Source organism: Ursus arctos, unplaced genomic scaffold (assembly GCF_023065955.2).
Source record: "Ursus arctos isolate Adak ecotype North America unplaced genomic scaffold, UrsArc2.0 scaffold_12, whole genome shotgun sequence".
NCBI classification, from domain to species: domain Eukaryota; kingdom Metazoa; phylum Chordata; class Mammalia; order Carnivora; family Ursidae; genus Ursus; species Ursus arctos.
Window position 1 is genome coordinate 3898748 of NW_026622786.1, and position 144179 is coordinate 4042926.

Here is a 144179-nt window from a genome sequence, read left to right on the forward strand (position 1 = left end):
GGGAAGTTTGATGGGAAATACACATTAATCGGTAGGTCAGTTTGTAGACAATCAACATCTTTACGGTGTTGCAATTTCGGTCCGTGAGTATGGTATAATCTTCATTTACTTACGTTTTCTTTAGCGCCTCTCAGTAACATTTTATGGTTTCCTATGAGTGTGGCGAAGTATCAATCCCTTTAACCTTTGAGGAGTCTGGGAGAGCTTAGGGCAGCTGGTCCTAGGTGGGTCCCTCCAGCCTTGAAAACCTCATCTGTTTACCCAAGTGAACTAGACAAGTATTCATTTCTCTGTGTGACATGGTGGGAAAAGTACTGGGAGGTGCTGGGAAGGCTTTGAAGTTTTCTGCTTTTGATCAGTTGCTCAGAGTGCTGTGTTTGGGTGGGCAGGAATGCCATCCATAATGCCCCCAAACATCCTGAACTCCTGACTTGCCCAAGGTGTACTCCTAGCCTGTTTATTTGCATGAGCTCGTCTGTACGATGTGTGCCCATAAATCAAGAGAGCATGACTTGCAAAAACAATAGTAATAATGTTACTATGTGCTGTGCATTTACCAGGTTTTGGGTGATCTACAAATATCTTTTTACTTGAGTCTCTTAAAAATCCTATGAGGTTGTTCATATTATCTATATTTTACAGAAGAAAAAGTTGGAGCTTTGAGAAGCAAAGTGACTGCTAAGTGGCAGAACCATTTCTGGAAACATGGCAGACTAGATAACCTGAAAATCATCCCTCTGCAAAGTCCATAGAGATGCTGGTTAAAATATATCAAATACGTTTTCAATAGATAGTTAAACTTGTAAGAAAGGAAAGAAATCTCTAAGGTCCAGAAGTGAAGAGGACGCTGGAAACACAGTTGGCGAGCAGTTTGTCCTCACAGGGTTGCTTTGGGATAGGAGCTAAGACCTAGGAACTGAGACCCTGGATACAGCAGAGACCCTCAAACGTCTATGTTCTTAGTGAAAGGGCCTGATAAAATCCAAGCTGGCAAAATGAGATACATCTTTTCACTCCTTTGCTCAATTTCATTTTTTGAAAGCTTGTTATAATTTAGGCTTCTATTCCAGGCACTTGGGATGCAGTGACAAATACAAGTCTGGCCCCTGGGGAGTATATATTGTGGTGGGGGAGAGACAGAGAATAATTAATAAACATAATATATAAGTATGATGAGGAGGGATCTATTTATGGAAAACACAGAACAGGGAAAAACCAATCAAGGATAGCAAGGAAAACATCTATCTTGGCCTGAACTCTGGGAAGAAAAAAGAATTTCCTCCTGTGAATTCCCAATCATTGATTTGCCTTTAGAAGGGGCTCAGGTTGGGGCGCCTGGGTGGCTCAGTCGGTTAAGCATCCAACTCTTGATTTTGGCTCAGGTCATGATCTCAGGGTCGTGATCTTAGGGTCGTGAGATCAAGCCCCACATTGGGCTCTGTGCTGAGCATGGAGCCTGCTTAAGATTCTCTCTCTCTCTCTCTCTCTCTCTCTCTCTCTCTCGCCCTCTCTCGCTGCCCCTCCCCCTCAAAAAAAAAAAAAAAAGACAAGGGGCTGGGGTTGTAACTGATGGGAATGACTTGCATGATCTAGAAACACTAAGGCAAGTAATCACATAAACTGGCCCTGTTGTTAGTGACTTTCTTCACCATTCTAGGGGTACGGAGAGGTGCAGCCTCACAAAAACAAAAGCAAACCCTCCACCCAGGCTGCCAAGGGTTCCTGCAGATGAAGCCCGCACTTGAGCTCACAATTAAAAATATACAAAATTATCAAAACTATTAATGGCAGAGTTAGGATTCAATACAGCATCAGTTTGATGCCAAAGCCCGTGCTCCCAACTCTTACTACCTGGTCTTCGGCACACACCAGGGCTTGCGCCACGCGCCGCCGTGGCAGAGTCGTCTTAGATCCGTGGTATTGAGGGTCCCAGGATCTCGGAGTGGGGAGAGACCCGAGCCGGAAGAGCTGAGTCTACTACCAGGCTACTCCTCCTCCCTGACACCTGCTCCGGTCTCCCTGGCAGTGCAGGCTATCTCCCTGGACCCATGCAGAGCCACCAGCCTCTCTCTGAACACCCCTAGCCAAGCGGAGCACGTTCCTTCCCTGGGTGGCTGGGGGCCTCATCGCACAGGTGCAACACCAGCCACAGACAGGCTCCTCAGTTCCTCTGGGCCAAGTGATCGTGGGCAGGATAACTGACCGGGTGAGTCCAGGCTTTTCTTATCTGTAAATGGAGGTACCGGCCTGAGGGGTTGTGCTGAGGGTTAAACAGAATAATGGATATAAGGGGTCACCAGGCACATAATAGATAATGTTATTTGCTCTTCTCATTAATGTCTAGATCTAAGCAATCAGTAAAAAGACTGACTCTGCTTTGCATTAATCAGATCAGATCCACTCATAGGCCTGAGAACTTTGAAAATTCAAGTTTTAGTAAGGGCAAACCTCATTCCATTCAACATTCCACTGGGAAAGAGTTGAGTCACTTAAAAAAAATGCTTGTTTCTATTTAATTTTGAACCAACACTTTCTCTGCATTTTTTTTTTCTTAAGAGTTTATTTATTGGGGCGCCTGGGTGGCTCAGTCATTAAGCATTTGCCTTCGGCTCAGGGCGTGATCCCGGCATGCTGGGATCAAGCCCCACATCAGTCTCCTCCGCTGGAAGCCTGCTTCTTCCTCTCCCACTCCCCCTGCTTGTGTTCCCTCTCTCGCTGGCTGTCTCTCTCTCTGTCAAATAAATAAATAAAATCTGTAAAAAAAAAGATTTTATTTATTTATTTAGAGTTCAAGTGGCAGGGAGGGAGAGAGGGAGAGGGGGAAACAGAGAATTCGAGCAGACTCTGCGAGGAGCCCAACATGGGGCTCGATCCCCAGACCCTGAGATCAGGACCTGAGCTGAAATCAAGAGTCCGATGCTCAACTGACTGAGCCACCTAGGCTCCCCACTTTCTCTGCATTTCGAGGTCTTTTCTGTTTCCAGCCTCAAGGCTTGTGGCTATTTCTCCATTGGTGCTGGGATGAAGGGCAAGTCTGAGAAGGCTCCTGATGAGTATATGCTCTACTGTGAGGGCTGTCTTTTATTTTATTTTATGTTATGCTATGTTATGTTATGTTATGTTATTTTTATTTTTGTCACCCAGCTTTTTAAATTTTAGAAATGTCAAGAATAAATATTCCTGACTTAGGCTACTTAGCAATTAAGGTATCTTTTACATACAGTGTAATTCACCTATTTTACGTGTATAGATCGATGAAATTTGGTAATTTTAGACAATTGCATAGCCACCCCCACATTCAAGATATAGGACAACATATAGAACGATTCCCTCACCTCGAAGTTTCCCCTTTAGATCCTTGATTTTAAGAGACATTGACCAATTGGCTGGGGACCCCTGGGGGAGAAGCCATGAAGTCACGGCCTAGGCAGATCACCTTAGGGAATAAGGGGCATTCACTGAATCCCAGAGAAAAGACGGCTTATGGGGGATAGAACAGCCTTTAAATATCTGAAGGGCTGCTATGTAGACTAGACTAGACCTAGCATAGCCCTAGAGGGAACCGTTAAGGTTTATGGGCAGAAGTGAGACTCGATATTAAAAATAAAATGACTCTAAAAACAATATAATAACAATTATTTACAGATGATGAAGGTAAGTGAGACTCAGAGTTAGAAATGAATTACTCTCGATCAAGCACCTGGGAAGTGGCGGAGTCCGCATTTGAACACAGGTGTTCTAATCTTAAATCAAGGTTTTTCCATTCTCCCCGGCCATTCAGGAAGAGACACAGGAGGCCCAGAGGGCAGGGCCATCCACGTGGACCTGGTTTGAGTTAGCTGCTCAGATGTTTCACTTTGGGCCATTAACCCTCTAGCTTGGGCCGTGCCTTTCTTGGGAAAAGCCAAGGCTGACCACGATCAGTAGCCCTTCCAGCAGGGCTGGAGAAGGGTGAGGTCACCTGCTCAGCCTGGGGTTTGCTTTGCCATACTGCCTAGAGCAGTTTCTTGCCCTGATTCCCAGTGTGGGCTGAGGATCCGGGTCAGTCAGAAGCCTGGCTCTGGGTCTGCTTGTGTGGGTGCTGCTGAGAGCGATGAGCTCTGGCTCTGGGGCGCCGGGGCCCCTCCCCACTGCCCAGGCAGCCACGCTGAGGAGTTTGTGGAAGTGCCTTCCACCTTTCCCTGCTGGGCTTGCCTGAGAGGCTCTGAGTGGGCGGAAGGGGAAAACAATTGTCAAGAGGTTGGAAAATAGAGACAGAGCACCCTCGGATGAGAAAAGGGAGCGAGGAGAGAGCGTGCAAGAAGAGGAGGGGAGTCTGGGAAATCAGGGCAGGGGTTTTGCATGCAGGTAGAAACGCCCAGGGGAGGAAGGAGGGCGCCTGAGGGGCTTTGCTCCATTTACTGTGGCTTGTTGGCCCGTCAGGCCCTCTACTAGGGAGAGGGTAGCAGGGGCTCCTGCTTGCCAGGGAGGCCTCAGGGTGCGACGGTGCCCCGGTGGTGACCCTGAGCTCCAGTCCTGGGGGTGGGGGGCACGGTGGAGGTTCCTAGCTCAGTGAGTGTTGGTTGGTGTGGCCAAGGCATTTGCCAAGGGAGAGAATCGAGGAAGGCAGAGGTGCCTCCTCCCCCGCTGCCCCTTCCCTTCTCTCCCCCCTCTGCTCTGGGAGGGGCAGGCGAGCAGCGGCCTCCGCCCCGCGGGGCTTGGGCGGGAGGGCCGGCCCTGGGCTTGCAGCGGGTTGTCCCAGGTTTGCGCTGCTCAGGGCCCACCAGCTGGCAGGAAGCAGGACAGAGGTCACTTGAACTCAGACCACAGGTCCCTGTTAAATACATCAGCTTTTAAATCAATCTTTGTTCAAAGTCCAGTGGGTTCCAAGACTAGAGCTCACCAGCAGAGAGAGAATTCCCTGGTGAACGGACCAGCTTTTCTTCTTCCCAGATCCAGGTAAGAGCTGACTCTGTGTTCCCCTAAGGGCGCCAGCCGCCTGGGCCTGGACCACCTTCTTTCTTTTCCTTTCTCCTTTTCCAAGCAGTGGCTGGCTGTCCAGGGAGGGTTATGGGGAAGGAGCCAGGGTCCTTTTGTGGTGGTGGTGGTGGTGGTGGTGGTGAGGTATTGTCCACACTCATAGGTTCTCTGCTTGTGATGCCTGACCCTTGCAGGTTAGGGTCTGCTTCGCAAGGGAATTGGTAAACTGATCCTCAGAAAAAGCTTTCCCAGGGTTGCCTGGAGGTTTGGTGTGCAGCCAAAAGGGAGCGTGACAACAGATCTCACAGGTCACCAGAGGGATACTCCTCGGAGCTCCCCACTAGACAAGGGCTTTGTGTATTAGAGATTTTGTTCTAGAAGCAGCCCTTAAAGGATAAAACCTAACTTAACTTACTCACTGGATAATAAAAACAGGCATCCCCTCTTCATCACGTTATAGCACTAAGAAATGAGGAAAAACCAGTGAGTTTCTAGCCTGGCTGAGTTTTAAAGCAACCTCCCCAGGCTCTACCCTTTGGAATTAATAATTCTTTGGGTCTTGTGTGGGTCTGAAAATCTTCGTTTCTTTAACACCCCAGATGATTCTAGTGTGCAGCCAGGTTTGGGAAGCACTGGCCACTTCCTAAGCAGAAGAGTCCAAGGGACTGAAATGTGACTTCACGTAAGGGCTCTCCAGCAAGGAGACCTCTGGTCTGGTTCCTCCCTCCTCAGCTGTCCCTGCAATGTTGTGCTGATGTGCTTGCTCTCAGCCCTGCATCCAGAAGTCACAGGAGCTGGTTGTCGCATGTTCTTTCCTGCAGCAAATAACTCAGGGACTTTGAGTTTGTGTGTTATGACTAAGTAAATTGTTATCTTTGACTCTTTCATATGTTCTTTGCACCATCAACTATGAAGTTGCTGGTAATGATGTCTTGTGCTCATAGACCGCTGGCTAGACAGCCGCTGCTTCTCCAGGGGAGAGGACACGGGACTGGACTGCAAAGAGCCTGTGATTTGGTTGTTAGTGACAGACCATTAGACAAGTCGGCCAACGGGAGCTTCGGTTTGACCACCTATCAGTGAGGGCCTCTCTCTCCCCAGGGTTGTACTGAAAATCAAATTATAAATAGGACGTGTTTGAGGGGATTAAAAGCACCAACGTAAGGTGTGACATTTCCAGTGTGTGTCCAAAGGCTCTGTGGGAAGAAACAGACTTGCAGTCAGGTGGGGCACCTCGTCCTGGTGTTTTCGTCTCAATGAGCCTCTGTAGACTCACCTATGAATCAGGAGTTGGGACTAGATCACGGCTAACGTCCTCGTCAGCCCACCAGGTCCAAGGTGGAGCTCTAAGTATGAGGACCTCATTTCCCGCAGCTTGGAAGGCTGGCTCCTTCTCGTCATCAGGGTATGAATCCAAATGCTACCTTCCCAGGAAGGGCTTTCCAGGCCAGCCTCCCCCTCCGTCCCACTAGCACGTTTCCTCGTTCATAGCCTTTGTCACCAGAAGTCCCCTCGTTTACTTCCTACTTGGCACCCCTGCCCGACGTCAGGCTTCTGAGGAGCAGGGATCTTGTCGTTCGTGTTAGCGGCTGTAATCCCGGCTGTTAGGAGGGCGCCTGGCGTGGAGTAGATGCTCGGGTATTGGGCTAAATGGAAGTCAGCGTGGCAGCGAATGAGCTGCAAGAATAGAATCGGAATCTTTGGATAAACTGCTCTTAAGGAGAGGATGCTTAAGGACTCGAATACTCTCGGATCATCTGAGGTCCTGGGTTTGGTCATGTCGGGGTGCACGTCTCTCATCACATCTTGGCTAAATGATTTTCATATTTGTTGCATAGGCGTTTGGTGAGAGTAGCAAGTTCCATGAGACCGGTTTCCTCAAGGTCTCAGCGACTCCTGTCCTTGGCATTCTGTGAGGAACTGCCTCACGATTTCTTAATCTCATTGCCTGGTGGTCTCGTGGCTAAGTGATGGAGAGCGTGGACACTGACACTGGAAAGTGCAGCAAGCAGAAACATTCTTCTTCTCTGAGACTGTGTCCTTCTCCGTCAGACGGAGGCACAGTAGCACGTCATTGTAGTGTCCGGAGGACTAGGTGGGAGAACGGAGGGCCTCGCTTACTATTCTGATGATCTTGGTTTTTTTTTTTTTTTTTTTAAGATTTTATTTCTTCATTTGAGAGAGACAGAGCACAAGCAGGGGGAGTGGCAGGGGGAGAGGGAGAAGCAGACTCCCCGCTGTGCGGGGCTCCATCCCAGGACCTGGAGATCATGACCTGAGCTGAAGGCAGACGCTTAACCGTCTGAGCCCCTGTTCTGATGACCTTCAGACAGCTTTGCCGTGGGCATGACCCCAGGGAAGGAAGGAGCCCAGGCAGCAGCAAGGAGTTTTGATAAATAAGAAGGATAGCCCCTAGGCAACTTGATGGCAGCTCTGCCGGGTGTGCTCTTGGTCTGAGGTGGCCTCCGGCTTCTGAGGCTCTAAGCTTGACTTGACACAAACCCTGGTGCTCTCCTGTCATCTTAGGACTGAGCCTAAGGTGCTTCCCAGTCTTACCTGACCTGCTTCTTCCTTTCCACATATACCTCTTCTCTGGGCTTTCTGAACCATTCACCATTCCTGAACACATCTGTGCTCTTCCTTTATCTGGGCTGCCTTCCTCCTTCCCGTCTGACTACTTGTGTCCTCTAACAGCAGACGCCTCACGGTGGGAGGCTGGGGAGATGGTGGAAGGAGCCCAGACTCAAGTAGGTTTGAATCCGGGCTCTGTGGCTTATCCAAATAGCCATGGGAAACCAACTTAAGTTTTCAGAATCTTTTTTTTTTTTCTTTTTTTTACTTGTGGAATGGACCATTAGGATTAAATGTGAACTCATAAAAGGTACGTAGGCTGGTGTTTAGTAGGAGCTCAATAAATACGTTTAACAACAGCAAGACATTTTCTTTTAAATATTTCAGCACCCATGCCATTGTTGGGTAACTACGTTTATAACTTCCCCCACTGCACTATTGGGCTTGGTGAGGGCAGGACAGAGTTTAATCCGGTTAGGGCCTTGGGATCTGTCTGCCCCATGGTGGGAACTAAATATCACTTGTTGATTATATAAATGATACTTGAAATTCAGACAATGGAGTGATGCCTTCAGACTCTGGTGGTCAGGAAAGGATTTGTGTTTAACCTAAAATTTGAACTGAGCCTTGAAAATGGGCAGGTTTTAAATCCATTCTCTTGGAAAGAATGTTTGCTTAGGAGCTACTATGAATAAGTAATCAGAGTGGGGAAGGTACTCCAGGCAGAGCAGGTGGCATGAGCAAAGGGCAGGCTGGATGTGGGTGACCACGCGTAGGCCAGTTGGGTGTCTGCTGAGGAGCCTGGAGGAATGAGGTAGGGCTGGATTATGCTGAGCCTCACAGCCTGAGCAAGGAGTCTGGATTCTGCTTCTTGAATGATTCTTTTGTTTTTAGTTATTTTTATTATTTTTTTAGAGAGAGAGAGCAAGCAAGCAGGGTAGGGGTAGAAGGAGAGAGAGAATCTTAAGCAGGCTCCATGGTCGGTGTGGAGCATGACATGGGGTTGGATCTCACAACCCTGAAATCATGACCCAAGCCGATATCAAGAGTCAGAGGCTTAACTGACAGAGCCACGAAGGTGCCCCTTGAATGATTCTTTTAGAACCTGACATGATGACGGCCAGATCTCAAGGCAGTGAGTGGGAGAGCCTGGGGGCAGGAGGAAAACAGTGAGGGGGTAGAAATGCCAGGTCAAGAGGTCTTGTAGAACAAGATGCCAGTTTGAAGGGATAGCCCGTGTTCCAGCCAACCCTCAGGATGGTTTGGGTATTTTCAGGTTTTATCAGCTTTAGAAGCAGCAAAAGTTATCCTCTCTGAGGGCGTCTTTGTTCCCACAAAATATTGACTCTGACCTTCTCCCAGCTTGCAGAACTCTTAGGTAAGCAAGTCAAGTGTGAAAGACCTTGACCTCCAGGCCAGAGGCCTGCCATATAGGACAAAGTACCTTTCATGGTGCCTGGGCGCTGGGGGCAGTATGTAGCACCAGCAGGCCAAATGAACTTCGAGATAAGCAGATTCATTCCTTATCATAAATGAGAAATAAGAATTACTCACTGGGCCTGGGATCACTCTTTTCCACATAATGCTCAGTGGAATGCCCTTCATTCATTTCCTGCATTTGAAATCTCTTGCTGGCTGAGACCAGATGGTAACTGTGACAATGGGAAAGTAAAGTTAGCAAACACATATCTTAGGGCCCCGCTTATCCTTCTGTGTTTGACACTAATTCTTTAAAATGAATACACTTGAGTGTTTGAATTTCCACAGGTCTTGCTTTTCCAAGAAGGAATCCAGGTGGTCTTAAGTGTATTATCTGCAGCAAAGACATAGGATCTGCTCTAGGTGAAATGGTTTTGAAAAAAGATGAAATTGAATTGCTTTATCTCCTCCTTGCTGGAGACATCTGTCGATACCAGCTAGGACACGATCGGATTCCTCTTAAGCTGTTGGAAGGAACTGCATGTCTGAGGCTCTGAGGCTGGCCTTGAAGGAAGGCGGACATGCTGGCCCAGGGCAGGAGGACGCCTTGGTCAGGGCTGACGACTGTCAGGGATTCTTGGCCTGTCCACGTGCTGACTTAATATCTCACAGTCTCCACCAACAGTGTTTTTCTGACAGAAGTTGAGCGTTTTGTCTGTTGCCCTCATTACACAGATGCACACGAGTGGGGGAGGAACCGCATTCTCTGTGACAGCACAATGTGCCGATACGCCTCGTCAAGCTTCCCAGGAATGTTGCCTTCTCCTTGCTGAAGTTCCAAGGGTTTTATAGACCAGCAAGGAGATCAGAGCAAAGCAAATACCACTCAGGTTGAATGTTATCCTGGGCTTCTGCCCTCTCTTCTCACGCTCTGATGAAAAAGAAATAATTTCTCTGTGGTACATCCCAGTTATACAGTCAAATAGCCATCCACTGTCAAAATTACTAGGGTTAAACATTACTCGCCTGCTGTCTTGCTAGTTATCACTGTGTAGTTTTTCATGGCTCGGGTGCTGGTTACATAAGGGCCTTGGAGGAGAGCCTATGTTTTCTTTGTGGTCTGGTAGTCGCTGCACCATTGGTTCCCAAGTATTAGATCAGGAAGCACTGGATCCGTCGTGACTAGCGGTTGTAGGGCGCCGTGCTTGTAGAATAAGCCTGCTGCATCCTAGACAGAAGACGGTCCCCAGGCTCCTTCTCTCCTGATGAAGTCATGGCGCCTGGCTGTCCGTCATGGCGGATAGCACCCTTCTGTTTTTCTGCCTCCAAACGGAACGCGGTTTCTCCTATATCCTTTCTTTAATTTTTAGGAAATTCAGTGATGCTGCCTGACAGGTGAGCCTGTTCACTAGCTCCTCCTTGGCTACCATGGTCCATACCTGGAGCGGCTTTCTGTGTAGAAGGTCATGGTTCCCTCAGTCACCTTCTCCACCCTTGTCTGTTCCTTGGTGCCTGTGCTGGTGACCTCGTGTGCACACCTGGTAGAGCTCGTCTGCGTGCGGTGGCGGCGCCCCTGGCCCACTTAGTCTGGAAGTTTTGTAAAAAGCTCCCTGGAAACTTACACTTCCTTGATACATGGTATTTGGTTCTGTTTTTGTAATTCTCCGACTTTCAGACTTACCTGCTACTTCTGGGTTCAGAGAAATCTGAGTTCGTTCTGTGAGTTTTGTTTCACGAGGAGCAAAATCTTCAGCCCTGTCCTTCCGACATCGGACGCTCACTTCACGGGGGTGTGTCCCGCGGCAGGTGGAGAGCCACTGGCCTGGTAACCTAGGTGCCCGCGTATCCCCGGCCCGGCCCTTCTCGTCTGCTTCAGAGAGAAAGCTGGCAACACGGCTCACGTGTTCTCACAGGAGAAGGGATCCGCACCGCCTCGGGGCTGCCGCCAGAGCACAGGGAGGACGGTGCGCGCGGCTCGCCGTCTATGCCCAGACACTGCGCTGAGATGCGTTATGTGGTCTGTCTTACGCCATCTTCAACGGGTCCATCTGCGTTTCCTATTCCAGGTGGACCTCTGCCTTCAGCTCAAAATGAAGAAGTCACCCATGTTCTCACAGCTAAAAAGTGGTGACACTGGGGTTAAAAATTGGGTTATCCCCAAAATGCTTGTTCTTACTGATGTCCTTACCCAGACTTGAATGAAGTGGGAAGATGGAAATAAAAATACCAGTTCCCTTCGCATCAGCTACGTACCTAGACATTTCTTTTAGACTTTTCATGACTAGAAATTACTCTGTTCTGCAGATATTTTAAGACGATTTTTCCTGTGTCGACCCCTTAATTTTTGAAACTACTCCTTCCGTTCCTTCTTCCTTCTCCCCATTCATCCTGCTCCGCCCGTCCCTGACAGTTGTCATCTCTGCAGTCCTACCCCCTGGCCGCTCTTACCTGCCAACTCACGTTGGTCTCACATTCCAGCTCTGTGCTCATTGTAACTATAGAAATCCTCATCTCCGAGCCTTCTGTTTTTTAAACATGTCAAACCCCAACTTAGGGTAAAAGTTACTACTTTCTCCTTTTCTTCATGGACACTGTGGTGAGAAAAGGACGAGAACCCTTCCTGAATGGTCTGCTATCAATTAATGAGATTGACCTATTTATCTAATGGGAAAAAATTAACTTAGGTTGTTTCTTAGAGAATTGTATTCAATTTGTTGACTCATTGTAGTGAAACAATGCTGTGGCTATCGGAAATCTTTTCTGGCCAGTAGTTATAAACTGCCAGCCCAGGGGCTCAAGTCTGTTGAGTTTACACGGAGTTTCTCAGAAATTTGAAAGAGCTGTCAGCTTTTTGCAGTGGGGACGTTTTGCATAAATCTGGATCCCCAGATTCTCTGGAGCAGTTGGCAGATCCGGCACTCCTGTTCCGATTCCCTCCCAGCAGCTGTCTGTGGGGCTCAACGCAGCAAATCCACAGGTCTCTCCTGACCAGCCCCAGCGATCTGTCCGTGTGAGCCTGCTAGACATCTTGTTCCATATCCTCAGAGTTCCTGGTTTGTCTTCGTTACTCTGCAGGAGAGATTGGAGCTGTGGTAAGTGACCTTTTCTTCTTCATCTCCTTTTTAAAAAACTTCTGCTCTAGTGGGAATATTCCATCCCATCGAGGTGAGACCCAGTCCCCATGCCCTCCCTTGATACACCAACATGCTGCTCATTTTCCTCACGGTCAGAGTAAAGCCATCAGCCCTGCTTTCCCCTCAAGCTGCTGTCCCCGTTCTCTCCATCATCTGTTTCCAGATATGTCTGTATTCATTGCCTCTGTGACCGTTCACTAGCTTCTCCGTCCTGGACTCCCATGTTCTAAGCTTAGTGACATGTTCTGTTTTCATTCTCTTTACCTCTTAACGTCATTTTGCCTTGCTAATTACAGTCTTGAAATGTGTTTTTCAGCTTTGACTATGCTGTAAAATCTTGGCCTCCTGATTATTCCTTCGTTGCTTCCTCTTCTGGTTGCCTGGATATAGGGTTACCCCAGGACATCTCCTGGGTCCCCGTCCCTCCATGTGCCTACTCGGGGGCTTCCCCGAACTCTGCGGCACAGCCAGTCCATTGTCCCTGATCTCCAGGCCCACACTCCCGTCCCCCTGCAGGGTGTTCTGCAAGTCCTCTGACCTAAGCTCATCTCCAACTTTGCCGTCGCGTTGTCACGATGACACCATCTTTTAATGGTATCACTTTGCAGTTAGTCACCACAGCATGAGCTTGGTTTTCTCTGACACCTTCCCTTTGCAACACCCTGCCCAAGTGGAAGACTCATTAGTGTCCCCACTGCTACAATCCGAATACCACAGACCGGGCGGTGGAATGTGTGAGTGCTTAAGCAGCAGCAATTTGTTTCTGCACAGTTCTAGAGGCTGGAAGTTCAAGACTGAGATGTCGGCAGGGTTGGTTTCTTCTGAGGCCTCTCTCCTTGGCGTGCGGATGGCCAGCTTCTTGCTATGTGCCCACATGGCCTTTCTCTGGGTACGTGCACTCCTGGTATCTCTTCATCATCTTATAAGGATTCCTGGGTTACTTCCCCACCCAGTGACCTTATTTAACCTTCATTATCTCTTTGTAAAGCCCAATCTCCAAACATAATCACCTTGAGGGTTAAGACTTCAACGTAAGAATTTTGGGAGGGACACTTCAGTCCATACAGAAGGGGAGTCTAGGGCTCAGAGGAGGAGAGCTATCGAAGTCGGGTAGCAGAAAGAACTGAGCGAAGTTCATGGATCCAGGTAACACGTGGCCTTTACGGAGCAGCAGACAGAATGGGAGGACGACTGCAGAATTAGAGTATCCTCGGAGCTCAGAACGCAGAGCAGCCCAAAGCACAGCTGTGTGCAAACTGCGCTGTGACCTCCGAAGGCTTTCCTGCGCCTGTGCCGCTCAGCGCAGCAGAGGCCCTTCCTGCAGCAAGCTGCACGGGAGTGAGGTCAGCAGAGGCTAGGGACAGGCACGGGGGCCCTGACACTGCCCGGGGGCTGCAGACCTGTCGTACTTCCTGTTCGGTGGTCACAGTGAGTGTAAAGAAGTATTTTGGACATTGGTGTTACCGAAACGGCCCTGTCTGTGGCCCCTCTGTGTGGGTACATCCAAAGCAGCAGGACTGAAGAATTGGTACGATCTCTCCTCGCTGTAGCTCCTCCACCACTGCCACCTCCGCTCTGTTCTCGCAGCGGACATCCTAGGTCAGGGCCTTACTGCCTGTGAGTAGGATTATGACAAGAGCCTTTGACTGGCCTTCCCACCGGGCGTCGTTGCTCCCGCATCCCACCTGCGATTCTTGGAGCCCAGCTTGGATCCTGTCATCCCTCTGCTTATAAGCATGAACCTCTGGGGCTGGCATTCAAGACCTTTACAGTCTAACGTGTGACCATGACAGAAGGACATGTTGGCTGTTCCTCAGTCACATTGGTTTTTAACTCTTCTTTGACCATACCCCAGAATGTTCCCACTTCCACGCCTGATGTTTACATTAGTCTCTGTTTAGAACGTTCTCTTCCTACTTTCATACCTGCTGAAATCCTACCTATCTGTTGTCAAGGTCTACATCAAGTCCTACCTAATCCATGGAACTTTCCTGAGCTTGTCCCATGTTATAGATCTTACGGCATTTATACTGTGTTCATAGTGGTAACTATTTTTGTACTAAAACTTTTCCTTCACCCCTATTCAAATATAAAGTCCCTTGAGAATAGAGGTCCCTTGAGAATAGAGGTGGTTTTTAACTTTGTCCCATCAACCACTTAAGAGTGTTTTGCATTTAAGTGTGGGGCAAACATTGGTGGCGTGGACTAATGAGATCAGGTTTGGGGTCCTAGGTCTTCTTGATGTTCAGGAGAAAGTTGAAGGACCTTTGTTCATGATCCTAACTAGACCTCACCCACTCCAGTATGCTAACTAAGGAACTAAGGGGTGGGGGGGGTGGTAGGGAGCAAGAAACTGCGAGGTAGAGCTGAGCCAGCCAGCACCACTCTCCCTCAGGGGCTCTCAGGATGACGGGTAGGGCCTCAGACAAGAATGGAGCTTGAGACTCCACCTACAGGGTGATGGGGCAGGAGGCATGGCTTCTGCTTTTGAGTTGGTTAGATTTAGGGGCTGGGCAGTGGCCCCACACGCTTCAGTCGTAGAATCAAGAGCACATGGGAACTCTTCAAGGTTGTTTCCATCTGCTTGATTCTGTTTGTCTGGCTCAGAGCTGGGACTTGGGGAGGGAGGCACACACTGCTACACCGTTGGCCAGGGCATTGCCGAGAGACAGAGCCGGACCCCAAGGACCGCACAGTGTGGCAAGGGCCTCCCCTAACCGAGCGGCCCCGTTGGTTTCTCATGTTGAGTAAAGGTGAGCTTAAGGTGGCGTTAATAGTTCACCCAACCTTGACATTCTCTCTGACCCATGAGGGTGCTATCCCGAGACCGAAGAGAGAAAACAGCAGTTAGGAGCAGCAAGGGGTGGTTTTAAGCACTGATTTCTTAAGCTAGTGAGGGGTTCTCAACATGTGCATGTTCAGGTTTCAAGCTGGGAGACTGAGTCAGCAGATCTGAGGTGAGGCTTAAGCATCTGTTTTTACAAACCTCTATAGGTGATTCTGGGGACCGGTGGGGGTTGAAAAATCAAATCCGTAAGGTGACGGTGAGGATTCGGTGAGATTCTGTCCCGAGAGTGACACGTAGTGAGTCTTCAAACGGCAACGTGATTGGTTATTGCCGGCGTCTCCTGAAGGGCTGTAGGTTGATCCTGCTTCAGCCAAGCGTCTCTCTTCGCTCAGACGAGACCAGATGCTACCTCTGTGCACGAGTGGGCAACTCCCGGGTTTGAGGAGGTGAAGGAAGACCCTCTAATTCCTGCTCTACTTTTCTAGGAGCTGCCCTTTCTTTTCCTTCCCCAGAAGAATTTGATCTTTCCTGACTTGTGTTTCAGATGATCTTCAGCAACTTCAGGATTCCTCTCCCAAATAATACGCAAAGCTCACAGGTGTGAGACACTCTGTTTCGGAGCAGGGAATGTTTCAGAGACTTCTGTGTTGGGAAACGCTTTGTGTTCTTATCAGGCTCCTACTGACCTTCAGACTCTCAAATATGTTTAGATCGTGGATTTTTGATGAGCTAAGTGGCTTTAAAATCCCTTCGCTCCCATCTCTGTTTCCTAGACCGGGTAGGCTTGTGAGCATTCGCGCCTATGACAGTTTTGTTTTGTTTTGTTTTTTAAAGTAGTTTGCACACCCAGTGTGGAGACCAACACAGGGCTTCAACTCACGACCCTGAAATCTAGACCTGAGCTGGGATCAAGAATCAGATGCTTCACCAACTGAGCCACCCCGGCGCCCTTTGACGATAGTTTTTAATTAGAAATTTCCACATATAATCACTGTCTTAGAACAGAGAATGTTCTATTTTTTTATTTTTATCTTTTCTTGAAGTATGGTTGTTGGCACAGGGTTACATTAGTTTCAGATGTACAAGCTAGTGAGTGGACAACTTTATATGTTGTGCTCCCCTCAAGTGTAGCTGCCATCTGTCACCGTGCGACGCTATTACAATACCGTTGACTGTGTTCTCTGCGCTCTGCCTTCTAGCCCCAGGACTGCGAACCTGTCTCTCCTTCTCCCCTCACCCTTTCTGCCCACCCCCACCCCCTTCCGTCTGGCAACGATCCAGTGTGTTCTCTGTATTTATGGGCCTGTTTCTGCTTTGTTTGTTCCTTTTTTAGATTTCACATATAACTGAAATCATACAGTATTTGTCTTTCTCTGATTTATTTCACTTAGCATTACACCGTCTAGGTCCTTTCATGCTGTTGCTAATGGCAAGATTGCATTTTTTTAATAGCTGAGTAATATATATATATATATATATGTATATATATATACACACATATATACATATGTATATGTATACATATATATGTATATATTATATTATATATATATACACATATATATAGAAGAAAGAAAGAAATATATATTTCCTTCTTTCCTTCCTTCCTTCCATCCATCCATCCATCCATCCACCCATCCGTTACTGGCCATTCTGACAAGTGTAATATGATACCTCTTGTGGTTTTAATTTGCATTTCCCTGATGATTAGTGATGTTGAGCAGCTTTTCATGTGCCCCTTAGGCCATCTGAATGTCTTCTTTGGGAAAATGTTTATCGAGGTCCTCTGCCTGTTTTTAACAATCAGATTATTTGTTTTTTTTGGTAGAACGGAGAACTTTTTGATGTGCAAGGGGACAGGGCAGGGACACTTCACTACAAGTTCCCACTGGCACCAGGATCAATTGATTGGAGTCTCACCACCTCCCTGGCTAGCCCTGCTGAGGAAAGTCCTGTGGCTTCCAGCCCCAAACACACACAGGGAGGGAAAATGAGATGACTTCTTGGCCTCAGCCGACTAAGCCGAACTCTCCTGGCTTTTTGGGTCTTGTTTATGTGGCTCACGCTCCCCTCAGGCGCAGCTCCTGGTTCAGACTTCTGCTCTGTGTTCAGGCTGCTGTTTGAGGGCGTGTGGACTCGGGGTCAGAGACGGGCCCATGTCGATGGCTGCCTGGGAGCTGAGAAGTCATGACCTGCCTTGGGCTTGGAAGAGTCCCTGGGTTCCACCAGCTATTTCTTTCCTGTGGAAAATAGTCCAGTGGCTTCAATTCTTTCTTCTCTGGCCACACCCAGAGGTCCTGCCTACCGTCCTCTGTTCTCACTGCCCCACCTTCCCAACTTCTAAAGTGTGACGAGCTTTCCTTCTTGACCATGGGCATATTATTCTCTTTCCTGGTAGCAATAATCTAATTCTTTTGGAAGAAGGTGGGGTCTGAAGGTATGATTAGTAATTAAGATTGATTAAAAAAAACTCTCTGGCTCTCAGCCCTGACCACGAGCCAGCGCTTTGTTCTCTTTCCCACAGACAAGCAACTTCGTTGCCAAGAGTTGACTTTCTTCCCAGAGCTCCGCAGGGTTATAGCCTTCTTTCATTTCCAGTATTTTATTTTGGCTATCTGAACTGGGGGAAAAGGCTGCTGAAGATTTAACGGACTTCAGCATTGGATGACTGCTGGCACGATATTATAAAAATCCACACGCCTTCACTGGTTAAATACGAGTCCACCATAGGGATCTGGATTTTCTCAGAAAGCAGAAGATGGAGCTGGGGGTGAGGAAACAGGAATGAGTATCCTTAAATACAAAGATCCTTCCTGTTAGGCCCTGTGTTCCGGAGTCCCAGGCATCCTCATCATGGAGCAGTGATAGTCTTGCCAAAGTCATGGATCCCAAACCTGATTTAGGGGCCAGATGGACCCAGGTCTGGCGCTGGACCAGAGCCCAGCCTTTTGGCTCCTAGTTGAGTTGTCACTTGGCAAGATGGTAAAGGAAATAGTTTTAGGGCTCCAAGGGTCCCATGGAAGGCCTGGTTTTTGGGGTTCAATCTGCTTTTCTCTGTTGCTATGGTTGAAGGTGTTAAACATTTCATCAATGTGGCATGGGCACCAGCATCAGTGGCTGGACTGTGGGGAGGGGCTGACGTGGTGGCAGGAGGCCGGAGGGGGCTCAGAGCAGCAGCCATTTCCCAGCCAGCACCCGAGGCTTCAAAGACACAAGTGCAGATCTGAGTGATTGCTGTCTGGTCCTTTGAAAACTTTCACCAAATTAATGAACAACTTGGGATTTTGCCAAGAAATAGACCTTTGTCTTTCCTTGTGTATCTCTGATGAGACCTAAGAAAATGTTGCCGGCATGGAGGTTTCACTTTCTATCCTCAGACAAGAGAGATTATGATCCTGTGGCTGACACCCAGGGTGTGAGATCGCCGAATTTTACGGGTGGGCGCCTTAGAAATGAGCATACATGTGCTGACCACAGACAGCATCGAATGGCCTTCATGTTGATGATAAGGACATGTTGTAGATTTTGTAGGCTTTGGTTGAAGTTTCTCTGCAGTTACCCCACACTTCAGAGGGCTTTGGATTTTTCCAGTTTTTAGTCCTATAAAGTTGAAAGTTGAGAAGGATCTAGAGGTGAGTCTGAACATAGATGTGGATATGAGCTGGAAAATGGAACTGATACATGCAGGCCAGATGCTAAGCCAAAAGATAAAGGTTCAGGGAGCCCAGGTACCTGCATGTAAGGGAACCCCCCTCTTGTGATGCCCAGTTCCCCCAGTACCCTTCTTCCCTGCCTCCTCCCAAAGCGGTGTCTTCCTGGCAGTGGGTCATGCTTCGAGAGCTGCTAATTTCCCCCAGGGGTGGCTGCTGACCACACGACTGTGGCTCTCCTTTTCTCTTCCCTGGAGACGCAGTGGGGAGGGCTCAGGCCCTGGGCCCTTGGCGAGAGATCACTTGAAACGGTATCTATTTGTTTGTTTTCTTGACTGCTTAGTCATTCATGCCACTGGTGGCATGGCTGCCAGACTTGGCTGAGACTCCTACCTGCAATGGCCGAGTTGTCAGACAGCGGGAGCCTTTCTGCCTGTTTGTACTGCGTGTCTCTGTGGGCATGAAGGTCAGAGATGGCTATCTGGAGTCACCATGGCGTGGCTTCCAGGGAGCCTGCAGTGCTTTGCTGTCTCTCTTTCACCCCACCCTCCATGCCCTCCACGCTCATCTGTTCCTGTCCCTGCAGGAGGGCAGGGACAGATGGTTTCTTCTCTGATTTACTGGTAGGGAACTGTGACGAGCTGAACGCAAGGCTCGCCCTGCAGGCAGTGTAAGCAGCAGAGGCCAGTCTTCTTCTCTCGGGCCTCTGCCTTGCACCAGCCGTTCTGGCCTCGACTTTTCTTCTCCTGTGAAAGAAAACGCTTAAGCTAGGAGGGAGGGAGGACACTGGCAGGAGACTTCCCCGTAGGAACTGGGTGCCTGAGCCCCAGCTGGTGCTTTTCACACTTGTCCCTTCTTCTGTGGCTAAGGACCTTGCTCCGGCAGTGGGGCAAAAGGAAGGGCAGGATGGATGGAAGTGGAAGCTGCTTCAGGTGGGAGAAGTCAGACCCGGCCACAGGAATCCTTTCTCTGGAGGCATCCCTACTCTGCTCTGACTAGAACTTCATGGTCCTGGTCAACCACTTTTCTATCTCCTCTCCAATAGATCAGGTCAGCTCCGAGGGCTGGTGTCTCTGTTTTTACTTGTTTGAGGTCTTCCTGATCCCGTCCTGCCTCACCTGACTCCCACTAGTCCTTCAGGTTTTAGGAAAGTCGTTTTCCCAGGAAGCCATTCTTAATTCTGCCCGTCCCATCCCCTACTCCCAGTGCCCTTTGTTATGTTCTGTCTTATCACTCTGTTCCTCCCTAGCACATCATTCATTCTGTGTTGTAAAAATACGTTCTGCCCAATCTGAGAGGCAAAGGATAGGTCTGTCTTGCTCACAGATTTATCCTTCAGGCCTAGTCCTTGGGAGGTTCTTCAAATATTTGAATGAAAGTGGGCTTGGACTTTCTTAAAATTTTTAGATCAGGTATTTAGACCTACTTTCTTTAGATCGGGGACAAAGAGGAATTTAGTTTTGGAGCTATTGAAACTGAAAATTCTGTGTCCAGGACCCAGCCAAATACACGGGTCTGAAACTCAAGTAAAAAGATCATCCTTGGGGAAATAGATCTGGAAATCATTAGCAAGTCCTGGAAGGTGGCCTCCTTTGCCCCTGGTGTTGCTGTAGTCTAGATTTGGCGTGGTTAGAAGAATAAGATTATGGGAGTTGGAGGACAAGGGTTCTCTCTTCAAGCAGATTTTCTTTCCCATGGGTTTATCCATTTGTTTTTCAGCGCAGAAATGGCTTCCACCTTCCATCCACGAGAATGTGAGCTATCTAAACAAGAAGGGCAAAGCTATGGCTTCTTCCTGCGAATTGAGAAGGACACTGATGGCCACCTGGTCCGGGTGGTTGAGAAGGGTAGCCCAGCGGAGAAGGCAGGCCTCCAGGATGGAGACCGAGTTCTTAGGATCAATGGTGTCTTTGTGGACAAAGAAGAGCATACGCAGGTGAATGGGACATCTGGGGTTCTTCTTCCAGGATCTCCTTAGCCTCCACATCTCTGCTGGTTAGTTTTTGGGGTCAGTGGAGATTTCCCAGCTTCCACTGGCAAGGCAGATCCCTTTATGGCTGTACTTTCTGCCTGCTAATCAAGTCCCCTCCAGTTAACTGGGAACTGTAGGATTATTCCTAGATTGAATAGTGTCAGCCAATAGGCATCCTGTTTGCTGTATGCCAGGATCTATTGCTAGGCAATTTCATATTCATTATTTTGTTGAACCCTCATCACAGCCCGTGAGGTTACATATCACCATTTCTCAGAAGAGGGCCCAGAGGCTCAGAGAACTTCGCTTGCTAATGTGTTCATGCAGTGCACACATGGGAGGGTCTGACCTCACTCCCATTCTGCCTGCCTCCTAGTGGATGCTCCTTCCACTACCCCACCCTGTTCCCATGAGCCCAGCTGGGATTGGGCCACACTCTAGGTTCCAACAGTGCTAGAGCCTTGCCCCCTCCAATCTGCCGCTTGCTCTAAGAAGGGATGGGGTATAGAGGCTGGAGCACCATCTGCTGACTCCTTGGGCTTCAGGGTCAGCATTCAGAATCTCTAGATTCAGAGAATGGGCCAGATGGTGAGTGTCCCCTTATGGCATCTGATAGAGTTCTTGGTTAAAGTTATCTTTTTCTTCCTCCTAGGTTGTAGATCTGGTCAGAAAGAGTGGGAATTCGGTGACTTTACTAGTGCTGGATGGGGAGTCCTATGAGAAAGCAATGAAAAACCAGGTAGACTTGAAAGAGTTGGGACAAAGTCAGAAGGAGCCGAGTTTGAATGATAAGAAACTGGCCTCTGTGGTGAACGAAGGAGCACAGACTTGGACCCAGCCACGGCTCTGCTACCTAGTGAAGGAGGGGAACAGCTATGGCTTCTCTCTGAAAACTGTCCAAGGTGAGTTTGAGGGTGGAATTTCCAGAAGAAAGATACTGTTATTGGTTAATGACTTTAACAAACTTTTCAGATGCTATGGCTATCCAATTGCAGCTTCTCCCTCCCTCCCTGGCCTTTCCCTTGCTTTGACAATTGTGTAATGAGGGATCAAAACACTGGACCCAGCACAGGGTGGGGAGGGCCACTGGACACTCTTGTCCCCCAGTGTTTGTTAGCTGAGCCTTGGAGGCCAGAGGGTTAGAGGGCTGATGTTTCCTTGTCATTCTTTCTTAGCTGCCTTACGGTGAGGGTGGAGGGGAGAAGGGGGAATAAAAGGCAAGAAAAAGGAGATTCTTCATAATAGCTACTTTTGAATAGGATGATATCTTTTCACTTCTGAGTGCCCAGGTGATAATTTATTCAATAAATTCTTGAGCCCCTGTTGATGGGCCAGACCCTGTTATAGTTGCCGAGGATGCTATACTCATCCCCACCCTCCTGTGACATTGAAATAGTACCTTCAGCTGTGGCCTAGCCTCAACTGCCCTGAGGTGCGTCCATCAGGAAATACTAGAAGCTCTGTTTCTAGAGTTTCGGAGATGCAGGCTGGCTTTTGCTCAGTTGACCGTGGTTCTGTAATGGTGTGTCTGGGATTTAGGTTGGAGCCGTAGAGGCTATATAAACCTTTTGGCTCCTCCTTGAATGTTGCTCCTCCCATATTCTTTCTGCTCCTGGAGAAGCACTGGTTATAACTGGGTAAGTAATAAAGAGCAGAACAATAGTAAACATAAAATTGTTTCCAAGACTTATTTAACCTATAGCAAGAGATATAAAGTAGCTGTAAGAGGTATTTCTCAAGTTTGTCAGTTATTAAACATTATGGTGCAGGTGGGCAGGGGAAGCTTGGCATTTCTTAGTAGTCCATATCAGCAAAATGGTGAAAAAATGATCATAATTCAGATTCTATTTATTTGACTCTTGTGCTAATGTACATAATAAATGATTTAAATTAGCTTTATGAAGAAAATGTTTTCTTCACGACAAATGTAAAACAAGGTAACGGGAGAAATTTTAAAGTGGCAGTTTATACTGTTATTCCTTACAAATGATTTATTTTGTCATTATGAAGGTTGAAATATTAATATCTTGAAAGAATTGACAGCATTTCTGTAAGAAGCCCCTAAATCACATCATCTACTAATCCAGACCGACTGTATGTGTGGATACATCCCCACCCTTCTGTGCTTCTGTCCTCTTAAGCCTGCATGAGCGAGATTTAGTGACTTTATGGGTATGTGATGGTTGCTGATAGTACTAATCAAAGAGGACAGAACGGAACAGGTGCCTTCTAATTCCACAAAGGCAAAGAACGGGAGTAAGACACAATGATGCAGCATGGGCATGCTCGGTGCTTTCTGGTCCAAGAGGCCATTGCCCTTGAGATTCCTTCCTTGCATTTAGTTGGGCTCAGAAATTCTATTCAGATCAGTAGAAACCAACCGAATAATGTCTGTATCAAGCTTTGTGCTAGGAGCTGTAATTTTAATTCTAGATTAGAACAAAGTCTATTTGAGTTAGCCTTAAGACTGGAAGTTGTAATTTTGCATTATTGGAAGAAAACCCCTTTTTGTTGGACGTTCTGTGTAATGGAGTTGTAATGCTTGTCCACGCCCTTTCAGGTAAAAAGGGAGTGTACATGACTGACATAATGCCTCAAGGTGTGGCTATGAAAGCTGGTGTCCTGGCTGATGATCACTTGATTGAAGTGAATGGAGAGAATGTAGAAGATGCCAGCCATGAGGAAGTGGTTGCAAAGGTATAGCCCAAAGGGGTACTTTTCTTACCTTTCACTCTACTCTTATTGGAAGTGACAGGAAGACATGAATGGTAGTTTATGATGGGAGAAATATAATGATGAGAAGTTGACCAGCCCTTTGTATTAAGAGTGAACAGACTCCCTAATGGTGTGGGCAGTATTAACATACGGTTTTGGAATGAGGCATTTGCTAGTTTCAGGTTTTCAGAGAAAAACATTCTAAAGAATCATTAACTTTATCTTTTGGATCTTATTTGTATCTGATTGGGAGCCCCTCTGAATTTATAAAAAAGTCAGTGTTGTACTAAAATGTTTTAATACAAGCTGGCAGATAACCAATGTGGTGATGAATATAGAGCTACACGTGGGGAGTGTTGGAAAACCCGTTACCCCAAATCTTATGTCCCAGCGCAGTTCCATGACACATGGATAACACTCTGAGGTTTTCCTTTGAGGTCATATGGAACCTTGAAAACTGACCAACTTTATCTTCTCTTGGTAGAATAATTTTTCAAAGTAGACCTTTACTTGCTTTTCCAAACTCCTTTTATAGACTTAAGTATCTCACTTAAATACCTTTCTGGGTTTTCAAATTCTAGCGTTCACTTGGGTTCCGTTAGCATCTGTGTGGGTGAGGTCATACTTAGCAAAGGCAAACACAACTGTGGACGTGGAGATAGAGAAACACCAGTGAGATGGTGGGAAAAGTGTCATAGTTTAAACTCGGGCCTTACATTCCATATTTTCTATCAAATCTAGAGACCGAGTGCCTCTGGGAAGAAACTTTCCTGCTTCCCAGCATTGTCCTTGGAGATGGCGGTCAGTCTCACCTGTGTGTGCTGTTGCAGGTGAAGAACTCCGGAAGCCGTGTCATGTTCCTGCTGGTGGACAAGGAGACTGACAAGCTCCATGCTGAACAGAAGATAAAATTCAAGAGAGAAACAGCCAGTTTGAAACTGCTACCCCACCAGCCCCGGGTTGTGGAGATGAAGAAGGGAAGCAATGGCTATGGTTTCTATCTACGGGCAGGCCCAGAACAGAAAGGTGAGGCACTGGAAGAGCAGAAAACTTGGTGGTGTGACCATCTAATTCTTCAGCCAGTCTGACTCCGGAGTTCCGTTAGGCCTCCGAGTCACTACCAGTTGCATGAGGGGACATAAGACGCTAGAGAGCATAGCTGGGTCAGTTCCCATGGGGGCCATGATGGGCATCTCAAGGTTTCCTTAGCAGAATGATAAGGCAGAATTTTGGATCTGGGCAGTAGTATGCTGTAAATTTGCTCTTTGGAAAAAAAATGCCCTAATTTGTAGCATTTGTTGATTTTTTTGTTTATTTTTTTTGTGGTATACATACTCCCAATATACCTTATTTCAACCTACCAATGTGCTGTCACAGAATGCAAAGTTAAGAAGTCTTGAACAGAATTGGTTCTCATGAGCTGGTGTGAGCCAACTCCAATACACCACTGGATCTGAGGCAGGGGTGTAGGTCGGGATCCCGGAATCAAATAGAATCAGGAATTTTTGTGATTCCTTGTAACTCAATAAGGAAAGAACTAAGGGCCTTATAAGAAACAGAATATATAAAGGAATGCAGGCTCAGGCCATTTGCAAACTGTTATCCTAGACGTTCTATTTTCTTTTCATTATGTATATTTATGTTAATTCACCAAATATTAATTTGATTCATATTATGTAAAAACATCCTCAGGGCCTTATAGAATATCGAGTGAGTCAAACAGGAATCCTTCAGTCAAGGAGCCCACTATTTAGTAGAGGAGATATAACACATACGTCCATAACTGAAGGTGGATGGTGAGGCGCACCTTAATATGGGGTAGGGAACTACTGGAATTCAAGCTTGGAGCAAGTTTTTCTTACTAAAAAAGTACTACAAGGCCTCATGGTAGAGATAGCACCTGAGCTCAGGCTTTGTAGTGCGAACAAAATTTGGACAAGTAGATGGTATGGGGACAATGAAGGCCGTTCCATGAGGATAGGATTGTGTGAACAAATCAGGGAAACATGGGCGTAGTTTGATTGGCATTTAATGCATGGCACAGAAAACCACGTTAGAAAGGGAGGTTGGAAAGGGATGATGAGGGCCTTTAATGTCAGGTTGAAGAGTTTGGACTTGGCTCTGTAGTTGATGGGGAGTGAAAGGTTTTTTCAACAGTGGGAGAGGAAAAATTAAGCCTACAGCATCTTGGGGGCTTTACGCATCTCTATTACTCCTAATAATTCTGCAAGAAGAATTTCTGAAATTGGGGGGCGCCTGGGTGGCACAGCGGTTAAGCGTCTGCCTTCGGCCCAGGGCGTGATCCCGGCATTCTGGGATTGAGCCCCACATCAGGCTCTTCTGCTATGAGCCTGCTTCTTCCTCTCCCACTCCCCCTGCCTGTGTTGCCTCTCTCGCTGGCTGTCTCTATCTCTGTCAAATAAATAAATAAAATCTTAAAAAAAAAAAAAAGAAGAATTTCTGAAATTGAGGGCTGGGAGAAGATACAGTAATTATTATAAGGACAAATAGTTGTGGTTTAACTGGGACCAAATTCAGGTCTTTTTCGGCTCTAAAGCCTGCACTTGTGCTGTTGTACCGAGGAACGACTTGGTCAGACATTGCATCAAGATGAATCTGAAGGCAGATTTGTATTGGAGAAGGCAAGGATTAGGGATAGGGAGAGCAGTTGGTAAGGTGCCGTAGTCGTTAGGTAGAATTTAAGGCAGGAACTAATATCACATGCATTTAGGTAGAAGTGGGGCCAGAGAAGAGATGTGTCAAATATGAAGGTAACATCAAATGGCCCAGCAGTTGATTAGAATACGGGGAGTGGATACTGAGGAAGAATTGATGCTAAATGTCAATGACGAGGGTGATGGAGCTGCCATGAACAGGTGACTGAGGGGAGGAGCTTTGGAATGGGGGAGATGGGCAGAGATGACTTTTGGTTTGAATATGTTACATTTGAGGGATCTATAGGCTATTTAGTTGGAGATGCTCAGTAGCTAGCTGGAAAAGTGAAACTGGGGCTTGTTAAAATAGTGGGAAGGACAAAAAAAGTGTGAGAGATCTGAAAGCATCTGGTGGAGACAGTTCAAGTCAGGAGAGGAAGGGTAAAGACACATCGTTGAGGCATGAACACAGACACGTTCACAGTTGAATGCACCCAATTTGCTACTAAAATGCCAGCATATGTTTCCTAGGCTCTGAGTTCTTTAGTTTTGTTATTTCTTCTTCCTGCCCCATTTTAATGGCTTAGCTTCTTTTTTTTTTTTTAAAGATTTTATTTATTCATTTGACAGAGATAGAGACAGCCAGCGAGAGAGGGAACACAAGCAGGGGGAGTGGGAGAGGAAGAAGCAGGCTCCCAGCGGAGGAGCCTGATGTGGGGCTCGATCCCACAACGCCGGGATCACGCCCTGAGCCGAAGGCAGACACTTAACGACTGAGCCACCCAGGCACCCCAGTGGCTTAGCTTCTGCATAAGATGTGTGGGTACAAGGATGCTCACTGACTTCCTGGGAACTTGCTGACTCTTAATGCTTAGCATGCTAGTTTGTCAAGATTGAGTCTCAGACACTTTCAGCAACAACATGATTCTTTAAGATCCTTTCATCGGTAATGGCTGAGTTTGTTCCTGGAGTAAGTTGTGGGCAGGGAATGAGGCTGGAGAGTGTGCTTATCGGCTATCCTTGGATGCCAGTGGGAGGGGCAGTAGTATTCAGCATGCCTTTTAAATTTATTTTATCAGAGCCTTGGGCTCCAGCAGAAATTCCACAGCTTAATTTAGGGGTCTTTCTGATAATTTTATTTCATTTTTGGGGTGGGTAGGTCAAGTCATCAAGGACATAGATTCTGGAAGTCCAGCAGAGGAGGCTGGCTTGAAGAACAATGACCTGTTAGTTGCTGTCAACGGCGAGTCTGTGGAGTCCCTGGATCATGACAGTGTGGTGGAAATGATTAGAAAGGGTGGAGATCAGACTTCGCTGCTGGTGGTAGACAAAGAGACGGACAACATGTATAGACTGGTAAATAATTTAAGATCGCGTATTCGTGCATTAAGGTTGGGTTGGTTCACTCAAGTCCTCAAACTTTGGCTAAGTTACCACTTTGATTTTCAAACTGAAAGGGCATAGCAATCATCATTAAGGCTGCACTGAAGTTCAAATTGGTGGTGATAAGAGAATGCCAAGTGATTGGTAAATGAGTTTTAAGTCCTTGGATTCAAAATTTTGAGAGAATTTGCAAATGTAATTACAGAATGACTCTTGGTGATCTGAGAAAACTCTGTGAACAATAGCCTGGAAAAAGGCAGATGTAGCCCTAACTTTCCCAAATAGGAAACAACCGGATTTTAAGCTATAGACCAATAAGTTCCATTAACCCCACATAGACGTCTAGAAAGGATTAAACAGCTTCTAAGCCCTTCGCAAGCAAATAGAAACATGGATTCACCAAGACTAACTAACCTGAGTGTCAAACTAACCTTATTTGCTCTCAACTTTTAATCACAACTGGTGTTATCTGGATGTTTTTAAATAATCTTTTAATTTTATCACAAGAACTGAGGTGTTCAGCCTAGTTTAACTGGCCTTTGGGGGCCTTCTACATACCATCTGCCTCACCAAGTGACAGTCACAGAGTTGGCCAAAGATGTACTTGTTCCACGTGATATACAATAAGGGAAGCACCCAAAGGTGCATCAATGATACAGAGGGAGGGATATGGTAGGGGGCGTTATTAGCCCCTTTTTATAGATTAGCAATTTCTTAGTCTCTCTAAACTTCATTTTTTAAAAAAAAGATTTTATTTATTTATTTGACAGAGAGAGACAGCCAGCGAGAGAGGGAACACAGGCAGGGGGAGTGGGAGAGGAAGAAGCAGGCTTCCAGCGGAGGAGCCCGATGTGGGGCTCGATCCCACAACACTGGGATCACGCCCCGAGCTGAAGGCAGACGCCCAACGACTGCGCCACCCAGGCGCCCCTCTAAACTTCATTTTTAAAAAAAGTCACCCACCTGAGCCAGTATTTGAACCCAAGTTCTTAACTCATTATACCATATACCCTCTCAGCGCATTTTGATTAGCTATTTCAAGATACTTGCGTAAAGAAGATTAAAGAGTGAACTGGATGATGGAACAATTAATGGGTTTTTAGCTAGTTGTACAACCATACATGAAGAATAATTGATATTGGAACAAAGTCAGTCTGAATAGATGTCTCCACTGGTATGCTTCTTACCCTAAGCTAGTTTATTACCAAATTTGGATGGAGACATGGGAAACATTTAACATACTTAAGTCATACGGATGGCTTAATGTGTTGATGGATAATTAATTTACTAGAGATTATAATATTTAAAATATCCAGTCAGGATAGAAAGAAGAATAAGAACTAATAAGTTTAAGTTTAAACAAGAATAAATTTCAGGTACTAAACTAACTTAAAACTAAATTGTATGAATGCCAAATGGTGAGACCTGATTTGAGGACTACAAAAAAAGACCAGAAACCTGATGATACTGTAAGTAGCTGCCCCCACCCCCAAAAAGGGAATTTAAAGTTACTTTAACTGACACTTGGCTTTTGGAGATGATAGCATTACTGTACTGAGTTGTTCAGACCATACTTGAAATGGCCAGTAATGTAATCTTGGGCAAGTTACCCTCCCTGTGCTTGCTTCCCTAGTTGTAAGATGGGGATAGCTACCGTGAAGGGTTATGTGAGGTAATATTTAGAACATTCAGAATAACGCCTGGCACACAGAAATGTTATGTTTGTTAAATCAACAGTGTCCAGTTCTGAGAACAGGACTATAAGAAGGGCAGTGTCAAGAAAGGTAATCAGGGCAGAGGTTTTGGAAATCACCATGTGAATATTTGTTTGAATAAGCATAGACTTTGGGGAAGAAAGGAGACCATCTTCAAGAATTTGAAAGGCTAAATGGTAACTATGTGAGGTGATAGACATGTTGATTACCTTGTTGCAGTGATCACCTCACAATGTGGACGTGAATCAAATAACACCATCCACCTTGAATATATACAGTTTGTCAATTACACTTTATTAAAGCTGGAAAAAACATGAAGCAAATATTGACAAACTTGAAAGTAGGAACAGACAATTCCACCATAATTGCTGGGAGACTTCAATATCTCATTCTCTATCATGGATAGAACCACCAGCCAGAAGATAAGGAACTCAAGGACTTGAACAAAAGAAACGAGCTAGATCTAACAGAAATACAGAGCACTCTACCCAACAACAGAACACATTCTTCTCAAGGGCACATAGGACATTCTCCAGGACAGACCATGTGTTAGACCACAGATTAAGTCACAAGAGCCAAAATATGGAATCAACCCAAGTGTCCACTGACAGATGAATAGCATTAAAAAAGTGGTAAATTGTGTGTGTGTGTGTGTGTGTGTGTGTGCGTGTGTGTGTGTGTGTGCATAGATCTATATATATGAAGGAATTCAGAAGGCTATTACATGCAAGAAGTCCTTATTTTTGAGGTGTTCTATGGGGCATAGCTTAACCAAATAGAGAATGTATAGGGAGCTAGCTTTGGCTTAAGGACAACTGAAGCTGCCAGGAACAGGGGGAGCCATTTTTGCCAAGTGGTGACCTCCCAGTTGGTAGAAAAGTTTAGGCAGAAGTCAGGAGGTCACTGCTGTAGCTGCTAAGGGGGATTCTGGCATCGGTTTTTTTCCAATCCCTCCTGATTTTATGACAATGATTTAACCATAATGTTCTGGTTTAATATAAGAGAGAACTTTGATCTAAAAAGATGCCTGTCCCCATCTTCTCCCTCCCCCTCCCCAAACCCCCCCTAAAGTAGGTTCCATACAGGGCGGGGGGTGGTGGTGGGGATCTTTGAGATGTATCGGTGAATGAAACAAACACCTAAACCAGCTCCTGGCACATACTAGGCACCCAAATATTTGGAAGTGAATTAAAACTCACGAAGTGTTTAATGTTACTGTACTTATCTTGAGGATCAGGGGCTACTCTCTCATACAGTTGACCTGCCTGTTGGGTAGTGATGTCAGAGGTATTTTTGTATGTAATGAGTCACTGATAACTTTCCACATTTTAAAGACGGAAAGAAATGTGGGACATTTGCAAGTATATCACTGAAAGGTCTGAAATTTAGTTGAACTGGGTAACTAGGAGTTCTTAGCTGGTGCTACTCTTGTTTAGAAAGGAAGATGTGGTCTTGTGGTTAGCAAGAGAGATGATAACCAGAGGACCCCAATCTAATTTTAACCAGGCTTCTGAACAGTACAATTTGGGGCAGAGCACACATTGTACTCACTTTCAATTGCTTGATTTTCTACTCCGTGCCTAATAAAGGTCCTGGATACTTGTGGGCAGCAATTTCACTGCTGATCCAGGATCTTACCATACCCAAATCTACCCTTTAAATTCTCTCAATTAAAACCCACACTCTACTAAGCTTTTAATTCTTTCAAAAAATCAGTCCCATGTCTCCTCTTCTGTGTCTCTTCTGTATTCAAGACCATCGCTCCCTTCTTCACAAGGATGGTCTGAGACTGGAGACGGATTAGAAGTATTTAAATATGCTGAGGGGTTTGGCATAACAGGAGTGTCAGCTCATGCTTACAACAAAAAGTAGTAAAATGAGTACAACAGATTACTCTGTGTACTTCAGATGGTGATAAAAATAGTGTTTGTTTCACTTTCTCTGATGTGTTTAAGGCCCGAGGACCATCTCACTGAGGAGGAAGGGCTAGAGGAACCTACTATGCCCGAGCTACAGGGCAAGTCACTCGATGTGTGTCCTCTCCCACAGGGAGGCGGCCTACGGTGGTTAGTGATTTGCTCACTATCACAAAGTCAGAAGAAACGAGCATTTTTGTTACTTATTTTTGGATCTTTGTAAAACATCCTGAACTGCTTTTATTTTGTGTATATGTGCATCTGTTTACTCCGCAGCCAAGCTCAATCTTTCTTTATACCTTTCCCGGTTGGGTAGTGTAGGAATTCTACTGCCCGCAATCAGACGTATCTGCCAGTGTTGTGCAACATATGCGAGACCTTGGGAATTAGGCACATGTACTAAAGTATAGCTACTCATACTTACAATTAATGGGTTTTTCCCTTTATTTTCAAAAGGCTCATTTTTCTCCATTTCTCTACTATCAAAGTCAAGAACTGCCTAATGGTTCTGTCAAGGAGGCTCCAGCTCCGACACTTGCTCCCGCTCTTGCTCCTCTAGAAGATTCCAGTCCAGATACTACAGAGGAAGTAGGAGATCATAAGCCTAAGCTCTGCCGGCTGGTTAAAGGTGAAAATGGCTATGGCTTTCACTTAAACGCGATTCAGGGTCAGCCAGGCTCCTTCATCAAAGAGGTATGGTCATCTGGTTCCAGCAGCCCAATGAGCACAGCCACGGTTAGGAAAGCTGTAGTTTCTCCCACTCACTGATGGCTTAGTAAAAAGGTTACATTGAGGCCTACACTGAGGGCCTCCCTTGGGTTTAAATAAATGCCGTCAAGGTCCTGTACCCTTTAAGATAATGACTAGTACATCCTAAGCTCCCATCTTTTGTTTTTCTTAAACACCTAATTGTCTTTAGATACTTTCAAATCAAACAGATTCCACGACTCTAGCTGACAATCACGGGGAGTGATACTTGGTACTTTTACACATTTAGCCACATGTCCCTCGCCTGTAGGGGCTGACAGTGAGACTAGCCCTATGGCTCTCAAGTCGGAAATATAAAAAGGGAACCTATGAAGGTGAATTAATGCCTTCAACCCAGAAGACATACAATATGATATTCAACCACTGTAATGTTACACATTTTTTTCTTCTGATGATCCTAATGATTTTTTAAAAAATTGAAGTATAGTTGACATAAAATGTTATATCAGGTGTACAACATAGTGTTTTAACAATTATATACATTACAGGTGCTCATCATTGGTAAGTGTAGTTGCCACTGTCACAGTTATTAAATATTGTGGACTATATTCCCTAAGCTGTACTTTTAATTCCTGTGACTTATTTATTTTATAATTGGAAGTCTGTACTTCTTAATCCCCTTTGCCTATTTTGCCCACATCCCCCCATCTGCCTCTGCTTTCGCAACCACCAGTGTTTGTTTTGTCTCTTGGATTCTATATATAAGTGAAATCAGAAGGCATGTGTCTTTTTCAGTCTGACTTATTTCATTTAACATAATACTATCTAGGTCCATCCATGTTGTGAATGGCAAGATTTCATTCTTCTTTTTGGTTGAGTAATAATCTATTGTGACACACGCACACACACACACACACACACACCACATCTTCTTTATCCATTCATCTATCAGTGGGCACTTAGGTGGCTTCCTAATCTTGGCTATTATAAATAATGCTGCTCTAAACAGAGGGGTGCACAGATCTTTTCAAATTGGTGTTTTTGTTTTCTTTGGGAAATACCCAAAAGTGGAATCAATGGGTCTTTATGGTATTTCTATTCTTAATTTTTTGAGGAATCTCCATACTGTTTTCCATGGTGCCTGCACCAGTTTACATTCCCACCCACAGCACACTGGGCTTCATTCCCTTTTCTCCACATCCCTGCCAATACTTGTTATTTCTTATCTTTTTGGTACTAGCCATTCTGACAGGTGTGAGCTGATATCTCGTTGCGGTTTTGATTTGCATTTTCCTAATTAATAATGTTGAGCATTGGGGCGCCTGGGTGGCGCAGTCGTTAAGCGTCTGCCTTCGGCTCAGGGCGTGATCCCGGTGTTCCGGGATGGAGTCCCACATCGGGCTCCTCCGCTGGGAGCCTGCTTCTTCCTCTCCCACTCCCCCTGCTTGTGTTCCCTCTCTCACTGGCTGTCTCTATCTCTCTGTCAAATAAATAGATAAAAATCTTAAAAAAAAAATAATGTTGAGCATCTTTTCCCACGCATCTCTTGGCCATGTGTGTGTCTTCTTTGGGAAAATGCCTATTCAGGTCTTCTGCCCATTTCTTAATTAGATTCTTTGTTGTTATTTGTTGTTGTAGGAGTTTTTATATATTTCGGATATCAACCCTTCATCAGATATATCATTTGCAAATATCTTCTCCATTCAGTAGGTTGCCCTTTCATTTTCATGCTTTCCTCTGCTGCGTCCAAGCTTTTTAGTTTGATATAGTCTGAATGGTTTCTTTTTGCTTTTATTTCCCTTGCCTGAGGAAACAGATCTAGAAAAATGTTGCTAAAGCTGATGTAAGAGTAATTATGACCTGTGTTTTCTTCTAGTTTTATGGTTTCGGGTCTCATATTTAGGTCTTTAATCCATTTTGACTTTATTTGTGTATGTGGTGTAAGAAAGTGGTCTAGTTTCATTCTTTTGCATGTAGCTTTCCAGTTTTCCCAGAACCATTTACCGAAGACACTGTCTTTTCCCCACTGTATATTCTTGCCTCCTTTGTCGTAGATTAATTGACCATATAAGCGTGGGTTTATTTCTGGGCTCTCTATTGTGTTCCGTTGATCTACGTGTCTACTTTTGTGCCAGTACTACCCGGTTTTGATTACTGCAGATTTGTGGCATACCTTGAAATCCGGGATTGTGAGACCCCAGCTTTGTTCTTAAGATTGCTTTACCTATGTGGGATCTTTGTGGTTCCATACAAATTTTAGAATCTTTTGTTTTAGTTTTGTGAAAACCATTATTGGAATTTTGATAGGAATTTCATGGAATCTGTAGATTGCTTTGGGTCGTATGGGCATTTTAACACTATTAATTCTTCCAGTCTATGGTCATGCAATATCTTTCCATTTATGTGTGCCATCTTCAGTTTCTGTCATTACCATCTTAAGAGTTTCAGAGTACAGGCCTTTCAAACCTCTTTCTTAACCTTCATTAAGTTTATTCCTAGGTATTTTATTCTTTTTGATGCAATTGTAAATGGGATTTTCATTCTTTTTTTCTTTTTTTAAGTTTTATTTAAGTAATCTCTACACTCAGTATGGAGCTTGAACTCACAACCCTGAGATCAACAGTGGAATGCTCTTCTGAGCCAGCCGGGTGCCCTCAAATGGAATTTGTCCTCAATTTCTCTTTGTTATTAGTGCACACCAACACAACAGATTTCTCGATATTAAATTTGTATCCTGCAACTTTATTGAATTCATTTACTATACTAGTTTTTGGTGGGGTCTTCAGGGTTTTCTATGTGTAGTATCATGTCAAATAGTGACAGTTTTACTTTTTCCTTACCAATTTGGATGTCCTTTATTTCTTTTCCTTTTCCAATTTTTAAAAAAAGATTTACTTATTTATTTGAGAGAGAGGTGGGAAGGGGCAGAGGGAGACAGAATCCCAAACACACTCCCCACTGAGTGTGGAGCCCAACGTGGGGCTCGATCTCATGATCCTGAGATCACAACCTGAGTGGAAACCAAGAGTCAGATGCTTAACTGACTGAGCCACCCAGGCGCCCCTATTTTTATTTGTATTTAGCTATTTTTGGATGGAATGTTCTGTATATACTTGTGAAGTCTATCGGTCTAAAGTGTTGTTCAAAGTCACCATTTCCTTATTAATTTCTGTCTGGATGATATATCCATTGATGTAAGTGGAGTGTTAAAGTCACCTGTGATTATTGTATTACTGTCAGTTTCTCCCTTTACATCTGTTAATAATTGCTTTATGTATTCTGGTGCTCCTATGTTGGGTGCATAGATGTTTACAATTGTTATGTTGGATTATTCCCTTTATCATTAGGTAGTGCCTTCGTCTCTATCTACTGTTTTTGTTTTAAAGTCTATTTTATCTAATGTAAGGATTGCTACCTTGGCTTTATTCTTGGCTTCCATTTGCATGGTATGTTTTTTAGCCTGTCACTTTTAGCCTGTGTCTTTAGGCCTGAAGTGAGTCTCTTATAGGCAGCATATAAATCGGTCTTGTTTTTGTACCCATGTAGTTACCCTCTGTCTTTTGGAGCATTTAGACCACCTACATTTAAAGTAATCATTGATAGGTATGTACCTATGACATTTTGTTAATTGTTTTCTGGCTATTTTTGTAGTTCTTCTATTCCTTTCTTCTTTTGCTCTCTTCCCCTGTGACTCTTGATTTTCTTTAGTGTTATGCTTGGATTCCTTTCTAATTTTTTTGGTATCTGTTACAGGTTTTTGGTTTATGGTTACCTATATAACATCCTAAATATATACAGTGTATATTAAGTTGATGGTCACTTAAATTCAAATACTTTTTTTTTTTTTTAAAGAGAGCGAGAGAACGCACAAATGAGCATGGGAGAGGGAGGAGCAGAGGGAGAGAGGGACTCCTAAGCAGGATCCATGCCCTGAGTGGAACCCGATGCAGGGGGCTTGATCTCACAACCCTGAGATCATGACCTAAGCTGAAATCAAGAGTCAGATGCTTAACCGCCTGAGACACCCAGGTGTCCCGTATTCAAATACATTCTAAAGGCACTACATTTTTATTCTTTTCCCTCCACATTTAGTGCATGTCTTATTTTACATCTTTTATTTTGTAAATCTCTTATTTATTATTTTTTTAGATATGATTGGTTTTACTACTTTTGTGTCTCAGCCTTCACACTAGGTTTATAAGTGACTGATCTACTACCTTTACTATATGTTTGCTTTTATTGGTGAAATTTTTTCCTTTCATAATTTTCTTCTAGTTATGGCCTTTTCTTTTCCGCTTAGAGAGGCCCTTCAACATTTCTTGTAAGGCTGATTTAGGGGTTGTGACTTGTTTAACTTTTGTCTGGGAAACTCTCTCCTTCAATTCTGAAAATAATATTACTGGGTAGAACATTCTTGCATGTAGGTTTTTTTCCTTTCAGCCCTTTGCAGGCCAGAGGGGGAGTGGGATTATATGTATAATCCCAAAGTTTCTACTGAAAAATCATCTGATAGCCTTTATTAGATTTCCATCGTATGTAGCTAGTTGCATTTCTCTTGTTGCTTTTAAGATTCTCTATCTCTAATCTTTGACATTTAAATTATTATGGGTCTTGTGTTCTCCCTTGGGTTCATCTTGCTTGGGATTCTCCTGGACGTCTGTCTCCTTCCCCAGGTTAGGGAAATTTTCAGTTGTTATTTCTTCAAATAAGCTTTCTGTCCCTTTCTCTCTTCTCCTTCTGGGATCCTTATGACATGAGTGTTATTATGCTTGATGTTGTCCCAGAGATTCCTTAACCTAAGCTCAATTAAAATTTTCTTTTCTGGGGCACCTGGGTGGCACAGCGGTTAAGCGTCTGTCTTCTGCTCAGGGCGTGATCCTGGCGATCTGGGATCGGGCCCCACATCGGGCTCCTCCGCTGGGAGCCTGCTTCTTCCTCTCCCACTCCCCCCTGGTTGTGTTCCCTCTCTCGCTGGCTGTCTCTATCTCTGTCAAATAAATAAATAAAATCTTAAAAAAAAATTTTTTTTTTCTTTTTGTTTTTCAGCTTGGGTGCTTACCTGTCTTTCCAGATCACTGATCTGTTCTGTATCATCTGTTGATTCCCTCTACTGTATTTTTAAATTTCAGTTATTATAAAAATCAATCAGAGATAAAGAATATATTTTCTGTTTCTTTTAGTTCTCACTGAATTCATTTATTCTTCCCTCAAGTCTGGTGAGCATCTTTATGACCATTACTCTGAACTCTCAGGTTGATTGCTTATCTCCATTTTGTTCAGTTCTTAAGTTTTGTCTTATTCTTTCATTTGAAGCATATTCCTCTGTCTCATTTTGTTTCACTTTTGGTGTTTGTTCCTATGAATTAGACAAAACAGCTACCTCTCCCTGTCTTAAAGGAGTGATCTTGTGTAGAAATGTCCCCAGTGTAGACTGCATGTACCTACTGGCTTTGGGCGGAGCCAGCTCTGGTGGCATGGCTGAAGCAGGCATGGGCTGGGGTGATCTTGGGGTGCCCATGCCATGACTGCTTTGGTGAGACAGCTGAGGGTGACCTGGTATGTGCCATAGTGGGCCCGCCTGGAGCTGGTGTGGGCTAGGGTCCCAGGGTTTGCTGAGGCGGCAGGATGGCTAGAGCACCTGGACCCTGGGTCTGTCTTGCACTATCAAGTTGGAGAGGGAACGTAAACAGCGGTACTTGCTAGTACCTGTGACCCTGGAGAGTTTCCCTACCATTCGGTGGATGCTCTAGGGTTAGTAAATCAGTTCCCTTTGTTGTCTAGCTGCTCTTTAAACTGCTATTTTTTCCCTGTGCCCCAGGTTTGGGGAATCTGCGTGCAGACTGCTCAGTGCTCTCTCTCCCTACTGCGCTTTGTAGTGTCAAGGCGGGGGGTGGGTTCATCATTACTGTGTCTCCCTTTCTCCTGCTGTTCTCTATGTGGCCTGTCCTTTTTTTGTGCAGAAGCTGCTCAGTCAGCCCTCAGTTCTTAAGGAGGAATTGCTCTTTATGTAGGTGTATATTTGGTGTCTGGGGGAGGAGGTGAGTTCAGAGTCTTCTTGTGCCGTCATCTTGGACCCCTCTTCCCACGGTACTCATTTGAGTATGGAAGTTGGAGCTTTCAGAAGCAGAAAAGTATTAGAGCACCTTTCTTCTGTACCTCAGGGAGAAACAACATGGTTAAGAATACATTTTCAAGCTCCTCTCTCCTCTGAAGGGAAGCTAATCTAACATTCCTTTATCCGTGTCTTGAAGTGATCATGCAGAACTTCTTTTCACAGGTACAGAACGGCAGCCCTGCCGAAGTGGCAGGGCTGGAGGATGAGGATATCATCATCGAAGTGAATGGAGTGAATGTGGAGGATGAACCCTACGAGAAGGTGGTAGACAGAATCCAGAGCAGTGGGAAGAATGTCACACTCTTAGTCTGCGGAAAGAAGGCCTATGATTATTTCCGGGCTAAGAAAATTCCTATTGTCTCCTCCATGGCTGATCCGCTGGCTGCCCCCGCCGATTCCAAAGAAGAAACACTGGCAGAACCAGAGCATGACTCACACATGGCAAAAGAACGAGTGAGTGGTGACAGACTTCTTTTAGTGATCTAACCTATCAGGGTATGATAAAGTCCTTAATAAGTACACTTCAGATCTATGTTTACCACAGATTTCCTAGAATACTAGAAAATGACAAAGGTAACAAGCAAGTCAAATTATTTTGGTGGAGAGGAAGTGGCAGGAGGACAAGCTGCTTTTTCATAGCATGGAGTTGACAGTAACTGTCCAGAGAAAAATGAAGAAATAAAAGTTTATCAAAATTATAATGGAACCACCAGAAGAACGTGAATCAGATTACATACAAATTCTGGTTCTGCCACTTAACAGCCTTGGGCAAATGGATTTATTCGCTCTCTGCCTCACTTTCCCCACCTGCGAACCAAGGATAATTTGTAGGATTATTGGGATTATATTAACTATTTTTAAAAAATTTTACTAATTTTTTTATTTAAAATCAATTAACATATAGTATATTATTAGTTTCAGAGGTAGAGTTTAGTGATTCATCAGTTGCATGTAACACCCAGTGCTCATTACATCACGTGCCCTCCCTAATGCGCATCACCCAGTTACCCCATCCCCCCCCCACCTCCCCTCCAGCAACCCTCTGTTTGTTTCCTATTAACTAAGACTATTGAAGTGCTTCAAACAGTGCCTGGTTAATAACGGTAAGCATAAAACGAATGGTGGTGGTTAGAGACTTGTTTTTAAGATAATTGGCAGGTATTTGTGTTTTAGTAATAGGGAGGAATAAGCATTACTCTGTATTTGGATTAAAATCCTTGATAAGCCTTTTATATTTTTGTCCAAGTTCATAAAGGAAATGTATGGCAAAGCCAAGACTCTAAAAGTTTTATATCATTCTTCTTTACGTTACATTTCATTCTACTCCATTTCCATGAATTTTACAGATTGGTCATATAAATTAAATACTATTTGTGACTGAATACATACTTAGTTTGGGGTGCTACAATAAAAGACCATAGACTGGGTGGCTTATAAACAACACACCTTTATTTCTCACAGTTTTGAAGGACAGATTTGGTGTCTGGGGAAGGCCCTCTTCCAGGCTGTAGAAGGCCAATTTCCTGCTATGTCCTCACATGGTAGAAGGGGACATGGGGCTCCGTGGGGGGCGGGGAGGAACTCTCTTATAAGGCCTTAATCCCAATCACAAGGGCTCCGCCCTCATGACCTAATCACCTCCCAAAGATCCTACCTCCTAATATCATCACCTGACCTTAGGATTAGTATTTCAATATATGAATTTTGGGGAGATACAAACATTCAGACCACAGCACACACAGCAGCCACTGACCTTGCATTCCTGATTGCTTAGCAAAGAAAGCATTCTACTTGTCTTTAAAAAATTTTATGTTTCTATAGCAAGTCAATTATAGGCCTATGCTAGCTTTATAGAAAAGATCTACAGATATTAAGAAATTTGTTAGTGTCAAACAGCAAGCTGGAAACAAAGCCAAGTGTGAAATTCAGGTCAGCTGGCTTCTAGCAAGTGACTCTGCTCCCTGCCTTAAGTCAGGCAACTGCTGACATCCACACTCTCGCACTTACACATCTTTTGTTTTCTTTTGCACAGACGTACAGTACAGCCTCACATTCTTCTTCCAATTCTGAAGATACAGAGATGTGATGAGAGCAAATAATGGCTTTGGCTGACAGCTGTTTCTGGGTATTTAGTAGGAATCCTCTCCTGAAGAATGCGCTGCCATCCATTTACTGTCTCAGAGAGGACCTCCTCTGGAAACCAGTTCATTATGTGGGACTGTCTTCTGTTGTCATTTGTCTTGGGGGTGACTACTGCAATGATGGCTTATTTATGGTCAACTTAAGGCAGGACCCAGATTTCATGTGATCTCTTTCAAGCTTCAACTTCACTACATTTCCTCGTAATTCTATAGGCTCCTTGAGCACTAAAGATGATTCATACATCTGTATACATGAGAGCTGCTATAAAGTGAGCAGATAAGCCTATTAAAATTATGCTTTTGTAAGAATGTTGTGGTTGCTAAAATAGATGCCATTAAGAATGCCTGTAGAATGTACTTGCATCTTCCCTGTTAGCTGATAAAACCTTAATGGTGTTTTTGTTTTTGGTAAACTTGCTTTTATGCTTTAATCTTCATTTTGCCTCTAGAAACCCAAAACATAATAAAATTCAGAATAAGATCTTAGGATTTCCTTAAATTGCATTTCTCAATGTTCTATAAACTTTCCAGCATTTTCCTGTCATGGATGGAGAAAGTAGGGGCTAGGATAGGAATAGACTTATTCCAATTAACAGTTATTCATTGTTTTACTCCGCAGCATGAGGGGCCGACGGAAAGGAAAAAATGAGACCTCATCGCCAAATTGATTGTACAGCAATTCACTCTCAAATACTACTAGCTTAAAAGGAAATCAATAAAGATGATATACCCGACTGCTCTCAGTAGAATCTATTTCAGTAGCACACCACCCCGTCCCCAGACGAGAACAGAGAACCTGTTGATTATTGTAATGGGGCAGGGGTTGGCAGGGGGATGCCAACTCGATGGCACAAGCACTCGACACCGAGTCAGCCTTGATAAAATGAAGCCAAGGCCAAAGGGTTACAATCTGATTTTAATGCTAGTCAATCTTAAGGGAAAGCCATACCCTCCTCCATGTGAGCCTTGAACAGAAATTCTGGGTGTTCGGCCCAGCTACCTGAGACTTGCCCTTACCCCAGAGTTCCAGTGCATTCCCCCCACCTAGCTTCTTGGCTCTTTTCCATCCCCTTTTCCCCATGCTGCAGCAGCCTCAAACCCACTCAGGATTCTCTCGGCTGCGTGCTGGCTGCAGTTTCCTTCACGCAGTCACGTTCCAGCTGATGCCACTCATGATCACAGTATCCAGAGCAGGAAGGCAGCCGCTGCAGGCGGAATATGCTACCTCAGCATTTTGTTTAAAAAAACACGAGGCCCTGGTCCTCTCCATTTTTTCTCTTATATCCAAATTCTGACACCCCTGGCCTGTAGCAGTCTGTAATAGGCATGAGTTCAAGGTGCCATATGCTTTTCTGGTGCCTGCTTGTGCGCCAAATAGAGGAACAGTATGCTGGAGAGAGCGCTGACCAGGAAGATCACATCAAACCAACGGTGATAGAAGTTGAACTGTAGTTCCCCGAGGACTTCGGTGATTATGGTTCGGTATTCTAGAGGCATGCTCATTCGAATCAGTAGCACGGAGGAGACAAAGTACATGCCCTGTAAGTTAATCCAGAAGTCACTTTGAATGGGGTGAAGGACCGAAGAGAACTGTAAAAATATTCAGAAGTATATACGCTTCTGGTTGTTTACAGTCGTAAGCATAAAAGTAGGTCATTAAACTTACCATTATCTGTGCTAATAGCAGGACAATGACGTTGGAGGACTTACTGCTGGAGATGGCATAAAAGAACTGGCAAGAAAGGGAGAAGAACTCATGCAGTGCTGCTAGATTCTTGTGTCAAGGACATTAAGTAGCGTAGTTAATATTTAATTAAAAGTGTCTCTTCCACGTAGCAAACCAGTGCAGAACAACTGATATGATTAACACTGAGAAGAAGAGAAACAGACTGATAGCAAAGGACCCAGCTAGGGTGTGCCCAGAGGGATAGCTGGTGGTTTTAAGAATTACATTATGACATGAAAGGATTCCAATCGCTATCAAACTTTCCAGAAACTATGTGATACAAATGACTTTCATAGAAAACATTAAAACGGATTACTCCAGGCCACTCCAAGCCCTTGTAATTATTACTAGGCTCCTGAGCTCTTTCCAAAATTGTGCTAGATGCCTGGAGAGCCCTTCTCCTCTTCTCTCCTCCCAACCTCTTCACTCCTTTCATTCAAACAACTCTCGGATCTTGGGCTCCCCACACCTCTTCTCCAAGAGAAGACTTACTTCTGCCTCCAGAAAGCCTTCCTATGTTTATTCGAAAATAGTCAAGCATTCTGCTTCTCCTACTTACATGTCCTCCTTCTAAGAGACTCTCAAAGTTACTCTAATCTCAAATACGTACCTTGTTCATCTATTCCAAGTATCTCTGGAGCTCCTACCATGTGCCAGTTTCTATTCCTCGATGCTGGTGCCACATCAGTGTACAAAACAGACCGTGGTCTCATTCTACGACCTTTGGTAAATGTACTCATCTGATTGGTGTATGATGTAAATCCATCATCATCAGTTTATTTAGCAGTTTCACTTTTAAAAAATTTTATTGTAGGTCTTTTAAATATTTGTGACTATTAAGTTCTCTGAAGGCAAGAGTCTTAATTAGGTAAAATTATCTCCTGGTGCCACATGACATGCTGCAAATAATAATTTAGATTCAGTGATACGATATACCTTGGTAAGAGTGATCAGTAATCCTCTGATAGATGTGACGATGATTATTCCAACCAGAATGAAGGAAATGTGCTGAGACCAGAACTTCACCTGCCACCATAAAAGGAAGGAAAAGTACGTGTGAAATCTCTCTTGAGAGGCATGTGAAGGCTATTCTTCTGATGCATTCTGATCTCTTATGTGACTGAGAGGGAATTTCACTAGGACCTACCTGATTAAAAAAAAAAAAATTTAGGGAGGGAGGAAAATGAATAAGGGGCAACAACAACACCCAGGAAGACCGCAGTAGATATCTTAATAAGCAGACTTAATCAAAACTTAGGACGGAAGCAAGCAAGTGCAGTGGTGATGAAAACAGCACTACAGTCTGAAGAAACACAGATGGAACTAATGATGCAGCCTCAATGTGTTAAGTGAAAAGCACAAACTAAATAGGAAATTAAATAGCAGCTAAATTATTTTTAACATCTGTGAATGATAGTCCCCTGATCACCCAAAACTTAAAGAAATTTTTCTTTTTATAATAAAAGAGTATGTAAATAGTCTCAGCTATGGTCTCGGAAATAGTTGACCTTTCACTTGAATTACATGATGTTACCTTTTTCTCCTCTTGGTTTGCTTCATAGTGGAAGGCAGCTGTGGGACCCTGTGCTTGATTCGGGTCTGAAAAGTATCTGTGGGGGAACTGCTATTACTAACATCTAAAAGATGTTATTCAGAGTTCTGAAACGTGGAGTATACAGATGGATTATAGATGAAATACACAGACACCACAGCAACTAAATAGCCTCAGAAAGCACTGGTGAGGAAGAACACTTCTAATAATTGAGCCTAGTAAAAATTTTAAAAGAGGAAAAGAGAACACATATGCAGCAATAGTGAAGCCTATTTTACGGTATAATTTATAAACTACTTGGAGGAAAGATACCATGTTCCTTCACATGAAAAAGTTTACACTATTGATCTGCTATCAAAAAACGTGTGCTTTGAGTTGTCCGTCAAGGACTGGAGCTCAGTTTGCTCTGGTTCATTTTCATCTTATCCAGCTACTAGGAGCGTGTCTAGCTGAGGTGGGTAGCTGGGGGTAGCACGCAGCCTGTCACTAGAATCATAGCACAGCTAAGTGGCCCTCCGAGGGACTCAGAACATGATTCTGGTCTTACTATCATATCAGCTGGAATTACTGTCCATACATATATACACACATACATTTGGAAAATATATTCTTCTACAAATAAAGACATTAAACTTAAATTGGGACAAGAGTGTGACGACAGTGGTATTATAAAACAGGTAGAAAGAGGATTAAAACTGCACAGGTTACAGTCACCATCTTTAGCTCAAAGTCCACATTAATTAATTGGTAGTTTTTTACACAGACATAATTTCACTTCTAACATGGAACACTAATTAGTAGTTAATCTTCTACTAGAGGAATCAGAGGTGAGTTTTGGCTTTGAAGATCTGAGAGAGAAGTATCCAATATTTGGTCTGGGAGAAAGTGGGAAGGGGTAGCTGGCTACAGAAAAGCGGAGGAGGAACTACAGAAATAATCAGCATGTAAGGCAGTAATAAGTAACAGCCATCACTTATGGTTTTATGTCCTTTACAAATCTGCCAGATGAATATGTCAGAAAACAGAGGAGAGTAGGAAAGAACAAAGGCAGAATTAAGGAAGGTATTAATATCTTAACAATTTTAATTTATAGCAGATAAAATAGAAACATATTAAACTAGGATCTTGATACAACTCTTACATCAAATTGGATCCCCAGATAATTCACAGTGATCTCGATGCCTCTTGTGACAGGATCAGTTTTCCCAACTCGGTCAAAAACGATATTAATGGTTGCCTGCAAAGACATGGACCTTTATATTAGAGCATCTCAATAATCACTATTTCAAAAAGTGACTCAAAATAATCAATCAATATAACATATCTTACAGGTGGATGTTCCTAAAAATGCAATTTTATTCTCAATCTAAATCATATATAAGACACTTATTTTGGCTATTCACATATTGGCAAACCGAAGTCCTTACCTACCGTATCTTTCTTTTCTGTAAAGAATAAAAGGAAAAAAGGCTATGGCATATACACCTTAATTTCACAGAAGTTAGGAAGATAACATTCTGGCAGATGAAGTTTGAGTAAGAGAATCAAGAATTCCAGGGTCATTCACTCTGATTATTTTCTGAATACTCTAAGAGCAATCACTAAAATAATGAAAAGAGAGTTATAGCTAACAGGCCAACAAGAAATCAGACAGAATTATGAAAAGTACCTAATTAATCCAAAAGAAGGCAGAAAAAAAGGAAAAATGGAAAAAAGAACAGCTGGGGCAACCAAAAAACATGTAACAACACAGTTGTTTTAAATCCAACAATATTAATAATTACACTAAATATAAACAGTCTAAACCAGGAGTTGGCAAACTCTGACACTGTACTGATAGCAGCCATGGATGATATGTAGATGAATGGGCTTGGCTGTGTTCAAATAAAACTTAATTTACAATGGCAGGTGGTAGCTGGATTTGGCCTATGAGCTGCAGGTGGCTGAATCCTAGTCTAAACATGCCAATTAAATGGCAGAGACTCTAAGACTGGATAAAAAAGCAAGACCCAACTATATGTTGCTTACAAAAAACCCACTTTAAATACAAAGATACAAATAGGTTAAAAGTAAAAGAATGGAAAAAGGTATATTATGCTAACACTAATCAAGAGAAAACTGGAAGGTCTATGTTAGTATCAGAGTAGATTTCATAGAAAAAATACTGCCAGGGATTAAAAGGGTCATTTCAGAACGAGAAAAGGATCATTTCAACAAGGAGTACAAATGACCCTGAAGATGTATGCACCAAATAACAGAGCTTTAAAATACATGAAGCAGGGGTGTCAGGAAGATGGTGGAGTAGGAGGAGCCTGAGCTCATCTTGTCTCACAAACACACCAAGATAATAGCTACCTCTGGGCAACTCTGAAAACCACCTGAAAACTGATAGAACAGACCCTCCACAGTTAACTGTTGAGAGGAGGCCACATTGAAAAGAGTAGGAGGGGCCGAGGCACACCTGGGAACCAAACCCCTTAAGAGACTAACCACAAACAGGAGGGACACCACAAGCATAGAGAAGCAGAGAGGCTCAGACCCCACACAAGGCACCCCAGGCAGTGGGATGGTAAATTCCCAGTAACATCCGGCTTTGAAAACCAGTGGGGATTAACTTTGGGAGCTTTTAAAATCAGCAGGGCTTAAGCCAGGTACTTTAAAAATTAGCAGGGCTTAACTCTGGGAGAGCCAGAGGGCAATCAGAAACTAAGTCCCTGCCCTTAAAGAGCTGCACAAGATAACTTGGCCTGAGAGACAGCACAGAAACAGCAGTTTGAAAAGTGCCTGGGTATATGAGGAGGATATTCATTTACTCATCTCAACACACGCTGGATGGTCAGGGTGTCTTCTCTTCAGGAGACTTCCAGAACAAAAGTGCTGGTGGGCACCATTTTTCTTCTCCTCCCCCAGCCTAGATAGCCAGACCCTTGTGGTAACTAGCACTAATACTGTCTACCTATCTTGCTAGCATCCGGCCCCAACTTTCACCTGGGGACCTGCCTGCCTCAGCAGGTGGCCCTTCAACACAACTCCTGCCCCACCACACCCTGCAAGCAGCCTAAGCCAGGACCCACACCACTCCAAAAGTAACTGCAGCCCTGGAGAGACAGAGAGAACCCTACACATCAGTGTGCCCACATTTCCAACAGCTGAGCCTCTTAGTTGGCTGTGCAGGGACCAAACCTTGCCCAGTGTGCCCACAGCAGGCAACGCAGGTCATTGCACCCAACTAAGGCAAATGCAACTCGGCTACAACAGTAGGGTGAACGCTGCCCACATAGGGGACACCCTTGGAGCACCTGGTTCTGGTGCCTGGGGCACTGCACTACAGGGAACCACAGGACCTCTTCTACACAAGGCCGTTACTTTCAAGACCAGGAGTCATAGCTGACCCTCTAATACAGAGAGATAAACAGAGAGCTAGAAAGAATGAGCAGATAGAGGAATATGTCCTAAATGAAAGAACAGGACAAAATCACAGCAACAGATCTAATGAAATGGAGATAAGCAATATGTCTGGATAAAGAATTCAAAGTAACGGTCATAAAGATACTCACTGGACTTGAGAAAAAATGGACGAATTCAAAGAGAACTTCCACAACAATATAAAAAGGAAGCAGTCAGAGATGAAGAATTCAATAACTGAAATAAAACAAGCACACTAGCGGCAATCAACAGTAGACTGGAGGATGCAGAATGGATCAGCAATTTGGAAGACAGGGTAATGGAAAGCAACCAAGCTGAACAGCAAAAAGAAAAAAGGATAAAAATAAAGGAGAACAGGTTAAGGGAACTCAGCAACACCATCAAGTGTAATAACACTCACATTATACGCATCCCAGAAGGAGGAGAGAGAGAAGGGGGCAGAAAATTTATTTGAAGAAACAATAACTGAAAACTTCTCTAATCTGGGGAAGGAAACAGCTATCCAAATCCGGGAAGCACAGAGAGGCCCTAAGAAGATTAACTCAAAGAAGTCCACACCAAGATACATAATAATTAAAATGGCAGAAAGTAATGATAAAGATAGAATTTTAAAGATTTATTTTATTTTGAGAGAGCGAGAAAGAGAGTGCACACAAGCAGGGGGAGGGGCAGAAGGAGAGGGAGAGAAAACCCAAGCAGACTCCTAGCTGAGTTGGGGAGCTCAATGTGGGGCTTGATCTCACGGCCCTGAGATCATGACCTGAGCCGAAATCAAGAGTTGGATGCTTATTAGCTGACTAAGCCACCCAGGTGCTTCTAAAGAAAGAATTCTAAAAGCAGCAAGAGAAGAAAAAAAGTCACTATGAGGAAAACCTTATAAAGCTGTTAGCTGATTTTTCACCAGAAACTTTACAGGCCAGAAGAGAGTGGCAGGATACATTCAAAGTACTGAAAGTTAGACCTGCAACCAAGAATACTCTACAATGCAAAGTTACCACTCAGAAAAAAAAAAAAGACAAAAATTTCCCGGACAAAAGTTCAAGGATTTAACCACCACTAAACCAGCCTTACAAGAAATGTAAAAGGAAATTATTTGAGTGGAAAGAAAGGCATAATTATAAGAAAGTTATGAAAGGAAAAAATCTCATTGGTAAAAGCAAACGTATAATACATGTAGTAGATTAATCACTTATAAAGCCAGTATGGAGCAAAAGTAGTAAAATGATTTATATCCACAAAAACCAGTCAGGAAATATACAAAATAAAAAGATGTAAAATATGACATTATATACGTAAAACACAGTGGAGGGGGAGTAAAAATGTAGTACTTTTAGAATGTTTTTGAATTTAAGCTTGAACTTAAGTTCAACCGTCAACTTAATATGGATTGCTATACACCTAAGATATAATACATAAGCCTAATGGCAACCACGAATCAGAAACCTATAATAGGTACACAAAAAATAAAGAGAAAGGAATCCAAACATGACACTACCACAAGGGAAGAGAGCAACAGAAGGAACAGAGAAGAACCACAAAAACCACCGGAAAATAATGAACAAAATGGCAATAAGTACATAACTATCAAGAATTACTTTAAATGTAAATTGTCTAAATGTACCAATTGAAAGACAGAGGGTGACTGAATGGATAAAAAAACAAGACCCATCTATATGCTCCTTTAAGAGATTAATTTCAGACCTAAAGACATATACAGACTGAAAATGAAGGGCTGGAAAAAATACACCACGCAAAAGGCAGGAAGAAAGCTGGGAAAGCAATACTTAATATCAGATAAAGTAGACTTTTAAGCAAAGACTGTAGCAAGAGACAAAGGAGGGTGCTACATAATGATAAAGGGATCAATCTAACAAGAGGATATAACAACTGTAAATATCTATGCCCTCAACATAAGAGCACCTAAATACAAAAGCAGTAATCAACAGACATAAAGGGAGAAGTTGACAGTAATACAATAATAACAGGTGACTGTAACATTCCACTTACATCAGTGTAGACCATTCAGACAGAAATCAATTAGGAAACGGTGGCTTTGAACAACACATTAGACCAGATGGACTTCACAGATACATACTGAACATTCCGTCCAAAAACCATTGAATACACATTCTTTTCAAGTACATGTTGAACATTCCCCAGAATAGATCACAACTTAGGCCACAAAACAAGTCTCAATCAATTCAAGAAGACTGAAATCATATCATGCATCTTTTCCAACCATAATGATATGACACTAAAAATCAATCACAAGAAAAAAATCTAAAAAGAATGCCAATACATGGAAGCTAAATAACACGCTACTAAACAGTGAATGGGTCAACCAAGAAATCAAGGAGGAAAAAAAAAAAAAACACATGGAGACAAATGAAAATGAAAATACAATGGTTCAAAGTCTTTGAGAAGCAGTAAAAGCCACTCTAAGAGGGAATTTCATAGCAACAAAGGCCTAACTCAAGAAACAAGAAAAATCTCAAGTAAATAACCTAACTGTACACCTAAAAGGGCTAGAAAAAGACCAAAACCCAAAGCTAGCAGAGGGAAGAAGTAATAAAGATTAGAGCAGAAATAAATGAAAGAGAGAGAGAAAATAAGAAAAGATCAATGAAACCAGAACCTGTTTCTTTGAAAAGATCAACAAAATTGGTAAATCTGTAGCTAGGCTCATCAAGAAAAAGATTCAAATAAAATCAGAAATAAAGGAGGAGAAATAATAACAACTGACACCACCGAAATACAAAGGATTATAAGAGGCTATTATGAAAAATTGCATGCCAACAAATTGGACAACCTAGAAGAAACAGATTCTTAGAAACATAATCTCTTAAAACTGAATCAGGAAGCAATAGAAAATCTGAACAGAGCAATTACTAGGAATAAAATGGAATCAGTAATAAAAAAAAAAACCTCCCCCAAACAGAAGTCCAGGATCAGATGGCTTCACAGGGAGATTCTACCAAATATTTAACAAAGAGTTAATACCAAAGAGGTGAAAGACCTATATCTGAAAACTGTAAAACACTGATGAAAGAAACTGAAGATGAATCAAACAAATGGAAAGATACTCCATGCTTGTACACCTTAAACTAATGTAACATTTTGTGTCAAGTCTACCAAAATAACGAAGAGTTAATACCTATTCTTCTTAAACAATTTTTAAAAAAATATTTATTGATTTATTTTAGAGAGAGGTGGGTGGGGAGGGATGGAGGGAGAGGAAGAGGGAAAGAATCCCAAGCAGATTCCACATTGAGCACGGAATCTGGTGCAGGGCTTGATCTCACAACGCACGAGATTATTAGCTGACAATAGCATTTTTCACAGAACTAGAATGAATAATCCTAAAATTTGTATGGAACCACAAAAGATCCCAAATAGACAAAACAATCTTGAAAAAGAACAAAGCTGGAGGTCTCACAGTCCTGGAGTTTAAGATATACTATAAAACGATAGTAACCAAAACAGTACAGTACTGGCACAAAAACATTCATATAGATCAATGGAACAAAATAGAACAATATCATCTGATCCAGTAATCCCACTACCGGGTATTTACTGAAAGAATATGAAAACACTAATTTGAAAAGCTATATGCACCCGTATGATTACAGCAGCATTATTTACAATAGTTGAGATACAGAGGCAACCCAAGTGTCCATGGATAGTTGAATGGATAAAAAGATGTGGTGCATATACGTAATGGAACATTACTCAGCCATAAAAAAGAATGTCATCTTGCCATTTGCAACAATCCTAGAGGGTACTATGCTAAGTGAAATAAGTCAGACAAGGAAAGACAAATAACACATGATTTCACTTATAAGAAGAATCTTAACAAAACAAAGAACAAGAAACAAGCACACACTCTTCAATATGGAGAACAAACTGGTGGTTGCCAGAGGGGAGGTGAATGAAAGAACGGGTGAAATAAATAAAGGGGATTAAGAGGCATAAACTTTCAGTCATGGAGATGAAATGTACAGCACAGAGAATAGTCAATAATATTATAATAACATTGTATGGTGACAGATGGTGACTACACTTACAGTGAGCACTCTGTAATGTATTGAATTGTTGAATCACTATGTTGCACACCAAAATTAACACTGTATGTTAATTATAATTGGGTAAAAAAAACAACGAAGCAAACACTGATAGAACTAAAAAAAGACAAATCTACAACAATGGTTTGAAACTTCATCACCCCCCCAATAACTGATAAGGTAGTAGAAAATTAGCAAGGATATAGAAAACTTTAACAATACAATCAACTAACTTGACCTAATTGACATTTATACAACATTCCAGCCAACAGGAGCAAAACACACATTCTACTCAATTGTACCTGGGATGTTAGTCATGGCTGAACATATTCTGGGCAGAAAACAAGCCTCAAAAAATTTGAAGAGATTTAAATCATACTAAGTATGTTCTCAGATCACATGGAATTAAATTAGAAATCAATTACAGAAGAATATTCATAAGATCCCCAAATACTTAATAACATACTTCTAAATAACCCATGAATCAAATAAGAAAAATTAGAAATATTTTGAACTGAATGAAATGAAAATACAACACATCAGAAACGCTGTATTTTGTGAGATGCTTAGCAAGAAATTTATAGCACTAAAACACCTATATTAAAAGTTTTGAATCAATGAGCTTAGCTTGCACTTTACTAAATTAGAAAAAGACCTGAAATAAGCAGAGGAGAAATTATAAGGATCAGAGCAGAAATCGATAAAATAGAACACAGAGAAACAATACAGAAAGTCAATTAATCCAAAAGCTGGTTCTTTGAAAAGTTCAATAGAAGTGATAAACCTTGATCCAGACTGAACAGAAAAAAAAGACACAAATTACCAACATCAAGAATCAGATATCACTTCATAGCCACTAGAATGACTCTAATAAAAAAGATAAATAAGCGTTGGTGAGGATGTGGAGAAATTACAACTGTTACGCTGCCGGTGGGAATGGAAACAGGTGCAGCTACTTGGGAAAACAGCCGGCAGACTGGGAGTTCATTAAAGGTTAAACATATAGGTAGCATATGACCCAGCAATTTTACGTTCACAGGTATGTACCTAAGGGTAATGAAAACATGTATCTACATAAAAATTTATCCATAAATGCTCACAACGGCATTATTTATAATGGCTCAAAAGTGGAAACAACCCAAATGTTTCTCAACTGATGGATGGATAAATAAAATGTGGTATATCCATATAATGGACTGAATATTATTCATCCATAAAAAGGAACGAAATATTGATAGAGGCTATAATATAGATGAACCTTAAAAACATTTACTAAGAAGCCAATTACAAAAGACCACATATTGTATGATTCAGTGTACATGAAATGTCCAGAATAGGAAATCTATACAGACGTAGAATAGATTAGTGCCTGCCTAAGGCTGGAGAGGAAATAAGCAATTACTGCTAATGGGTGTAGAATTTCTTTTGGGGTGATTGTCTTGATGTGTGCACAACTCTGAATATATTAAAAACCACCAAACTGTACATGAAATGGGTGAATTTTTTTGTAGGTGAATATCTCAATAAAGGTGTTATATAAAGAGAAGGAGAGGGGTAGCATCCCTACAGATTTTATAGATATTAAAAGGATAGTTAAGAGAATATTAAGACAATTTTATGCTAATAAATCTGACAACTCCAATAAAAATGGACAAATTCCTTGAAAGACAAAAACTACAAAAGCTCACTCAAGAAATATATAACCTGAATAAACCTTATTATCTATTAAAGAAATTAAATCTGTAGTTAAACGATTTTCCTGCAAAGAAAACTCTAGATCTAGATGCCTTCACTGGTGAATTCCACCAAACATTTAAGAAAGAAATTATAATAATTCCACATAAACTCTTCCATTAATTGGAAGAGGAAGGAATTGTTCTCGACCTCTAAGGTTAGCATTACTCTGACACCAAAGCCAAAGACGATACAAGAAAATATACTCTCATATTCCTCATAAACACTGATGTAAAAATTCTTAAGAAAATGTTAGCAAATTAAACCCAACAACGTACACCATGGCCAAGTAAGGTTTATTACAGGAATTCAAGGCCAGTTTAATATGAAAAAATTAATCAATGTAATTCACTATACCAGCCTACTAAAAAGGAAAAGTCATATGATCCTCTCAAAAGATGCAGAAACAGCATCTGACAAAATCAAACACACTTTCGTGATTAAAAACACTCAATAAACTATGAGTAGAAGTAACTTCCTCAACCTGCTAAAGGGCATCTAGGAAAAACACCATATTTAACAAGATCAGGATGACTGCTCTTACCACTTTTGTTTAATTTTGTACAGGAGGTTTTGATCAGTGCAATAAGGCTAAAAGAGGAGAAGAAAGAAGAAAGATGGGATAGGACAGAAAAAGAAGGGAGTGGAAGGGAAGAAATAAAAGGCATCCAGATAGGAAACAAAGAAGCAAAACTGTCTTCATTTACAGAGATCTGATTGTCTATGTAGAAAAAATCCTATGAGATCTATAAAAAGCTTTTAGAATAAGGGGATTTAACAAGGTTGTGGAATATAAGATCGACAGACAAGAATCAATTGTGTATCTATATACGAGTAACACTAGAAACTGAAATTATAAAAAACAGTCCCATTTATAATAGCATCAAAAATATTAAATACTTGAGATAAATCTGACGCAAGATGTAAAAGATGTGTACGCTAAAACCTAAACCTTGTTGAGTGAAACTGAAGAAGATCTAAACAAATGAAGAGTCACACTATGTTCATCAACTAGAAGACTCAATATGGAGAAGTCACTTCTCTTCAAATTGATCTGAAGATTCAGACATTCTAATACATTGATCTCAGCAGGTATTTTTGTATTCAGCAGCATTAAAAAGCTGATTCTCAAATTCATATGAAAATGCAGAGGACATAGAATGGCCAAAACAAGTGCAGAGAAGAACAAAGAGTACTTAAATGATTTGACTTCAAGACTTATTTCAAGACAGAGCGGTACTGGCATAAAGAAAGGCAGACATACATATCAATAGGAAAGAACAGAGTACAGACACAGACCCACCCATATGCGGTCAATTAGGCTTTGACAAAATTGCAAAGTCAACTGAATGAGAAAGGATAATCTTTTCAACAAATGGTGCTAGAACAAGTGGCTATCTATATGAAAAAAATGTTGGATTCACATTCCAACATCGTCTGAGAAAATTAACCCCAGATGGATCATATGCCTAAATGTAAAAACCTCAAACTATAAGATTTATAGAATAAAAGATGAAAAAATCTTTGTGACCTTGGGACAGGTTAAGATTTCTTAGGTACAACACCAAAAGCATAACCCATAATAGAAAACAACAGATAAACTGGACTTCATCAAAATTAAAAACTTCAATTCTTTGAAAGACACTGTGCAGAGAATGACAAGCTAAGCTAGTGACTGGGAGAGAATATTTGAAAATCACATATTTGATAAAGGGTTTCCAGAATATAATAAAAAACTTGCAAAACCCAATAAAAAGAAATCTTATTTTAAAAATTGGGCAACAAATTTTGCCTTTCCCCAAAATACACAGGCGGCAAATCAGCACATGAGAAGTTGTTTAGCACCACCAGGCATTAGAGAAACGCAAATTGAACAATCAGTATCACCTCATACCTACTAGAATATCTAAAATTTAAAAGACTACAAAATGTCAGCAAGGATGTGGAGTAAATGAAACTCTCAAACAATGAAGGTGAGGATGTAAAATGGAAAAGTTTGGCCATTTCTTCAAAAGTTTAACATCCATCTGCCATGTGATGGCGGTGTATGTACAGCCATCCATAGCCAGGCTACACCTAAGTGTTTTCTCCCAAGAGGAAAGGGAGCGTATGTCCACATACAAACTTGTACACAAATGTTCATAGCAGCTTTATTTGTAATATCCCCAAAGCGGAAACAAATACCCATCAGCAGATGAACAGGTAAACTGTCGTATAATCATATGATGGAATACTACTCAGCAATGAGAAGGAATAAACTATTGATCACATGATAACATGAATGAAACATAAAATACTTAGGCTGAGTAGAAGCTGTCAGACAGAAAAAGGGTACCTACTTTAAGATTTCATTTATACAAAGTTCTAGAAAATATAAACTAATGTATAATGACAGCAGATTGGTGGTTGACTGGGGATGTATGAGAGAGACATTACAAGGGGGCACAAGAAAGTTTTGGAAGTGATGGATGGATATGGCCACTATCTTAAGTGTGGTGATAAATAGGTGTATACATCTGTCAAAACTTACCCAACCATACCCTTTAAATATGTGCAGTTTATTAAATGTCAATTAAACCTCAATAAAGATACGCTTCCCTAAAGTCTACAACTCAGGAAAAACTTTTCAGTAGCTTAGCTAATTGAACATACTATCTTCAATTATCTTCTCCCACTGAATGAAGATTTAAAAATTGTTCTCTGAATAGGTATTGACATCAATTTATTATAATATTAGATCTTTTAAAATCCAGAATCTTCCATTCATCTATATTAACTAAAATTAACAAGCTGATAAAGCTTCTCTTTGTGCAAACACAGCCCCAGTAGGAAAGTCACGGAACCAGAAAGTCCAATCAGCCTTTTCTGTAATCACTGAAACCAGTGAATATCTACAGATGAGTCACAAAAAGAATGTACATAAAATGCGCATAAAGAATAGAGCATTAAGAGAGAGCCACAAAAGAATGAGAGCTAAAAGCACATAAAATGAATTTATCTCTAGAAATATGTTTTACTTGTAGAACTTACTTTGGATTGAACCTTTTTAGGTATATACAGATTACTAAAAAGGAGGTGGTTTCTATACTGAGCTGAAGGTAGGGATTGCGTCACATAGATACACTCAAGGGTAATATGGAAAGCCGAGTGTAAAATAAGAAACTTTTGTATTCCTTTCATATAAACTATGATCTTATTAATGATTTCTGAGTGAAGAAAAATGCAATCTCTGGGTGACCTAAAAAAGAGAGGAGTAGGAGTCAGGTTCAGGGATGTGAAAGATAGCATTCTCTGTTGACTCAACTGGATTTGGAATTAGTTCAGTGCCTCAGTCAAACCCACTTTTCTCTCTGCCATTAGTGGGGAAAATAAATAACCTAAACACTGAGAGTTAAAACTAATATACTTACCATGAAAATTTTCCAAACACAGTAAATAGAGAAAAAGTAACCCAGAAAATTAAAGTATTTCCCCTTGAAAGTTTTGGAATATTCTATTCTCTCCTGAGGGGAAAAAAACAACAAAACATGGTTAGTCTCAGCAAAATGTAAACTTATACTCAACCAAAACATTCCTGGCTCTATGAAATTACTATTTTGCCAGAGTGAAATACCCACACGTGATATTAATCTTAAAATAATATGAGTCGGCAACATTTATTGAATGCTTACTTTAAGCCCGAAATTGGGAAAAACACTTTACATACATTATCAACTTTAATTTTATAACAACTCTTTTATGTTTTATTATCTTAATTGCACACAAGAGAAAACTGAGGCTTACAGGGGTTAGATAACTTGCTCAAGGTCACACAGCTGGCGAGTAGAGGAATTTAGGCTCAGGTCTGTCTTCAAAGCCTATGTTAGCCTCTACCCTATATGGCTATTCCTGTGAAGTGATCCTTGAAAAGGATAAAAATAGTTTGAATGAACTTAACTAATAGATTTTACATATTTAAATTATATTGCATTTTAGATGGAAACAGGAAAGTTACTTCCTATAGTTAGGTCACGTCTTGATCTGGATCTTTTTTTTTTTTTTTTTTTTAAGAGAGAGAAAGAGACCTGGGTGGGGGAGGTTTGCAGCGGCGGGGGGGGGGGGGGGGTGGGGGGTGGGGGGTGGGGAGGGAGGGAGAGAGAGAATCTTGAGCAGGCTCTGCACCCAGTGCAGAGCCTGACGCATCAATCTCATGATCCTGAGATCATGACCTGAGCCAAAATCAAGAGTCAGACACTCAAACGACTGAGCCACCCAGATGCCCCTTGATCTGGATCTTTTAAAACATGGCTGGATCATGGCACTGCTCTTATAATATTACCAATTTATAAGGGAATAAAAAGCAATCAGAGGAGCTACCATCTTGACCCTGAATCAGTAGGAAGTGGTGGGTGCCACCTTCTGAAGTTGAAAAACCTCTCAACTATCCCACTAATTTTTATTATTGAGTGTTCCAGTAAGAATTTTGCTGGGGGTAGGAGCAATGTCATGAAGAATGCAGACTCCTTATACTTCATGGCTGATACTGGAGCTACGAGGTCTCTCTTGCACTGCTTGGCCATAGAGGACACCAAAAAGCTATTCAGTGTTGTTCTTTCTTCAATCATGCTGGTAAAAACCACACTTTTGTTTCCTTGCCTTTTACCTTGGTAGCATATAGATCAGCTGTTTCCAGAAAAAGCTGCCTGCTTAGTTCTTCCAAAGCATCCACTTCCTGTTGAATAAGAGTAAGATCTGGCACAAGATGGGCGTCAAGGCTTAAATCACATAGAAGTTTCAAGAAATAGCAATGAAAAAAGCATTTGCCTTTGGTTTCTCCTATAGTAGATTCTAGGAACTGCCTATATATTCAATTTCCTGCTTCATGGACAAGAGTATTCCTTTAGAACAATCTTCCCAGCCTCCAGCACAGGGGTGTAAAAGCTTCTCCATTACCAAACACCTACTACTCAGTTTCTCACTAGTTCAAGTGGCTCAGATGGATGGTTTTGTTCATTGTTGCTTTTCTTTGATCTGGTTAAAGTCAAATATAATTTTGAAATCTCAAATAGTTACATAGTAAAACACCTGTAATATATCATAGTTTCCCCCTAAATTATCTGAATAAATGTAACATTAGGAAAGGGAACTAATATTAATCAGTTCCAATACAGGCTGGGATTTATAAACATGACTTCTTTAGTTTTTTATAGACATTATCTTCTATTATTCTCCTAACAGTCCCATGAGATAGGTATTATTTACCCATTTTGCAGATAGGAAAGCAAAGCTCAGAGAGTCAAGTAACTAGCTCAAAGTCATGCAGCTAAAGGTGTGGATGCAAAGTCAGATCTGCCTTCCTCCAAGGCCTGTTCTTTCCATTACACTGTGCTACTTTTCAAGAACTTATACTGAAGTCTTATTTTCTTCATTTAGGAGACAGGGGCTCAGAATAGTGAAATAATCCTGGTACTTTTGCTGACTTGACTAATTGTCACTAAGATAGCTTAAACCTAAACTTGGCTTTTATGGACTTTTAAGTAATAAAAATAGTGAAGAGAGCCCAAGTTGGAAGATTCACTTTGATCCAAATTCTCCTTACTATGATTTTTCTCACTACAGGCATACCTCATTCTGTTGCACTCTGCAGATTTTTTTTTTTTTTTTTTTTTTTAACAAATTGAAGGTTGAGGCAATCCTGTGTTGGGCAAATCTATTGGTGCCATTGTGTCTCTATGTCACGTTTTGGTAATTCTCACCTTATTTCAAACTTCTTCATCATCATTACTATTATAATAATAACTATTATTGTTATGCTTGTTACGGGGATTTGTAATCAGTAATTACCACTCACTGAAAATTCAGATGATGGTTAACATTTTTTATACATTGTTTTTTGTAAGAATGCTATTGCACACTCAATAGGATACAGTATAAACATAACTTTTATACTAGCGTGAAACCAAAATATCCACCTGACTCACTTCATTGTGATATCTGCTTTACTGTGATGTTCTGGAACCATACTGTAACATCTCTGAGATATGCCTGTAATACTCAAATTACCAAGTGCCCTTCAGCTCCTTCCTCAATAGTGGCTGCTACTCTCGTGGTCCAGGCAAACAACAGGGTTTAACAAGTTCCATGTTTACCTTTCCCATGATTAGACAGTCAGTTTCCTGAGAAGAGAGAGTACACTTTGTTCATCATTTTATCCCTTAGGACTCTGCCTGGAAATAGGAGAGGTGAAGTAAATGTTTCTGGATTAAATGAATTCAATGTAATCCTTTTTTCCCCCTCTAGTGGTCATATCATCCTGCCTTTTTTTGATCTAATTCTTACCTATATTTGACACCAGAAAGATATGCCACAATTTATAGCAAGAACAGACTACATCCTTTTCCTCCAGTTGAAGCAAAAGGGAATTTGTACTTCCTCAGGCCAGAGAAGGAAGCAGGAATATGCTATCTCACCTCAGGCCCCCCGAGTTTTGACTTAATAGCATGGTAGCCACAAAGAGATTTTGTTACTCAATTTGGGCATCAGTTTAACACTGCAACCAGCTGGGCCAAGAACAATCCATTAACCCAATCTCCTTGATTCTTTAAACCAAAAGTCACTGAAGATATAGTGCTGCTTAAAATTTGTTTAAAAATAGGCCCTTACCATCCCATACATATATACAAACCATCCATTTTAGGGAGCCACTGTGTTTTAGGCTGCTTGTTCAGACCTGGGGTAGAAGAGGGTAGTGGAAAGAACTAAGAGGAGGTCCTATTTTTGCCACAAACCACAGTGTGACTTAACCTCTCTGGGTTTATTTTCTCATTTGTAAAATGGAAAGAGTGATTTTTAGGACTTCTTCAGCCAAAGACAATGGTTTTATGATCTTTTAGGGGTGTTGGAAAGATGACTCTGTGTTTCCTAAGCCTGGCCCTGGCCACCTGGACTCTGATGCAGTCAGGTACCTTAGGAGAGACCATCCCAATACTACTTTTTTTCTTCTGGCCTTGGTCCAGAGTTGAGAAAAAGAATCAAGCAGAGGGATAAAGGATACTTTCACTTCCTGGTATTGAAGTGGTAACACTTTTTATCATTCCCCAGAATCCTGATGGTTTGTTATGCACCTCCCCCTTCTGGAACATAGTTCTCCGTGTCATTGCCATCCTGAAATGAAAGAAAAGATAAAACCTCAGCAAGGGAGCTTAGACCCTCATGGTCTGTTCTTATCCACCTTTTAGTCTCATAACTGCCCCTTTCCTTTGCTGGGCTGTTCAGGAAAGAATGCAAACTCTGGAGTCCCGCTTTTCTACTGCTTACAACCGAAGGGAAACTATACATTCCCAAAAAGCAATGTGGCCTAGGCAAAGGAGCACAGAATTTGGAGAAGACAGTAAATGTGGAGACTGGCTCTAACTGAGAAGCTGTGAGACTTCAGAGTTTCTATTTACTCATCTCTGATGGGTGTGAAGATCACTGAAATCGTATTTAAGAACTCATGTTATCAACTACAAAGCACTACACATGTATTAATAATTATTACCGTTATCATTTAAGGACAAAATAGTTAACACACCTAAAGGACCAGGTTCAGGGTAAGAACTAAAAAAATGTTTTTCCTTCCTTTTCAAAAGCAGACGAAAGAACAAAAAATAAACCTAGTAAGATCGCATAAACCTAGCCTCTTCTAAAACATCATTCTCTAACTCCAACCCCCACCCCCCCAACTCTTGAATAAGTCAACAAGAAACTTCCTCTTGTCCTCTCGGTCTATGGAGAACTCACTGCCTCAGCAGTGAGGATGCTGGCATGTTCCAGGCTACCACAATGGTGTTAAGAATGGGATCCTTGTAAGGAAAAGGAAGATCATTTGTACATAAATGGTTACCTGAAAGGTATAACAGGCCAAGGCCTACTGGTCTAAAATAAACCAGGTTAAGTGTAACAGACGTAGAGTAGTAGGACTAAAGAAAAATTGAAAGGAAGATGGAGATTTTTGGGTGACAAGAGACAAAAGTGGTAAGAAGGAAGAAGTGGCATTAATATTTATGGTTGGAACCAACACAAAATGGTACCAATGGTACCAAATAGTATTTCTGGTTCTTTAAGCCACTGGTTAAAATGATATTAACAATAAGAACATTAAGTGTATTGGGCCATGCTGACTTAACTGTTTCCTCCCCTAAATGAGTGAATGAAATATAGCTCCAAGCTTTAGCTGTCTTTTTCTTTAATTACATACATTCACTGTAACTCCGCATTGTTGGAAGATGTAATTAACAACTGAGAAGAGGCTCAGACTTAGGGAGATTTTGACTTGGCAAGACTCCTAACCCTTAGTTTTCCCATTTTCATAGGTGGAAAAGTTGGAACAGGTGTATGAAGAAGGAAGAGGTTCTATTTCACTCATTTAAAAGTTCACTTCAGTTTACCATGCTGGATTAAAGGACAGGCCTTGGGGAGAGAGGAAACACAGACACCCATTTCTATTATCCTTAGTTTTCATGCCTACAGTACAACAAACACAACGACTGGCTGTGGAGTGGAACTGGCTGGCTGTATAAAGGTGACTGACACTGTATCATAGCCCCATAACAGGTAGACAGGAATAATCACTAGAAGAAGTGAAGGTTGTCTGCACACAGCAAGCATGACCTTGTTTTTTTTTTTTTTTTTTTAAAGATTTTATTTATTTATTCGACAGAGATAGAGACAACCAGCGAGAGAGGGAACACAAGCAGGGGGAGTGGGAGAGGAAGAAGCAGGCTCATAGCGGAGGAGCCTGATGTGGGGCTCGATCCCGTAACGCCGGGATCACGCCCTGAGCCGAAGGCAGACGCTTAACCGCTGTGCCACCCAGGCGCCCCAGCATGACCTTGTTCTAAACAACTTACTTTCACTTTTATCACTTAACTCTAAATCAATTTTGCTCTTATCAAATAAGTTTCAGATGAAAAATAAATATATATATTTAAAAGAAACAGTAACAATATCAAACTTCCTGAGATGTGGTAAAAAAGAAAAAAATAGTATGAGGTACTAGAGAAGTCCGTAACTTTTATCTGAACTTTTTGTCACTATCATCACCACCCCACTGTGATCATCATTCCTACTGCCTCTTTATAACAAGGGCAGTCCAGATCAAGAACTTATCTATTCATTATTAGCTGAATGCCATTAAAAAACCCACAGTCTGGAAAAACATATGCACCTGGCTGAGGTTTGGTGGTAGCTTGCAAGTCAAGAGGATGGAAAAGGTCTGTGGTTTAAATATGCCATTCTACAGTTTTCTGATGGAAACCAGAAAGATAGGAATTCAGCAATCACTTTTCTTTTTTAATTAAACATTTTGAGATAATTGTAGATTCACATGTGGTTATAAAAAAACAGAGAGATCCCATGTGCCCTTTACCCAGCTTTTCCCAATGGAAACATCTTGCACATTTATAGTACAGTATCAAAACCAGGGTATTGACACTGACAGAGTCAAGATACAGAACTTCAGATTTCCACCACTACAAGAATCCCTCATGTTGTACAGCCCACTTCCCTCCTCTCACCTCCAACTCCTCTTTAACACCCAGCCACCACAAATTTGTTTTCCATTTCCATTTTGTCATTTCAAAAATGTTACATAAACAGAATCATATAGTATGTAAACTTTGTGGATTGGCTTTTTTCACTCAGCATAATTTTCTGGAGGGTCATCCAGGCTGTTTTATTGATAGTTCACTCCTTTTGGCTACTCAGTAGTATTCCGTGGTATGGATGCGCCCCACTTTAACCATTCATTCATTAAAGGATATCTGGCTTATCTCCATCTTTGGCTACTATGAATAACACTGCTAGAAACATTAGTGTACAAGCCTTGTGTGAACATAAGCCTTCATTTCTTTGGGATAAATGCCCAGGAATGCAATTCACTGGGTTGTGTGGTAGTTTCATGTTTAGTTTTTAAAGAAATTGCTAAATGTGGTTGAGAATTACTATTACTACTATTACTACATTTTAACCAGTGGTGTATGAGTGATCCAGTGTCTCTGCATCCTTACTAGAATTTGGTGTCACTTATTTATTTTGGCCATTCTAATACATGTATATTGGTTACCTGTGGTTTTAATTGCATTTCTCTAATGGCTTGTGATGTTAAAACATCTTTTCATGTACTCAACTGCCATCTGTATATGCTCTACAATGAAATATCTGCACATCTTTTGTCCATTTTTTATAATAATTTTTTATTATGTTATGTTAGTCACCATACATTATATCCTTAGTTTTTGATGTAATGTTCCATGATTCATTATTTGTGTATAACACCCAGTGCACCATGCAATATGTGCCCTCCTTGATACCCATCACCGGCCTGTCCCAATTACCCACCCCTCTCCCCTCTGAAGCCCTCAGTTTGTTTCCCAGAGTCCACAGTCTCTCATGGTTCATTCCCCCTTCTGTTTACCCCCCTTCATTCTTCCCATTTTCTAAGTGGGCTTTTTTTTTAAACTCTGCTTTGAAAGTTCTTTATATATTTTAGTATTTTTTTTCCAGATATGTGGTTTGCAAATATTTTCTCCCAGTCTATAATTTGTCTTTTCATCTTCTGAGAAATGTCTTTCTCAGAGGAAAAGTTTTTAGTTTGGATGAAGTCCAATTTATTAATTTTTCCTCTTATAAAGTACACTTTTGGGGGGCGCCTGGGTGGCTCAGTCGTTAAGCGTCTGCCTTCGGCTCAGGGCGTGATCCCGGCGTTCTGGGATCGAGCCCCACATCAGGCTCCTCCGCTGGGAGCCTGCTTCTTCCTCTCCCACTCCCTCTGCTTGTGTTCTCTCTCTCGCTGGCTGTCTCTATCTCTGTCAAATAAATAAAATAAAATCTTTAAAAAAAAATACACTTTTGGTGTGAAGTCTAAGAAGTCTGCCTAGGCCTAGATCCCGCCTATGATTTCCTATGTTTTTTCCCCCGAAGTTGTAGAGTTTTACAGTTTATTTTTGTGTTAAGATGTGAGCTTTATATTGAGATTCATTTTTTAAAAAAATTTGTGGATGTCAAATTGTTCCAGCATCATTTGTTGAACAAGCTACCTTTTCTCCACTGAAGTGCTCTTGCATCTTTGTAAAAAATTAGTTGGGCATACTTGTGTTGGTCTGAGTTCTCTACGCTGGTCCATTGGTAAGTCTATACCTCTGCCAATGTCACACAGTCTTGATTAGTACAGCTGTATAGTAAGTTTTGAAGACTGATTCTTTCCATTCTATTCTTTTTCAAAATTGTTTTAACTATTCTAGTACTTTTGTTTTTCTATATATTAGAATAATTTTGTGTAGATTACAAAAAATCTTGTTGGGATATACGTTAAACCTGTGCATCAATGTGGACAGAATTAACATCTCTACTATTTTGAGCCTTCCAATCTTTTAACATGTTATGCCTCTCTATTTAGATACTTGATTTCTTTCATCAGCATTTTATAGTTTTCAGCATGTAAGTCCTGTACATGTTTTGCTAGACTTATACCTTTCATTTTTCCAATGACTGTAATTGGCATTGTATTGTAATTGATATTGTATCTAATAGCCAGTATAAAGAAATATAATTTATCTCTGTATGTTTATTTTGTACCCTGCAATCTTGTTAAACAACCATTCGTTTGCATGGTTCCCCTGTACGTAGCATTCTTCTCTTGCTGCTTTTAAGATTTTTTCTTTACCTTCATCTTTTAGCAGTTTGATTATATGAACCTCAGTATAGTTTTGTGTTTATCCTAGTTGGGGTTCTCTAGGCTTTTGGATCTGTAAATTAATGTTTTCCACCAAATTTGGGAAGTTTCTGGCCATTATTTCTTTAAATATTTTTTTGCCCCTTTCTTACTCTTTTGGACTCCAACTCCATGTTGAACTGTTTGATATTGTTTCATACTGAGACACTGCATTTTTTTCAGTCTTTTCTCTCTCTATTCTTCAAACCGAATAATTTCTACTGATCTTCAACTTGATTCTTTTTTGCTATCTCAATTTCTGCTAAACCTACCTAGTAAAATTTTCATTTCAGTTACTGTACTTTTTAACGTTTGAATTTCTTTTTGTTTTCTTTTAAAAATAGTTTCCATTTTTCTTTTGGGAAGCTTTATCTGTTCCCTAATACTATGCTTTCCTTCATTTCTTAGAATTTATAATAGCTGCTTTTAAGTCTTTTTGCTGAATCCATTATCTGAGCCCACTTGAGGTTAAATATCCATTAACTGCTTTTTATCTTGAATATGGATCGCAAGGCCCCATTTCTTTGTACGTCTAATCAATTTTGGCTGAAAATTTAACACTGTAAATATTATGTTGCAGTACTTTGAAATCTGTTTTGTTTTTCTGAGGACTTTTTTGTTGTTGTTCTATTAAGCAGTTAACTTCCCTGGGCTCAAATTGTGAAACTGTCGTACCTACTGTATGCAGCAACTCAAGTCTTTGCTTAGTTTTTCAGCATCCGGCTGCTCTATTTTTAGCCTGACTCTGACAGTCTCTGCTGAGCCTGAGCAGGTTAGTGGTTAACAAAGAATCTGAACAGATTTTATAGTCAGATTTTAAGACTTATCCTTTCTCTGGTCCCTTTGTTTCTAGTGATCTCTCAAAATTTCTTTTTTTTTTTTAAATTTTATTTATTTATTTGACAGAGAGAGAGAGACAGCCCGCGAGAGGGCTGGAGTGGCAAGCAGGGGGAGTGGGAGAGGCAGAAGCAGGCTCCCAGTGGAGCAGGGAGCTCGGTCGATGTGGGGCTCGATCACAGGACTCCAGGATCACGCCCTGAGGCGAAGGCAGACACTTAACGACTGAGCCACCCAGGCGCCCCTCTCAAAATTTCTAAATGCTTTGCCAGTTCAGTTCTACCTTGTGACACCTCAAGCCAATAAGAATTTCACTTTCTGTCATTCGAGCTCTGTGCCCATCTTACACATAGTTCAGGCAATGCACTCAACCAAAGGCACAACACACTTGCAAATCACAATAAGGGGTAATTATGTCTTTCAAAGGTAGACCCCTTCCTAGTTTCTCCCTACTTTTTCTTAGGCTCCCTGGTATTTACTCTGCAAATGCATTGTTTAGTGATGAGGCAGGGATTCAGACAGTTTATCTTAGTAATTCTGCATCTCTTTTTCCTCCAAAATTTCACTTCAAAGTTCAGAGTAACTGGAAATTTGTCAGTCTGAGTGGGTGCCAGAGAGTAGGCAGCAGTTAAAGAGCAACTCCAGGCAAGAAAGCCACAAACATGAAGTAATCTGATATTCTTCTCAAAATTTTATGTCTGTTCATTTTCCAGGGCCTTTGAATACATATATATATCTATATATTTGTGTATATATATATATATTTTTTTTAAGAAACAATTTTTCTAGTTTTTATGGTTTTCTGTAGAAGGAATTAAACTCTTGGCAGTACCACAGTTTAAAGGCAGTTGTGGCTGGTGCTAAAATTTTACCAGTGAATTTATTTTTTTTCTCTATCCCTACAAATTTTCAAAAGAGAACCTAAAAAAATAAAAAATATTTCCAACTGCAGAGTACAGGTTAAAATTTTTTTCTCCACAGTAATAGCTTGCATTAAACTTTTACATGTTATAAAACTCTAGTTTTTGTGTCACAAACTGAAAAATGATAAATTAAGAATTGTGGGCTGAATGGAATCGTAGAGACCCTTTAGTCAACCCCATCATTTTAAGACAGTCTAGTATTTGCTCAAGATCACTTAACACAATTATAAAGTGTTTGTCTAGCTGAAGTTCTTTTCATTATACCATGGTGTAGTTGCATAGCTGTATTTTCTATCTTCCACAAAAACCACAATTTCAAAATTGTATTGTTTGTGAATATTTGAGCTATACCATATTATACCAAAATAAAAGCTTTAATATCTAAGTCAACAGAAAAACAAAACAATGTAACAGATGACTTAATTCTCTCAACCTGAAAAAAGCTAAAGGTTTTGACCACTAAACCAGCATGTTCATACTAATTAAATGAGGATTTTGATGAATGTTTTTCAAATACTATAAACCTCATCCTCAGTGTTTCAAGTGAGAACACAGTGTGTCTCTTTCTTGCCATTTTCAACCATTAATTTGTGTACATAACAGATGTTATTTTTCTTGTATGCCATCTCACTATGGCCCTCTGCTGTTAAATTAAAAAATGATTTCTGGACACTACTCCTCCCCAGCTATGAGTGTTCGTGAAAACAGTTTTTCTAGTATGAATCCCAATGGCCCCAGCGTTGTCATGTTAGCTGTCTATCTGCCCTGTTAGCTCCACTGCTGTGCTAATTAGGCCAAGTTGGGAGGCTGACTCTTCTGAGAGCCACTCAAATTAGTAACATCCACGGCAGGACCACAAACCATCCCAGATTCTGACTAGACAAAACCTATAGGGATACATGTGTGGATCAAGGCCAATTCCTAACCATGGGAAAGGAATTCCTAACCATTACGGTGAAATGGCTTAAAAGCACACATCCAAGGAAAAGGTCAAAGATGGTGATGTAGGCAGACTCTGAACTTAGCCCCCAAAGACACACCAAATCTACACCTATTTATAGAGCAATTTCTCCTGAAGAATAACTGAGGGCTGACTGGACAGCTTCTGCACAACAAAAGATAGACCACAGAGAGAACAGCAAAACAGATGGAGACTTAGTATGAAAGGGAACCCCCACCCCCAATGCTGTGAAATGCGGGGTTGGGGAGGGTAGGCAGGGGGAAGAAATAGTACTGAAGGATTGAGGAGATTTGTCTGCCCTGAGGCACAGAAAAAAAGCTGTGGTTTAGAATAGCAACTAGAATATAAAGGAACCAGCTCTAGAACCCTACCAGATAGCAGAGGAACGGCTGGAACTCCCTTCAGGTGGCAACCACCACAGTTTATGTTCCCCCTCCACTTTGAAAGTGCAGAAGGGAGCAGAGTCTGGGTACTCTAGTCAGACTATCACCTCAGTGAGCCCCAAGCCCCTAGACCACATAAGCCCCAGCTGTCCCACCAAAGCAGCCCCAAAACTGTGCACACTGGGACACCCTGGTCAGTGTTGACTACAGCTCCAGCCATCTCACCACGTGACACAGGTGCAAAGCACCCCAGAACACTCCAGGCCCACACCAGTTCAGCTCCAGACGGCTTGCTGGGGGCCCCCTGGTGCAGAGCACTCTGGGACCTCCTGGCCCATGGATGTTTTAGCTCCAGCTCCAGCCACCCTGCCAGTGTACCCACTGTGTGGAGCACTTTGGGAACCCTGGCTTGTGCCCACTTCAGCTCCAGCTGTCCTGCCAGGGCACTCCCTGAGTGCAGCATCCTGGCCTGTGCCAGCCTTGGCTCCAGCCACCTCATCAGGGTTCTTCCTTCATGGAGTGCCTTGGGACACCCTGGCTTGCACTCATTGCAGCTTCAGCTATCTTGCCAGGGTGCCCTTTCTGCAGAGAGAGGCCCCGGACACTGCCCCCCCCCCCCCCCCGCACCCACTTTGCCTTCAGCTTTCCTGCCAAGGCACTCTCTGTGCAGAGAGCCCCAGGACCATCCTGGATCATACCCGCTTCAGCTCCAAACATCCCACCAGAGCAGACCCAGAATGGAGTGCTCCAGGATCCCCAGCCCATGCCAGTCACAGCTCCAGCCAGTCAATCAAAATTACCATCACACATAGTCTACACAGAGGATGACCGTACACAGGAGCATTCCCTCGAGTTTAGGAGAAGTAGCAATTCCGCCAAATTCACAGAACAAACACAGAAGGGCAGACAAAATGAGGAGACAGAGGACCATGCTCCAAACTAAAGAATAAAACAAAACCTCAGAAAAAGAATGGCTAAATGAAATGGAGATAAGCAATACGCATGATAAAGAGTTTAAAGCAGTGATCATAAAGATGTTCACCGGACCGGACCGAAGAGAAGGGTGAAAGAACTCAGCGAGAACTTCAACAAAGAGACAGAAAACATAAAAAGAACGAGAGTTGAGGAATACAATAACTGAAATGAAAAATATACTAGAGGGAATCAACCCAGATTAGTGGATGCCAAAGAATGGATTAGTGATCTAGAAGACAGGGTAATGGGAGCCACCGAAGCTGAATAGCAAAAAGAAAAAAGAATTTAAAAATAAGGGCAGGTTACGGGATTTCTTGGACAACATCAAGCCAACAAACACTCACATTATAGGGGTCCCAGAAGGAGAGAGAGAGAAAGGGGCAGAAAATTTATTTAAAGAAATAGCAGAAAACTTCCCTAACCTAGGGAAGGAAATGGACATCCTGGCCCAGGAAGCAAAGAGTTCCAAACAAGATGAACCCGAGGGGGTCCACATCATGACACATTGTAATTAAAACGTCAACTTTTAAAGAGACCCTTAAGAGAAGCAAGAAGCAAATAGTTATATACAAGGGAAACCCCATAAGGCTATCAGCAGATTTTCCAGCAGAAACTCTGCAGAACAAAAAGAAATGGTATAATATATTCAAAGTGCTGAAAGGAAAAAAACCTACATGCAAGAATACTCTACCTGGCAAGGTTATCATTCAGAACAGAAGGAGAGAGTTTCCCAGACATAGAAAGTTAAAGGAGTTCATTTCCACTAAACTGGCCTTAGACAAAATGTTAAAGGCACTTCATTAAGTGAAAAGAGAAGGCTCTAAGTAGAAGAAAATGATGATATAAAAGTATACACACTTATGTACATATATATATGTATATATATACATATCTATCTATCTTTATATCTATATATCTATAAAAAGATACAAAACATGACAACATATACACAAAATGGGGGGGGGTAAAAAAAGTTCTTTTAGAATGTGTTTGAACTTAAGTGACCATCAATTTAATAAAGACTGCTACATACTTAGGATATTATATATGAACTTCATGGTAACAACAAAACCAAAATGTTTAATGGATAACCAAAAAAAAAAAAAGAGAAAGAAAGCCAAACATACACTAAAGAAAGTCATCAATCGCAAGAGAAAACAGCAAGAGAAGGAACAGAAGAACTACAAAAACAGCCAGAAAACAATGAACAAAATGGAAATAAGTTCATACCTATCAATAATTACTTTAAAATGTAAATAGTCTAAATGCTCTAATCAAAAGACATAGAATGAATGAATGCATAAAAAAAAAAAAAAAGACCCATCTGTATGCTGCCTACAAGAGGCTCACTTCTGACCCAGATACATACAGACTGAAAGTGAAGGGCTCAAAAACATATACCATGCAAATTAAAGTGGGGGGCGGGGGGGAAGGCAGGGTAGCAGTACTTAGCAGACAAAGCAGACTCTATAACAAAGACTTTAACAAGAGACACAAAAGGGCAATATGTAATGATAAAGAAAGCAATCCAACAAGAGGATATAACAACTGTAAATATCTTTGCACACAACACTGGAGCATCTAAAGACATAATGCAAATGTTAACAGACATAAATGGAGAAATTGACAGTAATAACAATCATAGTAGAGAACTTTAACACCCCACTTACATGAATGAATGGAATATCCAGGCCAAAAATCAATAAGGAAACAGCATCTCTGAACTAGACTAGATGGACTTAATAGATACATACAGAACATTCCACCCCAAAACAGCTAAATACACATTCTTTTCAAGTGGACAAGGAACATTCTCCAGGATGGATCACATGTGGGCCATAAAACAAATCTCAATAAATTTAGAAAAGACTGAAATCATAATATGCATCTTTTCTGACTGTAATGGTATGAAACAAGGTTATCAATCACAAGTAACTGTTAAAAACACAAACACATGGAGGCTACTAACCAACCGATAGGTCAATGAAGAGATCAGAGAGGAAATAAAAAACACATAGAGACAAATCAAAGTGGAAAAACAATCATCCCAAATCTTCTGGATGTAACAAAAGCAGTTCTAAGAGGGAAATTTATAGCAATATAGGCCTATCTCAAGAAATAAGAAAAGTCTCAAACACTTTAACCTTATACCTAAATGAACTAGAGAAAGAAAACAAAGCCCAAGCTTAGTAGAAGGAAGGAAATAATAAAGACGGAATAAAGAAGGAAATAATTTCAGGAAGAAATTAATGAAATAGACTCTAAAATCAGAAAATAGATCAATGAAACCAAGAGTTGGTTCTTTAAAAAGATAACAAAATTGATAAACCTTTAGTCAGATTCATCATGAAAAAAAAAGAAAGAGAGGAGACAGGACCCAAATGAAACCAGAGATAAAAGAGAAGAAACAACAACTGACACCACAGAAATACAAAGAATTATGAGAGACTAGTACAAAAAATTATATGCCAACAAACTGGACAACCTAGAAGAAATGGATAAGTTCCTAGAAACATACAATCTTCCAAAACAGAATCAGGAAGAAATAGAAAATCTGAACAGACCAACTACTAGCAACAAAATTGAATCAGTAATCAAAAACTCCCAATAAGCAAAAGTCTAAGATCAGATGGAATCACAGGTGAATTCTACCAAACACAAAGAAGAGTTAATAACTATTCTCCTCAAACTGTCCAAAAAATATGTCTCCTCTGTTGAGGGAAACAAAAGCAAGAATAAACTATTGGGACAACATCAAAAGAGAAAGCTTCTGCACAGTGAAGGAAACCAATAAAACAAAAAGACAACCTACTGAATGGCAGAAGATATTTGCAAATGATGTATCCAATAAGGGGTTAATATCCAAAATATATAAAGAACTTATACAACTCAACATCAAAAAGACAAATAATCTGATTAAAAGTGGGCAGAGGACCTAAATAAACATTTTTCTAAAGAAGACATCCAGATGGCTAACAGATACACAAAAAGACGCTCAACATCACTAATCAGGTAAATGCAAATCAAAACCACAATGAGATATCACCTCATGCCAGTCAGAATGGATACAATAAAAAAAGACAAGAATAACAAGTGTTGGCAAGGATGTGGAAGAAAAGGGAAGCCTCGTGCACTATGGGTGGGAATGTAAACTGGTGCATTGACTGTGGAAAACAGCGGCTTAGTTGGTTAAGCGTACCTTCCGTTCAGGTCATGATCTCAGGGTCCTGGGATTGTGCCCACGTGGGGCTCTCTGCTCAGCTGGGAGCCTCCTTCTCCCTCTCCCTCTGGCCTCTGCCCACCCCCACCCGCGCCCACATGCACACACATGCTCTCTCTCTCTCTTTCAAATAAAATCTTAAAAAAAATTTACATCCACACTTGACACGGGTCATTACTTTCATTTCCCCATACGAATGAAAGAAATCCAGTAAACGGGAGAACAATCACGGGAACCAAAATAGCATTATTCCTTTATAATTATCTTTCAATATGGAATAAGGTTGCTTTTACTGTTATTTTTTTAAATCTACATTCACATTTTTATGTAAAATAAACTGTACAGAATGAATGTGAACAAAATGCAAAGAATAAATGTGTATACAACATGTGTATCTACTATCAATACCCTAGTACAGATGTACAGAAATGGAGACAAATAATGAGCTGGTAAATCTGGCCCTCTTTATCATTCTAAAGTCTATTGTTATCTCTTACATTAAGCCTTCTTTGACCTGACTATGGGTCTCATTATAGAAAAATGTTGAAAGACAAAACATGAACGCAGAAACACTCAGACAATTTAAAACCTCTATGTCACTGTTTTTATTTGGGTAATAGAACTTTAAAAAAGACAGTAGACTGTCTTCATGAAGCTTCATGAAGACAGTCACTTATTATCTTTTTTAAAAAAAGATTTTATTTATTTATTTGATACACACAGAGAGAGAGGGAGCTCACACAAGAGAGAACACAAGTGGCTGGGGGGGCAGGGGCAAAGGGAGAAGTAGGCTCCCCACCAAGCAGGGAGCCTGATGACTCAGGGCTCGATCCCAGGACTCTGGGATCGAGACCTGAGCCGAGGAGAGATGCGTAACCAACTGAGCCACCCAGTATCCCAGTAACTTATCTTATTCCTCATTCTATCTGTATTGAGTTCAGCATTTAGTACAGTACCTAGCATAAACTAGGCTTCCTATAATTATTAAGAGAATGAAAATATATGAATGAATAAATGAAGACAAAGCACTAAAACCTAATGATTGTCCTCCAGAGACTATTATTAGTAAGTTCAATAGTTTTCTTTAGCTCTGTATGGTTCTCTGTTCCAAGAGTGCTACATGTCAACTCATTATTTCCATTTTACAGATGAGGAAACCAAGAACAGAAAGTAACGCCTCAAGGCCACACTGTGAATTGTGGGCCAAGGATTCAAATTCAGACAGTCTGAGTCTACAGCCTAGACTGTAACCCACCTGATACAGATTTCTAAGAATGCCACTTTAAAAGCATACATTGTAAAAGTACTTATTAAATGATAAAAATGACAACAGCCAGAAGACTTAAAGGATTTTTCAAAGTAGCTGGAGAAAAGGAAGTTGAAAAGATTGAAATAATCAGGCATACAAATGTTTATAAAAATGTAGGACAATAACTTTTAAAGCATCGAGTGCAGAATACCTTCAAATGTAAACGTTATACTAACAGTTTATCTCAAGAGAATTTATCTAAAGTCAGGAAATAAACAGAATTTGAAAATTTCTTTCATGCAAGACTAGACACTAAGTCTTTGATGGTGCTTTAATTTATTATAAAAACGAATAAGATAAAATTCCCTATTAGCCCCAATTCATAGTCACATTTTCTTGTTGAGAAATTCTAAGAGTACAAGGTTTTTAATGTGCTGATATCTTACCTTTTCTTTTTGCTGATGATCATATCCATGGTTTGGAGCAGTCGTCGTTCCAGGGCTAGAATATCTGCATCAGTCACATTTCTATAATAAGCACAACGGTTAGCAATGTTTTGGGAGCCCATCCTTGGGCATAATAAATAGAAGGCAGCTGGAGAAACACCTAAACTTTAGTTGTTACCCAGTAATTCAAGGAACTTTTTCTAGAGAATATTAAAATGACTATAAAAAGCAAAAATACTTTTGCTGTCATTTTTTATAGCTAAAAGTTTTGCAGTCTCAGGGCAGTAGAAGGTAACTGGCTCTCTTATCGGCTTTCTTAGCTTTGATCCAGTGACATTTATGATGTATGCGGAAGCACTCTTGCAACTTGGCATAGTCTTCTACCATTCCACTTTTAGGAGGAACTGATTTACTGAAGTAGGGATTAGCACATTGCTGTCCATGAGAAATGTGCCTTTAAAAAGTATAAGAGGAAGTAAAGAGAATTTGACTGAAATAACCATTTTTTAAAAAGATTTATTTATTTTAGAGAGAGTGAGTGCGTGCATGCCTATAAGCAGGAGGAGTGGCAGAGGAAGGGGGAGAGGGAGGATCTCAAGCAGACTCCCTGCTAAGTGCAGAGCCCGATGTGGAGCTCAATCTCAATCTCACGACCTTGAGATCATGACCTGAGCCGAAATCAAGAGCTGGACGCTCAACCAACTGAGCCACTCAGGCGCCCCGAAATAACCATTTTAAAAATAAGTGAATGTAGGACAAACAAAGAGCAAACAATATAAGTGATAAGACTTATATTTGGAGAGATTACTAGGACATGTCCATAAGGACAGAGGGAAAGAATAAAAAGCCAGTGTCACAGATCTAATATTTAAGTATTAATGATGATGGCATGATAGAACATATATATTCGTGAAGTAATAGGAAAAAAAAGAGACAAGGTTCTTTTTACCTGAGGAAGTAGGACATGTAAGTGTATGGGCAGTTGACAGCACCAAATCCAGAGAGGAGAGCCATGAGAGTCACACCAATCACACCTACCCGGCTGATGAGCTGTTCTATGGACAAAATCCCTAAAAACATCAAAGCACCTTAATGTCAGGTGATAAAGATGCTTGCACTGCAAGAGGAAGCATCACAGAAAACATCAACCATTACATACAACTTAAGCCAAATTTTAATTATCAATATTAAATTTAAAATTAAATTTAATTATCAATATGTAGCTCTTCCATAATAAATGTATAAAAGTCTATTGATTTTCCTCCTATCCCATACGCTTCCAGAATCATCTCTATTGCTAGGCAATGGTAATATTAAAATAATATTTGCAAATCATACTTTTTGTTTACTCAAGGTAGTGTGAACTCTAACAAAGCAAACTACTTTTAGTTAAAGATTTGGCAAAAAAATATTAGTAAAGTAAATCTGCTGGAAAAGTATAAATACCAGGTTACACTTTCCACTATACTTACCATCAATATATACATTTCCCCCTTAGGTCATAATAAGCTCTTTAGGTCTTATGAGCTTATGTCTTATTCATTTTTGTCAATATACACATAAGACATCTAACGGACAAGCTGAATTTATACATGAATGAGTATTTTAAAGGCAGATATGAGAGTTTTAGATTATCAGCTGTATTCTAATTATCAATTGTTTCTGATTATTTGAGAATGCTGAAAATGTAGTTAAAATAAATGTGTTGATATTTGGGATAAATGAGGGAAAGCGATGCTGAAGAATAAGCCAGGAAGTTTGGAATCGCAGGACAAAACGAGTTTTGTTTTCACTTTCTATTTCTAGGATGGAATCCACTTCAGCATTATCCACTCTGACCTAACACCAGAGCTGCCATTCAGGAATTTGGTTAGCTTTGAAACTGAAATTCCAATATTCCGGTCCTCCTGCTCCTGTGTTTCCACTATACTATTTTAGAGCTCTTTGTGACCTCTGGTCTCTATAGTCTTTTGCTTTTTCCTACCTTCCATTTCCTTCTTCACTGAGCCTGAACTCCAAGTTTACTTGCTTCAACCTCTCTCGTTAGGACTCTGCTCCTTCTTCAGCGCTGATCCTGAAAACTCCCAATCTTGGATCAATCTAACACTCCGTCTTCCCTGTGCCCATGCCTGAGCTGCTGAAACAGCTAGAATGCATTGGGATAATGGTGCCATTACAGGTTTATGGTCTCTAGTCTTAACAGAGCTTATGGCACTACTGAGAAATCCTTTTCTTGCCCTTGGTCAGCCATCTCTTCCCACTCCCCTTAGCAGATATATCTTAAAAAAAAAAATTATTATAAAAATTATTTTAGGGGCACCTGCATCAGTTAAGCATCTGCCTATGGTTCAGGTTGTGATCTTGGGGTCCTGGATCCAGCCCCATGTTGGGTTCCCTACTCAGTGGGGAGTCTGCTTCTCCTTCCCTCTTTGCTCTTCCTCCCCCACCCCTCACCCCTGCTTCTGCTCCATCTCTCTCAAATAAATTAATTAAATCTTTAAAATTTTTTTTATTTTAGAGAGAGAGCATGAGCATAGGGTGGGGACGGGCGGTGGGAGAGGGAGAGACAGAACCTCGAGCATACTCCCTGCTGAGTGTGGAGCCTGACATGGGATTTGATTTCACAACCCTGAGATCATGACCTGAGCCAAAATCAAGAGTTGGACACTTATCTGACTGAGCTACCAGGTGCCACACCACCCCCACCCAGCAGAAAATCTTTAATTCATTTTCCCAATCCTTGCTCTCCTTAGCTAATGCCCTTATTACAGAAGTTATTAGACATATACTCCTTTCACTCTGCTATATCCACATCTGCAATCATCCTCCCAACTTGTCCCCCTGGAACAAGAAAGTGTCCAAAGATAAGGCTTCTCTACTGGTGCTTTGATCTTACTTCCTTTCTACTTCCTCCAGAATCTTGTCCCATCACCTGTCCTGTCTCTTGTCTTCAATCTTTCTTCCTTTGCTGGTTCTTTTCCTTCAGTTTCAAGTCTCCTTCCTAAGCAAGTCTGTCCTTAGCCTTGAGTTTACCTCTAGTTGCCAATCCTCTATTTCCCCCTTAATACCCAAACTTTTCGAAAGGAACTTACACTTACTATGCCCTCTTCTTCACCTCCATTTACTCTTCAACTGGCTGCAATTCAGCTTTCTTTTTTTTTTTTTTTTTAAAGATTTTTTTTTTATTTATTTATTCGACAGAGAGACAGCCAGCGAGAGAGGGAACACAGCAGGGGGAGTGGGAGAGGAAGAAGCAGGCTCATAGCGGAGGAGCCTGATGTGGGGCTCGATCCCGGAACGCCGGGATCACGCCCTGAGCCGAAGGCAGACGCTTTAACGACTGCGCTACCCAGGCGCCCCTGCAATTCAGCTTTCATTCCATGCTCCGACCTGAAGAAAACTGCTTTCACTAATAATTGTAATGGCAATAGTACAGCAAAACTCATCAAGCGCCTGCTACATAGCAGGCACTGTCTGAAGCAGTATGAGCTCATCTACTCCTCATGACGGCCCTGTGAGACAGGTATCAGCGAAAGCCTCATCTTACAGATGAGGAAACAGAAGCACTGAGAGGGTAAGTAACTTAATCAAGGCCACACAGCTGGTAAGTGGCACAGTTAGGATTCAAACACAAGCAGTGTACTTCTACCACTTATGCTCTTAACCATTACCATAATATGGTCACGCATTTTCTTCTGATGGAAAATTCAATGACATTTTCCAATCCATGCTTTATTTGATCTTTGATGACACTGAATCATTGCTATTTAGGAGTCTCATGCTCTACCGACTAAGCTAGCCAGGCGCCTGAATCATTGCTATTTGAAATCATTTTCCTTTCTTGGCTTTTATACTGTTTACCTCAATTATCCCTTTTACTTCTCTAGTTGTTATTTTCTTGGTCTTTCTCTGCTCAGAATGAGCCAGAATCCTCTTTCACTTCACTCTGTACATTTTCCATGTGTGATCTTGCCAGTTTCCCCAGGTTCATCTAATAACGTTTATCTGATGGTGCCTAATTTTTTAGATTCCTGGAGTTACTTCCATAGGATTAATAAATCCATACCTTTCTCCTAAGTTGCCAACTTGTGTCCCCAGCTCCCTGCTGAACACCACTTGGATGTGCACAGGCAACTCAAATTCAACGTATCCCGAGTTTGAATTATCTACCTTCTCCTGCATTGCCCATCCTAGAAAATGGCATCATCAACTATCTAGTCACCAAAATAGAAAAATCTATACCTCTAGTCTCCATTCTGTCTTTCGCTCCCCCTTGAATATAGCAGTCTTTTATACCTCAGGGCTTTACATAATGTCTCTTGTGCCTTTGGTCTTGTCCTTTAAATCTCAGTATTTAAACCTCCTCATAAAAGCTGACTCTAACCATTCGCATCGAATTTGGCATCCTTATCTGCACTGTTGTCTATCACAGTAACCTGTTTGCTCCTTGATAATGATCACAACTGGCAATTATTTGTTTATATATTTACTGTTCAGTCCTTCCTGGTGGAGGGTAAGTTTCAGGAGGGCAGAAACCAAGTTTGTTTCGTTCATGGTTGGATCTCCAGCATGCAAAATAAAACTAGGTGTTCAAAAAGTATTTGTGGAATGTTATGTGAATGACTAAATCGTCATCCAAATTCTGCTCATTCTACTTCCCACAAACCTCTTTACATCCTCTTTCTAGAAAAGAATCATATCTTATTGATCTGCCTGGCACATGGAAGGTGTTCAGCAAGTGTTTATTGACTGTAGATATATAATTATCCAGTAACAACAACAACAAAATCCAAGAGATTAATACAGGTTATTAAATATAAAAAACCAGAAAAATGTCCCCTCTACTTTTATTCCCTTTAAGGTGGTGTCCCTTTATTAAATATCTTTCCCCGGTCTAAAGTACTTTGAAGATATTATCTACGTTATCCTAGCATTTCAATGAAGTTAATGACCTTTACTTGTTTTCTGGCTAGTAAGTGGAAAGTCAGATGGATGAAGTGGCAGGCAGAAGACCATCTCACTGTTGCCATTTGCTACACAGATTCCTTCTAGCTTCATACACTTTAAGTTTTATTATTTTTTGGTCACACTTCATATACTTTCTTAGCCTCCCTTACTCTTTCCCACTATGGAATGCCTTCTAACCTTCCTCGGTTCAGGCACTGCACAAGGAGTACTTTCACAGACATTTTTTTATTATAGATAAAGATTGGGTCTTACAGTCTTTTTGTGGTCTCCACAGTAATAAATCATACTGGTTATTGAGACAGTCCTAGAAAAGCTCTAAGATGGCAGGGTAAGCCTGGCTGCTTCTTGTCCATTGCCTAAACTTTTCTTCCTACTTACTTCTCTTAGTCACATGAATTAGGCATCAAACATAAAACCAAAATGCTTATTTTCTGGAGCACAAAGGAAGACTAAAACTGAAACTATTTCCCTAGCTCTTCCCTCCAGTGTCTTCTTTAGGATATCTCCACAGAATTTTGAAAAAAGGACGAAGATACAAAAGATTTGATGGTCTTCATCTTCCCCCAGGCACGGTCTGGCTACACTGGTCATGTGAACTGACTGCTTACAAGGAGAAAGCTGGAGACAGACATCAGAGTCTTGTCTTTGGGGTGCATGTCAGCTTGTGCTATCATTGTAAGCAGCCTTGGGGTCTTTTTATAATTCTTGTTCCCTCATTTCTGATATCACGAATTTGTCTCTCTTGGGCTTATCTGAAAGTTTACATGAGAGCTATATTGTCAGGGCCTCTATACTCCAAATCTTTCCCCCTACGGACATGTGCATGCTACTCACATAAGCAAATCTTAAATTCCTATCCAGACTGTTACATTCTTAAACTCATCTACTACCTTGGAGAGACCAAAATTGTTTTTTTTAATTCACTGATTCAATAAACATGCATTAAACATTTATGTGCTAGGTTCCAGGCTAGACACTGGGAATAGAAAGACAAGTAAGATATAGTTTTTGACCCCAGGGTCCTCAGGGAGCTTGTGAGTTCATGAAGTCAGAAAAGGTAACAAGTCATTATAATAGTTATAGGTGATATAAGTACACTGAGGTGAGAGCAATTAATATCTTCTAATGATGGCCAGAAAAATCTGGAATTGATAAGAGTTGAATATTGCAAGAATTGGCATTTTCTAAATAAACAAGAGGTGAAGGAATGTCCTGACTGACAGAACAGCTCTAGAAACTTTAAGTAATTCAGTAGGACTGAAGGACGGACACAGAGAAAGAGAGTAGTCAGGCCACGGAAGGTCTTGTACGTCATGTTAAGAGTTTGAATGTTTTTGGTAGCCTAGTGTTTAACTTTTTTGACCTTCTTAAATGTTATCTGAAATTTCCAAGTAGCTATTTCTAATTTAAAAATAGTTAGGATATTGCATATGTTATTTATTTTTTTTAAAGATTTTATTTATTTATATGAGAGAGAGTGACCATGTGAACAAGCAGGGGAGGGAGTGGGGGGCAGTGGGAGAGCCCGATCCCAGGGCTCGATGCCAGGACCCTGATCTGAGCTGAAGGCAGACACTTAACCGACTGAGCCACCCAGATGCCCCTGCATATGCTTTTTAAAACCATGCAATTTCTCTGATCCTCCTGCAGCATAATCTCATAACTTCTTTCTTCCAGATCCCTGCTACAGGCAAGGAGTAGACACAGATGGATTCATGGTAGATTCTAGACACTGATCTACTCAACATTCATTCTAATACCTTTCTAGCATGTCTTCTTGTATTACAGAATCTGGAAAGCCAAATATTCTTTCCCAGATTTCCTTGAAACTAAGGTTCTGAATGTACCTAGGTTGTACAGATTCACATGCCCATGTGATACCTCAAATACAGAAGTGAATAACATGGGAGTGTGGACAGCACTTGGGACTGCGGTCACTGAAGTAGTCCTACTATCTGATCCCTGATGTCATAGGTCCCCAGTGGCAGTGACAACTTCAGTGGGGTTTTCTCCAGTTGACTACTGTGGCATGACTGAATGTTACTCTTCACTCTGCAGCATTTAAGTTTGACATCTTGCTACCCCAAAGATACAGACGTAGTGAAGAGAAGGGCCATATGCACCCCAATGTTCATAGCAGCAATGTCCACAATAGCTAAATCGTGGAAGGAGCCGAGATGCCTTTCAACAGATGACTGGATTAAGAAGTTGTGGTCCATATATACAATGGAATATTACTCAGCTATCAGAAAGAACGAGTTCTCAACATTTGCTGCAACATGGACGGCACTGGAGGAGATAATGCTAAGTGAAATAAGTCAAGCAGAGAAAGACAACTATCATATGATTTCTCTCATCTATGGAATATAAGAACTAGGAAGATCGGTAGGGGAAGAAAGGGATAAAGAAAGGGGGGGTAATCAGAAGGGGGAATGAAACATGAGAGACTATGGACTATGAGAAACAAACTGAGGGTCTCAGAGGGGAGGGGGGTGGGGGAATGGGATAGACCGGTGATGGGTAGTAAGGAGGGCACGTATTGCATGGTGCACTGGGTGTTATATGCAACTAATGAATCATCGAGCTTTACATCAGAAACCGGGGATGTACTGTATGGTGACTAACATAATATAATAAAAAATCATTAATTAAAAAAAAAAAAAGTTTGACATCTTGCTTCCCTAAAAATTCTATAAACTCCCTAATACCCTAAAATAAATCACTTTCTGCTTTAAATTAGAGTAGATTCTGTTTTCTGCTATAAGAATTCTGATACAGCAGGACAGTGAAATGAATAGATGTGTATTTTTTTTAAACCTCCAGTATCAAAGTGCCAATATATTCATTACAGGTGGCATATATATATATATTCACATATATATTTCTGAAGTAGTTCTGGAAGGACTTTTAGCTGACAGATCATTGTTCATGGTTTTTAGCACAGAAATTAAGGCTTTATGATCTGCTCTTGTATTAAAAGATTTTGTTAAGTTTTTATTTATTTATGTAATCTCTATACCCAACGTGGGGCTCGAACTCATTACCCCAAGATCAAGAGTTGCATGCTCTACAAAAACAGACACATAGACCAATGGAACAGAATAGAGAGCCCAGAAATGGACCCTCGGCTCTTTGGGCAACTAATATTTGATAAAGCAGGAAAAAACATCCGGTGGGAAAAAGACAGTCTCTTCAATAAATGGTGCTGGGAAAATTGGACAGCTACATGCAAGAGAATGAAACTTGACCACTATCTCACACCATACACAAAAATAAACTCCAAATGGATGAAAGACCTCGATGTGAGACAGGAATCCATCAAAATTCTAGAGGAGAACATAGGCAACAACCTCTACGACATCGGCCAAAGCAACCTTTTTCATGACACATCCCCAAAGGCAAGAGAAACAAAAGATAAAATGAATTTATGGGACTTCATCAAGATTAAAAGTTTCTGCACAGCCAAGGAAACAGTCAGAAAAACTAAGAGGCAGCCCACGGAATGGGAGAATATATTTGCAAATGACACTACAGATAAAGGACTGGTATCCAAGATCTACAAAGAACTTCTCAAACTCAATACACGAGAAACAAATAAACAAATCAAAAAATGGGCAGAAGATATGAACAGACACTTTTCCAATGAAGACATACAAATGGCTAACAGACACATGAAAAAATGTTCAAAATCATTAGCCATCAAGGAAATTCAAATCAAAACCACACTGAGATACCACCTTACGCCAGTTAGAATGGCAAAAATAGACAAGGCAAGAAACAACAATTGTTGGAGAGGATGTGGAGAAAGGGGATCCCTCCTACATTGTTGGTGGGAATGCAAGTTGGTACAGCCACTCTGGAAAACAGTGTGGAGGTCCCTTAAAAAGTTAAAAATTGAGCTACCCTATGATCCAGCCATTGCACTACTGGGTATTTACCCCAAAGATACAGACGTAGTGAAGAGAAGGGCCATATGCACCCCAATGTTCATAGCAGCAATGTCCACAATAGCTAAATCGTGGAAGGAGCCGAGATGCCCTTCAACAGATGACTGGATTAAGAAGTTGTGGTCCATATATACAATGGAATATTACTCAGCTATCAGAAAGAACGAGTTCTCAACATTTGCTACAACATGGACAGCACTGGAGGAGATAATGCTAAGTGAAATAAGTCAAGCAGAGAAAGACAACTATCATATGATTTCTCTCATCTATGGAACATAAGAACTAGGTTGATCGGTAGGGGAAGAAAGGGATAAAGAAAGGGGGGGTAATCAGAAGGGGTAATGAAACATGAGAGACTATGGACTATGAGAAACAAACTGAGGACTTCAGAGGGGAGGGGGGTGGGGGAATGGGATAGACCGGTGATGGGTAGTAAGGAGGGCACGTATTGCATGGTGCACTGGGTGTTATACACAACTAATGAATCATCAAGCCTTACATCGGAAACCGGGGATGTACTGTATGGTGACTAACACAATATAATAAAAAATCATTAAAAAAAAAAAAAAAAAAGAGTTGCATGCTCTACCAACTGAGCCGGCCAGGCGCCTCTGCTCTTGTATTTAAAATGAATTTTTTTCTAGGGATGTACTGTATGGTGACTAACATAATATAATAAAAAAATATTATTATAAAAAAATAAAATAAAATGAACTTTTTTGTGTAAGGAGAGACACTGATTCCTAGAAAGCTTTTCTTTAACTATTAATTTTGGCTGTTTTATGTCACTGCTCTTTCCTAAAATACATACACTCCCTAAAGACAATATTTATCATTACTTGAGCAGTGGTCATTTATCTTTTGGGTCATTGACCCCTTTGGGAATCTAATAAAAGCCTGTGGATACTTTAGCTCCAAATACACATACAAATATTGCCCCATAATTCTGCATACAATATCAGGAATTTTAAATTTAAAGACAATGTTCCCCACCCCTTACTCTCTTGAAGTTCATTCACTAACCTAAGGTCAAAAACTCTTGCTCTAACAGCATAGAAGTAGTTTCCAAAGCCAGTATTTGGTATTTCCTAGGATGAAAGGAAATTCAGTTTAAAACCAGACTGTTTTTACAGAAATAACTTGCTATATTTCCCACAATCAGAAGTTTTAAAATAGTTGTTTTTCAAAATTAGAAAATGATAAACAATTATTTCCCCCTCGCCACCACATACACACTTACCATGTTTTGGGCTGAGAATGGGGAACGGATCTCCTAGTTTCCAGAAGAAGTACATGAAGGTCAACCACAGGAGACAGGAGAAGAGCAGACGCTGTTTATGCACTAGGAAGGAAGAGAAAGACTGTAAGGTTAAACAGAGCTATATTAAAGAGCTTGCTCTACTTACAGATAGGGAATCATACCAGTATTGGGCTGGGTTGTTCACCAGGCAAATGAGTGATGGAATGATACAGTTTTTAGAGAAAGCATCCTAATCACCGTAAGAGGAATTTGGCTGAATTTAAGATGTGGGTTGAGTTAAGGGAGATATTACAGTACAAAAAGAAATACAGCTGTAGCAGCACAAATTACCTAATCATTCAACATTGATTTTGTGCCACACGTTTTAAGATGCTGTGTGTGACGCATCCCCAAACAACAGTTGCTACTGAATGTCACATAGAAATGAAGCTCTCCAGCCTCAAGCCTCACAAATCCTCATCTCAATCTATGTGCTGACATGAGAGGGTAAAATACTCACGTTTACAAATACTCACATAGTCGGATGTTGCTCACAATAAAATAGCCAATGTAAAAAGGCACCATGAAAACCAGGATTAGAAGGATTACACACAGGTTCATTTTCCAGTGAAAATAACGGGAACTGAAATAAATATCAAAGAACATCACTAGGAGGGGAAGAAGGCAGCAACTTTCATTCTCTTTAGTCTTCTAAATTTTACTCTTTGAACTCAATACCAAATATATCCCATCCAATTAGTCAACTAGGCTGTTACTGCCTGCTTCTTTACAGAGGTTAAACAATACATTATAGAGTTCGGAAAAGTACATATGAACATCCTAACTTCCTAAGAATTTTACTTATTCAAATGAGAATGTTCATGCTCTAGTTATATTCATAGGCAGTGTATAATAACATATCAACATATACTATTACTGGTAGAAAATGACAATTGTTTCATTTACCACTGCGAGTCTCATCATTAAAAGAAAATAAATGTTAATAGTAATTGCTATAAATAGTAAATGTGCTACAAGGACTTAAATATTTCTTTTGCATCTTCAATATAAACATTTGATTTGCATGACTACTTTTATTACTGCTTATAAACTGTATTTTATGAATTGATTAAAATATTTTTAGGACTTTTTTTTGATGCTATGCCTTTTATTCCCATGACTTAGGCATTCCATAACTAGAAGCCTGTATCTCCCACTCCCTTTCACCCATTTTGCCCAACCCCTGACCGTGGACTTTTTTTTTTTAATTACAATTTTACTGAGGTATAATTCACCCATTTAAGGTGTACAGTTCAATGGTTTTAGTATATTCAAAAAGTTGTGCAACCATCTGCACAATACATTTTAGAACACTTCATCACTCCATAGTGGAACTGTTCCCATTAGCTCTTCTTCTCTCCTAATTGCCCCAAGCCCTGGGAAACAATCTACTTCCTGTCTCTACGGATTTGCCTATTCTGGACATTACATGTTACCTTATGTCTGGTTTCTTTCACTTAGCATGTTTTCAAGGCACTTCATTCCTATTTATGGCTAAATAATATTCATTCAATTGTATGGATATGGATATAGATTTTGTTTATCCATTCATTAGTTGCTGGATATTTGGATTGTTTCACTTTTAAGCTATTATAAACAGTGATGCTATGAACATTTGGGTACAAACTTTTGTGTGGACATATTTCATTTCTCTTTAGGTATGTACCCAGGAGTGGAACTGCTGGGTCACATGATAACTATTCAATTTTTTGAGGACTGCCACTATTTCCAGAGTGGCTGCATCGTTTTACATTCTCCCCAGTAGTACAGGGGGGTTCCAAATTCTCCACGGCCTTGCCCACACTTGTTACTGTCTTTTTGATTACAACCTTCCTGAGGGATATCAAGTGGTCTCTCATCATGGTTTTGACTGCTATTTCCCTGCAAATGGCTGATGATGCTAAGCATCTTTTCATGTGCTTACTGGCCATCCGTAGCTTATTTGGAGGAATGCCTAGTCAGATCCTTTACTCATTTTTCAATGTGTTGGCTTTTTATTATTGAACTATTAAGAGTTCTTTATATATACTAGATAGATGTCTCTTATCAGGTAAGTAATTTACAAAATTTTTTTCCCATTCTTGGGGAATCTGTTCACTTTCTTGATAGTGTCTTTTGTTTAAACTTATACTTGGGCCTTGTTTCAAAAAGTTAAATGGTTAAGTGGCTTATGAGGATATATGAAATAAAGGATGATGAAATAAACTGTAAGAAAGTAGGAAAAGAAAGGAAAAACATGGGAAAGATAGGTATAAAAGTAGGCCAGGTCTGATGACTTATGAAAATACCCACCACAGAGTTCTAGAAACTTGATTATCAGTGAATCATAAATTTAGCTTGAAGTTTCTAATGGTCGATGTGAAATAGAAAATTTGATCAGTTCAATAAGTGATAGTGTTATAGGAAAACCCATTGCTTCAAGGAAGTATAATTATTACTGATTTATTATTACTGAATTATTACCAAGAATGAAATTTCTCCAAAGATTTCTTAAAGAAGAAAATGTGAAGGCAATTAAAGTATTCAACAACATCCTTTCAAGAGAAACATCAGGATGAGTTTCAGAGGGTGGTCCGTTTCCCCCCCAATACAGGCAGCAGGCATCATAAAACAAAGAGCTATTCATTAAAAGCTATGCTACCAAAAGCCAATACCATTCAGTCTAGATCTATTGACAGCTTTTTACTCTTCTGGATTAATCCACTTTAGAGCACCTAAAGAAACAAATAAGCTGCACATTCTCTGGGCAACTGTACTTAGTATTTCAGCTAAATTTCTAAAAGATATTGGGAGGCAGTGGGTTTGAAATGACAAGTGTGACCCATATTGCCAATTAAAAGTGAACATGTATTTTAACTTTTTTTCTGAGCTGAGAGTAAATGACATTCTCTTGAGAAAATTAAGGATCCTAACAAGATTATATATTTGAATAGGAGGCCACACCACTTCTGCTCAGAGGTGTCAAAAGAATACTCTTTGTTAGGGCCAAGATTCTTCTTTGAAAACTATTCTGAATGAAGTCAATGCACCAAAATAATGCATGATCAAGGCTCATATTTCTGTTACATCGTAGGGCCAAATGTTAGTATGAAAGGAATAGGTGTAACTGAACATGTCTCAGTCTATACAAACCCAACCCCCCAAAAAGCACCCAAAGAACAACCAGATTTTAGCAATGCAACTTCCTATATTCTTTAAGATAAACTATTTAAGAAATACATATCACAGTAACTGGGTGATGTGTCTTATTCTATGGATTAATTATAAATGAGTTAAAAGGTGGGGACACCATCTATCAAAAATAATTTTGGTTATAGAATATTTGAGCCATAGTCTTTTCTTTTGATACTTAGATTAGAGGACGGCAAACTATGGCCTGCCAGACACCTGCTTGTATTGTTTTTTTTTAATTATTTTTTGACACCTGCTTTTATAAGTGACATTTTATTGGAACACAGCCACACCCATTTGTTTATACATTGCCTATGGCTGCTTTCACTCTATAACAGCACAGCTGAGTAGTTGTGATGGAAACCTTTTACCTACAAAGCCTAAAATGTTTATTATCTGGCCCTTCACAGAATGACTTGCTGACCTCTGGTTAGAGAGCAGTGAAAGTTCCTGGTTGTGATTTATTATTTGTAATTAGCAAGTAAAAGAACACTTGTCTCTTCTTGATAGTCATAGGATCTGTATCCTGCTCATCCAAAAAAGGTTTGGATTATTAAAGAACTAGTTAAAATAAGAGTCAGGACATACTCTTGTTTTATCATACTACAAATTCTTAATTTATCAAGAGACTAATTATCAACTCTGATTCTCAAGGGAATCTTAGAATACTGTCTCTCTGTAAGTCTCAAGTATCAGGAGTCTGAAACAAATTATATAGCTTAGCTCAGCACTGATTCCTGATTACAGAGTCAAATGCCACTTTATTAAAAGATTTTTCCACGCAGTGATAAAAACTACAAAAGTAGTTTTCAACATGGAAGAGCTGATGTACTCTACATACAAACAATGGTCTAAAACAACTCAAGCTTGCAGGTTAACAAGCTAGAAATATTTTGGACAGGCTGTCTAATAAACAGGTCTGTTATTTGGAGGGGAATAGGAGTTGCTTTTAAAAAATGCTTTAAAAGAATACTAAGTTCAATCAGACTTCACCGTACCTGTGAAATCAACAAAGGTAACCTAAGTTAGTAAAAGCTGGAGCTGAGACTTCAGAGAAGCCCATACATAACTAACTAACTCTGAGGAATTCCGATCTTTTCAGGTAGAGATTTTTTTCATTAGCACAACAATATGAAGGGTCATTAGCAGGATTCAAAGAGTAGCCTGAGAAAAATAAAACTTCTAGGAGTGAAGCCTGGGGCCTAGGCTCTCACAGCCTCATTCTCAATTAGCTCTTCAGAGCTAATGGTCAGACTTTTTTTTTTTTTTCCTCCTTATTTCACAATCTGTGTCAAACCAGTTACTAGGTGATTGGGACCCCTATTTGCTGCGATTTTTACAGTTACTGAAACTAAACTAACCACATGGTGGGTTTTTTCAGCTACGGAATTCAGGTAAGTCTTCCACCTGACCCCACAGTTCTCTTCATGAGAAGAGCTAATTAGTATCACTCACCTGCTGTTCAATACTTTTAAGATTTCAAAGATGATGAGCTCAAACATGGTGCAAGAGAATGCGAAAGTCACAGAGAAGATCACCTGTACCACATACTGACGTACCTATTAAAAGTCAAATAGAGAATACAAGTCATTTCCTTGCGTGAAATACTGAATTAATAATCTGGTCACAAGTCAGAAAACTCAATGAAAAAATTCTCAAGTCATTGGAAACAGGGCCATAATAGCATACTGCCAGGAACTAAAGAAATAGATGTAAGTAGGTAGTATTTCTAAATCATGGGGCACTATTACCATCACCCTCTTGTGGATGGACAATTAAAGCACAAGAAGAAGTGCCAGGGTGAGAAGTAGCACTTAGAATTCCTGATGCACTGACATAAAAAGGATAGATTTACACATGTATATAGGTTAGTGCTAAAAGGGTTTCTTCAACACTCTGCGGACCTTGGACCAATTCTGGAACCTCCCCTGGGAGGGCTTAAAGTATCGAGCAGAGCAGAATCTCTAGAATCCTGGGCTCTTTCAGACAACAAACCAAACTCCTTGGCGAGGTTTAATGGTGAACATCTTAGAAATGATCTAAAAGTAGCCCACAATCATTGAGCTTATCACTAAATGAGGATTAATAAGGAAATGTCCAGTCTAGGCTGGTGTTTCTACAAACTCACGGCTTAGGAACCAGATCAGCCTTAAGATTTTGATATTAACTTAGGATGACTTAGGTCATTAACACTGATGGTCTGATACCCGAACGAATGGGAACATTTATGACACACTGTATATTAAATTCTCTTCCAAAAAATAACTGTCTGCTGTTGTTCTATATACTGATATTACTAAGGCTTGCCGGTTTTGCTCCTGGGCTATAGGATTGCTTTTTTTTTTTTTTTAAACAATGAAGCCTAATCGTATTCTCCAATTTAAGAATTATATAGTACTCATTTGGCTAAAACTTCCTATCTTGGAAGTAAACATGACCTTTCTTGAACAGAGGCATTTTTCTTATCCATTTTATTTATTTATTTACTTTATTTATTTATTTATTTTAAAGATTTTATTTATTTATGTGACAGAGAGACAGCCAGCGAGAGAAGGAACACAGCAGGGGAGTGGGAGAGGAAGAAGCTGGTGAAGGAACACAGCAGGGGAGTGGGAGAGGAAGAAGCAGGCTCCCAGCGGAGGAGCCCGATGTGGGACTCCATCCCGGAACACTGGGATCACGCCCTGAGCCGAAGGCAGACGCTTAACGACTGCGCTACCCAGGCGCCCCTATTTTTATTTTTAAAGATCTACTTATTTTAGAGAGAGAGAGAACACGCTTGCACAAGAGAGGAGAGGGGCAGAGGGAGAGGGAGAATCTCAAGCAGACTCCATGCATAGTGTGGAGCCCAACAGGGGGCTTGATTTCCTGACCCTGAGATCATGACCTGAGCTGAAACCAAGAGTGGGATGCTCAGTGGAATGAGCCACCCCATTCTTGCCCATTTTAAAACAATCTAGATTCATACAGTAGCAGTATAACCAAAATGATCTCTTCTTACCTCATAGTCCTTAAACAGTTGGCGCATGAAGAAAAGCCAGCCAAATCCAAAGAAAAGTATCTGGAGGAGAAAGAAGATCAAATGTCAATATATATAATCTTCTGAGAAATGCCCAATACAGACTATTTTAAGATAAAAGGTCTTCTAACCAGACAATTAACTTATTTCAGAGATTAAAGACAAGATCCACTTATATAAGATCTACTTATTAAAGTCCATAACACTGGGAGAAGATGACAAAATGCTCTTCAATTTTTGAAATTATCCATGTCTTAGAACATTGTTTATGTTAGGCAAAAATGAAAGTATATATTTTTTCCTGCAATCTTATGATTATCATTTTAGCCAGAGAAGCTAGCAAACAGAAAAGGAGCCAGTGAAACTTGCTTATGTTAGATCCCTGTTTGCAAGTATTTAAAAAAACAAAACGTTATGGGAGAGGAGTTAAAACTTAAAAAAAAAAAAAAAAAGAAAAAGGAAAGTGGTAGAAAAACTGATTTTTAAACGTATTTCCTTTCATGGAGCTTTCTTAGCTTCTCCATAATCCTGCCTCATCTATATAAAGTGGTTTCCATCTCAGTGTAGAGCCAAGAGATTGCAGGATCCCACTTTGTCAGTTTTGGTTCAAGTTGGCATCAGATAGCAGCCACATGACACACTGTTCAGTGTTCTAAAAGCTGGTTGTTTTTTACTGGTGAGCAGAACCTTCTCTATATACACATATGCACACATTCTGACACACTCCTCTTTTCTTCTTTTTTGTTTTAAACAGTTTCGTTTTATTTTTAAAGTAACCTCTACACCCTTCGTGGGGCTCAAACTCACCACCTGGAGATGCTCTGCCAACTTAGCAACCAGGTGACCCATAACTCCTCTTTTCTTCTATTAGTTAGGAACTTTAAGAATCAAATTCTTTTATGCCTTCCCACGAACTTTAGAAGGAAGCGTAAACTCTTGAGCATGGTTTAGAAGACTCCTCCAGGCTCTTGTTGCATCCCTCCTGCCCACCAAACTCATATTTTCAGCCACACGGAACTGCCTATGGTTCTTTAGGTACAATATTCTTTCTTTCATATCAAGACCTCTACGGACATTGTCCTCTGACAGGAACTTCTCTGCAGTGCCTACAGGTCTTAACTTGATTATTACTACCTCGGGAAGGCCTTCTCTGACCGAGTCTCAAAGATATGTTGATCTTTTTATAGAATCCTATTCTATCCTGTATTTCCAAAGCACTTGCCACACAGTTTTGTAATGTCTAATTTAAACACACTTTCTTAGACATAAGATTGTAAGCTCTGTGAGGACAAGGATATTTTAATGTTAATCTGTATTCCCAGCACCCTGCACAATGCCTGGCACATGGCAGGCTTTCCATTAATGTTTGCTGAATACGTAAACGGTCCACAGTGAAAGATGGTTTGTTCTTACGAACACTCAACCTCAATTTTTTGGTGATAACTGATATATGCTATGCTAAGCGCTGGGGATACAAAGATGAGTAAGATAGTCACCACCCTCAAGGAATTTGAAGTATAGTAATGAAGACACTAAATAATTATAATGTCACATGGGACATGCAATGATAAAAATATATACATCATATAAAAGAATATGGGAAAAGGGAGAGCAAAAAGATATATAGAGAGTTAGGATGGATTTTCTGGAAAATATAATACCTTAGCTGAAGGAGTTTTTAATTTCGGGTTACAATCTTATATCATGTGCAAATTTGGAGAATATTTGTATTTTTCTAGAGAGAGGCTCTAAGGTATTTATTACACACTCAGAGGTTTCTACCACTGCTAAACTATTAAAGAACTACCCTCTTCAAGGATGAAAAAGCAGTAGGTAGGTAAAAGACAGCTGATGGGGTAGGAAGACCTGGCTTTCTTTCCAGGTAGCAAAGAACATAAGTATAGGCACAGAACTAAGAAACTGCATGGCATCTACGTGGGAGTATGCTGGGAATATACATGGGTATACACGACACATGGTTTGGTACTGCTGGAAGCTAAAATTTCGAGAAGGAAGTGGTTAAAAATGAGGCTTAGAGAGGAGGAGCAGGAAACCAACAACTCAGAGGCCTGAAGGCCACCCTAAGGAGCTTGCAGTCTGTAGGTGATGAGTCATATTTTAGTAGGGAGAAGACACGGCCAAGTTTGCTCTATATGGAGCGCTATGGTGGCCATGTAGAAGATGCATTTGAAGGAAACAACACTGCAGAAAGAGAAACCGTACAGGAGGTTGCTGCAGCAGTCCAGATGATAGATGATAAAGGCCTGAATTAAGACACCGGTGGCTGGAGGGGAGGCAACAGATTTGAGTACTTAGAAGGTTAAGTAGCAGGGAGGAACCAAGCTTGACTAGTCTGGAATATACAACGAAGAACGAGGCCACCCAATTTATATAAAGAATATTGGATAAAGAAAAGGTCTGGGGACTAGGCTGTGAGATTAGGAGAGGAGTTCACTTTTAGATGTGCTAAGTGCCTGAGGGCCATCAGGTCAACATAAAAGAGATGATGAAGGCAGAGCTCAGATACACCCAAGAGTTGAAACCGCCAAAGTACATGAGATCACCCAGGAATAGTATGTACAGCGAGAAGAGCAATATGGCAAGAAAACAGCGGAGGGTAGGAATGGGAAGAACAGAGCAGGAAGGAGACAGAGGAGTGGACAGAGAATAGACCCAGGAGAGGGTGGTATCCTGAAATCAAGGGACTAGTTTGAAGGAATGTTAACTGAAGCACAGGGGCAATAAAACCAGGACTGAAAATTGTTCAAAGGATTTGGTAACTTGAAGGTCACTGCTAACCTTAAGGAAAACAGTGAATACTGAAATGGAGGCAGGAACCAGACCGCAGGTGGGCTGAGGTTGAAGAGGGTAAGTCAATAGAGACAATGAACAAATTAACCTAGGGACAGCCAAGAATGAGAAATACCAACAGCATTTTTCACAAAACTAGAATAATACTAAAATTTGTATGGAATTACACAAGTTCTGAATAGTCAAAGCAATCTTAAGAAAGAAGAATAAAGCTAGAGGTATCACATGCTTAGATTTCAAGATATACTACAGAGCTGTAGTAATGTAAACAGTATGGTACTGGTACAAAACAGACATATAGATCAATGGAACAGAACAGAGAGCCCTGAAATAAACCCTAGTTTACATGGTCAATTAATCCATGACACAGGAGGCAAGAATATACAGTGGGGAAAAGCCAATCTCTTCAATAAACAGTGCTAGGAAAACAGGACAGCAACATGCAAAAGAATGAAACTGGACCACTTTCTTACACTCTACACAAAAATAAACTCAAAATGGATTAAAGACCTAAATTGGAGACCTGAGACTATAAAACTCCTAGAAGAAAACACAAGGAGTGATCTCTTTGACACTGGCCTTAGCAACATTTATCTAGATAGGTCTCTTCAGGCAAGGGAAACAAAAGCAAAAATAAACTATTGGGGGGGGGTGCCTGGGTGGCTCAGTCAGTTGAGCATCTGAATCTTGGTTTCCGCTTAGGTCATGATCTCAGGGTCATGGAATCGAGCCCTGTGTTGGGCTCTGTGCTCAGCATGGAGTCGGCGTGAGATTCTTTCTCTCTCCCTCTGCCCCTCCCCTCACTCTCGCTTGTGCTCTTTCTCTAAAAATTAATAAATAAAATCTTAAAACAAAGAACAAAAAACCAAAAACTATTCGGACCATACCAAAAAAACCTTTTGCACAGCTAAGGAAACCCTCAACAAAACAAAAAGACAGCCTACTGAATGGGAGCAGGTATTTGCAAATGATATATCTAATAAGGGGCTAATACCCAAAATATATAAGGAATTTATACAACTCAACAACCAAAAGACAAATATTCCAATTGAAAATGGGCAGAAGAACTGAATGAACAATTTTCCAAAGAAGACATACAGATGGCCAACAGACACATGAAAAGATGCTCAACATCACTAATCACCAGGGAAATGCAAATTAAAATCACAACGAGATTATCACCTTATACCTGGAAGAATGGCTACTATTAAAAATACAAGAAATAACAAGTGATGGCAAAGATGTGGAGGAAAAGAACCCGTGGGCACTGTTGGTGGGAATATAAAATGGTGTAGCCACTGCAGAAAACAGTATGGAGGTTTCTCACAAAATTAAAAACAAAAACACTAATTCGCAAAGATATGTGCACCCTTATGTTTATTGCAGCGTATCTGCAAAAGCCAAGATACAGAAGCAACACAAGGATCCATAGATAGAAGAATGGATGAGGAAGATATGGTGTGTATGTACACACACACAAACACACACAGACACACACATGTGCAAATGCACTACGGAATATTATACAGCCATAAAAAAGGATAAGATCTTGACATCTGAGACCACATGGATGGACCTGGGGGTATTATGCTAAGTGAAATTAAGTCAGACGAGAAAGACATAAATAACATGATTTCACTTATATGCGGGATCTAAAAAACAAAACAAATAAACAAAAAGTAGAAACAGACACATACATGCAGAGAACTGACGGTTGCCAGAGAGGAGGGAGTGGGGGGATGGGCAGAATGGGTGAAGGCGAATGGGAGATACAGGCTTCCAGTTATGGAATGAACGTCATGGGGATAAAGATACAACCTAGGGAACACAGCCAATGTTGCTGTAATAGCATTATATGGTGACAGAGGGTAGCTACAGTAGTGGTGAGCACAGGGTAACTCATAAGACTTGTGGATGACCATGTACTATTTTGTACACCTCAAACTAATGTAACTTTGTGAGTTAACTATACTTCAATTAAAAAACAAGACAAAAATTGTTTTAAAAAGAATGAAACAGAGAAAATATTAGATAGTAGCCTAGGGAAGGATGTGGGGAAAAGGGAAAGTTTATAGGCCAAGGGAAGAACGTAGTATACTTGAGTAAGAGGGGGTGAACACATGTGAGAAGGGACCGATGGGACACTAGAGGAGGAGCTATCACGTCTGGTATTTTTGCTGTATAACTAATTTGCCATAATGCAATTTTGCTGTAAAAGAAAAAATAGCTGGTTGACAGTTTGATTTCATTTCTTCATTGATACTGTACCTCCATTTTTATATTATATAAATCTTAGCCCTCATAATGGTCTATACAGTGGCACAGTTTTGTACCCCCATTGACCATAGAAGTTTGATCCATCTATCAATGGGCATGTGACAATGTACCAAGAACAAACAACATTGTAGAAGGCTTTCACAGTACAATGCAAAGATCAGTTACAAATATATATCCCAGTATTTGGAAAATGATACTTCTCTTAATGAAGGGAGAAATTTTAGGGAAAAAAGAAAAAAAATGTGATACCAAATGAGGAGACAACTCAACGAGCAAACAAACAAAATGTATAATGCTATGAATGAAAGACTGAAGACAAGTGCTTAGGTACAATCCACAAAATGAAATCATTTTATTTGCATAGTATTGCCATGAATTTATACTACATATTTTGGATGTATTCAAATGTTTTGTATTTCACAATGAAGTCTTTTTAATTTTGTTATTCATTTTTCACATTTCATTATGTCCTTTTAAATGAATGTCCCATTTTATGGGGCGCCTGGGTGGCGCAGTCGTTAAGCGTCTGCCTTCGGCTCAGGGCGTGATCCCGGCGTTCTGGGATCAAGCCCCACATCAGGCTCCTTCCTAGGAGCCTGCTTCTTCCTCTCCCACTCCCCCTGCTTGTGTTCCCTCTCTCGCTGGCTGTCTCTGTCAAATAAATAAATAAAATCTTAAAAAAAAATGAATGTCCCATTTTATTTTTGATGAGTTTATCTTTTACATAAAATTGCCTTATGGCCAATTAGTTATGTGGCAAAAATACTTGTGACAAAGATGCTTACAGGGAAACTGAATTGACAATGTTAATAATTTACTACGATTAGCAGCAACTAACCTTTATTGACCATTTACTATATCCTAGGAACTCTAAGTACTTAGCACTGTAATCTCAATAAATCATAAAACCCTAAAGTATGTGTGACTATCCTCACTTCAGAGAAAGCTGCGGTTTATAGAAGTTAATTAATTTATAGTAATTGTCAAAATCAGGATCCAATCTGCGGTCTGTATGGCTGATTCCAAAGCTTGTGCTTTTAAGCACTTTACAATAAGCTGCACTAAGATCAAAGGCACAGGTAGAGAGGATGACCTTAGGAAGGGGTAAGGGGCACTTTATTTTCTGACATGGGAGGAAGGCAGCTGGGAATGGTTGTAGACATACACAAATGCTTAGATGAAGACCTAGGATGTAGAAGGAGATTGTTATCTTTTGTCCTCACTTTTACTGATACAGTAGGGTCATCTGCTAAGGTCATATAGCAAGGTCATCTGCTAGAGTTTAAGAGATGAGCATGGAAAAGGGGGCTTTGAGGACAGTGATAAAGATTCAGAGAAATTATGAGGGGAATGGAACAAACAGCTGATTATTTCAAGAAAAATAAATAAAATGAAGTCTGAAATATTTATTTAATTAATTTTATTTAAGTAGGCTCCATGCCTAGCACGGGGCTCAGACTCATGACCCCGAGATCAAGAGATGCATGCTCTACTGACTGAGCCAGCCAGGTGCCCCCAGACTTCATTTTATTTATTTATTTGTTTGTTTGTTTGTTTATTTATTTGTTTGATTTTTAAAGTTTTATTTAAGTAATCTCTATACCACATGTGGGGCTCAAACTCACAAGAAATCAAGAGTCACATGCTTTATGACAGCCAGCCAGGCACCCCACAGACTTCATTTAAAATAAACCTTTCAGTTCACATAAAACAGGAAAAATGAGGAAGAGGGATTTCTAACGTAACTACATCTCTATTTACTTAATATATACTAGGCTTCTGTTTAACAGCCACTGATTTAGATGCTGCGGGATACAGCAGAGAATAAGAAAGAATAACCTGGACCTCCTGGAGTTTACATCTAACAGACATAAATAATAGTGATGGAGGCTAAGAAGAAAATAAAACAGGAAAATGGGATTGAAGGTGGCTGGAATGGGTGCTACTGTGATGGGGGTAGGGAGTCAGGACAAACCTCTCTAAAGTGATATTTTTACTGATATCAAAATAATGATGAAGTAGCCACATAAATATATGGTCAGAGAACAGTCCACACAAATGAATTTTTGGGTCTTAGTTCCTCATTTGTAAAGAGCATTAAATATTTAATAATGCATGTGAATGCATGTGTGAAAATTAAAGTTTTATATAATGTAAAAAAATCAGAAAGCCACTTTCTTGCTTCAACTTATTATATCTGTGTTAAAAATCTTAGAGACTACAATGCAATGCCAATTTCCTCATCCACATTCTTTTTTAAGAACTGAGTAAAAAAAATGCAACCGAAATAGTGTCATTTTTTTCTGAGTTGGTAGTAGGGCTAAAAACAAACCTGAATTGTCACAAAGGGCAATCAGCCTTAGAAAAATTAGAAAAGCTTAAGAAAATTAGAAAAACAAGAGAATTATGCGTCCAGATTTTTGTGTGTTAATACATTTGAATATTATTCAGCCAATAAAAACAATTATGAAAACTATATAAAGGATGGTAAATTTTATTTATTTACTTTTATTTATTTATTTTTTAAAAGATTTTATTTATTTATTTGACAGAGAGAGAGAGACACAGCCAGGGAGAGAGGGAACACACGCAGGGGGAGTGGGAGAGGAAGAAGCAGGCTCTCAGCGGAGAAGCCTGACGCGGGCCTCGATCCCAGAGCGCTGGGATCACGCCCTGAGCCAAAGGCAGACGCTTAACAACTGCGGCACCCAGGTGCCCCAAGGATGGTGAATTTTAAAAGTTATCTTATTAGAGTGTTTCTTGTTTCATATTTTCTAAAATGTTGTAATTAAAGTTTTTCAAGAGACATGAACAGTGCTCTGTTCCAAAGATAGAAGCATTAGGATGAAGGAATATGAAAGCTGGATCAAAGATTTAGTTTCGTTAAAACCTTCAAAAGGAACTGTTTCTGTCATTTGCCACTTGAAATATACTCTAAACTACTGGGGAAATGAGGGGGAAATCAATAATTAGATATTCTGAGCTTCTACAAATATTAACAGTTGGCCAGCAAGTAACTGTGTTTAGTACTTGTACTTAAAGGGGGGGGGGAAGATAAGTCTTGGACAAAACAGGACCTCAAAGAAAATAAATTCATAAATATCAGTGCTACGATAAATGCTATGAAGAAAACAGAGTAGCTGAACAAATGAAAGCTGGTAAAAGCAAGAGGCTTCCACCCTACCACCCAGCAATGGCACTACTAGGTATTTACCCAAAAGATACAAACAAAGTGATCCGAAGTGGCACATGCACCCAATGTTTATAGCAGCAAAGTCCGCAATAGCCAAACTATGGAAAGAACCCAGATGTCCATCGACAGACCAATAGATAAAGAAGATGTGGTACACACACACACACACACACACACACACACACACACACGGAATATTACTCAGCCATAAAAAATGAAATCTTACCATTTGCAATGACCTGGATGGAACTAGAGGGTATTATGCTAAGCAAAATAAGTCAGAGAAAGACAATTATCATATGATTTTATTCATATGTGGAATTTTAAGAAACAAAACAGGATCATAGGGGAAGGGTAGGAAAAATAAAGACTAAATCAGAGAGAGAAACAAACCATAAGAGACTTTTAACTATAGGAAACAAACTGAGGGTTGCGGGAGGGGAGGTAACTAGGTGATGGGCATTAAGAAGGACACTTGTGATAAACACCGGGTGTTACATGCAAGGATGAATCATTAAACTCTACCTCTGAAACTAATAATACACTATATGTTAATTAATTTAATTTAAATTAAAAAGCAAGAGGCTTCCTAGACATAGCTGTACAGAACAAGGAATTAGTGTTTATTTAGGTTTGTACCCTGGGAATTTTTATACAATGGTCCATTAAAGTCTGCTGACAGTGCGAATGAATGAAGGTGCCCAATGGGTAAGAAAGGTGGGTCAAGAAAAAGATCCAAAGAGCGTGGGCAGCAGAAGGAGGATTAAAGGATGAGGTGTTGGTGCACAAACCAAACCTTACAGTACTTTTAAGGTCTCTGAGCTAACCACGGCAAATTCCTGCGAAAGGGGATTCAGGATTTGACAACTAACCAGCAAGGACCTCACGTGTCCCCAGGAGCCAGCTCCCATTGGTAGGCTGCGTACTCCACGCCCGGAACTACACTCTTCCCCGAACCAAGGGTCAGACTGACAGTCCAGAAGCTCCGGGGCGCTATGGGGATCGCTCTTTTCTCGCGGAACCGGCTCTGAGACCGAGGCCGCGTGATTCTCTCCAAAAGTGGAAGACAGAGCGTGAAGATAGAGGCTGGGTGGGGGCGCCGACGGCCGCAGGGCGCCTTCCCACTATGAGGGCTGAGGGAACCGGACTCAGCCAATTCCACACTCTCCCCGAGCTCTGGGAACCGATGAGGCAGGTCCAGGCAGTGGACGAGGACAGCGAGATCTTGGGCCAGCCGGCGTCACTGAAACCCGAGAAGACAATTCACGGGGCTGGGGTCCCGGGGTGGGAGGCAATAGCTCACCTGAGAGGTAATCATGATGCTGGAGTCTATCAGGAAACTCATGGCGAAGTGTAGCGAAGGCTCGTGCCTCCAATTTCCACTCCCTGCGGCCACAGCAAGCTCGGGCCACAGGCCCCTTCACAAAGGCGGCCTTCGCCCAGGGGCCACCACCGGGACCGCGGCTAGCCAGCCCGACGCCATCAAGCTGCGCCCCAGTCAACCAATCAGTGGCTATATCTAGTGCTTCCCGCCCCGGGCTAAGAGTGGGCGGGGCGGACGCGAGGCTCCTGGGAGCAGAGGCTCCGGGGGCGGGGCCAAGGAGACGGCGCTCTGGGGGCGTGGCTTAATTAGAGATGGCCTGGCAAAAAGGGGCGGGATACAATTAGATGGTCTGAGAATCCCATAGCTGATGTAATGCAAAGTAGCATTTCATTTCTGAGGTGGAAGATGGTGGGGCCTGAGCTAATATCTTATTTTAAGTGGTAATTCTATTTTGTAATGGTCATGACTAATAAGATGAAGTTAATGATCATAATGAGCTAGACCATAATTCAGGCATTGTGTTTTATTTTTTTTATTTTTATTTTTAAAGATTTTATTTATTTATTTATTTGACAGAGAGAGAGACAGCCAGCAAGAGAGGGAACACAAGCAGGGGGAGTGGGAGAGGAAGAAGCAGGCTCCCAGCAGAGAAGCCTGATGTGGGACTCGATTCCAGAATCCCGGGATCACGCCCTGAGCCGAAGGCAGACACTTAACAACTGCGCCACCCAGGGGCCCCAGGCACTGTGTTTTAAATGTTACTACTTATAATTTGGCTACACAAACAACTACTTAATTACAGGTGAGGAAGAGTGGAAAGGCGGATGATATTTTTAGCAAATATAGCTAAACAAGTAAATTTCTGATGTGATAACAACAACAACAACAACAACAAAAAAGCACACAATCTATAACAGAGTGATAATCTCATTGAATTTGGTACCCATCAGCCCACACCTGGAGTACTGCATTTTTGTACTACACTTCAAGAGGCATAGAGATGTATTGGAGCATGATCAGAGGTGAGCCACCAAATGAGGACCGATGGAAGGAACTGAAGTAAGGAGACTCAGGAACATGATAGTTATCTTTGTGTGAAAGAATGGGTAGAATTGATATGGCCCCTGGAAATATGTGTAAAACAAAGGACTGGAAGTTAAATGAAGCTAGATTTAATTCAAAATGAGGAATAATTCTTTAAGGGTCTAAAGATGAATTATTTTAGGAAATAGTCCCTCTCCCTTGTAGTTGCTCAAATATAGACTGAATCACCACTTCATCCATTCGATACTCATTTCATGAGCCTTAATGCACTGCTGTGAGGCTTATTCTTTTGCACTAGGGCTCTAGCTAGTCCTGTAGTTCCTATAGTCTCACAGCACTCAAGCTGGCTCCATATAGCAATGACCCAGTGTGGGAGCTGCTGTAGTCCATACCTGGAAGCACAGCCTCGAGTGCACCTGGCATCGAGGACCTGAGTGTTTAGACTACTGAAATCTGAGTAACTGAGACTCACAAATTTATTACACACAAGGGAAGGTGTCTCTCCTTCTTGGAATTGAACTCTGCCATACTAAGCAGCCCAAACCACCTGTCAGATGTCTAATCCCTTATCCAGAAGGCTAGAAAACCATGGAGGTAGCCCTACTATGGGAGAATCAAACCAGAGAACTTCATGTCCTTGGCTACATCTATCAAGGATGCAGGTAGATGCCCGCACAGATGCTACATGATGAATTAGAATTTCATCTAACTGAGATTCAAGGCTGTGTGATAGTGCAGAATTCTGGGAGAGCATATCAAGGCAAACAGTTTACCTTGGTGGCTTACTGGGATGCATGGTGGCATTCAGGGTCTCAGTGAGCTTGGCATAGCCGAGAAAGGCATGCAGTCTCACTGGCCCCAGCCCTGTGCAAAGCTTTGAATGGCACCATTCAGGATTTTCCCTGCTGTACCACCTGGGTCCAAGTCAAGGACAGGTTTTGGTGACCCAAAGAACTACTGCCCCATATTTTTGATTGCAGAATGTGTCCAGAAACCTTCATACTAGATTTATGTCCAATTGACTCACCTGTGAAAGCACTGGGAGGGATGGCTGAAACCAAGAGCCATGAGTTCTTGCTTTTTTGTCATCACCTTCGCTTCTCTTTCCCATTAGAGCTATTACCAATCCCCATGACCAACAATGGCCTCTGAGACGAAAGGAGATCTCTCTTCTCAATCCCTGCAGAGCAAGTGCACAGACCCTTCCCTTAAATCTCTGTATTCCAGCTGAGTCTAAGTTACATCATTTCACAATAAAATTTTGCTAGTCATATGCAAGACTATGGCAGTCATTATATCACGTAGAATAATATCTACCAAGTGCTTACTATGTGACAGATACTATTCTTAGATCCTGAAATGTACTAACTCATTAACTCCCTTAGTTCCTGACTTGCCTCTATATGGCAGACACACTTGTTCTGTTTCTTTTGGAAGCATATTGAGTACATTGGCACTCGTTGGATTCCAGGCCTAGGAGAATGAGGCTCAGACAGAGAAAGGAGTTCCCTCTTCTTCCTATTTCTTTTCTCATCCTAGAATCTTTCTCTTTTCAGGATTTGACATTGAAATATCCATTTTCTTCCCAGGAAGCCTCACCTCCTATGGACAGGGTAGGATCTTACTCTATGTTCACAATTGGACAAGAAGATGACAACATAACTGTTCATTAGCATTACACAAACAATATCAGGGGCTGTTTTCTTATATTTCTAAATTTGTAGGATTGTCTTTCTACTTGCAAATCAAAATTTGTCTAGATTTTTTTCCCTGGGACATGATGAATTCCTTCCAGTTTATGATTTCAGGTCTTTTATCAGACTTTCCAAGGAAGCTTTCTCCCATTAGATCTTTGATGCTTATGGTTCTTTTGTCTTGACTGTCTTTCAGGAGGATCCATATTTCTGTGTTGGATTTCTATGGCCTTCTCCCCATGTCTTTTATCTCCTCTGTAATAATTTTCATACCTTTGTTCCTCCTCTTGGCATTCTGGGAGACTTCCTGATGTGATTCTTTGCGGTACTGATTTGGCTTTATGTGTTGCTAATTTTGCTCTTTATTCTTAAATTCTGCTGTGGCTTTGTTTACTAATTCTGCCAGCTCCCTTTCCAACTCCAGTCTTATTATCTTCTGCTTCATTTCTTGCTTTATGGAGTCCATGTTTTCTTTAAAAATTTTTTGAGCACACAAAACAGATTTTAAGCTTACTTTTGTTTTTTAAGTAAATACCTTTTGAAATTATGCTATTCTTTTATTTTGGTGTCCACTGTTTGTTTTCTTCAGGCTGTTAGCTGTTTTCCTTGTCTCTTACTCTTCTATCTCAGTATATTTGTGGAACCTAACTAGACACAGTAATTAGCTCAACAGAATTTTTAAAAAGTCAAGAAGAAGGGTCTTTGACTACTGGATAAATGAGTAACTAAAAAATACTTAAAGGGAAGACAGTTAATATTCAATTCAAGAATAATACACAGTTGTCCTAGAAATTGTGGCTTCAGCCTGTTACAATCATGAGAAAAGAAGTTGGAGAAAGTTGAAGCTCTGATCTGAGATACATTAGAGATGTCCATATTTGTTGTAATGCCATAAGAACATCCTTTGTCATTGTGTCTGCCTTACAGACGTGATTGAGGATTTTTGGGTCACATTATATTCTGTGGGTTCAGCTCATTTACACTTATTTGATCTCAGCCATTTTCTGTTGGTTTTATTAATCTAACTCAATTCTGGAGATGCCTGGGTCTTTTTTCCATCTATAGGTCCAGCCAGTGTAGAGATGATAACTGTAGCAAGTGAGAAAGGTAGAAAAATAGACCTGGAAAACCTGGATGAATTAGAAAAACTGAACATTTTTCAGGAAAACGAGTGTTAGTGAAAGAGGAGCTGGTGGGGGGGATGCCCCTCAAAACTCTGTCCTGGCCCAAGGAGTCATGACCAGACGTCATCCTTGGCTAAGGGCTTCCCTCATGGTAGCAATTGCACAGCCATCTGGAATTAGCATTATAGTTACCATCTATTCAAATCTTGCCTACTCCCAAGACCATTTGGAGCAGATTAAAACACATATCACGTATACAATGAAATCCTTAAAACAAAGAAAAAGGAGCCATACTTGATGTCTTTACCTCAAATCCTCCTCCTCACTAGTTCATTCTTTCCATAGGAGTTGGGACAGTCCGAGGGAAAGTGACCAATAAAATATGATGGAAGTAATGGTATGTGACTTCTAAGGTTAGGTCATAAAAGAACTGGAAGCTTTTGCCTTGATATCTTAGATCCTTGCTCTAGGGGAAAGTGGCTACCAGCTCACGAGACCCTCATAGACCCAAGAGCAACCGACCTGCCAGTGCTAACTTGCTAGTCATGTAACCATGTGAGTGACTCGGTCCTACCACCCCAGCTGCAGGCCCTGTCAATATCTGACTGCAACCTCGTGAGAGATCCCAAGCTGCTCCAGAATTCCTGACCCACAGAAACTGTGAGAGATGATAAATGCTCATTGTTGTTTTAAACCACTAAGTTCTGGAAAGAGTTGTTACTCAGCAACAGAAAGCTAATACATCAATCATCACAGGTGACATTTTTACTAAATATTTGCATGGCATAGCCTGGAGCTCTAGCCTTGTAACATTTGATTTTCATCTCTTCACTATTCACTGTCAACTGGTAAGCCAAAGCAACAGATTTTAGGTTTTTGTTGTAACCACATCTAACCTCAGTTTCTATAAATAGGTAAGGTATTGTTAGATCCTATAATGGATAAATCTTGAGATCTCAGAGGACTAACACTACAAAGTTTATTTTTTATTTAATTCAAAGTTCAAAAGTCCAGTTATAAATTGATAGGGATGGGAAGGCCCTCTGAACTACAATCATTCAAATACTTTGACTGCCATCTTCAACATATGGCTTCCAAGTTTGCTCTGGGTGATGACATCCAGCAATTCATATGAAAATCCCCCTCCCCACCACCTTCCTTTATTTATGACAAAGCAAGCCCGCTTGCTTCTAAGCCTGGAACCCCTGGGACCTTTAGGGAATTTCTTCCTCAGAAATATTCCTATGTAGTGTCAGCCTACAGTACATCCCTTTGATGACAGGGAGTGCTTGGCCAGTTATCTCCTTCCTGCCTTGGGAGATGTCTCAGTACTCATTCATGCATTCACCAAACATTACTGTAGGCACTCTGATAAGTACTGAATATTCAGAATTACATAGGAAGTAATCTCTATCCTAAATTTGTTTGCAGTCAGATGAGAGAAAAGGAGGAGATAAAACAATTTGATAGATGCTATGGTGGAAGTGCACACCAGTATTGAGGGAGCAACTAACTCTGTCTTGAGAAGTTCGTGGAATTTCATAAAGAAGGAGACAACTGAGCTGAACGTTTAAGGTTGAGAAGAAGCTGACCACGGAGAAAAAGGCAGGCCAGGGCAGAGTCCTGAAACATCATGGAATTCATTTGCCACCATGGGCCAGGCCTGTCTATACTAGGGACAGGCCAATGGTCCCAGAAGTTTGGGGCACATATGGGTGTGGGTAGGTGTGGGAGATGAGGCTACAAAGGTGGTACAGAAGTCAAGGCCTTGCAAACAACAGAGATAATCTTGGCTAGGTTAAATGAAACAAACAAACAAAACTCTGGGATAGTTAGCAAACTGAAGGAAGGCTAATGACCAGGATCTGGAAAAAGAGGCACCAAGCATGGCCCAGAAATCTAGATAAGCAGGAACTCATTGTGGGTCTGTTCAGGGGCTTCTGTCAAGATTAATGTATTCCAACCAAGTTGCAGTAGAGCTCTCTGTTACTCCACTCAAGATTCTGCATTCCAGGGAGAGAAGGTATGGTTGGCCCATTTGGTTTAAAAAAAAAAAAAAGAAAGAAAGAAAGGAACCTGACCCTTAACCAGGAGAAGTTGGATAAACGTTGCTTAGAGTTCTACCAAGCCAATTGCTAACCTAGGAAGTGTATTTCTCCTAGATAAAATCGAGATGTTATTATAGGAAAAGGGAGAATAGATTCTGGGCAGGTAAAAACAGATGTCCTATCTAGGTGGGTTGAAGTCAGTTATAAAGGCTTTGTAAGATGTGTTAAGGAATTTATAATTTATTGGGTATGTAATGAGGAGCGGTTGAAGGATTTTAAGCAGAGAAGTGACGTGGTAAATCCCAGGCAGAATTTTTTGGCCAATTTTATTTTGAGTTATCTATTTATTTTGATCTGTAATGAATAGTTTAACTCTTCTACAGTTGTCAGAAACATGGAAGAGAACAAATCCTATTCTTTTGCCTCTTCCCAGAAGGCCAAGTAAGTATACTTTTTGGTTTTTCCTCATGTTTGTATAGAGAAAAACAGGGAACAAAATGACCAAATCTCACTGATAAGGAGAATTTTCATGTTTTTTCTGAATCAGAGTCTCCTCCATTCTACCCAGTGGTGAGCTGGAACTGGCTTATACTGGCCCCTAAGAATCATTTGCTAAATTTCCTGGAATTTTGCGAGCCAGTTGTTAAAGTTACAGTCATTATTAACAAACCACATAAAACATAAAGAAAATATGAAACACAAGGTAGTAAATTCTCAAAGCTCATTGCTTCTTAATTATTTTATTATTATCTACGCTAATGGGTTATTTATATGTATTAAAATGTGGAAATATTTAATAATGTTGTGCTACTCTACATCTCTCCCCAGCTGTGTGTTCAGTGACATTAGGCTGGGAACCTGAAATTAGTGGGCAATGGTAGGAGAATTTACACCGAGGAAACTGACGAACACTATAAACCAGGAAGGACATCTTTACCCCACGGAGAGCAAGTTGTGGAATGTTTACCAGAATACCACTGCCCCCTCCCCATACCCCAGTCCTCTTGGTCCCCAACCCCTTAATTCCAAAGGAAGAATAACCAGAACCTGGGAGTCTCTTCACAGTCAAGTTTGGTTGACAAGTCAAAGGAAAAAAAAAAAAAACAAAAACAAAGATGGCGAAAAGTCAAGTTAGTTTTATTTGTTTTGCAACAGTCTAACATGTGACTATTAGCTCTAACATAAGGATGTGGAGGGTTGGAGAATTCAGGACACAATCCCAATAATGCCTCTCTCCCTTGCCAAAGATCTTCCCAGGAAGTTTGTTAATGAATGCGCTTCTTAGCTGAGTCTTTACTAATCCCATCATAGATGGAAACTTTTGCAGAAAAAGGCAATGCAGCCATCTACTTTTGCCTCCAGGAAACTTCATGTATTTTTCCAGAATTCTCTTTGTTTGCCCTAGAGAAAGAACTTCCAGAAGGAAGTGGGGCTGGAGCTTACAGCAGCTTACACCACTGCTACCTTGGTGGCTGGGTTTGGGGGCTACAGTGTCTCTAGGGCAGTGGAGAGTGACTCATTTTTTATAAAAATCTTTCTTTCATCTTATCTAACTGCTCAACCTAGAGTTTTGTTTCCTTTTTCTCCTTCCTTCCCGGTTACATATTTAGTTAAAATATGATAATTACAAGACGGGGGAGTCTCCCGGACTATTCAGTATCACTTCTAGGCACACACTTACTTTGTTTTACAGATTGTATTTACGCTTAGAGGAGTTTTCCACCCAACCGGGCAAACCTTTTTCATCTAAATTTTGCTAACTTGGGTTGTGTGGTCATTTGTACACAATATGCATAGAGGGATAATTCGGGGTGAGGAGAAGGAGAGAGGAAGAGATGTGGAGTGCGATGGGATATGCCGTGTGGGTGGTATGCTCCTTTTTCACCCCGAGCATGACCTGACGACCCTCCTCAGGAACTCATGAAGAGCAACGGCCCACACTAGCCTTGCCTCAGGCCTTCCACATGGCTTAAACCTGAAGAGTTCCTCCACATAGCTTTTTCAGTAGCCAGGGGCTCACTTCTGTCATGAGTCAGAGACAGTCTCAGGGGCTGGTGTGCCTCTTCATGTGAGCCCTGGGAAGCCGACTCTCTGTAGCACCACCTTGAGCAGTGGATTCTTAGGAATTCAGGACTACAGAAATATTGACCATTTCCCTTCCTCATTTACTTCCTTCCCTTTACTTAGTAGCTCACTTTTTGTCAGGATCTTAGTCAACAATCTGCGCAGGATTTGGAAGTGGAGGCTGTCATTGCTTCAGTCTACATTTTACAGGAAGGACTTCTCACAAATTTGGATAAGGCCTTCCTCCCTTTCCTTTTGTTTCCAGGTTAGTGAGTTTTTAAAAACACCCACTTATTTCTTCTAGTACACTCAGTGTTTCCTGGATTTCAATTCACTTGTTCTGCCTTGTGAAGGAGGGGTAAAATTTGTTACCTCCGATTCACCTAGGGGAAATTGTCATATGGAGCAGGTAAGTGACACTTGGGGTCCTGAGAGTCAACAAGGGGTAGCCAACGCTTCTGACTTGAACTTCATTGTTTTTCATGGGAAAATCTTCTCCCTCTAGGTCACACTGACCTTTAGGAGCCTTTGTCTAATTCTGTGTTGGATGTGTCACCTGTGTGGCAAGTGACAAAGTCATAGTGAAAAGCAGATAAGCCTTTTTATAATATCCCAAATGCTAGGCCTAGGGATTACAGAGCCAGGTTTGAAGTTTCTAACTGAACTGTGAGTAACTCTGTCCCTCCTGGTCACAGATCTCCCCTGATAGACGTGTTATAACTGCTATTAAGTTGTTGGCCCTTCTCCCCTGGAGGCAGCGGTCCATTGCTTCTTTTTATCAGTGGGTCTATGTGCCCTAAGGGTTTTAGTCTAGCAAGGGATGGACCAGGAGTAGGATTTAAAGCTGGACCTAATGGAGCCCAGGGGGGGATTATAATCCTGAGTTGGTCGTAATTATTTGCCTCGAAACAGATACTGAGGGATCCAGCTGTATAGGGTAAGGGCCTCCACGGACGCACAGCTGCCTGTGAACGGAACCTGGGACATTTTTCCGGAGGATGAAAGTAATTGCCAATCTGTCCCCCCGTCATTTCTCAAGGTCAAAGAGCCTCAGGTTCCTATTAAACATATGGGGTCCAGATTCTATTTTGAGTCTTCTCTGAGAAAACTGATCTCCAGAGTGTCTATTCCATATTGAAAAGCTCTCACTGGGTAACTGCAAGGCAGGTTGAGAGGGTGGGAAGGAAACCACCCACCTCCTTTTCTTCCCAGTCTCCCTGCTGCTAGAGGAATCTTTCAGGGAATGGCAACACTTGGCAGGCTCCACACTTGGCAGCCAACTCATTACTCCTCATGATACCCCTGGAGGTAGGTTGGTGGCGAATACCATCTCGAGTTTGTAGACAGGAAACCAAGATACAGAGAGGTTAAGGGATGACAATAATGCAGCTACTAAACGGCAGAAATAGAAACAAAAATCCTGGTCCCTTGAAGCCTATGTCTATTTCCCCCAGACAGTCTTCCTCTTTTATTGGGGAGACTAAGAGGGAAAATGGCAGCTTCCATGGTGGTGGGGTAGGTACGGACCGTGAGGCAGGACACTGCTTCATCCAAGGAGATACACTCACTCAAAGGCTTCTGTCCTCGCTGAGACCAGGAGGCCAGCAGCCTTCACCTAGGCCCCTGCGACGGCTTCCAAACAGCACCGAGCAGCTTTCATCTAGAGCAGGGTGCCCTTCTCTCTTCCTTTTCTCTTTCGGGTTAGGTCCTAGTTGAGACAGACACTCCGTTCTGGTGACGATCAAGGTCTTTTCAGGCTCTGAGTTTGTATCTTCTTAAAATGAGTCTTCGGGAGTAAAACTGTAGGAGCAACAGTGTGGCCGTCGGGATGAGTGCAGTGACACAGTCTCTCACGTTCTCAGGCCTGGGACTGTGCTACTTGTCTCCCCAGATGGAAGGTCTGGAAAGTGTTGCTGGCAAAGGGCAGATTCAAGCCATAGCCAGAAAGTCACATGTCTTTGAGATAAATATACCTCTTCTATTCAACTATCCACTGCCTGATATGTTCTTTCATTGAAAGTTTGTCACTTTGGGTTGACCTAGGTAAAATATATTTTAGGCTGTCTTTTAAAATGTAAAATTTCTCGGAGTAATGATCAAACAATCATACCTTAGGATGAATTTAATTTTTAGACCACTCTGTTTTGGAATGGGACACTAAGGAATGGGAATATTGTCACATGGGAGGAATAGTTTTGGAGGAGGCTTTGCTCTGGAGAAGCATATCTAGAATGAATGTCGTAAAAGGAAGGTGATAACCAGAGGGCAGCACAAGGGATTTGCGAGCTTTGGGATGGTGCTGGCTGAGGGAAAGATAGAATTAATGCAGTTTTCTGGGTACTTCTTTTGGGTTCCCTGGTGGTCCCCTGTCCAGATCTCTGCCATGTCACTTTGGTTTCTATCCTACCTTCCTTAGCCCTGGCACTGGAGCCCATGATGCTAGCTTTGGTTTAGATAAACCATCCCGGTTATCACTTTGTCCCTCAGCTCTGAGAATTGATTGGCTCCAGGTAAAAATTGCTCCCTGTGTGAAATGTGTACTTGTACTTGAGGATTTCCCTGGACTGGACTCTGTGTTTGAGGAGTGTTGGTTGTGAGGGTAAAGGGTAGGAGAATTTCGAGATCGCTCTTGTTCCCTTTAGTCTCTATGTCCCTTCCAGAGATGAGGCCTGGTCTGAGACTAGACTTTGGGATTCTGGCAGTTTGAGCTCCCATTTTATAAGACGCTCTCCCTACTACCACTGTGATGGTCCTCTTTGTACACATCTTGTGTCTCATCAAGGCCGAGAGTTGACTCTCCTCAAGACAGGCCAATGGGCAGTTTATCTGCTGGCTCAGACTGGCTTGCTCCCAGCCCCTGATGAAAGGAGGTGTGGATTTCAGGGTGAGCCCTGATACTGGAAAAGGAAAGGAAAGAAGGGGATCTTCTTTCTTCAGGGAAGAAAACTGCAACCAGACCTCGAGGCCCTTTCAGTTCAGGGAGAGGGTAGGAGTCTTGCTCTCTTTCTCTGATGGTGCCCAGGGCAGAATCCCCACCAATTCAAGGGATATAATTGAATCAGAACCCAGGGGCTACAGTGACCCAAAAGAAAGGTCAGTGAGAATACTGGGTATCTCCTGGACTGATGATTTTAACCAAACATTCCAAAATGGTGAAATGAGATTTGGGAGCCATAGACACAAGTTGAGACCATAAGTAATATGACCAATTCCACGGGAAAGCTGGGCTCACTAGCGTAGGCTGACCTTGTAAATTGGTGCCGCATAGGTTAAACTTGGCTTGCACACATTTTGTTTGGCCCCCATGGCATATTTAAAATTTAATTGGCAATATTAAAAATTTCACTGAAAAGTTTGGACTTCTGGCTTCTCTGGAAAGATCAGATGGTCAGGTTACACCACCTGGTAATCAGTGCCTCGTGCTGAGCAGCAGCTGCCCTCTGCCCCCCAGTCTTCACAGTCCTAGATGTCCGATGGCATTAGAACAGTCCCACCCCACCAATTGAAAACACCTGCCTGCATCGTGTAGGCATCTGAGCTTGGGCCCCCTGATATATGGTCATGTGGTGTCTGCTAGGGAAGTGCTGGCCTGATAAAAATCTGGCTGAGCTAGTGAGCTTGAGTCATGACTGGCAAAAAGCTATGAGGCAACCACAGTTCCGATTGGAGGGATTTCTATGGAGAAATGGGGATGAAAGCAGAGCTCCCCATTGTAGTTGGGGTAGAGGGGCAGGGCAGTCATTCCAGACTGGGGATTTTGATGGGACAATGGGTTTATCTTGGTGGCCCTTTTATATGGGAAATGTGGTTTCCTAGTTGTACAGCAAGTACTGTGCCCCTGCAGCACCTGTCCAATCAGGGGTGGGCGTGAGGAGAGGGACAGAAGACTCAGATCATGGGGGCGTCTTTACGTTTCATCCTGCCTTATGTTACCTCTGGTGTTTTCTTTCTTTCTTTGGCCTCACTTCATACGGTTAGATCGTCTGACCTCGCCCGGCTGCTGGCTTTGCTCAGCCTGCTCAGCGGTCTGGTGTCATCCCGGGTCAGGTCTGGACACAGTGAAGGCGACTTCTCCCCCGGCAGCCCTTGCTTTGATACTTTCTCAGCCTGCAGCTCTTCCTTCTCACCCTCCTTCCCCACCTCGGGAGTCTCCGCTTTCTCCCCCTCCGGCACTGCCAAGGTCTCCTGCCCCTCCGTGCTCACTCTCTCCGCTTCCTGCCTCTTGTCTCCCACCTCTGGCTCCGCCCCCTCCTCCACCGGCTGCTCCTTCCCCTCCCCCTCCCCCTCCTGTGCTCCCACCTGAGCGTAGGAAGGCAGTGTCTCTTGGTAAGCTCGGGACAGGTCCCCTAGGGGCCCCGTGCCCATCTTCTCCTCGAACTGACTGAAAGGCTTGGCAGAAAGCGGGCTGGTCTCCACCATCCCGACCTCAGTCAAAGGGAAATAGTGGGACACGATTTTCTCTTCTTCCAGCAGCTGGTAGCCCTTGGCTTTCTGGATGGAGGAGACGGCGATGGAGTGGAGGGACTTCTCGGGGATCTCCCCCAGGGGCTGCTCCACGGGCCTCTTGAAGGCAGACCGGATTCTCTTGAGGCCCAGGTGACTCATCTCCAGAATGTTGAGGAACAGGGACACAGAGGCCACCGACAACATGAACAGGATGAAGATGGTCTTCTCCGTGGGCCGGGACACGAAGCAGTCCACCACGTTGGGGCAGGGCCACCGGCTGCAGCGGTAGAGCGGCAGGATCCGGAAACCGTACAGGAAGTAGTGGCCCACGATGAAGCCCACCTCAAAGAGGGTCTTGAAGATGATGTGGCAGATGTACGTCCTCAGCAGGGTCCCCTCCAGCCGGAACTTCTTGGTGCCTTTGCTGCTGTTGCTGCCCTTCTTGATGCTGCCCTGGTCCGCGGCCAGCGGCACCCTCTCGCCGCCGTCGCCCGCCGCCTGCTGGCACAGCTCCTCGGCCTCGCGCTCCTTGCGCTTCTCCTCCATGCGCACGTGGTGCACCGCGTGGCCCACGTACACCAGCGACGGCGTGGACACGAAGATGATCTGCAGCACCCAGAGGCGGATGTGCGAGATGGGGAAGGCCTCGTCGTAGCAGACGTTCTCGCAGCCGGGCTGCTGGGTGTTGCACACGAAGTCGGACTGCTCATCCCCCCACACGAACTCCGCGGCGGTGCCCAGGATGAGGATCCGGAAGATGAACAGCACCGTGAGCCAGACTCTGCCGATGACCGTGGAGTGCTCATTCACCTCTTCCAAGATGTTCCCCAGGAAACTCCAGTCGCCCATTTCTCACCCACCTGGAGGAGGGAGAAGGCAAGAGCTGAGCGGCCACGGTGCAATCCCCAGGTAGTCTCTCTCTGCTAATGCTTAGGTGGTGGTGGTGGTGGGGGGGGGGGGGTACCTCTCCTTTCTGAGTTGCTGGAACCGTCAGTATGTAAACAGTACCTATCGAGTGCTTCCTCTGTGCAGGCTAGGATGAGGGGACAAGAGTGGCATGAAGAATCTGCTTCCATTCACTTCCTCATCTGCAAAATGGGTTTAATGCTAACACCTGTTCTCAGTTACTGTGCAAGTGGTGGTCTGAAAGTATAAATGAGGCAATATGTGTATAATTCCTTGAATTCCACCCCAAATAAGGGTTCGTTGTTGACCGTACGTAGAAACCCGTGGTGACACGGATTTAAATCAAGACGACAAGCTAAACTAAGCTTCAAGAGGCATAATGCTGAAGAATACCCTATACTGTGGGTGCCTGGGCCCCCAACAGAATTCTTGGATGTGTGAAACTGCCTGTAGGCATCTTACTTTTGACTGTGTTGGAATGTATAATGATGTGTTTGGAGGCAAGTGGAAGGAAAGAAAGGTGTTTTGAACATCTACTTTGTGACAGACTTTTGACATTACATTATTTCATTTAATTTGATCCTGCTAGACTATAGTCTTCATAAGGGGATGGGCCATGCCTGTTTCATTTACTGCTGCGTACTCAGTGCCTGTCACAGAGCCCTGTACCTAGTGAAAGCTCAAAAAGTATTTAATCAATTTGATTTGAACACATGAGAAAACTGAAGTTCAGAGAGGTTAAACAAACTGAGATCAGACAGTTAAATAGCACCAGTTTTGTCTGCCTGGTCCCAGAGGCTGAGTTCTTTCCACTATACCCTGGAGATACATTGCTTTCGATCAGAACTACAAAATTCTGCAACTCCTGGACTCTTAATTTATGTTTTTTCTATTACTCTTTTAACTCCAAAGAATGGGGAGAGTGCTTCAGGGAGGAACCATTACCGGGTGAGGAAGGTCCGCTGAGACATTTTTAGTGTCCCACAGAATGAAAAGGTTTTAGGGTCTGTAACATGTGACTACTTTAATAGAGCTAAACATTTGTTGAAAAAAAATACCATTAAACATGATAGCATATAATGCCCCTAGCAACAGCAATGACTAATGCACATGGGATCGAACTGATGGGGGTGATGTGTGTAAACTGGGACATTTGCCCAGTGCAAACGTGTGCTAACCTATGAGGGACTATGATCAACACTTCCACCTCGGGGTGCCTGGCTGGCTAGTCTAAGGAGCGTGGGACTCTTGATCTTGGGGTTGTGGGTTTGAGCCCCAAGTTGGGTGTAGAGATAACTTAAATAAATAAACTTAAAAACAAAAAAACAAAAAAACAACTTTCCACCTCAACCTGTGGCAGATGCTCCTTCAAGCCTGAACATTTCTGATTTGTAGTGTTTCCTCACTGTGGCTCTTAGACCAGGGCAAGAACCCATGCTGGGGACGCTGCTCTGGTCTTCTTTCAGCCATGTCTCACCCTATAGGATCAGAAGCCCACCTGGGCTAAGGAATATGCTCACCACTTTAATGACAGTGATATTTGTTAAACACTTGAATGAGTGATGAAAAGTCATATCTTAAATTAGGTGTGATTTTCATCACTAGGAGAGGATAAAGAAAGTGGCACCTTAAAGCCTCCTTCCAACCTGTGGTTTGGAGCCTGGCCAGACAGCACTTGGAGGCAGACAGTGATTGCAGACATGAGCATGCCGAACCTATGCTCTCAGGGTACGCACAACCGCTGCCTGCTTTTTGTTGAAGAGCAGAGGGCATTGCTCCTCTTGGAGCCCCAGAAACTCCCAGTTAGGTAGGGCATCCAACAGCAGCTTCTCTCCCCCTGGGAAGGTGAGAGCATCTGTGGCTTCCCAGTCATGACTCCAGCATTGGGGAGAGTTCATTGTAGGAATGGGGGACTCAGAGTGGGGGAGGGTCCTCTACTCAGAACAAGCATGTTCGGAATCCCAACCACCTGTGTCTAGTTAGACTTCTGCATTTAACACTCCTCCAAGTGCAGTTAAATCTAGTGCTTGCCCTATAGTGAGAGGCAGCCATTTCCATCGCCTTTGGGGGGAAAAGATGGGAAACCTCACAATCAGGTAAGCAGCCCAGGCGTAAATTCTATTGATGGAAGAGCCAGGAAAACCCCAGTTTCTTATCACATGGTTCAATCTAACATTCATGTGAAAACAACAATTTATGTAATTTATTCCTATAAGATCAAGTCTGGCTTTAACGCACTCTACATCTAGTGTGCTAATGTCTTATCCCCGTTGATATGGCAACTCGGTTTTGACACTCTTCCTTGTATTGTACCGTATTAGTCCTTTGGGATTTCTGTGTGTATTTCACTCATGTACCTACATGGACGTGTGCGGCGAGCACACACTCTCAGGACTGCATGTCTATCAGTCTTCTTTCTCCCTTTGAGAATCAAAAGCTCTTGGAGGGCAGGGATCATTTTGTCTTCATCTTCTGTGAACCATCATGACACAAAACAAAGACCTTCACAGAGTGGGCGCTCCATAAATACCAGTGCATGGGACCAACGGTAATAATTTGAAATCTGAAATTCTCGATCTCCGAGTGCATATAGTACCAGTATTACTTAAAGTCTAGGGAACTCCAGTCGTCTTTGCTGCAGTTAGCAGTGGGGAGACTGAGAACTTGCAAAGAAATGCTAAATACCAAAAAAAAAAAAAAGGATAGTAAATTGATCCAAAACTAGCTGTTTTGAGGGACTGTTTTGTATAAATAAACTGGAAGGACAATTATTCTTGACATGTGACTGTCATGACACATATTCATGAAACTGAAGACCCTTCTGACCACCCCCTCAGTAGTTTCCAAACTAAAGCCCAACAGGGCTGTCCTTCCACACCCTACCCTGCAATGCTAGGATTGAGTGTGTGTGTGTGTGTGTGTGTGTGTGTGTGTGTGTTTTAATACCTATTTACAAAGTTTCTCATAATGATGGAAGGAGGGAAACTAACTTAGGACAAAATCTTTCCAATTTCATTCTGTTGAAACAGACCAACTATGCTTTAAAGAAGAGAAGCTTTAGTGGTGCTAAGGGAAAGTGCCTTGGGTCCTGAATTCTACCAATGAAAATTATACTTATGGAAGTCAGATCAGAGTATATCCGAACAAACTATTCCACTGGAGCAGGGAGTAATCTAAACCAAAGGAAGAATATTTCTTTTCTCGTCTTCAAAGAAGAACAGATCTTTTACAGATAGAAAATAAACCGATGAAGTTCAAGCCTCCACCCCCAGGGCAACCACCAGCACGTTCCACTGGAGGAGTATGGTTTTGAGTAATGATTAAAATGACAGCTTATGTTTGGGTGTCCCTTGTCTATTTATAACTGATATGCTTCTCCATATCTTATTTCAGTCCTCGTAAAAACCTGTAAACGAGGCCAGTGATTCTCAGACTTGGACTTCACAGACTCGTAAAATAACAACAGCAGAATAGGGTGACCAACATTGAGCTACCAATGTCTAATTTTGCCAAGCAAGGCCATAAAAATAAGAAACTTATTAAATCACTAATTATGACTGCATTATTTCATAAAAGGGGGATTTTCACCATCATTTCATAACAGGGGAATTTTCATACCAGAAAACTAGAAAAGACATAATTTCAGGATAAAAGGCCCTTAAATTGAACACATTTAAGTTGGTGAAAAATTTACTACTTTGATTATTACATTATTATTCCTGGCTGCTGAAAAGTTCATCTTGGACTGGAACTGACGGGTCCACAGAACGACTGTTTGAGAGCAAGTGAACCAGGCATTTTCAGCCTCCATTAACAGATAGGAAGGCAGACCGGAGGTTAAATAAGTCTGCCAAGGGGGCTCAGCTATTGAGGGCAGAGCAAGGGTGGGAGCCCTGGTCTTCCAGCTTCAAGCCCTGGGCCGTTTCCAGTATAGCATCATCTTCTCTTGGCTTTGTGAAGGGGCAGAGCACCACACTTACATCCATGTTAGCCAGTTCCCCAAAGGATTAGAGAGCCACTTAGCACTCTGGTTGGTAAGGGAGTGTAAATGAGCCTCCCTTCATGTCTCCAGAGCAGCCACTTTAAAGAGCAGCTCTCCTAGAGAGCCAACAAAGCCGGCTCCCAGGAAGACTTTTGTGGTCTTTAGCTAGACCTGTTCTTGTGCGCCATTAAATGCTCCAACATTGAAAATGCAGAGCGTGAAGCCTCCTCTACACCCACAGCACTGATAACCCATAGTTATTACTGTTACACCTATCACAGAGCTCAAGGGAAAAAGTGCAAAACTCTTTCATAAACACCAAATACTTGTTTTAGGTCCCTTGGGATTCCTGGAGGCATGTCAATTCATTCTGAAAAATGAGAAAACCTTAAAAAGTCAAGTTATAGTTAGAATTTGGGCATCTCCCCTCCTTTCCCCTCCCCCATTCCTACAGTCCTTTCCCTTCCAAACCTCTGCCAGCTTTCAGGCCAATTCCAAGGTTTTCAGAATTGGACTCTAAATCCAGCCGTCCCAACCCAAGACCGAACCTTAGTGACAATTTTTTCCTTTTGTAGAAGCCCTGATATGGCCCTTAGATTAGGCTGGAAAAGAAGCCCCAGTTGCAGGGGGGAAGACTCTAAACCCATATAACCCAAGGAAAACTTGCCAATAGGAGTAGGGTCCCCCGGAGAAATAAGTGCTCTCTTTCTCTCTTGGCGCTCAGCAGCAAAATGGCAACTTTGGCCTCTTTCCTTTGGCACCTAAAAGCCCACCTCCCACTTCTCTATCCCGCCCCTACTGTGCTGCACGACTGAGCAGATATGACTGGATTGGCCCTGATGGGTAGGTTTTACTGTCCAGCAATATTTTAAGCTCCCAGCCAGACAGCTTTTATGAAGGGAGGGATGTTTGGAAAACAATAGGAGAGAGAGAATGGGAGAGCTGTGTTGGGCACAGAGGGGAGGCGGGTGGGGAAAAGCTGATGTGGGAAAGCTTAGACGGGCTTCGATAGCCTCCAAAAGTGTCTTTTAGCAGCAGACCTGGCCCTCTACTGCAGAAACCCTTTGGCTTCTCACCAGAGGGCCTGAGCCTGGGGGTATTTTCCCAGTACCTTATCATCAGCTTAGAGAATACTCGGGAAGTAGGGGTAGTAAGAGGTTGCCGGTGTGCATTCCCCTGCCCCGAGTCAGACTGTGCCAAAGTCCCCCACTCCAAGAAAATGAGTGGTTGGTCCTTTTCAAGAGTTGATCTATCATCTTCTATTGGGGGTTTGTTCTTGTGTCTCAGATTTTCTTTCGTTGAAAGGAGCCTTAATACTCCAAAGAATTCCGGTGTCATTTGTCAATATAATAACATTCCCCACCTTGTTTTATTCATAATTACAAATACTTTTGAGAAGTTGCGGAGTCATGGGGATTATGCAGTGTCAGCTAACAGTTTTAGACTCTCCTGCCTCCAACCGCGAAATGGGGGTATGAAGTTTGGGTCAGCAAGAAGCTCTGGGATGAAATACCTGTGTGGCCTAATGAGGAATGATGTTTGGGAAGCTAGTTTGGAGGGCATGCACGCGTGCTTTCTGCCTCCCCGAGGCGCACCTTCTTCCCATTGCCTGGGACTGACCATTGCACTGGTTTGAAAAATGGTTGTTTTGACCACATTTTCCAAACCCCGAACTGGGTGGGGCATTTTATTATATAAGTTTATGTGTGGAAACAGTGGAGCCAAAAATAGTCGAAACTGGATTTGTTTTAGGAAATCTACAATGTATGATTACTGAATGGAAGGCAACTTTGAGGGTAAACCAGAAAAAAAGAATCTAAGTGCTTGCCTCTTCTCTACCCTCATTTCCTGTCCTTTCTGGTCTCTTGGGCATATTGCATTTTGATGGTGGTGGTTTGAAGCGGGATGGTACCAAAGTCGTATGAGTCTCAAATTCCAATCATGTTCTAATGTTCGCTAGCCCACAGCCTTATTTACTTTAGAATTCTGATTTCTTTCAGACTTCAAATTTGATGGACTAGTCTAACTGGGACAGAGGCTTCTAGAGAATCCCTCAGTTAAAAACAACTGGTCAAGGCTGTTCCCCAATATCAATGAGGCGAGAAGTCAGAGGAGAGAGGGAAGGAAACCTAATCAGGGTTTCTGTTGAGAGCATTTGCTAAGTGATTGCTGAAGCTTGTGCTTTCTCTGAGATATTCCAGAAGCTGCAAACTTCTCTTCAGACGAACTTCTTCATCCAGGGCTTCCCGGGCTAACTTGGCTTGCGTGGTAGAGCAGCCCCATCCCCTGACATCATTGTGTGAGAGATGGTCATAGACGATGTGTTCGAGTCTGGAAAAATAAGGAATGTCATCAGAGCCCTGAACTAACCTCTCACGTTTGGACAAATTCAGAGTTGTAATTTAGCACTTTCTTTGCTTATTTACTCCATGGGTGTTGAAGACACTCTGCTAATAGTGCCCAATTGATTGAATTATTTTTGTTGTCAGTTCTTCTGTTTGCAGTCTTTGAAAACATAAACACTCAATCCCTTATCTCTTGAGGAGCATTTTGAAAGAGGTGGGAGAGAGGCTCATCCCAGGCTCATCTGTCATTAAGAGATGTCCTAACCAGCAATTAGAGTCGGTATCTCAGGTCTTTCAGTGGGAAGTCTTCTTGTGGTGACTCTATTGTTTTATTTGATGCAAATAAAGCTCTAGAACATGGGACGTAATCCCCCTTTGAATGCAAATGCAACTTTTACGTTCTGTAATTTGGATTATTAGATCACTGATGTTTTGGATAATGTAACGGTGGCATTCTTTTACCAGGATGTGTGTGGGAAGCAGTGAAGCACTTATGCGTGGGAAGATCATGGGATTTTCGGTGGGAAGACCTGGCTCTGGGTATGGCCCTTTCACTTTCTATTTGTGAGCAGTTTGCTCAGCGTCTCTGGGTCTCAGTTTTCTCAACTATGGAAGAGAGTTGATAATGACTGCCTTTCCTGTTTTGTGAAAATGCCTTTTAATAATGATGGTGGCGACTGATCTAACCCATGCAGTGCTGTGGATCTCTGTCCACTTGTTAGTTACATTCGCTGTGATCTCCTCCCCCTCTGAGTCTCGCTGTGTTCTGTGCCCTAGGGTCATGGGTCGGCTTGTTTCTAAGTGTGCCTTGATTACGGTCATAATATGCTTTCCTTCCACAGGGAAAATGTCAGAACTGGACAAGACCAGAAGAAACTGTGGGCCTCAATTCCCTCATTTTACAGGTGGGGGAAGCCAGTTCAGGGTGGAAATGACATGCTGAGGTCGTGGTGCTGCTCTGAGGCCCGGGCACATTCCCTGGCTCTGGATGCCTCTGTGTAGGGGGTATAGACTCACTCAGCAGCAAGGCTCCTTAGGGAGAACCAGGTGAGCCCTATTGTGGATAGAAGGGCAGGCAGACAGATATATGGGGCTTGAGAGGACCGTTCTCAGTCAATCCCAATGACTGGAATTAGGCACAAAATCTCTCTCTTCCAGCTGCTTGTGTGTGCAAGGGAGAACGAGTCTCTGAGAAACCCGGGACCAGGGGCTGTGGGTGAATTGGGTTATTTCCCTGAATGTCCAGGTCTGGCTCTGACTTGGTGCGCCATGTTGGAGATGCATTTCACAAGCATTTTCGGAGCTCCCACCCTATGAGATGCATGGGACACATCAACGAGTAAACAAAGATCCCCTGCCATAGCAGAGCTTCTTGTTGTGGGGGAGGTGGCTGATTCTCATGAAATGCAGTAACTCAGGGGATGACTCAGTAGGTTAGGAGGTGATTGGGGCTACCGCCAGATGGACAAGAATGTCGAGGGGAAGGGATTGGGAGAGCCGGTGCGGGAGAGGTGGTGTTCACACAGACCTCACCGAGAATATGTGGTTGAGCTCACTTTAAAAAGGGTGAGGGAGGGAGCTGTGAGGGTGTAGGGGCAGGAATAAACCAGGCCAAGTCTTGCAGCAGCAGGCAGCCCAGGGCGGGGCTGGAACAGTGGGTGTGGACGAAATGCCAGGAGATGTGATTTTCGTCTCCTGCTTGTTCATTCGTGTATGGTTTGTTCACCTTCGTGTCTTCAAAACGTCGACAACACCAAGGAACGAGACATCCAGCCTCCAGCGTGCAACTTTGCCCTTGTCTTCTGCCACACGCTTGCGCAGTGGTCAGTGTGTGCCTGGCACTGTGCTGGGGGCACGAAGTTGGATGAAGGCCAGGCCCTGAGGTGATGGCTAGCCCACGGAGTGTGCAGAGAGGCCTTGCGTCCATCTGCCCAAGGAGAGGGAGGACGCGGAGGGGGCTCTGGTCTCCCAGGCCCCAGTTTCCGCATTTGGCCTTAGAACTGGGACCTGCGTCTCTTAGGAAGCTAAACAGAGAAGCGGTAAAACGCCGGGCCTCGGAGTGAGTTTGGTTCAGCATCGCCCCAGTCAGCTGCCGGACCTCGCTCACGGGACTTTCCTCGGCTCCTCCTCAGTTTCCTCCCGTGAAAAATGGGAACCAGCGTCTCCTCAAAGAATCAGAGTGATTCAGTGAAACAATGTGCGTAAAACTAAGTTTAGTACTTAGTTCGGTGAGCACTGGCTGAGTAGTAACTGCCATTACCACTAGTAGGAGAAAGGTCTGGCTACTACCAGAGGAGATCAAGGGTTCTTTGCTTAACCAGAGAGATCAATGCTTGCTTTTTCTCGTTGGCGCCACCTGGAGAGGCCCAGAGGCGAGCCCCTGCCCTCTCTGCCCCTCCTCCCTGGCCAGTTTGGTTGTGAGCCAGAGATTCTTCTTTATCACAGCCATTTGGCTGAGATTCAAGGGCTCCTGTGCCCCGAGGGGCAAGGGGTGGGCTGGAAGCGGGGGACAGGGTCACTTTCACTGGGGAGAGGATTTCCCGCACAGACGGTTGTCAGGACAAGGCCGGGCACTCTATTGAACAGAGCAGCTCATGCATGAGAGCAGATTGTGCCAATTCTATAGAGCACGACCCCTCGGCCCCCGCTTCTCCTGCTAACAAAGTTATCTTTCCCGATCTGCTTAGGCAGAAGGGGGACACACTTCCCGTCCTTGTGCTGAGCATGCAGAGCAAGCAGGACCCAGACCAGGCCTCGATCTGGCTCTCAGCATGCCCCCCTAATTCCTCCCCTCTCCCCACTAAAGGTCTTGGGTTCTCCTCAGCTACCCCATCACCATGGTGAGAGGAGCGCAGGCTGCAGAAACCGGCCATTGGCTGGGGGGAGACTGGGGAGTGTCCTGACATTCTAGCTGCCTGGGGAGGTGCAGAGAAAACATCCCAGAACAGGAGTAGGGAAAGAGGCTGATGCAGCCTCAGATTCGCTGGGATGGGCGCAGTTGTTGATGCTGTAAGTCAGTGGGTCTCAAATGTGGTTCCCCATGCCGGCCGCGGCAGCATCGCCTGGGAATTTGTTAGGGGTGCGAGCCCTACCCCAGACCTACTGAATCAGAAACCTTGAGGGTGGAGACCAGAAAACTGTTTTAAAAAGCCCTGCAGGTGGTTCTAATGCATGCTAAGGGTTAGAACCACTGCTCGAAGTAGGCCTGTATTGTACTAGATAGAATGGGTCGTGCTGTCCCCATGCTCACAGTGTTTGTATCACAGCCCTCCCCTACTGCCCACTGCACTTCCTGACACCTGCCTCCACCACGAGGCCTAGAAGCATGTCTTTGGGTCCATCCAGAAAACAAACCAACAGCTCTTGTGGAGTTCCCTGCAATCTCTCAGCTGCTGTATTAGCCCCTCCTATGTAAATAATATCATAAGTCGGAAGGGGAGAAAAAATTTATATATACATGGTGTAGACGCCTGTGTACCTACACCGAGGGGTGGGCCGATTTGTCTCCATTTTACTGAGACTCAGCGAGGTTAAGTAATTTGCCCGCGGTCACAGACAGAAAGGGGCAGGGTGAGAACTGGAACCAGATCTGCTTGACTCCAAAGCCCATGTTTGCTCTGGCTGTCCATGCTGTCACCTTTAATTATGAGATTCATCTACAGTGCTGACCTTTCAGAGCATTTGGGGTCACCCGTCTTTGTGTTAATCAGTTAACATTTGCGTGTTTAAGAAGGTTTTTTTTTTTTTGTCCTGAAAAACCCACATAGCTGCAAATATTTTCTAAATAGAGGAATTCATTTTGTACATATCCGTGCATTTTTAAAAAATGACAAACGTACAGCATGAATGCTTGCACAATGAAAAGAATCAAATAATATAGGGACACGCAGGATAAAGAGTAAAGATCTCTGCTTACATTCTTCTTCCTATCTCCTCGTCACTGCAGCCACGCTTAACAGTTTGGTGTGTGTCCTTCCAGATGCTTTTTGCTTTTTAAAGACACACTTGCTATGTACATATTACTATATGGCTAATATATCTCGGTATCTTTGCTGTCTATCTTACATCATTTTAATGTCTGCGGTAGAATTCCATCATAAGGACAGCCTGCACATTTGTTCAGTCTGTTCTCTGTTGAAGGACATTAGGTTGCTTCCATGTTTTTTGCTATTACAAACTTTCAAAAAATGATAAATATCTATCTGTACATATTTTGGGGCAAACCTAGGGATAGTTTTGGAGGATGTACCCCTGGAGGCAGAACTGATTGTTGGTAAGTACCACCAATCACTCTCAAAACAGACTGCACCGGACTCTATGCCCTGAGCAGAGCATGGGAGCGGGCACTTCGTGATCTAGTCTTACCATCACCCGCTCTTGTCCCTCTTTACGTTTTTTTTGACAACAGGATAAGCAAGAGATATTCTTTACTTTAGTTCTCAGTTTTCTGATTATCGGATAAGTCATATATTTACTAGCCATTTGCATTTCTTTTTCTCTGAATCATACACTCATATCCTTTGTCCATTTTGGGGTGGGGTTATTTGCCTTTTCCTTGTTGGTCCGTAAACTCTTTATAGACCATGGCTAATATTTCTCTGTCATAAGTATTGTAAACTTTTTTCATAGATGACTTGTAACTCTGCTCTTACTGTGTTTTGCTGTACAAGAGGATTTATATTTTTATCTAATCAAATCTGTCATTAAAAGATTTGCAGGTTCTCGTCGTTGTGCCTGGCTTAGAAAGGCTTCTACACCTTACATCGAAAACCGGGGATGTACTGTATGGTGACTAACATAATATAATAAAAAATCATTATTAAAATAAAAAAAAAAAAAAAAAAAAAAAAAAAAAAAGAAAGGCTTCTACATTTCATTAAAATTCAAAAGACCAGTTAGAAAAGAATTGGCCAGAGTAGATTCTGTTTTAGTTCAGCATTGAAGCCTGGATCCCTGAAAAACTGAATTGTCAGAGCAACATGAACCCTGCCTATTCGCCTCCTAGTTTTGGCTATAGTGACCTTTTAATTTTAATGATAAAGGGATTATGTAAATCGCATTCATTGTCTTGGTACATTTGGCAACAGATTTCATCATCATCCTCACCATTTTCCAAGGTCCGTTTGATTTGCAAATCAGAAGCCCAAACCTGGGGATCCGCTGTGTCATTTTGCTTCTTGTAGGTGTTTTGTTTGGCCTCTTTATGGTTTTGGATGCCTGATCTATACTTCTATTCAGATATCACGCGTGGGTGGAGAGAGCGCATGGAACATTATTATTTTCTTTTTCACAGGCATATTTTCTACCCTTTTATGGGGAGGACATTTTTTCTTTTTCTTTTTGCCTTTGCCTTTTCTTTGTGGCAAATAAAATAGCTGCAGTCTGGGCCAGTTACCCCGATTCCAAAAAAGCCTGCCTCTTTTTTAATCCTTTACCGCTTGGTTTCTTTTTGACTTAAGTAAGAGGCTTGGCACTGACCAGGTTCGTCGCAAAGAACATGGCTCTGGCAGCTGGAAAACTTCAGTCTATGGCTTAATCTAGTTCGTCTCTTCATCGCCAAGGACTTTCTCCATCTTTGAAGTGGGGACAATGTCAATCTCCTGTGTCATCTACCATGGGTTCCCAGTTCAAAGAAGACTCAAAACAGATACTGTTTTCTGTCCACCCCTCAGTTTCCTGACATAACACGGGTAAACAATGAGACATACCTGACTGAGTTGTTTTGAGGGTTAGATAAGAGAATACAGAATTTTGTAAATACAAGTGACAAAAAGGTGGTTCTTCAGAATCAAGTTTGGTTCCTTTTGGGGGTCATGCTGCGCTTGTACCACTAGATGGCGTTATCAACACAGCTGGCTGGCTAAGATGGTTCTGTATGAAGTCCAAGCAGGGGAAAGGGGATCCCCAATTCGTTTTCTTCCCTATGAATGAAATATATTTAGCAACGATGATTACAGATGTAACAAAGAAGCTTTCACTTTTGCTGTAAATAATTTGTTACTGTCAGAGCTTTTCTTAGGCAACAGACTGCCCTGAGGAATCGTTGCAAGTAGGGCCCAGAAGCCAGGGTGGTCTTTCTGAAACACAAACTTGATCATGTCCTTACCATACTTAAAACCCTTCTGTATCTTGCTATTATATACAGACATACTGTTTAACATTTTTATTTTAAGTTCAACCTTGTTCTGGAATTGAGGGTATAAAATAAGTCATTGAGGTCAAGGGCAACGTGCCCTTAGCCTCGCCTCTCAGGCACCACAGGACCCCTGAAGCTCCAGGAAACAAGGTTCACGAATCACGAATCACGACAGAATGAAGCCTGGGGCCTTTAACATATCGCATAGGGTCCTCTGCAGTCTGAGGCTTGCCTATTACTCCAGCCCGTATCTTGCCACTCATCGCTTTGCTCTTGTCCTTCAGCCACGGTAATCTCCTGAGTTCCCTATACCCAGCACCCTGATTCTTACTTCTGTGCCTCTGTCCCTGCAGTCCCCTCTACCTCCAACCTCCCTCCCCAACTCTGACTCATCTGTCAGGACTCAGTTTGGGCTTTCCTCCTTCAGGAATTCCTCTCTGACCCCTTCTAGGTTAGATTTCAAGAGGTCATTCATGCATCTTTCTCCTCCACTAGTCTACGAGATTTGTGAGTACAGGAAATGTGTCTTTCTTGTATCTATTTTAGGAAGGTCAGGCCAATGAGTGAACTCAATGGGTTTTGTGGAGTGAATGAATGAACGAGTGATGAACAGAGAGAAGGGCATTCCAGATAGATGAGATGGCAGGAGACGCAAGTTGTAGAAGTTGGAAAGGGAGGTGAGTGTTTCAGGGGGTGGATGGTTTGAGTCCAAGAGTAAGGGGAGCTCTTCCCATGCTCTAGGCTGAATCACTCACCGAAGACAAGGCTGAGCCCTGCCCTCTCAAAGTGCCAGCAGTAGCCCTCACGAAGGTCACGGTGGCGGGGGGGGGGGGGGGGGGGACGGGACCCGCGGTGGGGAGGATTGTATGGCAGCTGTAAGAAAAGCCCCAGAAGTGGCCTGCTTCTAAGAATAATTTTGACAGTGACCTTCAGTGGCCTGGGATTGAGGGTCTAGAGTTGCTCAGGCTGTACCTAAAGGTGAGGACATTGACACAAATGACCTTTGCAAGACATTACACACACACACACACACACGCATGTGCACACACGTGCGCACACACACACACACACACACACATACACAATCTCTTTCTCTGTTTTCTTCCTCTTCTGAGACTGGATCCTCTTCTTCTGAGGGTCCCTGAGAAGAGTATACAGGACAGGGCTCCTCGGGTTAATGAAGGTGACCTTTCTCAAATGGGCAAATGCTCAGGGAGCTGCACACATGGTTCCAGGAGGAAATACCGGCGGAAGAAAAGGGGCTGGGAAGTGGGACGGCGGTTCTTGTTCCTTGTGATTGCAGATACAGGAATCAGTCCTGAGCCAGCACTGTGTGTGGGAATCAAGACAGCTGACCACAGAGTTGTCACCCCCTGGCCTCTGGACATGAGGTCTTCAAAAAAACTGGAAGATTTACTTCCTCCCTAAAAACAGAGATGGAATCGCCACACTCCCTCACCCTGGCAGCTTCCTAAGCAGCAGACTCCCCTGCCAAGGCGCTCCAGGGCATACTTTAGAAGTAGGGTGTTGCCTTCCTGTTGCCTCATCCCAACCCTTTCCCATGGAATGGCACCTCCAGCCCCTGAAACTGGAGTCTTTATCTGCTTACACCTGTGAGGTGATATAGAACCGAAGAAGCTTAAGTCTCTGGACAATTTATGCCCCATCCCACCCTCTAGGGAGACACTGGGAAGAGGCTGCCCATTTCCCAAAGACTTGCTACCCCAGGCCCCTGTGCTTCCTTGAGTCCCGTGGCTACTTAGGAAGCTGGGATTTCCCTCAACTTTTGTGCTGCTGACGTGACTTGCTGAGGCCAGGCTCTCCGCAGGCACCAGGCCCCTTTTCTCCAGATAGGCCGTCAAAATAGGTCAAAGCCAGTTTCCAGTCTCACAGGCAGAAAGGGACTCTGGACATGTAAATGGAGAGTGTGGGAGCCCCGGAAGAGAAACTTCTAGCCCTCCTGACATTACCATGGCCATCGGGCTTCAAATGTGTCCCCTGACACATGTTAGTTGCCCCCTCCAAACTGTATAGGGGGCATCATGGTGACAAGTCCCATTTTACCTCAAGTGTGAGAGCTTGCAAAGGATAAGAAGAGTGTTGACAAAGCAGAGAGGGGAATTCTAAACCCTCCAAATTCCTAGTCATGGGTAAATGCAGCTTATAGCCAGCTTTGCTCAGCCAGCCCAGGGCTTTAGGGAGGCAGAGGCCTTCCTCTCCCAACTCCAAATGTGAACCTCCCCAGAGGGCAGAGGTGGCTCTTGACCTAAAACTGGGAGAAAAGCCACTTGGAATTTTTTTTTTTAAATTGCTTCTTACTTCATTTTCCTTCTGAGCAGGTCCCCAGGCATCCAAACAATGCCTCTCCAGGCAGCCTGGCAGGGCTGTCATAAAATGCAACTGAAATCCGTATCTATGGAAACAGGCTGGCTCCTTTTCCTCTCTCCCTCACTGCGTCTGTGTTGGCCAGGGTGGGTCCAGACTCCAGGCTCTGCGCTCTGATGTAGGGGCTGCTCTGGCTGTGCCCTGGCCGCCCTCCCGTGCCTGCCCTCCTCCCACCAGTGGCAGAGGGAGTGCTGGGAGGAGAGTGACCCCGGGTGGGGTGAGGGGGGGCGGCAAATCTTCAGATAGTCCCGGAGAGGCAGTGCAGAAGGAAGACAGTGTGTCTGTCTAGGGCTCCGGGGAAAGCAGGCAGTGTCACTCAGTGGCGACAGCATTGACCTGGGCACTTGGAGCTCCATGCTACTCTCCTGGATTTTGAGCTCAAGACCCAGACATTTACTCAGTCAACAAAGTTCTTCCCTGCCCTCTTCACGCACCCCGGGCTTGGCTATGATTCTCTAAGCCTTTCTTCCTTTGCCTAAAAAGGCAGTTCATTATTCCTTAGGGGTACAGGGATGGTGTTTGGTTTAAGAGTTTTGTTTTTTTTTGTTGGATTTAAGACAAATGAAAATCAGTCTGCTTCAACTTGGCGGAATGGACTGAAATGGAAATAAAGACAGAGCTCTCTTCTCCTTGGCCCTAATCTGCTGACTTCCCAAACCACACGTTTTCTTGCAGGGGCAACCCATCTGTAAACCAGGCACTGCAGACAGGTCTAGTTGGGAAGTTAGCGGGGAGGGTGGGGAGGGGGCAAGGTGACGATGTTGGGGGACCTCACTATCGGACAAAACGTGTCACATAACAGAGTTTCTATGGAGTCGTTTCCATTCCAGCATTGTGCCTCTGCCTGGGCAGCCCAGGAAAGCATCCAGGACGCCACCAACATTGTCCTCACGTCACTAGGGGGCGATGCTGTCTCTCTTTTGCTCCACACAAGGGTTTTGTTGTTGTTGTTGTTGTTGTTGTTGTTTGTTTTGTTTTGTTTTTTGCTTTTTGGGTTTTTTTTTTTTTTTGGTTGTTGTTGGGTTTTTTGTTTGTTTTGTTTTTGTTTTTTAGGACTTCTTCAGAGACTGTGGGCCAAGAAAGAGGCCACTTTCAGGTGTGCCTCGGAGTAGATGAACTCTATTCATCACACCAGAATAGAAGGGCATGGTTTAAGTGTGAGTGGTGGAGAGGATGGGAAAGCAAAGGGACACAGCCTGGCCTTAACTTGGGGGACTGTTCATCGTGGGACCATATTTACTTGCCCTTCCTTACTCTGTTTAGTGAGCAGGTGCCCCAGAGGGTATCCCCCACTCTCCTCTTCTTTTCCTACTCACTAGCTCCTTTCATCACTGCAATATTTCCCCTATTTCATGGCCCCCCAAACCACCAGACCTGAGAATCCCAAGATTCTCTGCTATATCCCCATCCCTCTCCCAGGCCTTCCCTGTTTCCTCTGCTCCTGCTCTATTTGACTGTATCCCTGATTGTACTGGGGGAAATATCTGATCACGAAAGGGCAAAAGTATATTGTGTACTGTTGGTTCATGTGATGGCAAAGCAAAGAACCTCAGCAGGTAGCAGTCCCTGACCTTGGAGATTAGAGGCTCCAGAGACAACAACACCCTGGGGCCATTTTGGCTAGAGCAAGGGAGAGTCCATTCTGAGAGTTATGGCTGAGATTGTGTGAATTTAGCTCATCCAGCTGCTTGCTACCATTACCAGAAGCCTCTGTAGCTGGAGCCATGGTTGGTGGAGCTCCCAGGGCCATAGAAGGTGTTTGGGTCACAGCCTCCCCTTGGGTGAGCTGCCTACCTTGCACTTGCCCTCCAAAAACCCACAGGCTCATCAAAAGCCAGTATGATAGCCTGCATCAACAGAGCCTCCAGGCTCCTACTCACCAATTCATGCTCTCCTTGGCCTGTCCACAAACCCATTAGAGTGGACACTTCCAAGGAATTTCTCTGGCCACTAAATCCAGTAGGCACATTTTCATGTCCTTTTAAAGGATGAGGGGGCCTTGCATGGAAGACTCTGCAGTTGGAGTTCATCACTGGCTTTCTCAACATGGTGTAGTATTTTCTTTGCTCTCAGACTGTGTAACTAGACAGCCTGGCTCTGAAACTACCACTTACTGGCAATGTGATATTTGGCAAATTAACTCTTTGAAACCTTAGTTTTATCATCTGTAGATGAGGATGATTGTAATGGGGATTTAATGAGATACTCTATGTAAAGTACTTGGCCCAATGACTGGCACGTAAATGGTCACTGTCATTATCTTGAAATGCAGTAGAGAGTAGTAGCTAAGCCAGCTGGCTCAGGTCAGGACTCTACCACTTACTTACTAGCTGTGTGATAGCAAGCAAATCATTTAATCTCTCTGTACCCCCGTTGCCTTATATATAAAATGCAGTTTAATAATAGTACCTATTTGTTAGGATGGGCTAGCTAATCCCTGAAAACAGCTCCTGGCACATAGTAAGGATCCAAAGAAGGCTAGCCCTCATCGCCTGCAGAGCTGTGGCCTGGATTATCCCAGGGTGATCTGCATTTGCCTCTGGAATACTGTGATGAATGTTTCAGCAGAATTATTTTCTCATTTGACTTAGTTTACACTACGATGAGGCTGTATTTGTTGCTTGTACAACTGGTAAATACTGGTGCTAGGGGCTCAGAACATGGTTGAGGGAAGCCTGTTGGAAATGCAAGATATGAAGCAGGGAGTCCAGAAAACAGATCATTTTGAGGTCCTTGTATAGCACCTTTTGACCATGGTCCTGGATAGTTTTTCTCTTACTATATATCAATGTGGAGAGAAAGATTATATTGTCATACCAATTTTGCAAGTGGAGAAATAGGTGACCGAGACAGATTATGGGCTCTGCACAAAGCGTAGAAAGGCGGGATCCATACTTCACCCACACAACAATTACAATTAAAAATAAAAATTAATCAAAGCAGCTTTTGGCACTGCCAGACAGAACGGGTCATGGACAGTGTGTTTGACATGTCATTCAACCGTGTTGGCAGCCTTAGGCCCAGCTACAGTGAATCTGGGGTAACGCCAGGAATAAAGCACAGCTCAGGTCTTCCATCACACCTCCCTGATTGTTCATTTATTTTTAGAGTCTCCAACAAGCAAATTTTAAGAAAAGAAAGAAAGAAAGAAAGAAAGAAAGAAAGAAAGACAACACTGTGGGTGGGAATCAGGAAAGAGCAATCTAGAAAAATCTGAAATTTTTCTAAAATTTTCTAAATATATATTATAAATTTCAGGATGTTTTCTAGTTTCTGGGCCACTGTGATAAGACAATCTCTAAAATGTATCACTATCTTCTAGGAGGAGAATCTTGAAGAATAAAAAGACCAGAATGAGGGCAATGTGCCATCATTCTTTCTAAAAAAGTGAAAAGAATTAATCTGGAAAAATAACATATTAGGGCTGACAACTGTTTAAGTAAAACTGATGAAATGGAATTGGGAAGAAAATCCTCACCTGGCTTCTTCAGTGGGACGATGATTCATTAGCAGCGAGAGTTAGGGGTGTCGGCAGTCCTGTGTGATTATCGGTGGAGCAGTGGTCTGGGTTATACAGAAAGATCTTTGGGAAATGTCGTGGTATTTGTTTTGGCAGTAGATTAATTTTTCAACTAAACCTGTTAGCTCAGTTACAAATATTTTATTAGAGAGTGATGGGCTTATGTGTGCTCTAACTTCCTTTTATTCAAGAAATATTTATTGAGGACCAACTCTGTGCCGGGCACTGGCCTAGGTGCTGGAGAGACAATGCTGCACTAGCTAGACATAGCCCCCATTCTCGTGGAGATGGGCATTGAACAAATAATATGCATAAATAAGACTTGAATTAATATTGTCCCAGTGAAGCAGACATACAGAGTGAGAACTATGCATGCAATGAAGAATTGGCCTTCCCAGAGGGTTAGAAATTTGAAAGCCCTTGGAAAACTGTGAGGTGCTAACTGAAAGTTGGAGCAATGTCCTACTCCATGCTTCATTTGGATTCATGGTTACTTTCTGAATGGGCACAAGTTTGCTCCTGCCTAAAGCCCAGGGCACTGTTTCTGCTGGAGCTTTTTCTCTTGAAGGAGGTTAACTTCCTTCTCTGAACACTACAAGGTAACTGGGAAAGGCCCCAGAGGTGGATGGGAATACACTGAGAAATGGTTCTGTCAATTACTGCAGGAGAAAAATTGGTCTGGCTCTCTTCTTCATCCATTTTGGTTGGAAACTGGACAAAAAATAAAAGTATGGCAACTCCTTGATCAAAACTATAATCAAGAAGGTCTGCTACTGTCCATCACTCATGCAATAAGGGACTGACATGATGTTGTTCTCATTTACCAATTATATCCTAAGAGTTAGACATATGAGGATGTGAACAACAATGTTATTATGAGAAATGAAAATGTTATCCAACTAAAACTGAAGAGTCATTTTTCTGATAGTTAGCACTTATTAAATGCACATGTAAGAGCTTGTGCTTTTGCAAAATACATCATTTCTTTTAATCAGCATGTAAGCCCTATAAAGTAGCGCTTTTATTCCCATTTTACAGTTGGGGGAATGGAGGTTAAATGCATTAGTTCACCTGTCCAAGGTCACAGTGCTAAAAGGTGGCATAATCCAAATTTATACCTGGGCCCACCTGAATTTTAAAGCCTGGGGTTTTTCCCCTTACACTATGGTACATGTCCTTTGGAGAATGTAGAGGTAAGAGATAGCGGCTGGAGTTTGAGACTCTGGTAACATGATTTGCTTTCTCTTAGAGAAACAAGAGTGTGGGCAGGGTGGAGAGACTCTAGGACTGAGCTTTAAACTGGTGATTAGTGGAAGCAGATCTTGCATCACTTTAAGTTCATCATGTTTTGTTGGGTGGGCCCCGGTGTGAAAGGCTAGGAAATAAGACGTCTGCTCCGAGGTGGGGGTGGAAGATCCTGTTCCCTCACTTGCCCGTTAAAGTGGGAGGTGAAGTATCATCAGTCAGGAGAGGGCTCAGGTAAAAGAAACTGAGACTGTAACCGGCAAATAAAAGAGAGCATTAAAGGGACCAAGACCCAGAGGATCACAGCGAAAAGGGACACATAGCTTCTTGTCAAGCTGAAGTTATTTTTGTTTCAAGAGACACCAAAGTCCTCCTCTAGCCTTTGCCCCTCAGTCTCGGTAACATGAAGCTCTGTGGGTCATTCATGCTAACTTCGTCCCCTTTATGGCTCCCTGTATAATTAGATCCAACCTTTTGGGGAAGAGGGCCCCGGTAGAGATGTCTTATGGTTTATGCATAACCCAGGTCCTTTCATGTTTCCTGCTGTAAATTTTTGCTTGTAAATTGCTCTTTTGAAACCCCGTTGTAACCATTTCTGGGGGTGGGACATTTTTTTTTTTTTTTATAACCAGACCAGTCAGCTGCTGTTTGGCAGACTGCTAAACTAGATTGGAAGAAGAGGCAGTAAAAGGACTGTGCAGAGACAGCATGGTAAGAACACTGAGAGGATTACTGTCCAGGGATTTTTGGTCTCTGATCTTCCTTCGTCTTGTACTGTCCATAAGAAATCAGCCTCGGACAGCCTTCTCCAGCTGCCTTACAAAACGTTAACCTTCCAATTGTGTGATTTTGCCTGTTGCCATTTCTTCTATTCTTGGAAATATAAAAGCTTTGGTCCCGAAGGGATCTTTTTTCTCTCTCATGTTAGTTTTATGTTTAATGATTTTCATAACCTCTTTAAACTGGTCTTTTTTCCACTAACATAGTCAAATGGAGTTTGTGTTTATTCCTGCCTAGAAGTTAATTAGCTTAGTTTAAGAATGGACTTAATGTGGCTCTAACTTTAACTTAAGAACAACTGAAATAAGGGTGCCTGGGTGGCTCAGTCGGTTAAGTGGTTGACTCTCGATCTCAGCTCAGGTCCTGATCTCAGGATCGTGAGTTCGAGCCCCGTGTTGGGCTCCACACTGGCTGTGGGGACTACCTAAGAAAAAAAAGAACAACTAAAATAATAATCACAATAATCATAACACTGAATATAGTCAATGAAAGCAAACCCTACTGCAGTAGGGGCTGGTGGTTGATTCATTTGTAGTATTTGTTCAACGCACTTATCTGTTGGGTCAACACGGATCTAAAACCCATCATCCCTGACAACGTGTTCAAAGTCTGAAAGTGTTTACAGTGAAGATGATTACTCTCATTTCTTGAAAAATATGAAAAAAGAAAAATAGTTAATTACCTTCGTGTTTTGTTGGGATGATCCCATCCTCTTCATACCTCTGTTATGGAATTTATTAAATTACATGATTATTAGTTAACTTAGCTGGCTTCTCCAATAAAATGTAAGTTCCTTGAGGGCATATTAATTAAATGTAATTTTAAGAAAAATTTTGCTGGTCTTTGATTAAATTGTGTCCAGAAATTCACTAATAAAAAATGAGGAGTCAAATTAATTGCGTGAATGAGATAACTGGGGCCAGCCAGCACAGCTAGCCAGAAGGGAGTTCCCACCGAAATTTATCACCACCTGGCTGTGTTTTGGCAACTCCTGGTGGCAGTTGTCTGTTCTAGATTACAAATTGATGGGGATGCTTCTGGATCCTGTTGTTTATTTCCAGGGCAAGAACGGTGATTCCAGAAATCTCCTGGCTAGTGGTACCCATTTCTTGACCCAATTTAAGTAGATAGGTGGGGATGCTGGGACACTCCACTTCTCTGATTTCAAAGGCAAATTTGCCTACTATTGCACCAATTTTCCCCTGTGCTGCCTTCTCCCTTGCATGTTCCCTCTCTTTCCCCCCAAATAATAAGAAATTTAGATGGCTACATTTGAGAATGGGGGCTGGATGGTGGATAGGAGTCAACTTACAAGTGTCTTAATTCTGAATCAGTCATTGCAGGATTTTACTGTATTGGGTGCTCAAAAAGTGTTTGTCGAATGACTGAATCAATATAATTTGTCTCACTCCACATCACCAAACAGTGGATTGAACTTTTTAGAAAGACAACAAAGTGGGTAAATAACCAATGAAAGGGATCAACATTGGGTCCCACTAATTCTTGGGTACCCAGTGTATAGACTAGCCAATGATGTACTAATGATCTACTAGCAACTCTAGAGTTGAAAAACTGAAAAAGCATATGCAACAGACTAGCCTGAATTCCATAATCAAAACTATCCCTAATCCTAGCCTGAAGAAAGGCTTGCATTTGGGTGAAACCAAAAATGGCTGTGGCAGTTACCCAGGATTGGACAACTCACCTGGTACTGAAGTAGATCAGATTGTACCAGAGCATCCAACAGAGATGATGGCAGGAGTAGAAAACAAATGGTGATGAAGGAGACAGAAGACTTTTCATTTTTAAATACATATCATTAGATTCTGGGACCACAGAATTCTTTGAATTATGCTAGCAAAGTTTGCACGGCCTTTTATATATAGTGTGTTGGAGAAAGAATGTTCAGATGTATTGGAAGAGAGTCATCATAACAGATCAACAAATCTTGGTCAAAGACAAACTAATCTAATAAATAATAATAAAACTTAGTATCGATGGTTAGAGGATAAGTTCATCTGTGGCTTTAGAAGACAAGACAGCACAGGGGTGCCTGGGTGGCTCAGTTGGGTAAGTGTTTGCCTTCAGCTCAGGTCATGATCTCAGGGTCCTCGGATCAAGACCCATGTCTGGCTCCCTACTCAGTGGGGAGTCTGCTTCTCCCACTTCCTCTACCCCTCCCCCCAGAATATATACACTGTCTCTCTCAAATAAATAAATAAAATCTTTTAAAAAAAGAAGAGAAGACAGCACAAATGTGATGGTTGAGAAATGTGGAAGTGTTTCCAATTATCACCTGGGTGATTATAGTGGTTTTGCCTCCCTAGGCAAGCAGCTTTGGGAATTGGGGTTTCTTTACATGACACTATCAATTTATACACTATTTCTTTAAAATCATCTACATATTTACCATTTCTGTTGCCTTTTTTCCTTTCCATGTCTCCAACCTACCATCTGGGATGATTTTGTTTCTTCCTAAGGAAATAACTTCAGTGTTTCTCTTAGTGTTAGCCTACTTTTTTTTTTTTAATGATTTTTTATTATATTATGTTAGTCACCATACAGTACATCCCCGGTTTCCGATGAGTGTTAGCCTACTTTTGATGAATTTCCTACTTCTGTTTAAAAATGGATTAAATTAAACTTCATTTTTGATGATAGATTTTTTTTGATGGGTTATAGAATTCTAGACTAGCAGTTATTTTCTTTCAGCAGTTTAAATATGTCATGGCCTCTTGGTTTCTACAGCTTCTGTTGGAAAGTCATCCTCCAGTCTTGTTTTGTTCCTTTGTAGGTAATGTGATTTCACTCTCTTTCCCTCACCCATAACCCCAGATGCTTTCACAGTTTTTTTCTTGATCTTGGTCTTCAGCAGTTTTGCTATAACGTGCCTAGTTGTGGATTGGTTATGTATGTATGCATGCTGCTTGTGTTCATTGAGATTTCAATATGTGGCTTGATGCCTTTAATCAGTTTTGGAAAATTCTCACCTGTTATCTCTTCTAATATTTCTTCTTCCCCATTCACTCTTTCACTTCTTTCAGGACTTAAATTACATATCTTTTAGACCTTCCACCATGTCCTGTATGCCTCTTATGTTCTTTTATTTTTCCCTCTCTTTCCCTCTTGATACTTTCTATTGACCTATTTTTCCAGTTCACTAACACACTTTTCAGCTGTGTCTAATCTGCTTTCAAACCTCTCCACTGTATTCCTAATTTAAATTTTTGTATTTCTTTCAGTTTTAGAATTTCCATCTGATTCTTTTTTTTAAAATCAAGTTTTTATTTAAATTTCAGTTAGTTAACATACAGTGTAATATTCGTTTCAGGTATACAGTTTAGTGATTCAACACTTCATACATCACCCGGTGCTCATAACAAGTGCCCTTCTTTTTTTTTCCTTTCTTTTATTTTAATTTTTTTTATTATATTGTGTTAGTCACCATACAGTACATCCCTAGCTTTTGATGTAAAGTTCTGTGATTCATTACTTGCGTATAACACCCAGCGCACCATGCAATATGTGCCCTCCTTAATACCCACCACAAGCCTATCCCATTCCCCCACCCCCCTCCCCTCTGAAGCCCTCAGTTTGTTTCCCAGAGTCCATAGTCTCTTATGGCGATTCTTTTAAAAATAGTTTCCAGTTCTCAGGATGGAGAAAGTTTCTCTTCTATTTTTGAATGTATTGTTCACAGTTACTACAATTAGATAACTTCAAGATCTGACTCTTTCACGGGTTTGCTTCTATTTTCTTTTTTTCCCTCTTGTTGTTCAGACATTTGGTCTTGTCTTCTGATGCACCTGTAACTTCTGTTTGAATCTTAGACATTGTGTATAGGACATTGTAGAGATATTTTGAGACTCCTAATGATGTTATTTTACTTCAGAGGATATATACTTTTGCTTCTAGCAAGCCATCAGTCTAGGGGCAATTTATCTCAATCCAATCTATAACATTGAAAATTGAGATTTATTCTTTTTGGGGGTGGTCTATTCTAGTTCATATGTACACTTAAAGTGTAGCCTTTTAGAGGTCCTAACCAAAAGCCTAGAGTGTTATCAGAGCTTTTCTTCTTTGGTGGACTCTGACCTCAATTTTTGTAAGGCTGCCAACAGCTCTGCTCAGTTTCCCAGCCTCACAGGATTTATGAATCTCAGTTTCCCAGCTTCACCATTTATGAATCAACACATGTCTGTATAAGAGTGAAGCTGAATGCTGTATTCGCTTCTCTGTGGCAAAGATCTTTGTCCTTAGGTCCTTGCTGCCTTGGTAGCTCACTGAAACTTCCAACTGATGTTTTTCTTTTAAATAGTTTATCTAGATTTTCTAGCTGTTCTTGGAATGAGGATTGGTCTGTACAACTTGGTCTGCCACAGCTGAAGACTCAATGATGTCCATTTCAAAGATGAATTTTCCAGGTAATTCTTATGTCGTCAGTCCGTATTGAGCTTGGCAATAAAAGTCTAGTCTGTACAGTACTTGGCTTATGATGTTCATATCATGCTAAGACTATAAATAATAACAACGACAATAACAACTTAAAGTTAGATCCTCAGGGTAGCATGAGGATGGTTTGTCATGACCCAGTGATCAGTCAAGACAATACTGCAAGGAAAGTGAAGTCAAAATCCTACCACCTCCTTTTCTTCTTCTCGGGAAATTTGTAATCTCTCCATCAAAATGGAATCCCTATTTGATTTATCCTGCCACCACAGCACTTATCATAGTATCTAACACAAGGGTTGTGCCTGTGTTGAATGACTGAGTTGTACCTCTTCCTTGCTTTCTGTCACTTAGTAGCTTGAGGAAAATACCATTATCCAGTGCTACAACAGCAATCTGGGGGTTTGCAGACTTGTGTTCTTCCACTATGTGACACAGGGAAAATCACTTCCTCTCTTTGGGTCTCAGTTTCCTTATCTACAAAATGAGAGGGTTAGGCTAGATGCTTTTAACGAGTTCTTCCAGCTTAAATTGTAAATATTTATAAATGTAACCATCCTAGCAGCATTTCTATTTTAAAAATAAAAAATACTGAATTTCTAAGTGATAAGATTTGTGTGGAATGAATTAGGAATAGGGATTCCTGTCTTCCCCCTAGGAAATTGCTCTTACCATCATCACTTCTATCTGAAAGGAAAAACAGTTATTGGGTGCTTGCAGTGTGTCAGGCACTGTGCTAGACTAGTGATTCATAGTCTTCTCTGTCTACTAGAAACTCCTCTGGAAATGTATATACTTCCTAGACCTCATCCCCAGAGATTTTTTTTTTATGACTAGGTAAAGCTGGAAATCAATATTTTTCAAAAGCTCCCACATTCTAATTCTAATGTATAAACAAGGTTTAGAGCCATTGTTCTTGGTGCAGCTATACTTACTGAATCTTCAGTCAGATGAGGTAAGTATTGCCAACTCTATATTACAAGTAAGGAAATTGAGGTCCATCAAGGGGAAGAACCTGGATGGTGGTTACACAGTCTGTCAATTGGATTTAGAACTCAGGTCTTCCAGTTCCAAGTTCCGAGCACTTTCCTTATTCAGCAAATAGTGATTAAACATCTTGCAAGTTCAAGATGCTAAATTAGGCACTTGGACAGAAGCAAAGATGACAAGGATATGGTCCCTGCTCTACAGGTGGAAAGAAACCTGGGCCAGGTGCCTATTAACTGTCAGGTGCTCTTAGGAATTTCAGTCCTAAGAATTATCCTCTAGTGGGGGTATTATTAACTCAATTTTAATATGGGAAAATGGAGATTCAGAGAAATTCAGCAGTTCAGCAACTTGCCCAGTTCCAACTAGAAGTAGTAACTGATAGAGCCTCGTTTTGAATCCAGGTCCATCTGTCTCCAAAGGCTGCTTCAACAAGCTGCATTTTAGTACAGTAGGTGAGAAACATACATTAATGACTATATTATAAAACGGTATACGATTAAGTGTAATACAGAGCACAACCTGGATTAGGGAATGCTTCCTGAGGGACATAGCAGTGCTTTAGTATCTGATTTCTGAGGGATTTCTATTCTGCCTTCTCTAGTCTGTTGTATCTTCCAAGATATTTTGAAGTGTGTTATAAATGTAATCATGTCAGTGGTTTCCTACAGAATTGGTCAGAAGGATAACCCTTTCATATTGAATTAGAAAATGGAAAAACATCTTCCTTAGCAAATCACAGGGTGATCCTGGAGTTAGAAGGCAAGATGGCTTCACCCTAGTCAGGGATTAACCTTCTGCTTTATTCCCTGGCTAGATCCAGCCAGAATGAATACTACTATAGGCAATAGTATCCATCTCCTCATCAGGAGCACTGCAGCTATCATTTGGAGACATGCTCCTTGGTCTGAGAGAGCCAGAGTCCTGTCATTACCTTCTCTAACCTGCATAACTAGGACCCTTCATGTTCTGGGGCAAAATAAGTCTTTACTGAGAGAGCATGCCATAGATGTTTCTTGGCTAGCAGAGCCTAGGGGATTATTTACAAACCTAGTCACTATATATACATTGTGTATGATCATATTACAGTATAGTGGTTAAGAGCAGAGGCTTTAGAATCAGACAGATCTGGGTTTAAATACTGATCTTGTTGCTTACCAGCAAGATATTTTTACTCTCTGAGCTTCAGTTTTCTAATTTCAAAGTATGAATAATAATAATATGTACCCCTAGTATAGCTGGAAGGAATAAATAATATACTTAAGGTAGCTAGGTCAGTGCATACATAGCACATAGTAGATATTTAATCAATATCAATGGTAAGAAAGTATACTCTTTTCTAAGTTTAGCTTTGGTTCTGGGCAATCATTTCATCATGTTTGCCTCAGTTTTCCTTCTAGATAGAGGAAAGAGACCCATTCATCTCCTAAACTTTGCTGAATTATTAGGAAATGCACATGAAGACTTTGAATGAAATGTTCTAAGTATTGACATAACATATTCCCAGACGTGTTCAGATGATAATTGGTTCGCCAGACTAGAAAAGATTTCTAGGCTATGAAGTTTATTTCTCTGTCTACAGCATTACCTAATTATATTTTAAACCATTCTAGATAGATGAGGATCTTTCTTATTTTAAAAGATTTGTAAGAAAGAAACATAAATCACAAAACTCCTGTGTTTAACAACTAAGCAAGCTCTTCCTTAGAGCTAATCTTAATCCTTTGTGCTAGGGCTCAGATTTATTTCTTCTCATACCTTTGCTAAATGGGTAAATTCGTCCAGGATGGGTAAATTGCTCCTGCTCACTATGGTATCCCCAGCACTTGGCACATAATAGGCTTTCAGTGTTTGTTGAATGAATGAATGAACGAAGAAAAGAGAACCCCAAAATTCTGAAATTGAGCTACAGAACACTAGTGTTTGATGAAAACATAGAGGTTGGCTAGCCCATCCTTATGCCAAAGACAGGACCATCTTCTCCAGCTTCCTGATAGGGAGTTTTATTGAGGATCAATAAATTTGATATACATCAGCAACAGGTAACTCACTCTTTGAGACCACCTGTTTCATTATTGAACAACTTTGGTTACTAAAATAAATTTTTTTTGGGTAGAGCTAAAAGATTGCTTAAAATTTTTTTTATTGCAGAGCTTTATGTGTCAGGCCTGAGAAGAGCTGTATGGCTTCCACTCACATGCATGAGGCTCCAACTTAATAACGGGGCCAGTTTAGCCAATTATGCAGGAGAAAAATAAAGTGGTCCTTGTGAACACATAGCACTGCCTATCATACTAGTCAGAAAGGTAATTTTTAGTACCCCCCCCCAGAAGCAATATATAGACATACTTTTAAATTCACTTTGTACTTTAGGATTAGATTGAAAAACAGATATCCCATCTCTAAGGCCCATTTTTCAAGGGCAATTAGGCATTTCTTCTGGTATTTATCTCACTATTTCATGTTAGAAAATAAGAATATAGCTTTCTTAATGTCATCCCTTTTCAGACACATTTCCCCCCTTCCCTCACAATTTTGATTGTGTGTATTACATTTTTCCCAGACAACATCTTTGGGAGAGTCCCAGACACCAGGAGATTGGCATGTTCAAATATGTGTTTTTCTATCTCATGCTCAATCAACAGTTCACTTGGAAATGCAATCCTATGCTGGAATTCTTTCTGTTCAGAATTTTGAGGACATTGGTCCATTATCCGCTGACATCTAATTTTGTTTTTGAGAAGTCCAACACTATTCTGATTTCTGAACTTTAATAATTATCTCTCATTTTTTTCTTTTTTTCTCTTTCTTCCAGGGAAATCCTGGGATTTATTTATTACCACCATTCTTCAGTTGCACTGTGATGTGCTTGATGTGAATCGATTCATTGCATAGATTTTTGGTGGGTCTTTTCAATCTGGAACTTTATGTCCTTCAATTTGGGGAACTTTTCTGGTATTATTTCTTTGGTGATTTCCTCCTCCATGTTTTTCTTTCCAAAACTTAATTTTATCAGGAGGTGGACATCCTGAATTTATCTTCCAATTTTGTCTTCTCTCTTTTTTTAATGTCTCCTTGTTCTACTTGCTGACAGATTTCTTCAATTATATCTTTCAATATTTCTATTGAATTATTTTATTCCTGCTTTTATGTTTTAATTTCTAAGAACTTTTTTCCTTCCTCCTCCTCCTTTTTTGAGTCTCTGCTTTCAAATCATTTGGTACATAGGTAGGAGTGGACTTATTCAATCATAAGGTAATTTAAAAAAATCTTTTAAATCTTTTTAAAAATTTTATTCAATTTACTTAAGCTAAAAAAAGTTCACTCATTTCTCCCACCACCCATCCCCTGCCTCTGGCAACTACCAACCTGTTCTATATATCTATGAGCTTGTGTGTGTGTTTCCAGATCCCACATGAAAGAGAGATCACAGGAATTTTTCTTTCTCTGTCTGACTTATTTCACTTAGCAAAATACCTCAAGTTCCATCCATATTGTTGTAAATGGCAAGATTTCATTCTTTGTTATGGCTGAATAACATCCCATTATTTATATATCACAACTTATTTACTTATTTATTCATCCATCAATGGACACCTAGGTTCTTTGCATATCTTGGCTATTATAAACAATACTGCAATGAACATGGGGGTGCACATATCTTATTGAAGATTGAGTTAATTATTGTTAGATATTTGTGCATTTTCTTTGTATGATCCCTCCCAGATTTCTTATATTATATAATATTTCTTTAATCTTTTCTCATGGCTTTGTTTTTTCACCTCTATATTCTAGATATCTACTCTCAACACTTGCCAAGGCCTTCACTGACTTCTTTATCTGGGAAAATGTGAGGTCGAACAGAGTGTAAAAAAAGAAATGATTCAAGAGATTTAATCTGCAATCTGAACATACTGGTCCAATTTTTCAGTGTTCATCAATTCAATTGCTATTCAGGAAATTATAGTCAAACTGTTGAAAATCAAAAACAAAGAGGAAATCTGGAAGTAAACCCATACTGATATGGTCACTTAATCTATAACAAAGGAGGCAAGAATATATAATGGGGAAAAGGCCGTTTTTTCAATAAATGGTATTGGGAAAACTGGATGGCTGCATGCAAAAAAAAAAAAAAAAAGAAACTGAACCACTTTTTTACACCATACACAAAAATAAACTCAAAATGGATTAAAGACCTAAATTTGAGACCTGAAACCATAAAACTCCTAAAATAAAACATGGGCAGTAATAGACATTGGTTTTAGCAACACATTTATGGGCATGACTCCTCAGGCAAGGGGAAAAAAACAAAAATAAATTATTGGCACCACACCAAATAAAAAGCTTTTGCATAGCAAAGGAAACCATCAACAAAATGAAAAGGCAACCTACTGAATGGGAAAGATATTTGTAAATCATATGTCCAATAAGGGGTTAATATCCAAAAAATATAAAGAACTTATACAACTCAGCACCAAAAAGACAAACAATCTGATTTAAAAATGGGCAAAAAGGACCTGAATAGACATTCTATCAAAGAAGACATACAGATGGCCAACAGACATATGAAAAGATGCTCAATGTCACTAATCATCAGGAGAATGCAATGAGGTATCACCTAACACCAGTCAGAATGGCTAGTATCAAAAAGACAAGTAATGACAAGTGTTGGCAAGGATGTGGAGAAAAGGGAACTCTTATGCACTGTTGGTGGAAATGTAGATTGATGCAACCACTGTGGAAAGCAGTATGGAGGTTCCTCAAAAAATTGAAAATAGAAATACCATAGGATCCAGTAATTCTGCTGGGTATTTACCTAAAGCCAATGAAAACACAAATTCAAAAAGCTATATGCATCCCTATGTTTATTGCAGCATTATTTACACTAAACAAAATATGGAAGCAACCCGTGTCCATCAGTAGATGAATGGATAAAGAAGATATGGTATAGTGGGACACACACACCCCCACAAGAATATTATGATCCATGAAAAAGGATGAGATCTTGCCATTTGTGACAACATGGATGGATCTAGAGGGTATTATACTAAGTGAAATAAGTCAGAGACAGCAATACAAATATCATATGATTTCACTTATACGTGGACTCTAAAGAACAAAATGAACAAACAAAAGAACAAACAAAAAATGGACTCTTAAATACAGGTGGTTGCCAGCGGGGAGGTGGATGGGGGCATGGACAAAATAAGCGAAGGGGATTAAGAGGTACAAATTTCCAGTTATAAAATAAATAATGGAGCTGAAAGGTACAGCATAGGAAATATAGTCAATAATATAGTCGTGTTATATGGTGACAGATGTTGACTACACTTATGGTGAGCACTGAGTAATGTATAGAATTGTTGAATCACTATGTTGTACACCTGAAACTAATGTAATATTATACATCAACTATATTTTAATAACCGATTAAAAAGTAAAGAAAAAAAGGGGGGAAACTTAAAAGCAACCAGAGCCAGGAAGGGGCACAAAATGTAATGGGATACACAAATAACCCATTAGAGCTGACTTCTCACAGGAAATAATGAAGGCTAGAAGAAATGCAATGATATATTTCAGAGGTGGAAAGAAAAACAAGGCCTGTCAACCCAGAATTCAATATGTTGTGACAATATCCTTAAAATATGAGGTGGAATAGAGCATTTTCGGATAAATAAAAGCTTAAAGACTTTGTTGCCAGCAGAACTACATTACGAGAATGTTAAAGAATAGTTATTAGGCTGAAGGAAAATAATACCAGTTGAAAATTCAGATCTACACAAGTGAAAGCAGAGCATATATATGTAGGTAAGTATAGAACGCTACCTTATTTTTTCTTCTTAATTTCTTTAAAGCATAAGTGACTGCTTAAGACAAAACTAGCAAGAATATCTTGTAGGGTATATGATATAGGTAGAAATATAATATATGGCAATAATAGCACAAAGGA

The 144179-nt window shown here is 41.8% G+C and overlaps 3 protein-coding genes across 16 annotated transcripts; 1 reads left to right on the plus strand and 2 right to left on the minus strand.

Annotated features, from left to right (window-relative positions):
• Positions 1-4695: 4695 nt before the first annotated feature.
• PDZK1 (PDZ domain containing 1) lies at positions 4696-40574 on the plus strand. 10 transcript variants are annotated; one of them, XM_048220238.2, is made up of 10 exons: positions 4740-4938; positions 11891-12041; positions 20246-20457; positions 21146-21395; positions 23054-23190; positions 24039-24234; positions 27022-27218; positions 31333-31569; positions 37862-38152; positions 39732-40574. In XM_048220238.2, the coding sequence occupies exons 3-10, from the start codon at positions 20248-20250 to the stop codon at positions 39783-39785; spliced, it is 1572 nt and encodes a 523-aa protein (XP_048076195.1). In that variant the 5' UTR covers positions 4740-4938; positions 11891-12041; positions 20246-20247; the 3' UTR covers positions 39786-40574. The 10 variants fall into 10 exon arrangements, with proteins under 10 accessions (XP_026344852.1, XP_048076195.1, XP_026344848.1 ...); XM_026489063.4 differs by having other exon boundaries at positions 4751-4938; positions 11839-12041; positions 20241-20457; XM_044380299.3 differs by having other exon boundaries at positions 4771-4938; positions 11839-12041.
• Positions 40575-40738: 164 nt separating this feature from the next.
• GPR89A (G protein-coupled receptor 89A) lies at positions 40739-99297 on the minus strand. Of its 5 annotated transcripts, none has more exons than XM_026489069.4 (14): positions 99054-99297; positions 89452-89511; positions 87906-88009; positions 83756-83862; positions 83220-83321; positions 74014-74134; positions 73065-73145; positions 59373-59482; positions 56982-57070; positions 55750-55842; positions 44260-44355; positions 42503-42592; positions 41507-41572; positions 40739-41379 (listed from the first exon to the last, which is right to left on the minus strand). In XM_026489069.4, exons 1-14 carry the CDS (start codon positions 99093-99095, stop codon positions 41173-41175), a joined length of 1368 nt encoding a protein of 455 aa, XP_026344854.1. In that variant the 5' UTR covers positions 99096-99297; the 3' UTR covers positions 40739-41172. The 5 variants fall into 5 exon arrangements, with proteins under 5 accessions (XP_026344854.1, XP_026344853.1, XP_057166309.1 ...); XM_026489068.4 differs by having other exon boundaries at positions 56982-57076; positions 99054-99249; XM_057310326.1 differs by lacking the exon at positions 41507-41572 and having other exon boundaries at positions 99054-99285.
• Positions 99298-111014: 11717 nt separating this feature from the next.
• Positions 111015-112343, minus strand: GJA8 (gap junction protein alpha 8). The gene has a single exon (XM_026489092.2). The coding sequence runs from the start codon at positions 112341-112343 to the stop codon at positions 111015-111017; it is 1329 nt and encodes a 442-aa protein (XP_026344877.1).
• Between the last annotated feature and the right edge of the window lie 31836 nt (positions 112344-144179).

Excerpts from the sequence above, each read along its gene's own strand:
- PDZK1 (XM_026489067.4), top strand. The coding sequence starts at position 20,248 with ATGGCTTCCACCTTCCATCCACGAGAATGTGAGCTATCTAAACAAGAA. Across the intron at positions 23,191-24,038 it reads ATGAGGAAGTGGTTGCAAAG|GTGAAGAACTCCGGAAGCCG; the intron begins GTATAGCCCAAA and ends GTGCTGTTGCAG. Across the intron at positions 27,219-31,332 it reads CGGACAACATGTATAGACTG|GCTCATTTTTCTCCATTTCT; the intron begins GTAAATAATTTA and ends TATTTTCAAAAG.
- GPR89A (XM_026489068.4), bottom strand. The coding sequence starts at position 99,095 with ATGAGTTTCCTGATAGACTCCAGCATCATGATTACCTCTCAG. Across the intron at positions 74,135-83,219 it reads CATTCTCAGCCCAAAACATG|GGATTTTGTCCATAGAACAG; the intron begins GTAAGTGTGTAT and ends TGATGTTTTTAG. Across the intron at positions 42,593-44,259 it reads ATCTGGGGATCCAATTTGAT|GTGAAGTTCTGGTCTCAGCA; the intron begins GTAAGAGTTGTA and ends TTATGGTGGCAG.
- GJA8 (XM_026489092.2), bottom strand. The coding sequence starts at position 112,343 with ATGGGCGACTGGAGTTTCCTGGGGAACATCTTGGAAGAGGTGAATGAG.